The following is a 144179-nucleotide window of genomic DNA, read 5'->3' as shown; positions in this document are numbered from 1 at the left end:
ACCACATTTTCTCTCCTTGACAGCACTATTCAAACAGTGGTCACCTTTGCATGTAACCTCATGTTTATAATATCATAGTGTAGCCCTGACAGCTCCTTCATTTCATCCTTCTTTTCTTTTCAAATTTTGTTTTCCCCATTTTATTAACTGATTTTCTGTCAGGCAAGACAGATCATTTCCTTCTTTTTCAACTAATAATTTTTGCATTTTCCTTGTAATACTATATAATCTAAAAGCAGACATAGAGGAAAATATGACACCACACTATATATTATAGTTTCCTGAGACATAGCAATTACTAACTGTGTTCTACACTGTAATTATTGTGAACTTACCAAGACCAACAATCTCTGAGATTGCCAAGACCTCTTCTCTGGCACTTCTACCAGCTCACCTGAAGAGGAGGATTTTGGAGTACAGGTGGAAAATTGAATTATACCTTCTTCAACCTTCATCCATACAGATAGGTCATCTAAAGTTCTCAATGACAAGAACCAAAGTACTTACAAATTTGTCCACAAACACACAAGTCCACATCCTAAATGTTCATGTATAAACACTGAACTGTTCACAAATCTACACTGTCCATATGAAGATGACACCATTTTGTATACAGTTGCTCTTACTATAGTGCAAAGAATAGTTTACAGTAAACCTTCTGCAATAATGAGTGAATTTTAAGCTTTAATGTATCTTCCTTAATGGCAGCTAAATTATGAGGAGATTTCCATGTTTGTAAGTGTGTCAAAAGGTCACATCTCCTCATGCCTCATAGTATGAAACAGCCAATTAAAATAAACTGACCAGTTCTAATTTACACTGTTCAAAAATGTGATGTCAGATAAACAAACTGAATGTTGATATTAACACAGGCTGATAGTTCCCATCGATTCATTCTTAGTCTACCAAACTAACCCAGGACTACTTATTAAATTAATCAATTGTTCAGTTGTTATAGTTCAGCCAAACTAAAAATGATACAGTTCATATCATTGGAACTTTCCCTTCCTATACATGTAATAAATTGGATTAATAATATTATTTTTAAATTAATCTATTTCTTTTTTTTAAATACGCTTATTTTTAGATATAGCAAAGGTAGCAATTAATTGTCATTGAGGACTTCATACGACCTACCTGTATAAACATCTTGTGTATCTAAAATACTTTTAAATGTGTCCACAAAAAACTTACCCACTTCCTAGATGTTTAGGAAGATCTTTGATTGGTTGTCATTGAGATGTTCAAATGACCTGCCTGTATGTCCCAACTGTATTCGAATCTCCGCCTCTTCATCCAGGTGAGATGTTGGAGTATAAAGGCTGACACACCTGATTTTGAGACACAGAGTCTCTAATGTCTCTCTGAAGAAAATAAGGGGAGAAGTACAAGGGGGGAAATAGTCAGTTTTTGGAAAAGAATGGGGTTAGGAGTAAGTGGATTGTACAGTTGTACAGTGGATTGTTGTTGTAATTGTACAGCTCTTCTAATCACTTTTGGATCTGTCTTGATTTTATTTTTTAAAGTAATGACTTTTGACTTTATAATTGAAGTGTTCGTTTTTTTGTATGTTTACCGTTTCTTTAAACATTTATACAGGCAGGGAATGATAGGTACAGGTTGGCGTCAACATCTGACGATGAGGGAAAAAGAAAGAAAGGAGGAAAGAGAGATAAAAAAGACCTGGAAGAACTGAAGAAAGAAGTGGACTTGGTGAGGAATTGCTCCAAAATTTCCAATAATGTCCAGCATGAGTGAAAACTGTACTTATCAACTTAACAATTGTTAAGATACTTAAATATGTGCACTTGTCTGAAAAGTACATTTAAAATGTTTTTGAAATAACTGTTCTACCATGCAGGATGATCATAAGTTGACCTTGGAGGAACTTCAGCGTAAATATGGCACTGATCTCAGTCGAGTGAGTAGTAAAATTATGTGATATATGTTTGTTAATCTATTTTATTTTACACAGAACACTGAGGGAACTTACAAGAATTTTGACATTTTAAACTTAGGAACAATAAAATAGATTTATGACAGCATTTGCTTACATTAACACTCAAATACTTCTTTCTTCATTACGTTAAGGGTTTGTCCAATTACCGTGCAAAGGAGATCCTTGAACGTGATGGACCCAATGCTCTGACACCTCCTCCTACAACCCCAGAATGGGTCAAGTTCTGCAAACAGCTATTTGGTGGCTTTTGTACACTGCTGTGGATTGGAGCTTTCCTTTGCTTTTTGGCTTATACGATACAGGTTTCCACAGAGAGTGAGCCTGTAAATGATAATGTAAGAAGCAGAAGATTGTAAAATCTTGACTTACTTTATTCATTGTAAAACTTGGAACAAATGATTAACAGGATATGGCTCAATAATAAAGCACTACTATATGTGTGTGTGTATATATATATATATATATATATATATATATATATATATATATATATACATATATATATATATATATATATATATATATATATATATATATATATATACATTATACATTACATACATGTATTACATACATACATTATATATATATAATTTCCCCCTTTTAGCTGTACCTGGGTATTGTACTTGCAGCAGTGGTGATGGTCACAGGTTGTTTCTCATATTATCAAGAGGCTAAGAGCTCAAAGATTATGGAATCCTTCAAGAAACTTGTTCCACAGGTATATGAACATATAACTTAATTTTATTGCGAATACAAATTTCACTTGCTGCACATACACAAAAGTTATTGGAACTGAAAACACTGTGTTATAGCAAGCTCTGATTATTCGTGATGGTGAGAAGAGGAGCATTAATGCGGAGGATGTGGTTGTTGGTGACCTTGTGGAAATAAAGGGTGGTGATCGAATTCCTGCTGATCTCCGAATTATTTCTGCACAGGGATGCAAGGTAAGAGAGGAAGTAATCACCGATTGTCCTATAAGAAAGCCATTTTTAAGTTTGACTAAATTAAAATTTCTCCTTACCCTTTCAGGTGGACAATTCCTCCCTTACTGGTGAATCTGAGCCTCAAAGCCGTACCCCTCAGTTTTCTAATGAAAATCCTTTAGAGACAAAGAATATTGCATTCCTGTCTACAAATTGTGTTGAAGGTACAAGAAAGCATGAAAATTGTCATTTATTTTGGATAAATAGGTAAATAAAATTTAAATGTGTGATGCATTATGCAATTCTTCCTCAGGCTCTGCCACAGGCATTGTGATCAACACAGGTGATCGCACTGTGATGGGTAGAATTGCTATCCTGGCTTCAAGCCTTGAAGTTGGACAGACACCAATCGCCATAGAGATTGAACACTTCATCCACATCATCACTGGTGTAGCATTTTTCCTGGGTGGCACATTCTGCATCTTGTCCCTGATTCTTGGATATGGCTGGTTGGAAGCTGTCATCTTCCTCATAGGGCTCATTGTTGCTAACGTGCCTGAAGGTTTACTTGCCACAGTAACGGTACGTAAAATCATTTAATATTATTTGAAATATGTTAGGCAATGCTAATTGTGTGCTTCTAATACATGTCCAACTAGATTTGTGCCTTAGTGGCTAGCGTGCTTGCTTTATACCTCTAGGGTTGGGGGTTCAATTCCTGCATCTGCTGTGTGTGTGTGTGTGTGTGTGGAGTTTGCATGTCCCCCCTGTGCTGGGGGGGTTCCTCCCTGAGTCCAAAGACATGTGCTGTAGGCTGATTGGCATCTCTACAATGTCTCTGTGTGTATGCAGTTGTGCCCTGTGATGGGCTGGTCCCCTGTCCAGGGTGTCTCCTGCCCTGAGCTCCCTGGGATAGGCTCTAGGCTCCCCTGTGTAGGATAAGTGGTACAGAAAACAGATAGATTCTATAATTAAAATTGGCCAACTGATATATGGTTATTTCTACATTTTAAGACACAATAAGCAGATATAGAGTACTTGACAACATGGCACCATACAAATATCTTTCACTATGCTAAACATGATGTGCATGTTATGGTGATATTAATGTTGTTTATTCTCGAAACATTAGATATCTTGTCTGAGTCTATATGTTGCCAATCTATCACCTGCATGAAATTCATAAAAAGCAATTAACTTCTGCATTTCTCAGGTTTTTCTCAGTGTACACAACAAGAACAATACTCAGTTTTCACTTGATGATTGTAGGTGTGTCTGACTTTAACTGCCAAACGCATGGCGAAGAAGAACTGCCTGGTCAAAAATCTTGAAGCTGTAGAAACCCTTGGCTCCACCTCTACTATTTGCTCAGACAAGACAGGAACTCTGACTCAGAACCGTATGACTGTGGCACATATGTGGTTTGACAACCAGATTCATGAAGCAGATACCACAGAGAACCAAAGTGGAACCTCCTTTGACAGAAGCTCTCCCACTTGGTCTGCCCTGGCTCGTGTAGCTGGCCTCTGCAACCGTGCAGTCTTCCTTGCAGATCAAGCCAATGTTCCTATCCTTAAGGTATGTCTGTGTAAAAGTCATCACTGAAGCTTAGTATAATGTTAATGTAATATTTGTATAAATATAGGTGTCATCCAAACAACATTGGAATTAAAGCCACAAACCCAGGAATCTTAAATCCAGGGATTTATTTTGAAATTAGGTTAATGCTGGTTCTGGGGCACTCAACATAATTTTACAAAGTATTAATAATTGCAGACTTTCCAATGTCTACATTTATTTCACCTGAATTTCTAATTTTAATTTTTACCCTCAACAATCACAAGGCTAATTTTTTTATGCACCACCCACATAGTATTTATCAGACAAGTCTGAGCAAACTAATGAGCAAAAGCAAACCAGTAGGGACCAGGTGTGTATAAGCCTAGAGGTTTATTTATCTTTTAATCATTAAAAAATATCTGCACAGTCATCAGATCTCTTTGATTAGCAAACTGAGCAGAGTTATATCATATAGTTTTAAGTTATGTTTTAAGACTCCCAGTCTTATTTCTGGGAGTTGAGGGGTGAGAGTATTTGTAAGCAAATATTTTGTGTCATTTCAAACTTTGCACCTTTTGCAGAGAGACACCACTGGAGATGCATCAGAGTCTGCTCTATTAAAGTGTATTGAACTCTGCTGTGGCTCAGTGAAGGACATGAGAGACAAGTATGCAAAACTTGCTGAGATCCCTTTCAATTCCACAAACAAATACCAGGTACTATGCTTTCATTCAATTTTTTGAATATTGACTATTGAAAGGTACTGGAGCGCTAACATTAACTGATCTGGTGTACAATAGCTATCAATCCACAAGAACCCCAATTCTTCAGAGACCAAGCATTTGCTAGTGATGAAGGGAGCTCCTGAGAGGATCCTGGACCGATGTTCAACCATTATGATTCAAGGAAAAGAACAGCCCCTGGATGATGAAATGAAGGATGCTTTCCATAGCGTATATTTGAAACTGGGTGGTCTTGGAGAAAGAGTGCTGGGTAAGGCACATTAATGTAGAATTTTGACAATTCCTTCTCCAGGTGCAATGTAGGCTATACAAAGACAAATGGACAAATAATTTTTCTTGCAGGATTCTCCCATTACAGCCTTCCTGATGATCAGTTTCCTGAAGGATTTGCATTTGACTCTGAGACAGTGAATTTTCCTACTGAGAATCTGTGCTTTGTTGGCCTCATGTCTATGATTGATCCTCCTCGTGCTGCTGTGCCTGACGCTGTAGCTAAGTGCAGGAGTGCAGGAATCAAGGTGTTGCCTTATTTATTAATCTCATTTGCATGTGCCATATGTTGGATGCAGGAGTCATAATATCATAACCGTGCTACGGTAATCCAAGAATTGTCTGTATTTTTAGGTTATTATGGTTACTGGTGATCATCCAATCACAGCTAAAGCCATTGCTAAGGGTGTAGGTATCATCTCTGAAAGCAGCGAGACTGTAGAAGACATCGCTGCTCGTCTGAACATCCCTGTGGAAGAAGTCAACCCCAGGTAAGCACAAAGCTGTAAATTTTCTGTGTATTTGTTCACTTTTATGAAATACTAAAGAAAATTTGCTTTGCAGAGATGCAAAGGCCTGTGTGGTCCATGGTGGAGATCTAAAGAATATGAGCCCAGAGGAGCTGGATGATGTCTTAATACACCACAGTGAGATTGTGTTTGCCAGAACTTCTCCTCAGCAAAAACTCATTATTGTGGAAGGTTGCCAGCGGCAGGTACAATAACAAACAATTTTTTGGCAATAATTTTACAGTTTAACTGTTATAAAATTTAAAATATAAAAACTGATTAATTCTTTACTTTTATGTATCTTTTATCTTTCCTTCCAATAGGGTGCCATTGTGGCTGTGACTGGTGATGGTGTTAATGATTCTCCTGCTCTGAAGAAGGCTGACATTGGAGTAGCAATGGGTATTGCTGGATCTGACGTCTCCAAACAGGCTGCTGATATGATTCTCCTGGATGATAACTTTGCTTCTATTGTTACTGGAGTTGAAGAAGGTAGAGAATCTGAAACTGTAATTGCATTTTATAAGTAAAACAGAATCCTCACATTGAAATTACATTGAGCATACTTATCTTACCAGGCCGACTGATCTTTGACAACTTGAAGAAATCCATTGCATACACACTGACAAGTAAAATCCCTGAGATGTCACCCTTCCTCTTCTTTGTTATTGCGGGCATTCCTCTCGCTCTGGGCACGGTCACTATTTTATGTATTGATCTAGGAACTGATATGGTAAGAATGAGGACATTTCATGAATAAACATATTTATATATATGTATATATGTATAAATTGTGTGTGTGTTTGTGGCTTTATATTAATCATACAGGTGCCAGCTATTTCTTTGGCCTATGAAGGTCCTGAGAGTGATATCATGAAGCGGCAGCCCAGAGATGCCAAGACAGACAAATTAGTCAATGAAAGGCTCATCAGTATGGCTTATGGACAAATTGGTAAACTATTTTTGCGTAACACATTTTTTTCATAAGTCTAAGCATGGTTTATTGCTCACAGATGATTTCTTAGTCAGAATTACTATTGCATAATGAGGGAAATATGTACTTACAAGAGTGGCAACTGTCCACGAGAAGAATTATGAGAAGATTAAAGATATATATTCACCTGACTTGGTACATATTCATCTGTACCTAAGTAAAATGCATTTACTAAAGTTATCATCAAATTACCGAGATTTGTTTAGCAAAGGAATCATTTCCACCATTTAACCACAATTATTATGTTTGTGGGCCACATGGTGGTGTGGTGAGTAGCATTGCCAGCTCACAGCTCCAGGGTCACGATTTGATCTAGAGTTTGGATTACTGTCTGTGTGGAGTTTTGTATGCTCTTCCCATGTCCAAATTTGGTTTCTTCCAGTTTCCTCCAACCACCCAAAAACATGTGAGTATGCAAATTGGCTATTCTAAAATTGCGCCAACATGTGAATTTTTGTGTCCATGGGGCCCTGTAATGTAATGTGGTGACCCACCCAAGTTGTACTCCCCTCTCACATCCAGTGTTCCCGGGAAAGACTCTGGATTTCAACCTTGACCAGGATAAAGAACTTAGAGATGAACGAATCAATATAAAGTTCATTTTGAGTTTGATTTGCTCTTCTATTATAGGGATGATGCAAGCAGTTGGAGGGTTCTTCACTTACTTTGTAATCCTTGCTGAGAATGGATTCCTGCCCTTGTTTCTGATTGGACTGCGTGTAAATTGGGATGATCCATATAACAATGAGCTGGAGGACAGCTATGGCCAGCAGTGGGTATGTAATATATATCAGTGCAATCAAGAATTAAAGATTAGGAAGGTCTCATTTGGTAAAATTCTCTAAGTGTTCGTTTTTTCGTTTTTCTTTTTTTCAGACTTATGAGCGCAGAAAAATTGTGGAGTACACATGTCACACTGCTTTTTTTGTCAGTATTGTGATTGTACAATGGACTGACCTAATCATCTGTAAGACCAGGACAAACTCACTGATACACCAGGGAATGAAGTATGTATAACATATAAATGATATCAAGCTATCAGAGAAAATGAAGCATTTTATTGTAATTCCTATTTCATCAATGCAGTATAGACTGTGAGGGATTTCATTCATCTTTGATTCTAAACTTTCTTTAGAAATAAAGTCCTTAACTTTGGCCTTATGGAGGAAACAGCTTTGGCTGCATTTCTGTCATACTGTCCAGGCATGGATGTTGCTGTTAGAATGTATCCACTGAAGTAAGTACAGTTTTATTTGCAAATAATTATAAAGTTATTTTTCTCCAGAGAAATGATTAGAAGATATAGAAGAAATTTGATTGTTTCCTTTATTTTGGTTTTGCTGTAATACGATGTTTGTATGATGTAATGATGTAGTCACACATTTCTATTGCATTATGTCCTAAGTTCATTGTGCAGACAAACAGCAATCTAAATCCAAAATCTAACTCGAACCCACCCACCATACTTGATCATTACAGCTGTATTGTTCCCTGTCCATCTCTTTTAGACCATGGTGGTGGTTATGTCCTGTACCTTATTCACTCCTCATCTTCATCTACGACGAGGTCAGAAAATACTACCTTCGGCGGAACCCAGGAGGTAAGAACAGGCATCATGTACCTTATCTGCTTTATCGATATATACCAATAAATGCAGATTCAATAGTAAATAAATATAGAAAAAGAAATCACACACATACTATTTTTGTGAAATTGATTTTATGAAAATCTGTGATTCCATGAACAAGGGGCATTCCCTAATTTCTGTTTCCCCCTTTTTAGGTTGGCTAGAAAAAGAGACATACTATTAAACCACAGTGACCCCTCTGCTATGAACACACACACAGTCAATCATTGTGCAATGCTGAAAATAAAGCATTTTTATTTATACAATAAATATCAGACTTCAACTCAGAAAAAACACAATGTGTATGATGTGTTTATTATATTTCATTCGTACATGATAAAACATTATTATCCACAAATAAAATCATGCCTGTGCCTATATATGTAGGCCTCACAGCTAGACTGCTAGACTGACTGTCTATCTTTAGCCACATGAAGTAATACAAAAAAAAGAAGAGACCTATTTCATGCAAGCACAACAGCAGAAACAAACACTGCATACTTGTTTCCAAAAGACAAGCATAATAATACAGCAATGTGTCATAACAAACTCATAACTGTGCAATATAAGCATCTCTTATTTGGATGAAACGTATTGTATCAGAACAAGTCATGTGCTCCAAAGAGAATGAATCACTATGACTGTGCTAAAACTGATTGAGAGAGTAGTGAATAGAAGATTAAATTGCTGACACAGCAATAACATATGTTAGCTTAGGAATACAAAAGGCATGCCAAGAAAGTCCTGATTGAATATATCTTTGACATACAAACTTATCTACCTAGTGTATTGATTAGTGTCATATAATACAATTTCAGCTACACTTCTGCAAACCAATTAGATAAGAAGAAACAGCCTGTAACTGATAACATCTGATTATAGCGGCTATTAGAGAAGGCTTCTGTTCTGGGTATCCAAGAGTGTTACTTTCTGCCACTGCAGTAGATAAATCATCTCATATATCTTTTTTTTTATTTATTTTTTTTTTAAGATCTAGATATATGCATTTGTGGAGCTATGATCATTATCATATGATAATCATGCAAAATATCCTGGAACTGAAGCAGGCCTTTAAGGTCTCTTTATTACTGCAGCAGTTTAACATTCCCCCATAGGGGACATTGTTCTGCTCTAATGGGGGTGGAACATGATTGTTTCCACGGCAACACATTTATAGGTTAAAGCCTGCAGTGTGTAAATATTTGATATTTTTAGTTTTCACTTTCTATAAGCCTATATGGAAGTTACACTTGACTGGTCAGTTAATAAACTCAACTCAACAAGGAAAAATATATTTTGTTACTCTATCTTGGTAAACATTACTGAATTTCTTTATATTTTTATGTGAAATTCAAAAGAACGTTTTTTGGAAAACGGAATATCTTGAAAGCCTAACTAAGAAGTATAACATTTCAGCCACCTAAATATTTTTCCACAATCTACTGCTTAATTTGGCTGAAAGCGCCGGAAAAGAATTCACTTTATAAAGTGCACTACAGCAGCAGCAGACCCTCTCACTGTCGCAGACTCCACCTACTCCATGTTACCATGGCAAAGGAACCAGACGTCACGAGAAAAAGGAGTCGCGGTATATAAGTGTGGAGCCGCGCGCCGCCGCCGGAGGTCGGTGCGTGTCCGGGTGGAGTGACACGTGTGGCCGGGACGCATTCAGGGGCGCCTGTGTCAAGCCAACGGGAAGTTTTATTTAGTGACTTTATTTATTTTTTAACTATCTGGATTGAACAGACAATATTTCTCTACTCTATTTAAACCCCAAAGGCGTAAAATGGGACGCGGAGTAAGTGTGTGATTAGTATTTTTTATTCAATACATATATATATATTTTAATGACAAGAAAATGCTTTTGGTTAAGCATAATAAGCTATTGTAGGCTACTGATTTGTTGTTGGTAAACAGATCATCGATAGTATAGATGCCTTCTTCAGACAGGACTTCCGCAGTTCTTTCAGTCGCTGGATTTAGGCTTAGACTAATGTAGAGCTTGCCAGATGTTAAATATAACTCAGTATTGGATGTAAAGAGCAACAGGTTCTCGTGTAAGAAAGTGAACTTGAATGTACTGCGGTGAGGTAAAATGTCCAGGCTCAGTAAAGATGATTAGTTTAGAGGTGAAAGTTGTTCAGAGATGGCGGCGAGGTTGCTTTGGCCTATTTGAATGCGCGTTGAAGGAAAATGAGTCTTGTGACCACAGTAATGACCCGCTCACCTCATCGAAATCTTACAGTCGGCAAAGTGTGACACATCATTATACTGGGGTTTGGAAATGTGGATCAGGTTTCCCGTAATATAGCTTGCCACGTTGATTCTGACTTCCCTGCGACACGTTTGAAAGGTAGGGAATGGAAATTTACCAGAAGCGCTTATGGGCTTCATTGAGCCTTCAGTAATGGCACAATTTCATTTTCTCAGCGCAGACCGTGAGCAGCTGCGGCCCCTGAGCAGACTGATGCAACAGTGTGGACTGCCCACTGTCCTGTGCTTCATAATGTAACCTGCAATTTTCAGCTGACGCTGGCAAAGCGCGTTTTTCTGTCTGCCTCAGTGTGTGGACGGTGGTGTAGGAGACATGGAGCCATCATGGAGCCATCATGTCTCCTCCTTTTTACCGCCCCTCACCCACCCATCATGCAAAATCCTGCCACGAGCCAAAACCGAGGAGCTCCCGCAAGAAAACTACACAAAACGCGTTCATTTCATACGATTTCTCATTACTTAATCTATACAATCGTGTACACTATACGATTATTATACAAGCGGAAAATGTGTTACGCTACTCTCGTTTAAAAAAAGAAGAAAACGTTATTCTCTTGTGTTGACTGTGTGTTTTTAATGTAACCGATGCCTGAGTTACGCGCGATTTCGAGCGGTTTTGATCTGTACGGAAGCTGGAGCAAGCAGCATCGCCAGCACGCTTCAGTCCCACGTTCACAGCCAGGGCCATCTTTGAGATGTGGTTTGGTGCATTGAACAACGCCCCCTTCCTCCTTCCTCTCCGCTACAACCCCCACAGCTGATGCCTTCCTCAGGGTGTGTTTTAGGATGAAACAAATACATTTTTCGCTTTTCCATATGCTTAGTAGCAGTGATTATGAATTTTCCTTCCCAGTCATGGCTGAAAGAGCAGGGAAATGGCATAGTAAAGGTTAAACTAATAATTCCATTTAAAGTTAAACAAAAACAATTACATTTTACCACAGACATGTTCATTTCTCTCGGTGTATGTGTACCTTCCACACGGCCTCTCTCTCTCTCTCTCTCTCTCCAGCTTTATAACTGGCAGCAGCTTAGCGTTAGGAACAGGTGTTTGGGCACAGCTGTGTCCTCTCATTGCCCCTCCCCCTTTTTTCCTTGAGTGTTTACGCAGAGTGTAAGGCCATCACGTCTCTCCAAAGAGTTTAACATTCTTTCCATTCAGCACTCGCTACTTGTGAGACCCTTTGTTACTGGCCTTCTCGTCTCTACAAGTGAGCGGAGCGGCCGCCCCGCCTCTCTCTGGAGGCTGGCTTAGCCCTTTCCTTTTTTGGTGCTTGGCCTAAAGGAGCAGATGCAATGTGTCGTAACATGTTTCTCCCTAAATATTCGATTCTGCTCTGCTGCTGTTGGGGAATATTGTGAACCTTGTAAAATGTTCTGCCATTATAGAGTATCCCCTCCCCCCTCCCTTTTTTTTAAATGAAGGGCGTTATGTTTAACACGTGATTTCTCCTTTCGAAATGACTAGAGGTGTGGCTCTAGTGCCCCTGGGGGGATGGTGTAATGGTGTAATGGTGCACATGCACAGCACGTTGTACAGATATCACGTAAAGATGAATTGTTTCATTGAATTGTTGAATTGTTTCAAACCCAGATATAACCAATTAATAATTTATTTAATGTATCTACTAAAAAGAACTTTAATTAAAATGGATTTAAGAAGAGAAAAAGAAGTAGATGGAATTTAGACAGCTTTCGTTCTGTGAAGCATTTTTGTGGGATGTCTTATCATAGTCCTGATGTTCTTGCACTAATATAATGGTTATGCATTTATGTAGTCATTTGTTTTCAATGTTTAAACCCAAGTTAGCTGGCCCTGGTAAGCCTATGTTGAAGAACTGTTGGTTGTGGGACGGTGTTGCGTGAGTAACTGACGACTGCTCACAGTTTTTGTGTTGTGTTCCACACCGGTAGCACTAGTTAGCCCTTGTCAGGGCTGAATCAGTGTCTGCGGCTGGTTAGGGAATGAGTTCTCTGATTGGCTGATCAGCAAAGTGGGCAATGCAAACAAATGACATTTTCAAGTGGGCACAAAGAATGAATCTAGTTCATTATTTCTGTCTGGTTAAAGTAATTGAGCAGCCTGTTTAAACAGATTCAGAGTGGTGTGATCATGCCATTTAGTTTGTTTATTTATGTATTAAGACAAATAGTATGATAAATTACTTTTTGTTATTGTAGGGCTTGATATTGTTGAATGTTTTGGTGTATTTGATTACAAACACAGATTATTAGCGGCTAGTATAGCAAATTATTTCCCTTCATGCTGGCAGACAGATAAGACCATGCACAGTAAGACCAAAAACAACCTAGAATTATTTAGAGTTGTTGATGCACAGTGTTGTGACTGCAAATCTATTGGTCTTTAGATTAGAGCTGAGCAATGTGAATATGATATATATTACAGTATTTTGTCGCAATATGTTTTTCTGAAAGTACTGAAGATATTACCATTTCTTCCAACATGGATACTCTTTCCCAGTAATTGTGACATTTTATATATATATATTTATATATTGTGTGTGTATGTGTGTGTGTGTGTGTGTGTATATATATATATATATATATATATATATATATATAAAGGCAAATTTTGTACTTTTTTTTGTGGTGAAAAAAAACTTTTTTAAACAAATGTTTTTTTGTTTTTTAAATTATCATTTTAATAGACCTTTCATTCTGTTTACCCGATTAACTAACTGACGATATGGCTTGTCATTAAAAAAAAAAGTTGATGACAAAAACAGAAGATATTCTCCCCACATGAAATCCTCCTGTGTTCAGAGTCCACGCTAGTCAAAAGTGGTAACCTAAAGTGACCCCACCAAACAAAACATAGCCTAATCAGTACAAATTCTTATTTATAGACATAAATTAATCATTAATTATTAAGCATTGAGAGGTAACTGTGGTCACCATTCAGATATGTTAGTTGCTTTTCAGGACCTTTGTAAGCAAGGAATTTATTTTGGTATTTTATGTAACTGGACCTTTATAAATTTTAGTTGAATACCCCAGATCTATACCATATCTACTTCAGGTCTGCTTGATCTGTGTTACCACGTCTAATTACAAAGTGTGCTCCCATTCATACTGATGCCTTATTTATAAATGAGGAGTTAAAATGAGGAGCAAAATCATGTTATGGGCACTTGCTTCTCAGAATCTTCACTTGTGTCAAGGTAGCCAATTTGTTTTTAAAGGTGTCTTCTAACTCTAAAAGGGCTACATTTGGATCTAGTAGGATTTTAAGGCAATTTTAAGTGAGAAATGGAAATCTTTTTCTTTTTTGCTGGACCACCTGGCAGGCCAGCCTAGAGGCATTTTCGCTCACTGACTGACTGAGACCCATTGCTGAACGCTCACATGCAAGGAGCTACAGTACGAAAAAGGGAATATGTGATCGGTCAGGTTTAAGAGAACATTACGTATAGTTTACATAAAGTTTCTCATCTAAATGTGATTTCATTGCTCATATTAAATTTAATTTAAACACGTTTCTAATTACTAGTTTGAATTATATATGAGTGAGTGTGATCAATTCATGTAGTATTAACATGATCCAGTTACATTGCAAGGATGTTAGTGCTGACTACAAGAAATAACTATAGCATTAAACCAATGTGATTAAAGCATGTGTGGTAAAATAGTGTAGTGATAGATGTTGCTGCCTGACTATCCCAGCAATCCATGTTTGGTCCTGTGCTGAGGTGAGCGAGTTATTTAGGTTTTGAAAATACACAATCAAATATTGTTGGATGTGCAAAAACAAATTGTGTTACCGTAACACAGTTCATTCTCATGGAACCAATGTACGCAATTGAATAATGTAAATTCAATGAGTTTTTTTGCCAGACCACCTGCAGGCCAGCCTAGAAGAGCCATTTTCTCTCACTGACTGACTGACAGTCCCCCACTTTTGAGTCTAGCCAGATGAATTTCAATCTTGCTCCCCTTATCTATCAAGCAGTGAGTGATACCAGGGACATCTTGTGATATACATACATCTATTGACACTTGTGTGACAAATGCTATCCAGCTGATGGTGGTCTGGCAAAACTTTTGCTCAGTGACAACTAATAACGAAGTGAGTTTTATATATATATTGTTTTTTGATGTACTCTAAAAATTGGGAGACCTTAAGGTGTCCGAAAGCTATTGCATTTAGAATTGTCTACATATTAGCAGGGCCGTGGGCTAATAAGAAAAGTTTTTTCATCAGTATATATATTAGGGCTTTTATCGTTATGTCATGGTTAAATATATGATGTAGATTCAAGATGAAATTATAGAGGCCAGTTTTAATTTCAGGTTGTTTTTAAGTCTTCAGAGAAATCCAAAATGACACAAACTCAAAATACTATCATGTGCTAAAGTATTTGCTTATTCAGCATCTGATTTAAGTTCCTAATTTCTCAGATTCTTTACAGTACTTCCTAAATATATATCTGTAGACACAATGGGTACTTTATGTTGAACTGTAAGATATTTCTTTGTAAAGAGTAACTCAAGCGTTTGGAGAATTATTTTAGTTTGCTCCATGCTAAGAGCATATCCAGCTTAACAAATGACTCCAGTAAGAGTCAGAGGCTATGATTCAGGAAAGAATTGCAGTAAACTTTGAATATAAGATTCCACTTTATTGTCATTGTGCAGAGCAAATAAAATGCAGTTTTTCACATATTCCAGCTTGCTAGGACCCTGGGGTCAGACCACAGAGTCAGCTGCAATGATGCATCATGATAGTGTCCCTGGAGCAGATGTGGTTAAGGGCCTTGCTCAAGTGCCCAACAGCAGCCACTTCACAGTGCTAGGGCTTGAACCCCTGACCTTCCAATCAGTAATCCAGAGCCTTATCCATTCAGCCACCACTGCCCACTGGTTAGATGGAAATTATTTTTTTTCCTCTGGACTATTTTCCCTAATAAAATCATGATTACCAGTTTCCTTGTTCAGAAATGGATCCAAACTGTTCAACCTACAGCTGTTTCTTTGCACAACTGTTTTTTGTTTAAATAAATAAGTCTGAATTCACCCTAGTTACAACTTGCAAAAACAGTCCTGAACACACGTTACCATGTGGTGATGGTGTCACATTCATTTGTTTTACTATAGTGGATGGTTTTTGTTCTCATCTTGGTGGTAGCAGGTGACAGATATGATGGTCATGAACAAAGGCCACTGTGTCTTGTGTAAATTGGGCTTAACTCATTCAATCATTTATTCATTCATTCTATTCTGGTCAGGATCAGTGTGGTATAAATGACTTATTTTTAATATTTTGGGCTATTGAAACAACTAAGTTCATTAGAAAATATTTTGGGTGGGTACAAGCGAAAATAAAGATGGGAATGGTCTAAATTAGGATTTAAAAACAGTCCCACGCACATATCTAGTTTTAAGATCTACGATGAGTGATGTTAGGCTGAAATTACCTTGATCGTCACTAGTTGAGCTTTTGGTTGCATAATATCTCTGTGTAACATCTGTGTGTGTATTGCGTATACTTTTTATTGTGAAGCAATAAAAATGGCCTTTTGTGTGTGTTTTTTTTTTTTTAAATAATTTTATTTATGTTGTATTATAAAGTTTTTGTAGTGGACAAAATTTTAAGCATGCCTGTTTGGTCTATCACAGGAAGGTCGGGAACAATATGAGCTGGCAGCCACCTCAGAGCAGGGGGGCAAGAAATCCAAGCCCAAGGGCAAGAAGGACAAGGATAAGGATATGGATGAACTTAAAAAGGAAGTGGACTTGGTGAGTCAGCTTTTTGCACATGATGTGTGAAATCTTTCGGTCAAAACTTTAAGTGTAACAATCTAAAAGATTTTTTTGCAAACGTAAATATTTTATAGGATGATCATAAGCTGAGTCTGGAAGAGCTTAACAGGAAGTATAGCACCGATCTTACCAGGGTAAGCCTGCTTTTGTTTAGACACTTTTGTCTGTGATTGTGTCATAGATATGTAGAACATCATCTTAAGGTTCTGTATTAACTTATTCTTTATTCTGTGTTTTGGTACCTTTTGGGTTTAACTATATATTTTCCTGACTAGGGATTGACTGCCGCTCGTGCAAAAGAGATTCTTGCACGTGATGGACCCAATGCTCTGACCCCCCCTCCCACAACCCCAGAATGGGTCAAATTCTGCAAACAGCTTTTTGGTGGATTCTCCACTCTTCTGTGGATTGGAGCTATTCTTTGTTTCCTGGCATATGGAATTCAGGCAGCTTCAGAAGATGAACCAGCAAATGATAATGTAATGATATTTATTATAAAAGTATTGGAGGCATGTTATATGCAAAGGTGATTGATCCCTGTTTTGTTCAACCTCTGTCTCAATGCCTTACAGTTGTACCTGGGTATTGTGTTATCTGCAGTGGTTATGATCACTGGTTGCTTCTCATACTATCAAGAGGCTAAGAGCTCAAAGATCATGGACTCCTTCAAGAATCTTGTTCCTCAGGTACTGAAAATGGTATTTTCTTTCCCATTTCAAACTTGTAAAACCCATCTGTTCCTTATTATGTTAATGATTTGTTGTTTAGCAAGCCTTGGTCATCCGTGATGGTGAGAAAATGAGCATCAATGCAGAGGATGTGGTTGTTGGAGACCTTGTGGAGGTTAAGGGTGGAGATAGAATTCCTGCTGATCTGCGTATTATTTCTGCCCATGGATGCAAGGTGAACATAACTTAACTGCAGTCAGAAGAAAATGACAGCCTCATTTTCTAACTGTTTATCGTGACTCATTTGAGGACTTCCTCATTTTTAGGTGGACAATTCCTCACTCACTGGTGAATCTGAGCCCCAGACTCGTACTCCAGACTTCTCTAATGAAAATCCTTTGGAAACAAGGAACATTGCTTTTTTTTCGACCAATTGTGTAGAAGGTACAGTTCTGTTCCATAGTCATAATATTGATTATATATTTGTGTATAAAGTGAGTCAACATAACCTCACCGTATTCACCAAAATTAGCATGAACATGTTCATGTAATTCTTCATTATTATAATATATTTTGTATTATATTAAATATATTTCTTTTCCCTTTAGGTACAGCTAGAGGTATTGTCATCAACACTGGTGATCGCACTGTGATGGGCCGTATTGCTACTCTTGCCTCTGGTTTGGAAGTTGGCCGAACCCCCATTTCTATCGAGATTGAGCACTTCATCCACATTATCACTGGTGTGGCTGTCTTCCTTGGAGTGTCCTTCTTTATTCTGTCACTGATTCTTGGATACAGCTGGCTAGAGGCCGTCATTTTCCTCATTGGTATCATTGTTGCAAATGTGCCAGAGGGTCTCTTGGCTACCGTTACTGTGAGTACCAGTTTAAACAATAGTATTGAAATACTGTAGTATGTACCATGACTTTGATTTACTACTACGATCACAAATGAAGAGGACTAATTTGAATCTGGATTCTGATATTGCGTGCATGCAATCTGAATCTCAGATGCTCTGGAAGAGTAAACTGACAAAGAGTAAACTTTGTCACAAATATGTTTATAATACTATAATGTATATAATACTGATTGAAAGCTAAAAGGCATAAAGAAAACCTGTCAAAATACAATATAAAAACAAAATAGTGATGAAACAAGTGCATTCTGTTAAGGTATTTGAAAAGTAAACCTTTTCTTTAGCTCTCTTTAATGTTCTTGTTATCAGGTGAGCATGCACTATCTGGGTCGTTGTCCCATATTGATGCATTTTAACTCAACAAAATGTAGAAACAAATATTGTAGATGCAGGTATTAAAAAATATTTCAAAGAATAAAAAAATCAATTCTGGCATCTCTATTGTCTTATTAGTTAACAAATGTTATGATAACAAATTATATGAGATTTTTTTGAAAGCGTGCAACAGTACCCCCTGCAGTCATAAGAAAAACACAGAATGGTATGAAGTGTCACTGTGAGTCAGGTGTAACAAACCCAGCACTGTAGATTCATGCAGCCTGTCAGTGACGGTCATTGTCAGGTGATTACACAGAGTGTCACACCTCCTACACTTGAGCTCGATTTGGGATAAATATCTCTTAGGCTGTTTCGGTGGCGCTTCCATAATACATCATCGGCGGTCATGTTGCAGACTCACTAGTGGGTGAACATTCATTATGGAAAACACTGACATTGAACATGCTATTTTTCATCATGTGAAAAATTTGCATGTGAAAGATGCAATCTTCCATAAACCAGGTTATTAACCAAGTTCTAATCAGTCCCTTTTTGTCCCTGTGCACAGGTGTGTTTGACTTTAACTGCCAAACGTATGGCGAAGAAGAACTGTCTGGTAAAGAATCTTGAAGCTGTAGAAACTCTTGGCTCCACCTCCACTATTTGCTCAGACAAGACAGGAACTCTGACTCAGAATCGTATGACCGTGGCACATATGTGGTTTGACAATCAAATTCATGAAGCAGATACCACAGAGAACCAAAGTGGAACCTCTTTTGACAGAAGCTCTGCCACTTGGGCTGGCCTGGCTCGAATTGCTGGCCTCTGCAACCGTGCAGTCTTCCTTGCAGATCAAGATAATGTTCCAATCCTTAAGGTATTCATATTGTTTATAAGCACACATTTTTGTAAAACACATTTTGGTGAGTTGTACCATAAAAGGTTAATGTCAGATATTCATTATTTTACCCATTTCTCCAAGATGTTTACTTATCAGCCTTGTTTTTCTACTCGTGCTCAAGTGTTAAACACTTTCTGCTTTCTATTGCTTGTTCCTTGTGAATCATTTTCCAAAGGCTGACTGTAGCAAACATGTTTTCTTATAAAAGGTAGTTTGCAATTCACCTTTTGTCATTAGGGTAATTTAGTGTTTATTGTGCAGTTAAACTGAATTAGTAATATTACATATAGCCTTTCTTTGCAGATGTCCTTTATAACACTGAAATTAAATGCATAACTCTGTTCCACAGAGAGATACAGCTGGTGATGCATCAGAGTCTGCCCTGTTGAAGTGTATTGAGCTTTGCTGTGGTTCAGTGAAAGAGATGAGGGATAAATACACAAAGATCGCAGAGATCCCTTTCAACTCCACCAATAAATACCAGGTAATATGATCTATGTACTTAGGCAATTTGCTTGCATTCTATAAGTATGAATTTGCTAATGTCTTTTACAATGGGCTTTTTTTATGCATTAGCTGTCAATCCACAAGAACCCCAGTGATGGAGAGACCAAACACCTGCTAGTAATGAAGGGAGCTCCCGAGAGGATTTTGGACCGATGTTCAACTATTATGCTTCAAGGAAAAGAGCAACCACTGGATGATGAGTTGAAGGATGCTTTCCAGAATGCCTACTTAGAATTGGGGGGCCTGGGAGAGCGAGTGCTGGGTAACACTTTGTTGTTACTATAAATGCAGCTCTGTCAAGAATTTGTGTGGTTGAGTTATTACAAAAAAAGGGTTAAGTATGATGTTTGTTGTTAACAAATCATGATCCGTTTAGGTTTCTGCCATTACAATCTTCCTGATGATCAGTTCCCTGAGGACTTCCAGTTTGATACAGATGAGGTGAACTTCCCCACTGAGAACCTGTGCTTTGTTGGACTCATGTCCATGATTGATCCTCCTCGTGCTGCAGTACCTGACGCTGTTGGCAAGTGCAGGAGTGCTGGAATCAAGGTATAATGATTTGCCTACTGGAAGTGGAATTGTTTGTAGAATGGTTTGAATTTTACAACTTGTACCTTGTCCTAGGTTATCATGGTTACAGGAGACCATCCAATCACAGCTAAAGCTATTGCTAAGGGTGTGGGTATCATCTCTGAAGGCAATGAAACTGTGGAAGACATCGCTGCTCGTCTGAACATCCCAATAAACGAGGTCAACCCAAGGTAGTGGGCAGTTCTTGTATTTGGATATTCTTATAGGGTCTGTGATGATATGATGTGCATGTCAACTGTTCTTCACTGACTTTGCTTTCAGAGATGCCAAGGCATGTGTGGTTCATGGTGGTGATCTTAAGGACCTGACCCCTGAGCAATTAGATGATGTCTTGAAACACCACACTGAGATTGTGTTTGCCAGAACTTCTCCTCAGCAAAAACTGATTATTGTGGAAGGTTGCCAGCGACAGGTAATCACTGATGACCTCAAAGTTGAATTTTGCGGAGAGAATAATGAATGAAATAATGGAAATGAAATGGTCTACAAGTTTATATTTTATTGTAACAGGGTGCCATTGTGGCTGTGACTGGTGATGGTGTTAATGATTCTCCTGCCCTGAAGAAGGCTGACATTGGAGTAGCAATGGGTATTGCTGGATCTGACGTCTCCAAACAGGCTGCTGATATGATTCTCCTGGATGACAACTTTGCTTCTATTGTTACTGGAGTAGAAGAAGGTATAGGACACTAAGCAAATCATAGCAATAATTGATATTTCAGCTGCAAAATATTATAACCCAGCATTGACTTTTCTTTTACCAGGCCGCCTGATTTTTGACAACTTGAAGAAGTCAATTGCTTACACCCTGACGAGTAATATTCCTGAGATCACACCTTTTCTTCTGTTTATAATTGCAAACATCCCTCTTCCTCTGGGCACAGTCACCATTCTTTGCATAGACCTTGGTACAGACATGGTAAGCATAATTGTAGCAAGAGCTTGTTTTTAACAGAATTGTTTTACATTTAAATTGGGCCTTATCAACACTGTCCCTTCTCCCAGGTCCCTGCAATTTCCTTGGCCTATGAGGCTGCTGAGAGTGACATCATGAAGAGGCAACCCAGAAACCCCAAGACGGACAAGCTGGTTAATGAAAGGCTTATTAGCATGGCCTATGGACAGATTGGTAAGAACCTCTGCCACTTCACTGATTTTAACAAAATTGTTTTCCATTATTTACATGCATTTCACATGCATGTAATACAATTGAGCACAAACTCCATTTAAACAAATTCTCCAAAAATAGTCATAAGTGATTTCCCCCCATCCAAAGCAACACTGGTATATGCTGATCACTTATGTCCCCGGTTTTCACTCACAGGTATGATTCAGGCGCTTGCTGGCTTCTTTACTTACTTTGTAATTCTGGCTGAAAATGGATTCTTGCCTTCTACATTGTTGGGTATACGTGTGTTCTGGGATGACAAATATATCAATGATCTGGAAGACAGTTATGGACAGCAATGGGTGAGTGAAATTCTTTTTCAGTTTTTCATTTCAAAGTTTCATGTTTTAATGTGTTCAAATTCCTTTCCAGACATATGAGCAGAGGAAGATCGTGGAGTTCACATGCCACACTGCATTCTTTATCAGTATTGTAATTGTGCAATGGGCAGATTTGATCATCTGTAAGACCAGGAGGAACTCTGTCTTCCAGCAAGGAATGAAGTAAGTAGAGACCATAATACATCCTAGAATAGTGTTCAAAATTTTCAACTATTGATTTATCTGGATCTGTGTTCACAATTTCTTGTTAATGCAGGAACAAAATTCTCATCTTTGGGCTGTTTGAGGAGACTGCTTTGGCAGCTTTCCTCTCCTACTGCCCGGGAATGGATGTTGCCCTTAGAATGTATCCCCTAAAGTAAGATCCTTATGGTCACCTTTCTTATATATGCTTACATGTACTGATTGGTAATATGAGGAACTACAAATTTCATCTTTTCAGCTTTTATCTCTTTTATTGAGACCAACATGTAAAGAGTTGTAAATAGATGTGTTTTACTAGCATTAAATCTTTTTTGATCTTGCCTCTCCAGACCAAACTGGTGGTTCTGTGCCTTCCCCTACTCACTTCTTATCTTTATTTATGATGAAATCCGAAAGCTTATCATCCGACGCAGTCCAGGAGGTGAGTGTGAAAAAACAAACTTACATTTGTGTCATTCAATTTAATTTATATATTCAATTTAATTTTAACAATGGACATTGTCACAAAGCAGCTTTACAGAAATCCGGATATAGTTTTAATTTTATCCCTAATGTAATGTATCCCAAATGCTCATGTAAAGAACAAGTGATTTAACAATTTATATATTTATATATAAATCAGGAGCAACATTAAATAGTACAAAATAGTAATGGTAATGAATTTTCAGCAGTTATATTTTACTTTGAATCATGCACTCTATACTAGATTTGTGATGACTAAAGGAGTGTTTATTTTGTTGTAGGTTGGGTGGAGAGAGAGACCTATTACTAAAGCATCCTGTCCACATTGCACAAGTTTATTTGCATGGCTGTCTTGCTGCTTGGAATTTAACCTCAGTAATTCAGTTTTTTTTATATACACAAAAATCTGTACATCTCTAGGGAATGCTTGACACGAACATGGAGATCATGAACCAAGACATTGCGTGCCTTGTTTCTGAAGCCGGACCAATTTTCTACGTTTTTAAAATTGAAATTGTGATATAAATAAACTCCCAGTCGTTTCCCACATTTGGATGCTTTACATTTATTCATTTGGCAGACACTTTGTCCAAATAGACCTAAAAATTTATACAGGATACAAGCATAGAGCTGAGCAGTTTGAAGGGGTCTTGCTCAAGGGCCTTAAAGTGCCCACTGACTAGATCTTTTTTTTGTTTGTTTGTTTGTTTGTTTTTGTTACTCTTCTCTCCTCTTGTGAATTGACTAATCTAAAATTTAAAAAAAAAAAGTAGTTTTACTCAGTACACCCCTATTAGCTCTGCCATCCATTTCTGAAAGTGGGATAAACTAAGTTTATAGGCGTGATTTATAGCTTTAAGGCTTTCATGGTGCAAAATGATCTGTGAGCTTTACAGACCAAGTTGGAGCCATTGAGGTCTGTCTTTCTGTGCTTCCAACTCAGGGGTGGGTTTTAAAGTCTGCTCTTTATATACTTTGGAGGGAAGCATGTTTAAGCCTAAATGACCGTGGCGCCCCAGCATATAAGCAAAAGCTGTTCATGTTTGAAGCTAATTCTGTTAAATTCACATTATGTGATCATGACGTGAATATTTGGAATTCACATACACAAAGGAAATCTTAAGCAGATGGGCTCTGGTACTGTCTAATTTCATTTAATGACACATTTGGCTACAGAGGTCATTTTTGCTTAAGATTTGTTTCCTTTGTGTATGTGAATTAAATTAGCAAATTAGCTATTTATTTCCGCGATCTGTTCCACTTAACCAAATATTTCCTCAGTTACTATAAAACTGAGACCAACACTGGTAAGACCATTAACAACTGTATAATTGTCTAGGTTACAGTGTGAGCTACACTCTTTCAGCTGTGCTGTGCTTAATTGATTTACAAATATTTGATAAACCAAATGAAACAGTGGCACGTCAAACTTTTTCTTTTTTCCCCCAAAAGCATTTTAAAAGATCATTAAGATGAAAAATGTATTGCAGCACATTTTATTGTTTGGCACAGTAAGAATACGCATGAACCCAGTTTACTTTTTATGTAGGAGTATGCTTTTGCCTGATATGACATTAAGCCAGAAAAAAAATGTAATTTGTATTTTAAACCATGTATTTAGTGTGCATGATTTTGCATGAATTTTAGAGAATTAAGAATTATACAAACAAAACAGCAACTGGGTCCAGTGTGAAGTCAGATTATCATGAGGCAGAGGAAGTGCTCTGGGACCAGGTAACGTGTGTACAGTCATCTTTTCTGCCTAATTTAGGCTTTACCACTTTTTGAAACCTTAATAAAATGCAGGAAATATGAGCTTGCCAATCATCTTCTGTTTATGACCTCCTTGATATGTAAGTCATTACTATAAATGCATTCCCTATGTGAATGAAGACTGTTAAATGAATCCAATAAAAAGACAAAAGGTTACAGTGTCTCCTGAGCAATTTTTATGTAATTTTCCCAGTTTATGTAGGCAATGTACAGTTCAACTCAATTTTTTGTACAGTGCTTTTAGAAATAGACAGTCACAAAGCAGCTTTAGAGAAATCCAGAGGTAGAATTGGATTCCTAATGAGAGCCAGATGCGACAGTGGCAAGACAGTACTCCCTGAGACGACGTGAAGAAACCTTGAGAGGAACCAGACTCAAAAGAAAACCCATCCTGGGATTGTGGGATTATAAATCGTTACTCTTTCACAATTGCGTACTATAAAGATGTTACTGAACATCCTTTTAAACCAGTATGATCATCCGAGTCTACCATCACAAGCAGCAGTTCTTGGGTACATTACAGCACCCTGGTGAGATTATTTGCTGAAGAAATAGTGAGACTTGGGTATAAATTCTTTTGGGAAATGTTTTCTTCAGGGCAGAATTGTCAAACATATCGCCCACAGGCCAGAATCTGCCTGATAAAGGCCCATCCAGCCCACCACATTACTTTAGAATCAACAAATTAATATTGTTTTGTGGACTGTAATTGAATTGTAAGATTGGGCTGGAAAAAAAAAACGTAGTCTATGTGTTTCGTCTAGAGGGCAAAATTCAAGATTCAATATTCATTGACAGGTGAAATGAATAACACTGATTATCTCATTACAATGCCACCTGTCAAGGGGTGGGATATATTAGGCAGCAAGTAAACAGTCAGTTCTTGAAGTTGATCTATAGCAAGAAGTAAAAATGGGCAAGTGTAAGGATCTGTGCAATTCTGATAAGGGCCATATTGTGATGGCTAGATGTCTAAGTCAGAGCATCTCCAAAACGGCAGGTCTTGTGGGGTGTTCTCGGTATGCAGTGGTTAGTACCTATCGAAGGTGGTCAAAGGAAGGACAACCGGTGAACCGGCAACAGGGTCATGGGCGCCTCAGGCTCATTGATACATGTGGGGCATGAAGGCTAGCCTGTCTGGTCTGATCCCACAGAAGAGCTACTGTAGCACAAATTGCAGAAAAAGTTAATTCTGGCTATGATAGAAAGGTGTCAGAACACAGTGCATCGCAGCTTGCTGCGTATGGGGCTGCATAGCCACAGACCAGTCAGAGTGCCCATGCTGACCTCTGTCCACCGCTGAAAGTGCCTACAATGAGCATGTGAGCATCATGCACTCTGGGAAGAAGGCAAGTCAGCAGATGCAGTGTCATGCTCTGGGCAATGTTCTGCTGGGAAACCTTGGGTCCTGGCATTCATGTAGATGCTACTTCTAGACCAAGTACACCCTTTCGTGGCAACAGTATTCCCTAATTGCAGTGACCTCATTCAGCAGGATAACACGCCCTGCCACAGTGCAAAAATTGTTCAGGAATAGTTTGAGGAACATGACAAATTCCTATCCATAGAGGCCCCACCTCACAACTTACAGGACTTAAAGGATCTGCTGCTAACATCTTGGTGCCAGATACCACAGCACACCTTCAGAGGTCTTGTGGAGTCCATTCCTCAATGGGTCAGAGCTGTTTTGGCAGCACAAGGGGGACCTACACAATATTAGGCAAGTGGTTTTAATGTTATGGCTGATCAGTGTAAGTCATATGCACAGTAAAACTGTGAAATTCGTACACTGCATTCATTCTAGTCACCATAAAGACTATACAGAATGTGTCATAAATTAGTTAAAAATTATACTTTATGGAGTGTGATATAAGTGCTATGTTATATACAGTCATGGGAAAAAGAAAGTACACCATCCTTAATTTATCAGGGCCTAAATATCAATCGTGTGGGCCTCACCAACTTCTATAAACAAATAAATAACCTCAGATTATAACAGAAAACACAACAGATTTCAATATGTATTCATTTTTTCCCAAAAAGTAAACCAACATTCAGAAATGCACAAGATTTGTTAATCATCAATAAGTGTGACTACCCCTATAAAAGCAAAACAGTTCAGTGTGTCAACAGCATGCCAAGAAGAAAGGACAGCAGCCATGACCTCACAGAAGCAATTTTTGCTGCTCATCAGTCTGGGAAGGGTTATAAGGTCACCTCCAAACAATTTGAAATTCAGCTTTCTACAGTCAGAGGGATTGTTTACAAATGGAGAGCTTTCAAGACAGTTGCCAATCTTCTCAAGTCAAGTCACGTCAAGTCAAGTGGAGTTTATTGTCATTTCAGCCATATACAAGTACACAGTGAAACGAAACAACGTTTCTCCAGGACCAAGGTGCCACATAAGACAACACAGAACAACACAGAACTACGGGGACTGCATAAATTACATAAATTAAACGTAAAGTGCACAAGTGCAAACATGTGCAGACAGCACAAGACAGAACAGACAGTACATAACTACGACGCCGACCAGTACACAAGTGGGTGTCCCAGCAAATTCAGTCCAAGGTCAGTCTGTTTAATGCTCAGAGGTATAAAGAAAAACCCAAGATCTACATCATGTGACCTACAGGCCTCTGCAAAATAATCACATTAAATATTTATGTTCATGACAGCACAATCAGAAAAAGACTAAACAAGTATGGCTTTAATAGAAGGGTAGGGAAGGACTTATCTACCCTTCAGCTGCACTTTGAAGGTAATGCTATTCTGCCTGCTTTGCACCCTAGCTCACCTGATTCTCCTTCAATGCCTGTGTTGCTGCTCTCCACTACTCCTGGGTCTCCTGCTGTAGGCTGCATTGGTTTCATGTGCCAAGTGAAAATTTCATCCTCTGCTGTGCCAACCTAACAAGGCAATTACTTTCCGCACTGTTAGGAGCTACTGTTTTCTCTACTATTGACTTAAAGTAATTATTGTCAGGTTCCACCACACCCAGACAGCTGTGACATTACCCCTGATGGGTTATTTCGTTTCTGCAGGATTCTGTATGGATTTGTATTTGCCACATCAGCTTTCCAAAAAATGATTTTGATAATCTTGAAAGATATTCCAAATGTGCAGAATTATTTGGATGACATGATATGTTTTAGGCAAAGCATAAAGAATGTGGAAAAAGTGCAACTGTCGGCCATTCAGTCTGTGCTTCCATGGACATCTGGTGAATGAAAAAGGTATTGAGCCTTTTTGACTGATGCTGTCACTCTTTCTTGGGTATGTTGACATGGTGTTTTAAGTTCATGCTCAACTACGGCACCCTAGTTGAACCACTGCATGTGGCCTTACATCAGGATTCCAGTCTCACATGGACTGAGGAGGCTCAGAAATTTTTCACAGAGATGAAGAAACAACTGGTGGAAAGCCCAGCACTTGCTTTGTTTAACCCTGTACTGCCAGTAATTCTGTCCACTGATTAATGATACAGCATTGGGGCAGTGCTATTGCAGATACATCCTGACCAAACAGAGCGCAATGTGGCCTTCGCATCAAGGACTCCAGCTGAAAGAAAGTATTCAAGAGTTGAGAAAGAAGCCCTTGCCTGCGCATGGGCTGTTGAAGAATGGCAGACATACATGTGGGGCAGAAAATCTGAGTTATGCACAGACCATGAAGCACTTACCACTTTGCTGTCAATTAAATGCTGTCAGCTTTCCTCCTGTGCATCACGTATGACTTTATATATTGTCATCAGGGAATTGTGCAAACCAAACAAGGCTTACGAGAACCGTGCTGGTTCTCTGGCATGGACAGCATGGTCAAGTTGTGCATGTGAGTTGTGCCAGATAAAATTGCAAAGATATCTGCTGCTCCTCTGCAACCTGTGCCTTTTCCAGAGGCACCCTGGAGCAAACTTGGAATGGATATTGTAGGCCCATTTGACATTGCAAAATGGGATTGCAAGAACACAATTACTCTCATAGGCTACCCTTTTAAATGGCCTGAAATTGCATTCACATCATCTGTGACAGCTGAGACTGTGATAAACTTCCTCAATAGCATCTTCAGCTGTCAGGATAACCCATGGAACTAGTCACAGACAATAGCCCTCAAGTTACATCTGAAGCCTTCATGTCTTTTCTGAAAGACAGAGATATTGCTCACATCCGTCCTCAACAGGGTTGCCAAGTCTAGCGCTCCACTCCACACACAACCACAGATGTTTCACCCTTTGAGTTGCTCCATGATCAAAAAATGAGGACTAAGCTCAGCATCATACCTCCTCCTCCTTCTCCCAGGTATGCTCGAGATGCACACAAGCGAGTTGTTCACAAGCAATCACACATGAAGCACTATAGTGATGCCAAAAGAGGTGGACACACTCCTCACTTCAAACCGGGGGACAGAGTGTGAGTGTCTGTGCCAAAGGGTGCCTCAAGTTCTTTGATCCAATGGAGATCAAGTCAGCCCAAGCACCATATTAGAGGATGGTAAGAGTTAGCATTCTTTATACCTGACACAAGCAAAGAGTTTTCCTGATGCTGAAACCAGTTGCAATTTCAGTTTCTGCTGACTCAGAGAATGGACAGCAAAACCCAAGACGATCAGCAAGAACACACAAATCCACACAGTGGCTCAAGGACTATGAAACCTGGGGGTAAAATTAAATACATACCCTCTTGCTCACACAAGATATAGAGCATTTTTTGTTCTGTGTAATTTTATTTAATTTGGCTTATAGTAATTTCAGGTATATGTTCTGGTGTACTGGATATTACTGCATCAGCAGAGAATGTCATCACTGACACAGACTTACTTAACTAGGTTTATTGCAATGCTGTGTGTATAGCCAACAGGACATTGTTTCATGGGAAGTAGTGGATTTTATTTATGTTTTGAGGGATGTTGTGTCTACACAGTATACTGTTAATGCCACTGATCCTCACTACTAGGTGGTGCTAGTGAGTAGAGTTAGAGAGAATGAGTAGGAGAGAAGCACGATGCAGATAGTGACAGAGGTTTCATTAAAGACCATCTAAAAACATCTGCCATCTAATCCTTTTCAACTTTTCATTACAGCACATATCACCACAAACACCTCATACCAACTATCAAGCATGGTGGTGGAGGGGTGATGATTTGGGCTTGTTTCCCAGCCACAGGACAACAATGAACTCCACTTTACTGGAATATTCTTGAGACAAATATGATGCCATCTGTTCAGCAGCTTAAGCTGGGACAAAATTGGGTCATGCAACAGGACAATGCTCCCAAGCACACCAGCAAATCGACATCTGAATGGCTAAATAAAAAAAAAAATCAAGGTGTTGGAATGGCCAATTCAACGTCCAGACCTCAACCCCACTGAGTTCTTAAGAAAGCTGTGCATAAATGAATTCCCTCAAACATCAGTGAACTGAAGCAATGTTGTAAAGAAGAGTGGGCTAAAATTCTCCAAAATGATGTGAGAGACTCATAATCTCCTACTAATGTGTTTGCTAATGTGGTTCTAAATGGTACTGAATTATAGAGTGTACTTATTTTTTCCCACCTGGTTTCTGAATGTTGATTTACTTTTTGGGGAAAAAAAAGACTTTATATTTAAAATCTTTTGTGTTTTTTTGTTGTTGTTGTTGTCACCTGAAGTTATTTGTTTGTTTATATAAGTTGGTGAGGACCACACAATTGTTTTTTAGGCCCTGATAAACAGAACTGAAGGAGGGTGTACTTTCTTTTTCCAATGACCCATGTATATCATATGTGAAGTATGTAGGGTCTAGTGCAATAAAACCATGGTGGTAAACATGTACAGTAAAAAGACATCAGGCATTGGATTATATACATTAGACATATTTTTCATGAGCAAAGTGGTGCACACTATGCGGCGGCATAGTTCATGCTGGTTTCCTCCAGGATTCCTCCAGGCTTCTCAGCAGCTGAGAGTGGCACATCTAGGGCAAAAGTGTGTCCATTACCATGGACTTTAATAGGAACACCTATACACCTGCACGCTTATCTAATCAGCCAATCATGTGATAGCAGCACAATGCATAAAATCATGCAGATACAGGTCAAGAGTGAGTTAATGCTCACATCAAACATCAGAATGGGGGAAAAAGTGTGATGATGATGTGATGGTGTGAAAAACAAAAAACATCCTTTAAATAAAAAGAGTCTATTTTAAATGAAAAGAGTCAACTTTAAAAAGAGGCAGCTTTAAACAAAAAGAATCAACTTTTTTAAAAAAAAGAATCGAATTTAAATAAATAGAATTTTATAAATTTAAAAAATCTACTTTAAATAAAAGATTTAACTTTAAATAAATCAACCTTAAATAAAGAGTCAAATTTGGGAGAAAATTTGGGAGTTGACATTAAAAAGAAGGCAGCTTTAAATAAAATAGTTCATTGTGATCATGTTATTGGTATCTGTACCTAAAGACACATGTAGCAATATAAAATATAGCACTAGCACTGAACAGATCTTAGTTAGGGGACAGTGACATTGAAGTGTTTCTCTTGATGGACATGATGTGTCCATTAATGGATTGAGAAGAAGGAGGCAGTTTGTGCATAGCTACAGTACATAGCTAAGTGGTAGCTGTCAGTAAATGTATACCACATTACTGAGATCTTGAGGAATTACATCTTCATTTAAAAAGTATTTGCAATTGAACACTTAACTACATAGTAACATTATAATGATGTCTGTATAAAACTATCTGTGCTTCATATTGTATATTCATGAAAAAAAGTCTTTATATCAGACAATCATAGTAACATTACCTATCTTTCTTTCTCCTCTGTCGCAGATTGTCATGGAGAGGACAGACCCTTGACCCTTTGCATTCCTTACACCAATAAACTATGTTAATATACTTATGTATGTACAGTATATGTATTTATTAATTGGTGAATATTTTTTTAATGCAGTTGTGTATTTATTTCCAATTGATTTATGCTTAAAAAAACTATCACAAAGCATGTGAAAATAGCTGAAAACTATTGCATAAGGGTATAGGTTTATATAGTATAGGCTTATACATTATTGTATATTGACTAAGTATATCTAGGCTTACAAGATTATTAATGTCTTTTTTCCCTTACTGAAGGTTGTTGCCTTGGTGATATTAGCGACAGCACTGTGTCAGTGTGTGCAACATATTGCAAAACATTTATTAACAATAGGTTAATACCAGTTGTCCAATAGTTGATGCAGATGTTAGCAGATGTTCTCAAACTTTTTGCAGCAAGGGACTCTGTAACTGTAAAATATCTCTCTCAGCAAATAAAATGAACCCCCTCAGCACATATTATTTAATGAACATAGTCCAGCTATTCAAATATTATGAGTTATTAAACAGGACATCCTGGTTACGATTCGCAAGTCCCACTTTGAGAATCACTGAGGTAAAGCATCACGTGACATTTATGGTTTTAGACCTAATAATAAATAATAAATCAATTTGATAAACATATGATTTTAACATGGGAGGATGAGAGACATGCAGTACAATGATCAGATCACTGCTGTAAGATATTACAGTGGTAGCCCTAATAGGTGAGTCATTGTCTTAATGCTTGTACTCAATGGTGTACTTATCATAAGAAAGGGCCCTACCCAGGGTGGCACCCATAGATGTGGTGAGATAAATAGTCAGCAAGTGCTGGAAAGTCTGAGGGTGAGAGTTCGGAACCATTACAGTCAAAACGGGAACAAACAACTCATTTACTTTAAAGAGACAGCATCCTGACTTGACCTGATTAACATGTCTGGGCATCACCCCGAGAACAGCAGGAGTGGGGCCACCCGGCTTCATTTGCACAGAAAGCAACAATTTTAGTGTTATATATTGTTTTTGGCATTTGGGGATGTTCGGGGTTCAGTCTGACTCTGCTGAACCCACAGTGTTTTTTCATGCTGTGTTATTGCTTTTTAATGTAATAAAGGCATTTTTCATCATGTTGGAAGACATCATCCTATTCTTACACTGCCTATACAAAAGCAGTCCTCCTTTAAATAATAAATGACCTTGTTCTCAGCTGTTCTATGACTGAAGTTTGTGAAAAAATACTTACTCCGAATGTGATAAACATGATGAAATGGTCTAACATGCTTAAATTGCAATTTCTTGTTCTAGAGTGTTTTCAACTGCTGTTTTTACTTACTGTTAAAAAGAAGGAAACACAGGAGCCATGTTCACAACATACTACTATAACTATGTGTTCTGTAAGGGGTACATCTGACCCCATGGCTACAGAGATGGCATATTTCATGAAAGAATAATGACAGTAATTGGCTGATGAGGGCACAGTAAACTCACAAAATCCCAATGTCAATAAAAGAATTAAATGAAAATGAAAGTGTTGCTGATTTCCACTATTCTTACATGTCCAATACATTTTCAGCATACTTAGCATACATCATATACATGCATAAAGATTTGTATTTTAATGTATATTTGATTAATGAGTGATTGATTTACACGCTCCTTATAGGCTACTACAAAAGGTTTTCAATTAAAATGTCTGGGGAAAAAATAATTATTAAATTTCAATTATGATAAATAACGAACACAATTTGGCCAAAAGTTTGTGGACACCTGACCATCACATCTGCATGTGCTTGCTGAACATCATTTTATAGATTTACTTCCTTTATATTATAATATAAAGTTATAATAACATTTACTCTTCTGGGAAGGCTTTCCACTAGATTTTGGAGTGTGGCTATGGGGATTTGTGTTCATTCAGCCGCAAGAGCATTTAATGAGTCTAATATTTGAATAACTGGACTATGTTCATTAAAGAAATATGCACTGAGGGGGTCATGGAGTTATTTTACAGTTAAAGAGTCCCTTGGTGCAAAAAGTTTGAGAACCTCTGCTTAAACTACTGGACAACTAGTATTAACCTATTGTTAATAAAGCTTTTGCAATATGTTGTTCAGAATGACACAGTGCTGTCGCTAATATCACCAAGGCAGCAACCTTCAGTAAGGGAAAAAGACATTAATGATTTTGTAAGCTTGGATACACTTACTCAATGTTGAATAATGTATAAGCATATACTGTATAAACCAGCATTTTTCACATGTGAATATATTTTTTTAAATGTAGTCAGTTGGAACTAAATACACAATTGCATATTGCATTACACAATTTATTCATATATCAATCTATTCATATAATAAAATACATGTTAAAATCTGTAGTTTATTGGTGGAAGGAATGCAAAGGGTCAAGGGTCCATCCTCTCCATGACAATTTACAACAGGGAGAAAGATAATGTTACTATGAGTGTCTGTTATAAAGACTTTTTCGTGAATACACTGCATGAAGCACAAATAGTTTTATACAGACATCATTATTATTTTACAATGCAGTTAGGTACACACACTTGATGTATGTTCAATTGCAAACACTTTTTTTTTAATGAAATATAATTCTGCACCACCCTGCACCACAGAAATGGGGGCCAATTCCCCTGAACCCAGATCCCTGGTCCCAGGGTTTCCCTACCCCCCACCAGTAAGGCCTAGGCCAGTGTGCTGGCAATGTCTGGAGGGTGGGGTGGGCCCAGCTCCCCTGCCCTTTGGGGGCAATTCCCCTCAGGGATTTCCCTTTGGAGCAGACATGAGACAAATTTCTCAAGCACACTTTCGACCAAATGAAAGTAATTGATGGTCAGTGGGTTCAGCCCAACGTTGCGCTCTCCTGCCACTATTTTGTGATTATTAAATATAGGTTATACTGAGTGATGCAGGACACTCAAATCAAAGAGGAAACAACCCAACTGTTGGCCCCGAAAAGCCATCAGGAAATGTTATTCCAGACAGCTCACCATAATCCGATTGCAGAGCACTTAGGGCAGGATAAAACACTGAACAACCATGCCATGGTTAAAGTCACAGAGATCACACATTTTCCCCATTCTGATCTTTGATGTGAAATTAACTGAAGCTTCTTTTGCATTGCACTGCTGCCACATGATTGACTGATTGACTGATTACCCCTATCTTATACACCCTGCATTGGCTTCCAACCAAATTTCAAATTGATTATAAAATATTACTATTGACCTATAAAGCACCGAACGATCTCGCGCCACAGTACATGAGCAAACTTTTGGTCTCTTATAATTCACCATGCCCACTTCAATCAAAAGGTGCAAGCTACTTGTTGGTACCTTGAATAGTGAATGCTACAGCAGGGGGCAAAACTTTCTCTTACAAAGCCCCACAGTTATGGAACAGCCTTCCAATCAGTGTTTGGAACACAGACACAGTCTCAGTGTTTAAGTCTAGGCTGAAAACATATTTGTATAGTCAAGCCTTTTGTGAATAGTTTTTTTCTTAGGTATAGGAGCAGATCAGGAGGGTTCACAGGCATAGAGTGTTGTGGTGAACTGGGATGTTTGGATGCTGTCACCCACCCCCCACTCTCACGTGTTCACTCATGCTTGTTGATGAGTGGCTTTATGTCCCAGGGCGCCCTCATGTCTGTGTTACCTTCTGGCTCTCCCTTTTAGTTCTGCTGACATAGCTAGTCTTGCCAGAGTCCCTGCTTGCACTCTGCACACAATGTACATATTCATTAACCATTACGTGACAATTAGCATACCTAACAATCTCTCTCCCTCCCTCCCTCTCTCCCTCGCTCCCTCTCTCCCTCCCTCCCTCCCTCCCTCTCTCTCTGTCAAGCTACACATGCTACTCCTGAAATGTCAGTGATCCTGACCCCTTCTGCTCTCCCGATCTGCCTGATCCATCCTGATGCCATACTTCTGGTTGGATTTCTCATCACTTGGAAACCACTTGCTGTTGCTGAGGCTGGCCCCACACTGCCTAAATTTACATGAAATTACTTTTGATATGAACAGTTTTGCTACGATGGCTTAGGACTACAATTGCTACGATAGCTCTAGGACTGCAATTCCCATACAGACTTCTTGTGTAAACTATAATGAACTTTTGTGGTTACAAAATTACACTTTTTGACCATACAGTATACAGTTATAGAAGGGAATTATTTATAATCGCACTATCCGGTGTCACTGAGATGAGGATGGGTTCCCTTTTGAGTCTGGTTCCTCTCAAGGTTTCTTCCTAATATCATCTTGGGGAGTTTTTCCTTGCCACCGTTGCCTCTGGCTTACTAATTAGGGATAAATTCATAAATTTAAAATTTATATCCTGAGTTTATATATTTTAAAAGCTTTTTTGTGATAATGTCCATTGTTAAAAGCTCTATACGAATAAAATTGAATTGAATTGAATGTACAGGTGTTCCTTAAAGTGGACTAATATGATGTGGCTCTGCCTCACCTGCCCCTATGGACTAGCCACCACTGGTTCTGATATTCCAAATACTTCAATTTCCCTCTTTACTTTCCTTAGCTGCTGTCCTGTGCTGCTGTTGAGGCAAGCACTTCTACTTAGCAGTAACAGAAGTTGGCCTGGACAGCTTGTACACAACCCAGTGCTGTCATGTCCGTCCTCATGCGGTCTGAGGCTGCCAGGTCAAATCTAACCTCTCGTCTTGGTCCCAAACCTCTGGGGACAGATTGGGCATGGGGCCATCACATCATCCCATAAACCAGAGAAGCTATGGGAAACAAGAGGAGAAATTGCAATTAGTGGAAGGAATTAACAGGCTACTCAGCTGGACATATGGACATTTCCAACAAATGGTGGACCTCCTGACACCAGAAACCAAAGTCAAAGTAAAATACTATAATGTGATCACTTTGTACCAAGAGGGTCAACTAGCACAATGAAAGAAATGAAAAACAAAAGTCTGAGCCTGTTGGGGATCACAGAAGCAAGATTGGTTGGTGCAGTGAAAAGAAAGCTAGCAAGTGGAGACACCATACTGCGGTCAGGAAGGCAAGACAACCAACACGGTGAAGGAGTTGCACTCATTATAGCCAAGGAGGAGTCTAACACACTACTTGAGTGAAAACCAGAAAACCAATGTCTCATGTATGCATGCCTAAACTCCAAATTTGCCTAGCTCTCTGTTGTGATTAGCACAGAAGATGCTGAAGGAGAGGAGAAAAACACTTTCTGCAGTAAGCTACAACCACTGGTTGAACAAGTACCTGGTCAGCAAGATGTGCTATTTGGATGGGAGACTTCATTGCCAGAATAGGTAGTGATAACACCATATAATAGGAAAGGATAATGGGAAGGCATGGACATGGGCACACTAAATGACAACATCTGTGTGGCTTCTGTGAGGAGAACAACCTGAAGGTATACTATTCAAGCACAATACCAATTTCCCTGGAAATCACCAGATGGGAAAACAGAGAGTCATATTGACTACATTATAATCAATGGGAAATGGAGGCGATCCCTTCAAGATGTGAGAATTAGGAGGCAGGCAGACTTCAACAATGATTGCCACCTTGTAGTTGCAATAATAGCTCTGAAGGTGAGGAAAGCCCAGTATGGGAAAACAAGAAAACAATGCTTTGATGTGTCCAAACTAGGAAACTAGGAAAGTTTCTGTATCACACTAAAGAACAGGTTCACAAAACACAGATGACCATAGACAGCTTCAACACTACAATGAGAGAGGCTATAGTGCTTTGATATATTAACTCAATGAAAGAGGAATGGATTTCCTGAGAAACACGGAGTAAGATAGAGAAAAGAAATGTCATCTGAAGTGCCTAGGAGATGCCAAAAAAAGATGAAAAAAAAATGCAAAAGGATAAGGAGGTGAAGAAAAGGATTAGAAAAGGGTTAGAAAAGGCAAGAGAAACTACACTGAACGGCTTGGAGGCAGAAGCAGCAGCCAGAAAGACAAACATGAAAGCAGTATACTAGGCAACCAGGAAGCTTAAAGGGGAACAGAAACCCAACCAAGACATCCCACCGAACAGGGCTGACCTGTGGCATAAGTGACATAGGCTGTTGCCTAGGTCGCAAAATAGTGGTGTTTTATTTGTAAAGAAATCAGTATTTTTGAACAAATTTTTTAAGTGAACAAATCAATCCTGTTCACTTCAGTGTACTGACTCATATTTTTCGTTCACTTAAGTCCCACCCGTGTAAAACACGTGAATGCTTTGGCAGCTTTTTCCTGCTATTTAAAGACTGCATTCGAGTGTGGGCTGTGAAAGAGCGTATCGTTGGTTGGACGTATTGAACGAATATGCCCCTCACTTTTAGCCTGAGTGAAAAAAAAAATTAAAATAAAATTATTGTTGCATTGAAAACTACTTCATAAACGTTTATAAATTTTTTTTTTTTTTTTTAAATTACATTTAGATCCTCATTCGTGACCACTCTGTCAAAAATAGCCTGCACTGATTATGTTATGTCTTTCTTGAAAATGAATTCACCAGACCTTCTCTTTGTGAATTGGACATGCCAATTTTAATAAACCATAATAATAAAACTTGTCTCTTGATTGAGTGAATGAAACAATGACTTACTCATAATATCTAAAAAGATATTTTTAGATCTAAAATCTCACCTAGAGCACCAACAGAGCCTGGGCCAGCCCTGTCACTGAAAGACCAGGAGCAGAAGCAGATCACGGATGAAAGCGAAAAGGTGGCAAGGTGGAAGGACCATTTCCAATACATCCTCAACAGACCATAGCCAAGTACACTAGCTGATATTCCTAAGTCCAAAGACATAGACATCAACTTTGATTCCATAACAGAAAATGAAGTGAAAAGTGCGATAGCAGCTCAAAAGAGGAATCTCCTAGGAGTCCTGCATAGACCAAATCTTTGTCCTGAGGCAAGTCTTATAGCAGAGCGCAGAGTGGAACAGCACAGTGTATTGTATTACATGAACACAATTGGACCTGCTGATGAGGACAGGGTCTGTTCATAAATGCTTTAAGTGGAAGGTAAAACCCCAAAATCCCTAGTGAAAATCTTCCAGAAAATATAGGACACAGAAGAAGCACCAGAAGTATGGAAGATCGGTCTGATTGTAAATTACCAGAGAAGGGGTATCTAGGAGATTGTAACAACTGGAGAGGCATCACATTACTACCATTGACTAGCAAACTGTTCAGCAGGATAATCCTTAAAAGGATCACTGAAGTAGTGGATGATGAAAATGTATGGATAAATGTATAAATTGAACATTTATATTCAGAATTTATATACAGTATTTCTGTAAAGCTGCTTTGTGACAATGTCCAATATTAAAAGCGCTATACAAATAAAATTAAATTGAATGATCTGGCAGAAGCAAACTGCTTTTAGGAAAGGAAAGTCCTGCATAGACCAAATCTTTGTCCTGAGGCAAGTCTTAGAGCAGAGTGCAGAGTGGAAGAGCAGTTTACATCAATTACATTGTCTTCAAAAAAGCTTTTGATAGTACAGTATATACCAAGAATCAGTCTGAAAGATTCTGTTATTACGAACTTCCAGTCAAGATGGTCAACATCATCAAAATACTCTACAGTGATGTACAGTGTAAGGTAATATGCAACAATCATCTTACAACAATCAGTGAAGAAGGAGATGAGAGAGTGCAACTTGAACTGGGGAACCCTGACAAAAAAAGCTGCAGACCTAGGTAATGAAGGTCTTTTGTGGATGCCTTAAATGCTTCTAAGCGTGTAGAGGATTGTAAGTTTCTTTAGCTGATGTTAAATATTTTATAATCAGAAATGTCAGTGACTCTCATTGCTGGCATCAGGGTATGTTGAACAGTGAGAGAGTGGTAAAGCACTATAATTCTGGGATATCGTTAAAACTGTTAATTGATTTTTTTTTTATCTGCTGATTGCTGTTATCAACATTACTTTTAAAGACGTGATAATTAGGAATGTCATCTTGTATTCACCCTCTAGTTGACTGGACAGTGATTGCATTTCAGTGAGGCATGAATGTAACACTGATGAAAATGAAATGCAAGGATTTGCTTTTCAGTATGAAACATTTTCTGTATGTCACTAATGAAAAGCAATAGTTTGTGTATTGTATTACATGAACACAATTGGACAGTGAAATGCAATGCAGCAACATAGATTGCGTTTGACTGCAGATAATATTCACTTCTGACACATGCAACATTTAATTTTTAAAACACAATCAATCCCCTGCTGATTATTTTTCAATAATCAATAATCAATTTCAATAATCAGCAAGATCTAGTGACACAATGCAATGAAGGGTTATGTTTGGCAATGGTGCATTGTCCTCAAATCACAAATGAAAAGGAATGATTAAAATGTACTGAAGGTACAGGTTGAGCATTAGTAATAAAACTACAGTAAATATAAATTGTCACAATATGCATAACATGACTATTTTAGGCCTGATGAAAGAACCATTTAGATAAAGTATATGTTTTAATACTGCTTTGTTAAATACTTTTGTCAATGTAAAGGAGTGTATAGAAAGTGAGAAGAACAGATTCAAAATTTTAATACTGAGCTGCTTTTGATCATTTATAAGTTGTTTTGGATAAATGCAAAGGCCACTCAAGGAGGATGAAAATGAGGAAGTCATAAAAACTGCATTCACTATAGCAATTATGGGGCATGTTAAGGAGTGTAATTCTGGTCAGAACTATGAATACTGCAAAGCCTCATTCTTTTTATCCAGTGCCTTCCCTGGTTCATATTTTAACAGCAGCAAAACTTATACCCTCTGTATGTGCTTTGTCAACCAAATCCATTATAAAACCGAATTTTACAGTTGAGATTAGTCACTGACCTTAAATAATTGCTCTTTTCTTCTATTAACGTACACTTTGTATCTATGGTCATCAAATGATATTAATGACAGAGTTATTAAGTTTTGCCCTGGATAATCCTTTCTTAGGTCAAGGATGAGTCATCAAGGTTAGAGTTATAAGACGTTTATTGCAGAAGCTCAGTACAGCCAATGTGCATCCAAAAACTTCCATTTTCATGTTGTTTTTTGTAAATGAAGATGTCATGGTCATGAGGCAATGAGCTAGACAACTGAAGTGAGTCAGATGTACTAAGCAGATATGCAGAAGTGTTCAGCAAAGGGAATGATAAAAAAAATAGTGCAACAGGTACTGTAGAGGCTCTATTTAACAAACTTCTGAAGCAATAAAGAAACTTTGAAATGTTCAGTCACCACCCCAACAGCTTTTGTTATGTATGATAGGGTTGAACAGACAAGTTGTCTCTGACCTTTTATATCAAAGGAATTATAAAGTGAAAAATAGGCTTTTCCTGTATTTGTTTTTAAGGACTATAAGGATAAATATATTAATTACATTAATGTATCTCACTACATTGAATAATGAAAAAGGATTTTTCTTTTAAAGTTAGAAAGAGCAACAGGTGTTAAAATGGTGAAATTCCTGAAATGTCTGCATGTACTGCAAAAATACTTCTCACTTGGTTGGGTATGCTATTAACTAGACAATTTGTCAGAGTAAACTAGCATTACATATCTAACCCTAGAGTCCTACAGTTAAGCAAATGTGCTAACAAGATTATATTAGCAAGCAGGTTGCCTCCATGCTAACATCATAAATGATAAAGCATGTATTGGTTGAACTGATGAACTTCAATGTGCAGAAAAGTTTGGATTTATAAGCGAGAGCTATATAAAGTGCGTGCATGTTCGGTCTGCAGTCTGGTTCCTGTCCATATTATGCTGCACACCACAAACTGTCTACAACTGTAGTGAAAAATATTCACTGTTTATCAGCTGACTTATTTGTAGTCATTTGTAGTTCTGTACATCAGTACAGTATATAACTTTGTGTTTACACTTATTATTAGGAAAAGATCAAACAACTTGTCTGCCAAAATAGGGACATAAAATTAATAATAAAAAAACATCCATCTTTTTGCATCCAAATAATCCATTTTAACTTCTCGCACTCAGATCCACCCAGACGTTTTTGGTAGCTAACTGATCATGTGATCTCACGTTGCCACATAATAGTATTTTCGTTCTAGTTGGTTTGAGCAGATTATAGCAGATTTTTATAGCAGAATGTAGTTAATGTATGTGTGTGGCTCTACTTAAGCACCACCATTTCTTTACTAACCAAAGAGACCACTACTGCCTTCTTGTTTTCTATTGGCTCACAAAAGCAAGGTTTAGGAATTCACAGGTCAAACTGCTCCTGTTTAAAGCTGGCTCAAAGCAAAAGTAACTGCTAGCAGAAACAAATGCATCTTTGACATCCAGCATTGTTTCCCCTTCAGTGAATTGGCTTTTTACACCACAAGAATTTTATTAGTGTTTAGTCTGACCACTGCTTTAGCTGAAAAAGCAGAACAGCATAGTGTTCAGGTGAGTCAACTGAAATGTCCTGCCATCATGAATATTTTGCCCTCCTTCCTAACGTTCCACTTTCTTTAGGCCTTCACAACTTTATTAGTACTAACAATTAGTTTTAACAAACATTAATGAGCTTTGAGGGTTGTGTATCAACATTTAAGAATAGTGGAAATGCATAGTCTCTAAATGTTACTGACAAAATTGCAATGAATTTGTATTTGACAAAATAGGGAACAAAGGGATTGTTCAAATTGATTATAAAAAGCTCTTTCTCTATTTCTTGATTAATGTCATCACATGCTTAAAAGATCAGTATACCTTTTGCATCTTTAAAAAAATAATCACAAAGACTCATACCTTATGTTTTTATTTTATATTATGGAGTGAGTGGACAGAAGATATGCTGTTAGCCATTACATCACATCTGCATGGGTGCAAAAACAACTGGCCTTCCCCTCTACCGGTAAAGTCACTACAGTCAGTGGGGCTCCATGTTTAAACTAAAGCTGCAAAAATGCAGATGAGGCAGTCTCCTTAGTGTAAGACATTATAATGGGATGACACGATTGTGATAACTCAAAATGTAAGTGGAACAGTTCCTACACTGGAAATATTTTAACATCTAATGCAACCTCCACACTTTCACTGAGATGCACACAAGGACTTTTCTATAAAGAAGGAAGCCTTTTCTGTGGGAGAATTGAATACTACACCCATTAGGGAGGGGGAGGGCACATTGGATCTTAGCCCTACAATCAAGTAATACTACAGTTTATTACTCAGTGGGTGTGTGGGAGATTCGGGGTTGGAAAAAGAGACCTCTCTCTCAGGTGGACCATAAAGCCTTAATTTATGCTGTGTTGAGGAGATCCTGAATGGCCTTCTGGTGAGTTTCATTAAGCGTTGATACACACTGTGTCCAAAGTCCTCCAGAGACCTGAAGATTGGACATGAGAACAACTTTCAGACACTAATACTGATGCCTCAGTCAGCAGTTATGTTCAGTCAACTTCATTATGTTGGCTACACGATTGGAGAAAAGATTAACTAATCACTCACTTGTACTTGACGAATGACATTTGCCAGTCTCTTGCTGCAATGATCTTCAGCTTTAATAGATTCATTAGCAAACCCTTCAGCAATTATGAGGAATATCTTGGGAAGGTTTGCATTGTCAGGTCCAAGAACAGTAGGATTGTTGCTTTAATAAAAGGACAAAATCAATGGAGAATTGATTAGGATTTGTCAAAAATGGAATACCACCCAATATACATGACCACAATTTTGGCCTCACCTTTCAATAAGATCACACAGATAATTAAATGTGTGTACAGCCTCTTCTTTGTCTTCATTGAGCGGCAGCCATGAAATCCAATGAGGAAGGATCTCGTCGACATTGATGCATTCTGGTCGATACCTCATGACCTTGCCAACAGCAGAGATGCAGTTTTCTGTTGCATTAACATTTTCCTTTGCTCTGGAATCTGTAGCCTGGATCACTCCAATCAGGAGAGGAATAGCTTCTGGGGGTGTTTGGGGGAGAAAGTAAATTGTCATTAAATATGAAAAAAAGAATTAGTGATGACCATGAGCAGTTCTCTAATTAAGTATTTATGCAAGTACCTAATAGTTTATTAAGTTACTATTCAAAGAAAATATCTTTTGCCTACATCTTATAAGCATAACAATAACTTAATGCAGACAGTGGCTTCAGAAACTATTCAGACTTTAAATATTGAGGGCTCCTTCAGTTTTTGCACATTTTATTGCATTATAGATTTCATTTTAAAAAATGGATTACATTTTTTTTTTGGCCAAACCTATACCCATTAAGTTATAATGACAAAGCAAACACATGTTTAGACATTTTTTACAAATTCCTGCTTTTTCAAAATACAAGAAAACCAAACTGTATGTACCAAATTGTGCATTTTAAATTATGATGCTTGAAGCATGTTTGCTTGGGTATTTAATTCATTCAATTGGCTGCCTAATATGTCACCTAGCCTAAAAATATTATGTTTGTTAGTAAGTTGGTGCTGTTAAATTTATAGTACTTGCTTTTTAGTGGTTTTATTTTGCTCTTGTACTATATTACAAATTTACTTGAAATGCCCATCACTTCAAAGAATTTGTTTTTGCTATATATCTGAAACAAATGTAATATTTTGCCATTAAAATCTGGCACTTGGTTTAATCAGTGCCTTATTATAACACTACATTCATGATTGACAAAACTGGACATCAAACTTCCAAACATAGGACCTTTTAAAAGATGAGCAGAGCTAATGTCTGTTTGATGTCTTTGAGGTCAAGGTCACAGATATCTGTGTTTTCTAAATGGTATTTAAATGTCCTCTGACATGAAGTCACCTGTGCAGAAGGGCCTGTAGTTCTCTCCTCCAAATTGGGCCATGACTCCAATTCCATAAGCAGCTGCCTGCCGTACCTCTGGGCTGGTGTCACAGAGGGCTTGTATCATGGGTCGCAAGAAGTACTCTGCATACTTGAACGAAGAAGGACTGCAGTGCTCAATCACATCATCGAAAATGCACAGACCCCACTGTCTGTCAGCCCAGGGCCTATGTGGGCACTACAAGAGAGCAATGGATTATGGTTATTTGTGCAATGGCCATTTACTGTGTTGACTGTAAGATTACCACCTTAGCAAACTTTTGTATACAGTTGAGGCCAAAAGTTTACATACAACTAGGCTAAACACAGTCACAGGCTAAACTAGGCTAAACACAGTCACAGGCTAAACTAGGCTAAACACAGGCTTTTTCACAACTCCAGACATTTCATGTTGCCATATATTTCCTGTTTTTACAAAGACAAATTAAACCTATTTTAATTTCATAAGAGTTAATTTCAAAATATTAGCTAAAGAGACAGCTTTATTTCATTTTTTATTTACTATATCAGATTTTCAGTGGGTCACAAGCTTACATGCTCTTTGTCAATATTTGGTGGCATTGTCTTTTAATTGCTTGAACTTTAATCATATGCTTGGGGTTGCCTTCCACAAGCTTCTCACAGTACTTTATTGGAGTTTCTGCTCATTCAGTTCAGTCCACAGATTTTCTAAGGGATTCAGGTCAGAGCTTTGTGATAGCCACTCCGATACTTTCACTTAGTTGCCTTTAAGCCATTTTGTTACAACTTTGGGAGGTATGCTTATGTCCTGCTGGAAGACCCAGTTGTAACCAAGTTTTAACTTTCCAACTGAGATCTTGTGGTGCCATCTATTTTCCTCATGATGCCATCTATTTTCTGAAGTGCACTTTTCCAGCAAGGAACTGGTGCCACCCCCATGCTTCACAGTTGGAATGAAGTTTGGAATAAAAAGCCTTTTTCCACCATATATTATGCTGGTTATTATGGCCAAACAGTTCAATTTTTGTTCCATCTGACCAGAGAACATTCCTCCAAAAGGCTGGTGACCACCTGCAAAATTCAGTTCCCAGAAGCACAAACCTTCCCTGCACAACCATCTTTCAAGTGATGTAGGACTCTCTTTAATTGTGGATTTACATACTTTGGTACCTGACACCTCCTCCTTCACCAGTTCTTTTGTTGTCTTGGGGTTCAGGTGAACCTTTAACACGAAAGTTCATTCTTCTCAGGGAGTTAATCTGTGCCTCATTCCTGAACAATGCAGTGTCTCTGTGGTCCTAAGATTTTTATATTTGCATAAAATTGTTTGTTCAAATGTTCATGGTACCTTCAGCTGTTTGGAAACACTTGTTGAGGTCCATACATTTTTTTCTGATGTCTGGGATGAGGTGCTTGGATTTCCCATGGTATCAACAGCAAAAAGGCACTCTGTTTAAAGGTAGGCCTTTTAACAGGTGGACTCCTAGTTGTGATAACCGGCCAATCAGAAGCTTCTAAAAGTCATTACGTCAATATCTAAAATGCATGTTTAAAGAGAAAGTCATCTTAGTGTATGTAAACTTATGACCCACTGGAATATAGTGAATTCAAGTTGAAATAAATCAGTTTCTAATAAATTTTTAAGTTTTAAAAATCACCTCTGAAGCAAACAAAGTAGAATGCTTGGCAAAAGAAATATATAGAAACATGAAATATGTGGAGTTGTGAAAAACTGACACTGAATATCTTTAGCCTAGGTGTATATACAGTCCCCTCTGAAAGTATTGGAACAGGAAGGCCAGTTTTTAGTTTTTGCTATACACTGAAGACATCTGGGTTTGAGATCAAAAAATGAACATAAGGTGATGGATCAGAATTTCAGCTTTCATGTAGTATGGGAACAGACAGTCTTAAAGTAAATAACACCTAATATTTGGTTGCATATTGCAATTACTGCATCAAGCCAGCAATCCAATGACATCAAACTGTTGCATTCTTCTTTTGAGATGTTTTTACAGGATTTCACGCCAACTTCTTTCAGTTGTATTCTTTGGGAATTTCTCCCTTCAGTCTCCCCTTCATGTGATGAAATGCATACTCAATTGGATTAAGGTCTGCTGATTTGCTTAGCCAGTCTAAAAACTTCCACTTTTTTCCCCTTTGTCAGGTTGGCGGTGTGTTTTGGGTCATTGTCTTGCTGCATGATGAAGTTCCTCGCAATTAGATTGAATGCTTTTCTCTGTAAATAGGCAGACAGAATGTTTCTGTAGACTTCTGAATTCATTCTGCTGCTACTGTCATGAGTTACATCATCAATAAAGATTAGTGAGCCTGTTCCAGAAGCAGACATACAAGCCCAAGCCATGACGTTACTTCCACTGTGCTCGACCAATGAACATGTATGTTTTGGATCTTGAACAGATCCTTTCTTTCTCCACACTTTGGCCTTTGGTAACGGTTAATCTTGATTTCAGAACTATTGTGGCTCATTGCTGTATTTCTTTGCCAATTCCAATCTGGCTTTCTGATCCTTACTGCTGATGAGTGGATTGCATCTTGTGGAATGGCAATATACAACCAAATATTAAGTGTTATTTATTTTAATTTACTTTAAGAATAACTGTTCCTATACTTTTGCTTACCCAAACCTTGGGTGGTCTGCCACCAAAGGTGCCTTGTTCTAAGTTGTTTAACACATCTAGAAGTAAACACCTGGAAATAAAAGTACAAATTCTGATCCATCATCTAATATCCATCTTTTGCTTTCAAATCCAAATGTTTTCAGTGTATAGTAAAAACAAATGAATTGCCTTTGCCTTTCCACTACTTCCAGCGGGAAATGTAAACCACTGGCCTCAACTGGATGCACCAGCAGTCGGAATCTCCCTCTTTCAGACAGTACACATCACAATACCTAGAGTAGTCTAATATGATACAAAACGTAACGATTTGATGCACTTCAATTCAGTTCAGCACATATGATTCAGGTCCAATCTAGGAAGATTCAGCTCAGTTAAATTGCACCGATATGTTCTAGGTTGGACACTGTAAGGAAAAACTATTTCAATCAATTCTTCATGGTCTTTATTTGCCTTGCAAATCAATTTTCAGTGACAGTAAGAGGTTTTTAATGGTTTTCCTTTTTCAATTTGAACCAAACCCAGGTTTGTAAACTGGTGCAGCTGTATCAGACACTGTTGGACTGATTTGTTTCCAATCATTTTTTCTATACCCCTGTAAGTTAATTTAGTTAATGATACAATGCCAAACAGTATCAATGTTCAAAATGGGCCCAAAAACCCATGCTGCCATTTCACTTGATTGTTGGATTTCTTTGCCAGTGCTGCTATAAAATCCACCGCTACTCGAATAAGCTAACCTTTTGTGTCCTGTTCATTTATATCCTTGTATAGGCTGTATGTACACACGCAAATTTATTGACAACCAGGAAGGGCCACCAGCTGGTAAAACACCTTCCAAAGGAATATGCAACTGAAATTTCAACACTGTCCAGTTGTGTTAGAGCCCCTAACCACCACAGAAATATTTCATTTTTTTAGGTGCTAGCTATTAGAATGTATCAGAAAGCATTCTTTAAAATGCTGGATACAGCTGTATTTCAAATGTACACATAGAATCTTTCCCATTAAATACAGAGGAGTAGAGGAACACAAGATCACATGAATTATAACTGGCCAAGTAAGACATTTACAATTTGGTCAAAATTAAAAATAAAATGAAAAACAATCAGACTATACTTACTATAAGATTGACTATAAGCTGTAAAAGCTGTTCAAACCAAGGAAGCACCTTCTCTTTGTAACTGCAGAACACAGCATGCAAAATGTCCGACACCTTGGTAAGTATGTACACATCATTCTCATCCTAGGGAGGAGGAAAATATACTATTATATCAAGGTGAAATTTAACTGGCACCTTTGATTGACTCATATTTTAAATATGTATACTCTTTGGTATAAAAGCACACTTACTTCATCTTGTAATGTTTCTTCAACTTGCTCATCATAATCCTCATCTTGTCGTTTGGCTGTTCAGAAAGAAAAAGAGAATTAATTCTTTGCACTTGATGGAAAACTTCACTCTTCTGAATCTTTTAATCAGAGATCACCTTGTCTGAGCTCTTGGTTTTTAAAGTGCTCCTCCAGTTTGCTTTTCAGAATGCCTCCCATCTCCTCAAAGTGCTCACTGTTTAGACAGCCATCTCCCATTAACTCAATGCACTGAGTGCGAGAGAGAAAGAAAGAACATTTGGATCGCACAACAAATGTGTACAACACATCTGACTTCTTGCTTACACTAATGAACTTCAAAAAATAAATAAATAAATAAATAAAAAAATAAATCAAAAACAAAAACAAGAGAAAAGGTTAAAAAAAAAAAAAAAAAAAAAAAACATTCATTTCAAATCATGTATTACAGCTATAAGGAAACCAAGTATTCATTACAGGGAAGTACAAGATTTTTTTTTTTTTTTAAAGACCAAAGTGAACCTTAGTACCTTAGCAAAAGAGTGCATGATCTCTGACAGCACATCTGAATCTGGCTCAGTGCCAATGGCTTTAATGAGAGCATCACACATGAAATGCCACATCTGAGTGAGGTATTCTGGACCCCTCACACGTGCACATTCCAACAACAGAGGCATGGACTCAGCAGCAGCTACTCGCACACATGGAGACTAGGTTAAGGATTGAAATAGCTGAAATGTCTAGCAAAAAACACACACAACCAAAACACTATAGGTGTACCTTACAAGTACACAATAATAATCTAGGCAAACAAAGGATATCATCATGGAAGTAGAATTTAAGCAAAGGAACCATCAGCTTGACAACTTGCTCTGTATACTCCACAAAACCTTCCTTTAGCTCCTTTGCATAGCAGACCTGTAAACAGGAAGGATAAGAAGTGGGTAATGAAAGTTAAAAAGGACCCTTGTCAAAAGAGTGGTGGAGGGAGAGTTAGCCTATTAAAGCCTGTGAATTCATTAGGACAGAATCCATGTTACAGAATGTATTGCAAGAAAGAATGCTGAATATATGCAGAAAATGCTATAAATTGTTGCTTTGGAATTCACTTCTAATTTCCAACCCTTGGCTTTTTTAAAATTTGGTAATACAGCTTGAAGTGTCAGCACATTAACTTTGATATACTGTAAGGTTTAAATGAAAACAGACAAATGTGCATATGGGGTTCATGCACACTGGACCATGTTCAACTCACGTTGCTGTTACAGGAACAAATATTCAAATATTCATTCATATTTATACATTTGGGTTCATAATTATTTAGACAGTGACATAATTTTGCCTCTTTACAACACCACTACGGATTTGAAATGAAGCAATCACGATGTGATAATGCAATTCCTAAACAGTTAATGCAATATTTTTGTTAAACCCCTTGAAGTAAAGCTGAAAGTCTACAATTCAGTCGTATCTTGATGGGGTAGTGTACAAAGGCAAAATTATGAAAATTGTGTCACTGACCAAACACTAATGGACCCAATTAGCTATCCATCATACTATATTCGAGTTGATAAAAATAATGAATGAATATGAACTCAAAGTACAGACTTTCAGCTTTAATTCAGTGGTATTTATATCCCAATCAGGTGAACAGTGTAGGAATTACAGCACTTTTTATATGGCGTTCCCCCTCTTTTTAAGGGTCCAAAAGTATGATTGTTAGTTTGTCCAAAAATTGGACAAATTAACACAATCATAAATTAAAGTGTCATTTTAATACTTGGTGGCAAAGCCTTTGAAGTAAATGACTGCCTGAAGTCTGGAACCAATAGGCATCAGACAGTGCGTTTTGTCCCTGATGATGCTCAGCCAGGCCTTTACTGCAGCTGTCTTTGGTTTCTGCTTGTTCTTGGGGCATTTTGCCTTCACCACGAAAAATGCATGCTCAGGTAATGGACTTGGCCATTGCAGAGGATTCCACTTCTTTGGCTTAAAGTCTTGGGTTACCTTTGAAGTATGCTTCGGGTCATTGTCCATCTACAGCGCGAAGCACCATCTGATGAGTTTTGAAGCATTTGAAACTGAACATATTTTTGGTAAACTCTAATCTTTTAATCCTTTTTTTTTTGAAAGATAGATCCCAACATCATACAGCCACTTCTGGAAAGGGGTCAAATATGCAGAAGATGCTGGAAAAGCAAAGAATGCGCAGAACCTGGAGGATTTTTTTTTTTTTTTTTTTTTTTTTTAAAGAACAGTGGGCAGTTTAACTGCTCAGGACAAACAAGGGACTCATGAACAACTATCACAAAACATAAAAACAGTCACTGATCAGCCAAGTAACAACACACAGTATTAAGAATCAAGCATATCCAAACTTCTGATCTGGTTCATTTGTGTCAATTCAGTTATTTTGTGTTGTGGACATGTAAACATCTTATGTGAAATAGCTTATTTATGGCAGTGCTAAATAAAAAACAAAATGTAATTTTTATGATCCTTCATTTTTATTATTATTAACATATTGCAGATTCTGCAAGGCATATGCAAACTTGACCCCAACTGTGTGTGTGTGTGTGTATGTGCACATACAGTTAGGTCCGGAAGTATCTGGACAATGACGGAGTTTTTGTGATTTTGCCTTTATACACCACCACAATGGATTTGAAATAAAACAATCAAGATGTGATCAAAGTGTAGACTTTCAGCTTTATTTTAAGAGGTTAAAAATATGGCATTTACCATTTAGGAATTACAGCCATGTTCAACAAAGTACCTCCATTTTCAGGGGCTCAAAGGTATTTGGACAAAGTGATATACTTGGATGAAAATCCTTTGCAGTCAATGACTGCCTGAAGCCTGGAGACATCACCAAATTCTGAGTTTCCTCCCTGGAGATGCTTTGCCAGGCGTTCAATGCAGCCACCTTCAGTTGCTGCTTATTTGTGGGTCTTTCTGCTTTCAGTCTTGTCTTCAGTAAGTGAAAAGCATGCTCTATTGGGTTGAGATCAGGCGACTGACTTGGCCATTGAAGAATATTCCATTTCTTTGCCTACAAAAAGTCTTGAGTTGCTTTCGCAGTATGTTTAGGGTCATTATCCACCTGCACTGTGAAGTGGCGTCCTATCAGTTTTGTAGCATTTGGCTGAATGTGAGCAGAGAGTATAGCCCTATACACCTCAGAATTCATCTTGCTACTTCTGCAGCAGTCACATCATCAATAAACACCAGTGAGCCTGTTCCATTGGCAGTCATACATGCCCATGCCATAACACTGCCTCCACCATGTTTGACACATGATGTGGTATACTTTGGATCATGAGCTGTTCCTTTCTTTCGCCATACTTTTCTCTTCCCATCATTCTAGTACAAGTTAATCTTGGTTTCATCAGTCCAAAGAATCTTATTCCAGAACATGGGAGGCTTTTTCAGATGTTTTCTGGCAAAGTCTATTCTGGCTTTCCTGTTCTTGAATGTTACCAGTGGTTTGCACCTTGTTGTAAACCCTCTGTATTTACATTCATGAAAGCGTCTCTTGATTGTAGATTTTGACAATGATACGCCTACATTCTCCAGACTATTCTTGACTTCTGTTGATGTTGTGAAGGGGTTTTCCTTCACCAAGGAAAGGATTCTGCGATCCACCACTTTAGTTGTCTTCTGTGATCTTCCAGGCCTTTAGATGTTGTTTGAGCTCACCAGTGCTTTCTTTCTTTTTAAGAATGTACCCAACTGTTGATTTGGCCACACCTAAGGTTTTTGTTATCTCTCTTATAGATTTATGTTGTTTTTTCAGCCTAATGATGGCTTCCTTCACTTGCATTGAGATCTCCTTGGACTTCATATCGGTAGCTCCAGTCAAACAGCTGCCAAATGCCAAGTCAATACCTGATATCAACTCCAGACCTTTTATCTGCTTCATTTGTCTTGAAGTAACGAGGGAATGGATCGCACCTGGTCAATTAACTTCTTGTCAGTCAATTGTCCAAATACCTTTGAGCCCCTGAAAATGGAAGTACTTTGCTTAAAATGGCTGTAATTCCTAAATGGTAAAAGCCATATTTTTGTGGAACCTCTTAAAATAAAGCTGAAAGTCTACACTTCGATCACATCTTGATTGTTTTATTTCAAATCCATTGTGGTGGTGTATAAAGGCAAAATCACAAAAACTCTGTCATTGTCCAAATACTTCTGGACCTAACTGTATATTCACCAAGTACTTCAACATAAAATTGGTTAGGTGCGCACGCCAAGTGTGTACAGCACATTCGAATGTGCCACTTTTTTGTTTCCTGAAATTAAAAATGAGACTGAAGGGGGAAAGATTCGCCACCGTGGAAAAAATCCCGGAAAAAAAATGCAGGAGGGTTTTGCATCACAAGAAGAGTGTTTTGAAGGGGATTAAAGGAGAAATGCTGCAAGTTTTATGGCACTAGTTTCTTTTTTTTTTTTTTTTTTAAACAATTCAGAGAATTTTTGGGTCCAGTACATATTATTCATTAAAAACGCTCACCACAGGAGATACGATTATGGCAATCTAGAACAAAAACTTAAGCAAAAGGAAAAACATCCCTTCAATTAGTACCTGTTAAAAATGGCTAATGCTTTAAGGTTTAAAAAGTGTTCTTGTTTAAACTGAATTTATAGTATTAGTATAATATAGTTTAATATTAGAATTTTTAGTAGTATGTAAGGATATTCCTTCAATCCCCTTATTGCACATGAAACAAGTACGTTAATTTGTTAGAAGTTCAGGAAATGCATGTTTTAACACTTGATGAACATGGGAAGTTTGCATAATAAAAGTTTAAAAAAAAAAAAAAAAATTTCAAGGTGTGTGCATGTGTGCTAGGGTTCTCATAACAAATCATAATTCAAACATACCAGCATCTGACAAGCTGTAGCTTTTTCTTCTAACCCAGCAGTCTTGATGCCAAAGCTCTGTTGGTCTCCAAGATTCACAAACTCCCAACCATCATCTTCAGACATGTTCTCCATGTCCTGGGCTGAGAGGGTGAAACATGCAGTTAGAGGAGTGAAATGACGATGTGAAAACAGTACTCAGTATTAAGCTTGCATGATAATGCTTTTTCCCTGCTTGCATTTTCCATTCAAAAAAAAAAAAAAAGGCTATTTGGTGACCTGCGAGAAAGTCACAGGGGAAAAAGAATGCAATTCATTCCATGCTGAGAGCACTGTGTTAACTCTAACCATGGTGGATTTAAAAGTGATTCTACAGTAATGCACATTAAACAAAAACCATAAATTTTCAAGATAAGAAATTGGTTGTCTAATGGCCATAATCGGCCTGTCATCTTTTTAGGTAAAAATTTTTTGGCTTTTTTTCTCTTTTTACCATTTCCAGCTGACATCCATAATAAATGTAGTTTTTCTGACATCCCTAATCCCTAATAAATGTAGTTAACTGATGTTAACTTTATTCTTGCCTAATGTCAGCCAAGTCAAATTTTCAATAATAGATTTTTTAGTTTTTTTTTTTAAAATAAGTTTATTTAATGAGCCCAAAATATTCTGCATTTACCTTCACAGGATGCGTCAGGACTTGCATGAGTTTAGCCAAGAACATATGAGATAGGCAGAAGAAGGTATCGGATAATATTGAAGAGGTCTAAATGCCTGCACAAATCATTCAAGATTAATGTCAATTGGTCCCTCGCCTGTTTTACTGGGGAGAATGACTGCTCTTTTAACATATTTTTGAGTGATAACTCGCACTAGAATACTCTGACATTAAACTAAGGCACTCCTACACAAAACGCATAAAGGCTGGCAAGGTCTGTTAATACAATATATTTGGAGGAAACATCTCTGGATATTGTCGCAGTGTAAGATCATGCGATGATAAAACTTATATCGTGCAAGTCTAGGTACCATCACAAAAACATTTTTCCAGCTATTAGGTTGACAAGACAGAGGGGAAAATTTATTAGACAAAATAAATTTCAGTTTTGTCCAATTAGACAAAGTCCTTTTCCACTGTTCACTGGAGGGGTCTAGCCCAGTCTTTTACCAGCATGACAGTGCCGCTCTGCACAAAGCAAGCTCTGTAAAGATGGCTTGCCAAGGTCAATACAAAAAAACATGACTGCCCTGCACAGAACCCTGACCTCAATCCCAATGAACACCTTTGGAATCCACTGGAATGCTGACTGGGGGCCAGGTTGTGACTGTCAGGTATCCACAAACTTTTGGCCATACAATGTATATATGCACATACAGTCGCCCCCAAAAGTACTGAAACAGCAAGTACAATTATTTGTTTTTGCTATACACTGAAGACATCTGGGTTTGAGATCAAAAGATGAATGAGACAATAGGTCAGAATTTCAGCTTTCATTTCATTATGTGTACATCTAGATGTGTTAATCACCATAGAACATGCCACCTTTGATGGCAGACGACCGTATCTTTGGTGAGCAAAATAGGCCTTGCTGTTCCAATACTTTCACAAGGGACATATACTGATTAGACAAAACATTAAAATCCCTCCACTTTCACAGGCTCAAAAATAATTGGACAACTGACTAAAGCAGTTTCATGGCCCAGTGTGGCCTAATATTGTGTAGGTCCACCTTGTGCTGCCAAAACAGCTCTGAGCGGTTGAGGAACAGACTCCACAAGGCCTCTGAAGGGGTGCTTTGGTATCTGGCACCAAGACGTTAGGAGCAGAGCCTTTAAGTCCTGCAAGTTGCGAGGTTGGCCTCCATGGATTGGACATGTTTGTCCAGCACATCCCACAGATGATTGATGGGCTTGAGATCTGGGGAAACTGGAGGCCAAGTCAACACCTTGAACCCCGTCATGATCCTCAAACCATTTCTGAACAATTTTTTTGCAGTGTGACAGGGTGCATTATCCTGCTGAAAGAGGCCACTGCCTTTAGGGAATACTATTGTTCCTTGGTCTGCAACAAAGTGTAGGTAGGTGGTACGTGTAAAAGTAACATCCACATGAATGCCAGGCTACAAGGTTTCCCAGCAGAACATTGCCCAGAGCATCACACTGCCTCTGGAGGCTTGCCTTCTTCCTATAGTGCATCCAGGTACCATCTCTTACCCAGGTAAGCGATGCACACGCACCCAACCAACCACATGATGCAAAAGATAGTGTGATTCATCAGACCAGGCCAACTTCTTCCATTGCTCCATGGTCCAGTTCTGATGCTCATGTGCCCATTGTAGGTGCTTTCGGTGGTGGACAAGGGTCAGCATGGGCACTCGGCCACACAGCCCCATATGCAGCAAGCTGCGACGCACTGTGTGTTCTGACATCTTTCTATCCCACTCAGCAATAACTTTTTCAGCAATCTGTACTACAGTAGGTCTGCTGTGGATTGGATAAGACGGGCTTCTGTGAGATCAGAATGGGCCTTGGGCGCCCATGACCCTATCACCAGTTCACCAGTTGTCCTTCCTTGGACCACTTTTGGTCGATACTAACCATTGCAGACCACTGTCATCAGGGAACACCAGTGCCATGAAGGGGTGTACCTGGTCCAGAACAAAGCATCACATGACCTTCACCAGCTTGTCTTCTTCCCACAGTGCAGCCTAGTGCCATCACTTCCCCAGGTAAATAGCGCACACATACCCGGCTGTCCACATGGGGCCTCATTTATAAAGAGTGTGTGCGCTCAAAAATGGGTCTAGAATGTGTACACACAATCTCCCAAACAGAACCCAGGATTTATAAAGAAATACTCTGCAGGAAATTGACCCATGCGTAGACCCAGTCGTAGCACCATAACTGCAAACAGGCTACTTAGGCATGAAAAGCATTAAAACATAACATGATTTTATTTAATTGTGTAGACTAGTTAATTAGTCTGTATTTATGTATTGATATTTATTGCACCAACTAATTATACAGTCTACAGTTTGTTTAATCCCCTCTCCAAATGAACTAGTAAATCATTATGTAGTGGTATTAAATGTGGGTAATTACAGGCTGCAAAAAGCTGCAAAATTTCACACATTGACAGATCTATTCTTAAGCTACATAGTGGTACAAATAGGCTAGAGAATGATGCATTGACTATGGCACAATGATGTTTTTAATATTGTTAGAAGACCACACCAACCTAACAATAAGGTGAGAAGGTGTTTTAAACAGCACAAAGATTTCCTATTCATGATGATTGGCTAATGTGCCAGTTTAAATTTCCAAGAGCCATTCTCTTGGAACTACGTGCTGCAGTGGTCCCAGGTTTAGAGAGACCAACGTGCAATATCTCAGCCATCCTTATTCTCCATCATGTCAGTTGTATTGGTTGGCATAATTAAACTGACTATTCAGTACACCAGAGCTCTTTGGTGCATGAACACGACAACATCAAAGCGCAATGTGCAGCAATATCTGGTTTCCCCACATGTAATCTGAGCAAATTACTGCACTTATGAGATAAGGGCACCTAGCCAGAATTTTGTTAATAGAAAGTAATTCAATTCTATAAATGAACAAGTCATTCCCAAACCCACATAGCGCAGAGGAGATACGCTACTATGACACGCGCGGGTATGCACACTTTCACTCTAAAATCCATGCAAAGTTTTATACATGAGGTGTCCTTCCATTGCTCTATGGTCCAGTTCCGACACTCAGGTGCCCACTGTTGGCACTTTTGACAGTGGACAAGGGTTAGCATGGGGACTCTGACCAGTCTGCAGCTACGCAGACCGGTCAGATTCTCAGAGTAATGTGCTTCATATGGGGCTACTACGATAATCATCAAAATTTTCTGACTTGCGCAACAGTAGCCCTTCTGTCAGTTCAGACCAGATGGGATATCCTTCGTTGCCCTCATGCATCAATGAGGCTTGGATTTCTAACACCCTGTTGCTGGTTCGTGGTTTGTCCTTCCCCAGACCACTGTCCGTAGGTACTCACCACTGCTGACTGGGAGCACCCCAAAAGCCTTGCCATTGTGGAGATGCTCTGACCCAGTTTTCTGGCCATAATGATTTGGCCCTTGCCAAAGTCGCTCAGATCTTCATGCCACCCCATTTCTCAAACATCCATAGTTCACCGACTGTTCACTTACGGCCTAATATAACCCAGACCTTGACACGTGCTGTTACGAGATAATCAACATCATATGCTTCACCTGTGAGTGGTCATAATGTTTTTGCTCATCTCACACATACTTATTAGGCATGAGAAAAAATATCGCCTCGAATATCGCAAAACAAAATACTGGCGAGACGATTTTGCTGCTCATATTCTGAATCGCAATATTTTTCATTTAATGCTCATTATGAGTACTGTCTCTTTTTACACACTAGCTGCCAGCAGCAGAGGTACTGGCACACAGAGCACAAAGTTTAAAACCTAATTGCTTCAGAGAATACTCATTTCCCCGTTTCATTTGGCCTGAACAAATACTGAAACGGCCCGTAATGCACCATTACTAAACATTTTTCACACTGTACAGGATTTACAGCAAATCCATAGCACAAGTATTTCATTGTTCAGTGCACGTGAACACATTGTTTAAAAAGTTTCAGTGTTAAGTGTTTCAATTCATTTTGGTAGGTTGAGGAAATATACAAAACAAAATCATGACTGTGTTCCTGATCTGTACAGTTAGCACTCGTGCATTTCAGGTGGATTTCAGACAGCAGTAGTATCAGTGATAAAGTTGTTATTTAGCCTAATCATCTACTGCAATTTAATATTTACACAACTTTCCACATTCACCTTTAGCAGCAATTACAGCTTAGAGTCTTGGGTAAGTCTGGATTTGGGCAGTTTCTCTCATTCGTCCTGTCAGATCCTCTTAAGCTCAATCCGACTGGATGGGGAGTGTCTGTAAACCGCAATCTTCAGGTCTCTCTACAGATGGCCTATGTGGTTCAAGCCTGGGCTTTTGCTGGGTCACACAAGGACATACAGAGACTTGTCCTGAAGCCACTCCTGCATTGCCTATGTGCTTTGGATCATTGATGTCTGAGATCATGTGCACTCTGGAGCAGGTCTTCAATATTTATCTCATTAGACCAGAGAATTTTTCCTCATACTCTCACAGCCCATTAAGTGTCTGCCATATGCCTTTTCTCCACCATGGAGGCCTAAGTGACCAAGTATTTCTGAGATGGTTGTCCTTCCACCAGGTTCTCCCATCTCTCAGGAGGACTGCTGAAGCTCTGTTTTTCTTCTCTCTGACCAAGGCCAGTCTAGCACAGTTACTGAGCTCAGCTGGACGACTAGCTCTAGAAAGAGCCCAGGTGGTTTCAAACTTCTTCCATTTCACAATATAGGAGCCCACTGTGCTCCTGGGAACATTCAAAGCTTTAGAAATTGTTTTATACTTTTGCCCAGATCTATGTCCCAACACATATTGATCATGGAGGTGTACAGAGAGCTCCTTGGACTTCACAGCATGGTTTTTCTCTCTAAATCATGTCCAATCAACTGAATTTGCCACAGGTGCCACAAATTAGAGATGTCTAAAGATCAAAGCAAACAAGATGCACCTGACCTCAATTTGACTTGCCTTAGACAAGGGATTGAATACTCTAAATAAGCGTTTTTTTTGTTTGTTTGTTTTGTTTTTAATTTGCAAAGTTTATAAAAACATGTTTTTTTTTTTGCTGTCATTATTAGGTATGAGATTATTAGATGAAGCCATGATACAAGATTTAATCTGATACAGGCTTCTCAAGACAATACTGACATGAGACAGTACTGACAAATAAAATTAAGACTTTTTTTTTTTTTATAATGACAACAAATCGCACCACTGAAATATCATAATTTTCCCCTATTAACAGGTTATTTTAGCCTTTGTCAGTGCTGTCCGACAGCCACATTCACTTGAAATGTACGAGCATTTCACACTTACAAATTTAACTGAATAGATCAGGAGAACAATCATGATATAGTTTTGTACATTTCCTCATCCCTCCAAATTTAATTTCGGGTTAATCACTGCCAGTACAACACATGACATGCTACTGTTTCATATTTAGACACGAGTGTGACTTGCATCAGATCCAGCACACAGGCATTGATTTTAACCTGCGTTTCAGACCGGGGTCAAGTCAGTCATGATAGAAACCAGACTGCACGTATATACAGAGGATGAATCTACTGTGACTTGTGGACAATGTGAAAAACCTGCGCAATAGTGTATTACGGGCCGTTTCGGTATATTACATTTACATTACATTTATATTACATACAGAGTAGATTACATTTAACCAATTTAAAATAACAAAAGTGTGCGAAAAAGTGAAGAGCAAAAAAAGTCAAGAGCAATTATTTTGACTTACTATCTAAGAGAGCTACTTCTGGCTTGATGGAAGCAGTTTTCATTAGTGGTCCCATAACCACAGGAAGGTACTGCTGGAATTCTTTGCCCAGAATCTTACACATCCTGGCCCATGCTGAGATCATGTAGGAGATCTGCAAATGAACAAATATGCTTTTTGATAAGCAGCAGCAATCAGTTTGAATCAATGTGCAGTACATTTCTGGCACTGTTGCAAAATCATATTTCTATTTTATAAGGGAAAAAATAAAAAGGTAAAGAGAAGAAATTAAAGGAAATTTAAATAACAAGAATAGGGTCATTGAAGCTGGTTCCACATAGATCACATATAGCCTTGCAGTCCTCTTTCATGTCTTGCTCATGCTCATGTCTGTGAAGTCGTAGGGAATTCCATTTCATATTTTGGGCTTCAAAAGCATGCTCACATGTACCCACTATGCACCTTTAACGCACCATGTCAACACATGGTGTTGTTATCATATGTCTTTATGATCTCTGCTTCATCTATCCATTGCAGTATATCTTTACAAACACAGATGATGTTTTTGTCTAATTGCTGCTTTTTGTCCAAGTTGAGCAAGGCCCTTAACCCAATCTGCGCCAGGAGCACTGCAATGGATAGCTGGACCCGCACTCTGACCCCAACTTCCTAAGCTTTCTAAGCTGGGTTTTGCAAAGAAAATAATTTCACTGTACTGTAACACGTGTGACAAATAATATAGTGTGTGTATATATAAAATGAGTACTTGCTGAAAAGCATCTTCACGTGGTCCATACAGGCGTCATAATATTCAAAAAAAGCTCACTAGAATTTTCCTAACACTACTCACCTGTGGGTCATCATCTTCCAGGTCATTAAAGTCAGTCTGTGTCTTGAGGAGCAACTGCATCACTGCTGAGGCATCATGCATAAACTAAAGTGAGAAGATAAAATCATTTATACACACTTGCTTTAAACTAATATGTGCTTCCACACAACAGAGACAACTTCCTCAAAACATTCCTCGGTTGCTCAGATTTATGCTAATCTTTTGGTAAGATTTTGAGTCACTGGCAGCGGAAGACAGTACAAGAGTACAAGAGAGGTGCATCTCACACTAACCTTCTCTTTGCCCACAGCAAGACCAATTAAACTGATGCACTCGATGGTTTTGCCTCTTAGCAGACGAAGCTCCTTCTGAACAGCATTCTCTACGATGTGTTTAAGGGAGGGCATGAACAGATCATAGTAAGGAACAAACCTCTCCTCTGCTGTGTCAGCCACAGATGCAATGGAGGTCACCACCTGTTCCAGCACCAGCTTGGTACCTTTCTGAATAAGCTGAAGAAATCAGGGAAAAAAAAAAAAATCTTTATTGAATCTCATACCTTGGACATCACTGATTTAACTAAGGATGGGCTGAGCAGATATTGAGTATCAGTACAAGTTTGGACTGAAAAGTCAGCGAAGCTGGCTGTTTTAAAAGCAACAAAACCGCATCCTGGCCCTAGGAGTCCAAGACAGCAAAATTGGCCATGCTTTCTGGGTGGGAGCGGTGGCATACACTCTCTCCCCTATCAACCACAGCAACACTAGACAATTGTGGGCATCTGTGAGCTCATGCATGAGGAAGGGGGCAAATAGCCCTTTCCTTGGAGTGTGTTACACCATGCTGTGATTCCACATGAGTTGCAGTTTGAATTAGGGTAATGTTAGCAGCAAACTTGCCACTGGTCTTATTTAATGAGGGAATGTTTGGTAATTAGGTAGCTGGCTAAGATAGTTAATGAAGGTGATGGAGTGATGCTTTAAATACCAGAACAAAAGCATATTGTTATTCAATTGTTACAAAAGATGCCAACTTCTTCACAGACCTCTTGGAGCTTGGCCACCATGATGACATGGAGGTGCTGAACTAGATTATCCAGGTAGGGAATGAGGAGAGCTTTGGGGCAGTCCTCAGTGAAGTTAATTAGAGCTGCCGCAGCATGAGCCTGAACACGAGGGTTTGACTGGTCCTCCATGGTCTGGAGAAGGGCAGAGATGACCTATAACAACAAAGTGAGCATGCTCAGAACAGTGAGTGCAGAACATTTGTTCTGGTAGTACAGTTCATATTAAGGAATCAAAAAATCACCAATGTTTAACAAATTGTACAATAAATATGTAAAAACAATCATGCTGTTTGGTAAAGCCTCAATACTAAAAGGTATTTTGAAGCAATTTCCAATCCAGTGACACCCCAAAAACTAAAAGCTTATTGTCCTTAAAGTTTCACAATGAAGGTCAAAATTTTTATATTAGCAACTGACAGAAAACCTTTTAAAATTCTAACGGTTTAGATATTCTTAGGTTAACAAACAGGCTTAAAACAAAGGTTGTTGTTTAAACAGATTTTCTCTTAAAGTAATTGGGTCTCTTCTTGTATAATGTGATGTATTACCAAATATCTAAACTGTAACTCAGTGTTGATACTATAAAGGGATCAAAAGTTACAGCACTTGGGACATAGCAGTCTCAGCCTCCGATACATATCGGGCAAGTTCAATTACTATTAAAATCTTCAATTAATATTTAATGTGTTCAGGATGAAACCCTGTGTTCTTTGAAAACAATACCTTGTCATGGAATTTCTTTTGGAAAGTAGGAGCAAAATCTGTGGCCATCTGACCAATGGCATTACAAGCTGCATATCGAACTCTGGGATGCTGAAAATAAAAAAAGAGGGAAACAAGAACCACGGCCATTAAGGTAGAAATGATAGCGTAGTAATGCGACATTAAGCACATCCTTAGATGAGTAATGAAACTAATGTTTGTGGATCGCAATTAAAGATAACTCAGGTGTTCAGTGTAATATAAGTTGGTCAATACTCACAGGATCTTGGCAGAATAGCAGAACAAAACTGACAATTTCATTCAAAATTGACTCCATCTGCTGATGACAGCCTTCACCGATAGCAGAGAGTGCCATAAGACCAGCATGTCTGTACCTCCAATCCGCTGTGCCATAAACAAAACAAGAATTAAGGTTTAGTACAAAGATACTTAAATTCTTAACACTCAGCAAGGCATCACCTAAGAGATCAAAGGGTGTGAAGAATTAAAAACACGTTAAAATCCTGCTGAAAGCTGACTATAATGGATTTATTTTTTAATCAGATTACCGAAACTGGTAGACTACCCCCAAGTCATGTACTGTATACATAAATATAAATTTAGTGTAAACAGGCAGAAATGTTGCAGCAATATGACCTCACATCTGGTTTGCCATATTTCAGGTCAACTTTGCTAACTTTTGTGACCCAAAAGGCTAAACTCATCTCTCTTGCCTGAGCCACAAGAGAGAGTACTACCTCTTGACTAGGTTTTGAAAAAGAATCCAAATAAAAATAAGGGTCCAGCACATGCTCTAGCAAGAGCTTGAACTCCTAAAAAGAAGTCAAACAACAATTAACATAACCAGCAGGGTTCCAGCACTTAATTCTTAGACCCCTAAAAAATTCTGATGCAAGTCTGTATGCACTTACGGTTCTGTAGCATCTGCATAATGTGTTGTTTAATCATGGGCAGCACAATTTTGCCTCCAAGGCCACAGGCAATTCTGTCTAGAGCACTCTCACCTGCCACAGCATTACTGAGAAGAAGAAAATATTCAGTGAAGCCCGATAAAGGGTACAAAAAGACAATTACAACATATTGCATACCGAAAGCGGTATGAACACTCCTTGAAAAACATGCTGTACAAAACAGTTTAAACTTTTGCCCTAGGTCCATAAAACTACATTAGGAAAATGTCCTTATGTTCCGTAACATCCAGAAAAATCTGATCCACGAGGAGTGGCATTGCTATTTGAATAAAGCAGGTTGTCCTTCAAGGTTAAAGAAGGCAGCATTCAGAATGCCAAACATTTATTCCAGTAATATGCGTCTTGCCACACAGCAATAGTAAATGTGTCATTTGCAGGAACAAATAAAGACAACAGTGATTACAAACTGTGCACTAGAATGGGTACTTGAAGTGTTTGTGCTTTTGGGTTGCTATATAATGTGTTGATAATGTGTTCAAATTACTCACTGCAGACACTGCAGTTTAAGGAGCTACAAACAACTGCAGGGCTACTTTAATCTACTAGACATCACAGATGCAAGGAATAGAAAGCTAATCAGTGGCTATAGGCTAGTTCAGAGCTCTACACAAGTAATTAGGTGTTACGGTTTTAAATAGTTACAGTATGACATTGTTAGAATATGTTATCACTGTATCAATTAGAGGAAATATTTATTACAAAGTCTTTGTACAACAGTGTTTTTGCACAACCTGGTAATGTATAACAAAGAAGAAAGGAAACAAAGATCAAATCCCCTATTTGCTGTTCTTTCTATGGGATAAGATTTCTGGACGTGTGTCTGATCAGTAATATCAGTGCTAGTGTAGTAATCATCGTCAGTTCGCACATGATAAGCAATCTCTGCATAAATCACAGAGATGGGAGCTGATTTAAGCCATATTTAGCGCAAAATCTCCTTTGGGGGTTTGGGGGACCATTCCAGTTGCTCCAATTAAATATTATAATAATTTGTTTTTTTTTTTAATCATAAAAAGGGGAAACCACATAAAAATGCTGTAACTGTGCAGAGTAATTCCTAAACCATTCAGACGATTTGGATGTAAATACCCTCAAATTAAAACTAAAAGTCTGCACTTTGAGCTCATATTAATTATTTAATTTCAAAACCTATATACTGTGGTAGACATCGTCACCACAAATAACAGCAACTCTGAAACCTCTAGAATTTTTAGCACCATTCATTAAAGTGTTTCGTTTTTTTTTTTTAAAAAAAGATACAAAGAACAGGCAATTAGTAATATTTACTTTTACTGAATCATTTTTCACACCAAACATTATGTTCATTATTATGAAGGGAGGCAATAATTCTGGAGGGTACTGTATATATTTTAAACCAACATGTTCGGTATTTCTTGTGCAGTTACTGGCTTCTAACAAGCAATTATTTATTTATGCAAATAATGCTGTCCTGTGTTGCTGATTCCAACACAGACACTTCAAATTAGGCTACAATCTAGGCAGTGTATGATGTACATAATTAAAATGAAAATGTATCATTTATCAATAGTACACCTTACAAAAAGTTTAAATATTATTGGAAAATTAAAAAACTATTATCCTAATTCAGTACTGGTACTGCCGCTAAAAGAACTAGGAGTGATTCCCTTGTCCTATAAGCCCAGTGTAACAAAGTGGAAGCAGTCTGCACAGGTTTGTGCACTTTATGTATAAATTATGTAGTCCCTTGTAGTTCTGTGTTGTTCTGTGTTTGTCTTATGTAGCACTCTGGTCCTGAAGAAACGTGGTTTCGTTTCACTATGTAGTTGTATATGGTTGAAATGACAATAACTGACTTGAACTTGAACAGTGTTTTCCTAGTTTTTAAATCTTGTAAACATGCTGATTGAATTATTACTGATTTTTCACTCTACCCAGTTCTGCTGCCACTTCAGCTGCCCAAATACCCACAGATCTCTGCCAGTTTCTAAGCTAGTTTGCAAACACTATTGCAGACTATGAGCTTAATAAGTGTGGCTTTACACATTTTTCCTTTGTAAGCAGAAAAGGGGGAGAAAATTTGGAAAAAAGGTGGAGCAGTTACGAAGCACTGTTTGTAAACAATATCTTATCCATAGATACATGGAGTATGGCCCACCCTTTGCAGGTATAACAGCTTCAACTCTTCTGTGAAGGCTTCCCACAAGGTTTAGGAGGTCAGTCACTGATGTTGGACGAGAAGGCCTGGCTTGCAGTCTCCTCTCTAATTCATCCCAAAGGTGTTCTATCGGGTTGAGGTCAGGACTCTGTGCAGGCCAGTCAAGTTCCTCCACACCAAACTCACTCATCCATGTCTTTATGGACCTTGCTTTGTGCATCCCCAAACTGTTCCCACAAAGTTGGGAGCATGAAATTGTCCAAAATGTCTTGGTATGCTGAAGCATTAAGAGTTCTTTTCACTGGAACTAAGGGGCCAAGCCCAACCCCTGAAAAACAACCCCACACCATAATCCCCCCTCCACCAAACTTTACACCTGGCACAATGCAGTCAGGCAAGTACCGTTCTCCTGGCAACCGACAAACCCAGACTCGTCCATCAGCTTGCCAGACAGAGAAACACGATTCATCATTCCAGAGAACATGTCTCTACTGCTCTAGAGTCCAGTGGCGACATGCTTTATACCACTGCATCCGACAATTTGCAATTTCACGAATGGACTTATTGCACAGGTGACAACCTATCACGGTACCACACTTGAATTCACTGAGCTCCTGAGAGCGACCCATTCTTTCACAAATGTTTGTAGAAGCAGTCTGCATGCCGAGGTGCTTGATTTTATACACCTGTGGCCATGGAAGTGATTGGAACACCTGAATTCAATGATTTGGAGGGGTGTCCCAAAACATTTGGCAATATAGTGTAAGAGCTGGATTTGCCAACTGCACAACCTAAGCACTGGAGCTGCCTGAAAAAGACTGCCACACTTACTTTAGACTGTAAGGACATTCTGAGTTTCTTTTCACACTTCTTTATTTTGAGTGGAATTATGCATATTTTTTTTATTTAATTACACAGTGTATTAATTAATATACTCAAAGACTGGGACATAAACAGACATGAACTAACACACTTCTGAATTCTTTAGTACTTATATGGCCACATTTCTACCAGTGTAGCCAAGTGGCAAAAGTATTTACACATGTATTCATTTATGGCGACATTTACAGCAAAATTGGGACTAAACCTAACATAATAAACCTCATGCCTAAAAATTTCAAATGTTTCTAACCTAAAAACGACAGCCACTGCAAATTCTTGTTACCTGTCAAAATCATCATCTTCTAATTCATCTGCCATTGCCCACTCCTCATCCTCCTCCAAGTCCACCATCATAGACAACATCTGCGGCACTGGGGAAAAAAGTTTTTGTAAACCTTTACCAATTAGAAATGCATTACTTACATAATCTAGTTCACATTTATTTTTGCTGTATTGACCTGTGATACTACGAATATGGCACTCATTTCTCACACATTCACTAGCTTCGAAATTAGATTCTGTGTATATACACATGGGTATATATGCATGCATAACCAATACATCAACACAAAAAAACTAAATCTGAACATAAATAAACTTTGTCCACATGAAACTACTAGATCTGCACCATTTTTTATTTGTGTATTGTGAAAGCCAAACCAGTTCCTGCAGAGATTAATAAATTGGCATTGATGTCACAGTCATAAGTTGTTTTTTTACTTCATATTAATATTAGAGTATTTTGTCCATTACCACTCTGAGCCACAATGGCGGTGTGTTTCCTCAACATGGCAGCAGCAGTTTCAGAGAGTGTTACAATAACTTCAAGCGCCAGCTGCCTCTGCATGTTTGTTAAACTTGTATCCGCGCACAGCTAAAGGCACAAAAAAACAAATAAAAAAAAACATTTTTAAAATAATATATTTTTAATATACATTTATGCTTATATTTTTATAAATATAGATGTACAATGTACATTTTCTTCATATGCTGTGTGGGAAAAATTTGAAGGGAAACTTCAGAGAAAAGAAGAGAGAGAAAAGAAGAGAGCTCTACGACCCCTCCCTCTTGATGTTAGGAGGACAAACAGAAAGGAAGAAAGTGCTTCCACATTTAAAAGCTCTGTAAAAATCCTATAAGAAATATGTAGCCCATGTTATGCAATACTCTTATTTCCCTGCTTATATTTTGGCTTTGTTTGCATCTCTCAATGTCCCTCCCTCTCTCTACTACCTGGTTAGAATAACCCACTGGAGAATGTGATTAAACATGGGGACTGACAGATTGTGAATATCACATTTGAATAACAATATAAGAAGGAGACTGCCAGCAACAATGGCTACAAGTTTGAGCCCATTGTACAATCCCAGACCTGCCAACACTGAAGAGGAAAAATGTGCATTCCCAGCAAAGGGGTCTAAAACCTTGGGGGTGGTGGGGCTCGTAGTTAATGATAAACCCTGTATATACACACACAGTGCTATCTGAATGCAGTTGCACTGACTGGAACAGGAAATGAAACATGTTTTTAAATCACTTTATAATGATTAACAAAATGTCATCATAATCAATGTCTGATTTTTCCTCTTTCAGCCAAGAAAGGGGCTCATTTCTGTGGCATCCCTAATGAATATAGCTAAATAATGCTAACATACTGATTATTAATGTTAGATAGAGGAAAAGGGTGGAAGGGCATCAGTTATGCTGCAATCACCTTGAAAGCTACCTTGAAAGCGGGAAGTCAAAGAATTAAGTCACTTTCGACCTCTTTGTGTTAAAGCAAAAAAAAATGGTGAGGTGAGACAAGGTCGCTTCTACGGTTGCCTTTTGTTAGCAACAAGCCAGCTAACTGATGATGTATATTTACCTCCTCATAACAGCATACTGTACAATGTTATAGATTTAACAAGTGAATATGTTGATTTAAAGCAAATACTTGGATATACAGGATAGTTCATTTAAAGATAAGAAGTGCTACTTTGTTTACTGCAAATGCTGTTCACGGCCATGTTGATTTGACGTCACTTGCTGAACTCCGAGTTGAGACCAAGTAGGAGTTCCGAGATGAGGATTTTTCCTTTTTTTCCTAGTTGGAGATTACGCGTTATGACCTTTAGTTGTGGGAATTACAGCATTTTTTTATATGTAGTCCTCTCGTCTTTAAAGGACCAAAAGTAACTAGTTACAAACTTTAATTGTAACTAGTTACTATAGCTAGTTATGACCTTTAGTCTTAACTAGATTCACATATCAATTGGCTCATTTTCATTTGGCATTTCTCACTAGGGAAAGGAACACTACTCATTTGCATATTTTTGAGTGAGAACTGATGGCAGCATACTCTCATACACAAACTGCTTAAAAGTCATGAAGTTGGTCTTTCCCCCAGACTGGAATCTGTAGCTAAGGCTGTAGTTATGTTTGATATTAGGAAGCTGGCTTCCAGCTAATGGTTCTCTAGTTTTAACTGCAAGTTAAAGTTCTCATTTGCTTAACAACCTTTTCTATACAACTTTTTTTAGTAGCATGTCCATAATAATCAGATGATCAGTATTTAATAGGAAACTATTTTATAGTTATTAACCGAGTGCAAGGAATAAATATACACTGCTGACACAAATGACTGGGAAAAATGTCTAAACATACACTACAGACATGGCAGATTTATTAGAGACCAGTGAATACATTTGAATGGGCATGGTACCATCTACTTCCATTGTGTGGTTTAGAAGCCTAAATTTGGTCAAACCTCAAGGAGTTTAACAAAAATATTGCATTAACCATTTAGGAATTATAACTATTTTTTTCATAGTCTCTCCATTTTCACATAATTCAAAAGTAACTGGACAAACTACCACTCAAATATTAGGATTATTTTTATGCAAATTCTTTGCAGTCAATGATTGCCTAAAGTCTCGAACCCATGGATATCACCAAACGCTGCGTTTCCTCCGCTGAGATGCTTTGCCAGGCCTTCAGCTGCTGCCTGTTTTGGGGTTTTTCAGTTTTGTCTTCAATAATTGAAAAGCATGCTCAATTGGGTTGAAGGCAGGTGACTGACTCAGCCATTTAAGAACAACATTCTGTTTCTTTGTCTTAAGAAGCTCTTGGGTTGCTTTCATGGTACGTTTTGGGTCACTATCCACTGTCCTGTGAAGCAACATCCTATAAGTTTTGTAGCATTTGACTAAATCTGAGCTGAATGTATAGCTCTATACACTTCAGAATTCATCCTGCTACTTCTACCAGCAGTCACATCAATAAACACCAGTGACCCAGTTCCCATTGTTAGCCATACATGCCCATGCCATAACACTACCTCCACATTTTTGACAGATGTGGTATGCTTTGTATTATGAGCCCTTCCTTTCCTTCTCCATATTCTTCTCTTCCATTCATTCTGGTACAAGTTAATCTTGCATCAGTACTGGTCAGGCTTATTTTATTTTATTTTTTTAAGCAAAGTCTAATCTGGCCTTTCTGTATTTTTCTTCAACAAGGAAAGAATTCTGCGATCATTCACTTTAGTTGTCTTCCGTGGTCTTCCAGGCCTTTTGGTGTTGCTGAGCTCGCCAGTGCATTCCTTCTTTTGAAGAATGTACCAAATTGTTCATTTGGCCACTCCTAAAGTTTCTGCTGTCTCTCTGATAGGTCTGTTTTTGTTTTCAGCCTAATGATGGCCTCCTTCAATTACACAGATACTTCTTTGGATCACATATTGAGAGGTCCCATGTACAGCTTCCAAGTGCAAATTCAACACTTGGAATCAACTCCAGACCTTTCATCCCCTTAATTTGTCATTAAATAATGAGGAAACAGGTCACACCTGGCCATGAAACTGCTTATCAGTCAACTGTTCAATTACTTTTGAGAAAATGCAGAAAAAAAAAAGAAAAAAAAAAGGCCGTAACTCCTAAATGGTTAAGGCAATATTTTTGTTAAACCCCTAGGATTAAAGCTGAAAGTCTACACTTCATTCACATATTGATTGCTTCATTACAAATCTACTGTGGTGGTGTACAGAGGCAAAAGTACAAAAATTGTATAAAAAGTATAAAAGTCCAAATACCTATGGACCTGACTGTATATACTAATGAAAATAAAAACCATAAATGTATGTTTGACCTGGCTAGCATTAGACAACAGTATTATGCTATGTAAGCAAAACATATTTTTACAACATACATTTTTGAGGGGCATTTCATGGTTTCATCCTCCTTCCAGCACCACAGCTATTTAAATATAGGATTTTAAAAGTTAAAAAAAGAAAGGATCTGATCACAAAGGCCTAACAGAGGATGAATGTGAAAGTTGAGATGAAAACAGAACCAAATTATGCAAATCATTCATAATCAGCCTGCCTATGGTAATACAAACCTTTGCAAATGATAAGGTTTTTTTTTTTTTTTTTTTTTTTTTTTTTAGCAATTTCCCTTTGATGCTTATGTTAAATTTCTGTAAGCAGGACAGAATCAAACTTTACTAAACTAGCTGTAATCATTGTGCCATTTCTAACTATAAATATGTGAGTTTCTATTAGTGCAGATCTGAGCCCATAAACCATGTTTTGTATTGGCTTAACAGTTAGACAGCCTACCAAGAATTCTAATGCCCCTACAGCAACAAAATATGTAATGGTAAACAAAAAATGGTCTTTCACATCATTCTGATAGGATATACATGGATGCTTTCTAAACATAAGTATAATGCAAAACAAAAAATGGCCAGAAGTATTGTTCAGTACTGAGCATTGAATATTTCTCCAACCGGGCTTTGGAAGTCACAGATGTAGGCAACTCCCAAGCATTAAATTGAAGAACTTACTATTTGCCTGTGAAATACAACCTTGATGATCAGCACAGATGAGCAGCCTCAAGGAACCACCAGGCACAAAAAAAATTCCAGCTACAGGATTTCTTCATATGGCTACAGACAACCAAAACCAATAACAGATAAAATCAAAGATTCAAAGACTTGTATACCTTGAGACAGAGTTGTAAAGTGGCCTCCAAGTTTGGCCTCAGGTATTTAGGGGCGGTGTCAGCAATTTCTACTAGTGACTTCAGCACGGCATCATCACCTTGGTAACAGGATTCATTGACTGCCTGGATTACAGCAGGGAATAATTAAAGGCATTTTGCTATCTGCTCAAGTTTAAATAAAATGTAAAATGTATTGTACAAAAATAAAAAACTGAAGAGTGTTTAGTCATGGTCAAAATTATACATCTTTCAAGGAATGCTCAAAGAACAATGGTATTAAACCTGTAAAACCAGAAACTGGTTCTATGACAGAACAGAAAAATTTTACCCAGAAAAAATGGCCATGAAGGACACCAACAGTAACATGATTCAACTAATTTGAGGCATGTAGTGATTGCTCACCTGTAGCACGCCAGGCAGGAGATCAGAGAAATGTTTAAGTATTGCCATGTTGCTCTCGTTGGAGAGAATAAAGGAGGCAGTTGCACGTGCTGCAAGCATACGTATCTAAAAGATGGATTAAAAGATATTAAATAAAAGCACAGTTGTATCATACACACAATAAAGCTATAAATAAACTATGAAGATATTTTACTCATTTTTGCTTCACAGCGCTAGGACACAGACAAAGTAGCCAAGGCAGCAAACCTCTTCAGTATTAACAGCAGTGCTACCAGGCCGAAATACAGTGGAAAACAAGCCACACAGTAAAGACGAATGGACACTGATCAACTCAGGCCTGACATGTTAGCCCTTTCCATAACAAACCAGCTGCTATAGATAGTAGTTGAGAAGTACCAATAACTAAAAGATTTTCCTTTTGTCTGTTTAAAAAGAACAAACATATTTTATACAGACAATGAACTATTAAATAATGCTGTACTGAAAAATATTTTCAAAAAATTTTTTTTCAAAAACTGTTTCAGGTGCATGAGTGACTAGTGTAAGAAAAAACTTTGTCCCAGGAGAAAGCTTCAGACTTCCAATACACTACACAGTATTATACAACAAATACTGACCAGAACAGTAATATCACATGCAAGAATTTATTTTAATTTAACAACTCCTCATGGTGAAATTGTGTTACTCACCTGCGGGTTTTCCTGATCTTGCATGCACTGCACCAACATGCGTTTTATAACTTCCATATAATGCTGCTGCTGGTTGCCAAATATACCCGGGAAATTCCTGCGTATAATTTGAGATAAATCAATACACTTTAAAAAAAAAAACAAAAAAAAAAAACAAACAATTGAATAGGTCAAACTGAAAATGCTCCATGATAAAAGCTTTAGTTCTACCCACATGGTGAAAACAGACATCTCACCAGAAAATGTGTAGTGCAGCCTCTCGCAGACGAACATTCTGAGAGTTCACAGAGTCAAACAGAAACTTGAGAATTTCTGGCCACTGGTTGTTTCCATCATCATCTTAAAGAAAGAGACACAGTCTTAAGTCGGCATGTGACAAGATAAGGGTGCTCTGTCCATTGACTAGGTCAATAAAACTAAAAGCATCAGTAATTTCAGAGACAATTTTGAATGTGGCTCAACTAACCAAGGAGATTGCGGGCCAGCTCAGCAGCTACATCACAAATCTTCTTACGGATACTAGAGGATCCATCCAACTGGATGCTGGCAAGCAGCTCTGTTTTAACAGCAGTCTGAATGTCTATTGTCAGGCTTGGGTAGACTTCTTCAAAGGATGAGGACAACAATCGCCGTAGCAGGACAGCTGCCATTTGCCTAACCTTTACGGGAAGCATAAGGAAAGAACGACATTTAACCTTAAACTGCCTACTAGGTTCTTACAAATCACTAGTTAGTTGGGATTATGCCTGCTAAAAAGCCATTTTCTATAAACAAGTGATTCTGAAGCCTATACAATGGAGAGATGAAAACAGAACCAAATTATGCAAATCATTCATAATCAGCCTGCCTATGGTAATACAAACCTTTGCAAATGATAAGGTTTTTTTTTTTTTTTTTAAAACAATTAATTAGGTTCCAGGACACAAGGGTAACTGTGCCTTGATGCAATGTAAATATCAAAGAAAACAAAAAACAAAACAAAAAGCAGAAATGGTACAATATTTTTTGCTTACCTAAAAAAAAAAAAAAAAAAAAAATGGAAAAGAATTTGGTGGTCCTTTATGTAATAAATGGTGTGGCTCTTTAGCCTGAACAAATTACTCTTGCCAAATAGCTGCCTATAATAAGCGGAACAGATTAAGCCACATTAACAAGGTTTTTTTTGCTACAGCATGCTTCATTGTTTTGTTGATCAGGTTTTTTCTCAAACATCTCTCCTCAATAAGTTAACGTCTCTACTTCTCACAGTCCCCGATAGCAAAATGTTACATTCTAACAACTTAAGTGCCCATTTCGAAACAAAGCACAGATATACAGGTCTGAAAATGCCCTCAAACACATTCGGAGGTGGTCTGGGATGCATATGGCCACATCAAATTTGTAGTGTAATTGTACAAGCACAATTCTTTCCCACCAATCTGTGCTTCTAGTGCACATGCACTGCATTCTGTCGGTTCTTTTGGGTAAAACAGCAGAAACAAAAATGAAAGACCATATTGTCATATGCACAGTAAAATATTCATTTACACTGTACAATAAAATTAAACTAGCACTTTGTTATTAAAAAAAGTAATTATCGTGGGGTTTTTTTGTACTATGCTACAGCCTCAACAGGGTTTTTAGACTGATAGTACTCCTAGTCCCTGATCTACTAAACCAGTATGAGGATGTATTTATTGATAGAGACTTCAAAGCACTTAATACTTAATACTATAACTGACTATGGATATGGGCGTCTGCCAAATGCCATAAACACAAATTCTGTTTTTTCGGATGGCACCGTTTTGCTACGTTAAAACCGTCAAGCACACATGTTCAAAAAGTATGCAAATCTCCTTACAAGAGCATGAAACTGCTGTATACTGGATGTGATTTAGAAACATAAAATGTATAGGCTAACTACAATACAGGTACACTTCTATTTGACAGTATATTAGAGTATCAAAGTCCTGTCCCCATGCTTTGTGGTCCAGTTCATTTTGTTTTTCACCTCCCTCTCTTTACAATTATATGATTGTTGAAAGCAACTGAAACACGAGTAGTGGTGCAAAAGCTTCACACAATGCCACGTAGCTAGATGACACTGTGGGTACAGTTTTAAACCACTGATCTGAGCTTCAAATATTTAATTACAAAATGATATCATGGGGCTAAGTATAAAAACTCGAGTGAAATGTTAATTTGGTATTTGGCTAGTTGCTTTTGGAAGATTTGGCAACTCTGCTATTGAAAAATGTGATCACTGTGGTCACTTAAATTCCATTCAAGACACTAGGTGAATGTGTAAACAGTTATCTGTCTTGGCTGTCCATTTGGGAATGGATCACCAGAGATGTGAGTACCAAGTCTAAATAGGGCCTGATGTAATAAAATGTTTCAGTACTTTTAAGTGCTGTAAATTACTCAGTTTACAGAAACCAAAACACTTGGTCTGAGCATAGCGAAATTTTACATACCTCCTCAGCAGCCGATGCATCACGAATGGCCTGCAGCAAGAAACTTATCTTCGTTGATCCAGGGATGGTATCATACGTTTCCTACATTAAAAAAAGGACAAAGCTTGCAGCAGAAGAATGACATTCTAAAGTGGAAAATTGCAAGAAATGCCATGATATGAAACTACAAATACATTAGAATGCAGCAAACACACATTGTAATAAGGCCTAGAACAAATTTACAGCAATAAACATGAAAAATGGGCAATGTTCCACAACAACAGGTCCTTGGACAATGCACTCCGTATGGAACCCTGTGATCCAAACAGAACAGTTTTTCCCTGGTGTAGTAAAGTTATACCTTCATCCACCACCACAGCTAGCTGTGGCCGGGAGTCAAGACAGCGAAAATGTCTTCGTAAACGTTAAAAGACGCAGACACAGTGGAGACGCACAGCACCACAGGTAACTTAGCTAATGTTAGCATTTAGCATGAAATAGCAATAAATAAATGCATAAGCCTCAATAATTATGTGTCGGTTAATTTGACGTGAAATGACAACTGCAGTCGACAATGAAACGAAATGCAGAGACCAAACTAAGATTCAAGATTCCAGTCGGTCAGTGATGCTGTAAGTAGTGAGAGTCCTGAGAGAGAGGCAGCAGCAGGTCCCAGTTTCGTAGAAGCAGCAGCAGGTACCAGTGTGGTACAGGCAGGTGCAGGAGACCAAGCTGCATAGTTCCAAGCACCCAATTCACAGAGAGAAACATCTGACGGAGCAAGGAGAACTCCACCATTTAAATGCTGTAAGACTAATGCATAATTTTCAGATTCCAACCATTGCAACTCAGGATGGAACCCTAACTGGCTCAAAATCCCACAGTTCAAGAACTGGCTCTACCTCACCCAGCATGGTATGAATGACACTTGCAAGGCCAGATTTGTAATAAAACATTTGCGTAAGAATTAACACTTTTATTTTAAGGAATGTTCTGCCAAATGTGCAGGCAACACAAGCCTCCAGGATACGTGATTATCTTTCTTTCAGCACTAAATGTATTCTGCATCTAATTCCTGTATAATTAACTCAAGTGCCCGGTCAAAACCTGAGAAACAGACTGAAAGGGAAGCAGGTGGCTGCATGTCTGCAAATATCGATAAATGGACCCGCACCAGAGGAGTGCCTATATGCACAGGCGTTGGAGCTCTTCTTTGAAAAATCTAGAAAGTTTAAGTTCTCTGGCAAACAGTGCCATCTTTGTACACGCTAAAGAGTGGTTGTTTTTTTTTTTTAATTTTGTCTTACTCTTCCCATGACAGAAGAGATGGAGAGGAGGATGAAATATATTATGTGAAATTAATAGAAATATTCAATAAATCAAAATATTGCATTAAAGGTCACACGTTATTTGCTGTTTGTCACATATAGTAGGCCATTTTTGTACCAGCAAGTAATGCCAGCCTTTTCCACCGGCTATCACCACAAGTATATTTCAGACCTGTGGGAAACACTGTAATGTATAGTAATTTTAGGCTGGATATCAGAGCTTTCAGTTGAAACTCCTTATCTGTGCTTGTGCTGTTTTCCAGTAATGAAGTCATCAATAGTGCACTGAAGCCTCACTTAGAGACTACTTTGAGAAAAGACTACTTTCAGTTTTGGAAGGATGTTTCAAGTAGTCTATACAAAGTCAGAATACTCTTTGTACATACATACAATTTGTGGGTTGTTGTCAGTGATAGTATAGTGTTAGATGTATAGCGTTAATTCGATCGAGATGGTTCAAGCCAGATAACAACGTTATTTCACAGACATGGAAATATTTTGAAAAGATGTCCCAATAAAGTATATGGATGTAAACTTGCATTTTTAAATGTTATTGTTGTCAATTAGTTGTTATACACATGGCCCATCAATATTTGAACATTGCCAAATATTGCTATTGTTTTAGCCATTTAACACATTATAGTGGAGTTAAAATTAAAGTGTGTATATTTAATTGCAGGTATTTACATTCAAACTGGGTAACTGGTGTAGGAATACCACTTTTTAATATATGGTCTGCCCCTTTCTAAGGGACCAAAAGTATTTGGACAAAGCAACAATCAAATTAAACTGTCCATTTTAATACTTGGTTGCAAAAGTCTAGAACCCACAGACATCACCAGAGGAGTTTCTTTTGTCCCCCCATTTATTATGTTACTGTAGAAGATGGTGGTAGGTAAATTATCCTAATGGATGTTGGTGAAAGACAGAATTTTATTCACATTTGGTCTGACTGCTATCTGAGACTAGTCTCCCGTATCACTGTAACAGGGGGGTCAGAATTGTAGATGCCAAGTCTAATCTGTAGATGTTGGCACCTCTGTAACTGCCATATTTTATTTAGTATAAAAACATAAATGATATTAATTCACTGGTTGAATAATTTGGTGAATGTTTGTTTTTTACTGCAGACAGTGACTTATAAGCCACTTAGGTGCGAAAATTGCGCCATTATCATATCATGCCCCCTAACTATCGCTGATAGTATTGCATGTGGCTCTGAGGAAGGAAAAGAAGTGGCTAGATGTATGAAATGCACATCGTTTACAAGTTAAAGCGAAGAAAAATACCGGATGCTGGTTACGAGGTGGCTGTAGCTGGCATTTGCTAGCACTAGCTTATAGTCAGGTTTTAAAAAAATAATAATTACCAATTAGAAAGGTCAGGAATGCTTGCAAAGCTGGGACTGTACATAAACTTAAGAGTTATTACCTGTAACTAAGCTAATTATTAAAATTTTAATAAAATTTAGTCAAACTAAAATTATACATACACTACACATGCATGTGCTCTGTAGTCAACAGCATCAGAGATAATTATTTAATGCTTGTATAGCAAAGTATCCCTTATAAACAAGACATTGATTTATTTTCTTAATTTAAATCTAAGTTCATGTTTTGTGAGCAAAGTAATTCACTGCTTTATCTGTTTCGGAAACACAGACAAGAAAAGCAAAGATGCGTCAGAGAAAGATGTTTTGTTGCTCTGCTCCGACAACACAGATTATTAAGGTTCATATAGGACTACAAAATAGGCCAAAAGGAGAAACACAGTGAAATACAACACAATTTATTTTTGGGGATCTTAAAGCTGTAGACACCATTTTCCAACAAACATTTAAACCATCCAACTTGACAGCCACCGAGAGAGTGAGAGCAGTGATTCCCTATAGTCAGTCGTGCCAAGCCTAATTGGGTCCAGAGAAAACTTGTTCTTGGGACAAATCTGACTCATAATTTCATTATCCAGGTTGTATTAAATTCAGTATCCTGACTCATTCATGTTTTATGCCCATTTCATTAAAAAAATAAATAAATAAATAAATAAAACAACCCTAAGCATTGTAGCTTTATCTAGGCACAGCTATATAGAAGCAGTTTGCATCCCTCCATCACATCGATCAAGGGAAAGGGACTTCCAGTGACCAGGTGGTTAACCATTCTCACACTGTGTTTCTGCTGCTCTGTGCACTGGGGTTCTGATCAGTGTGTCATTCATATCAATCGCACCCAAATTAATGACCACCAGAATTACAGAAAGCATTCAAACCCCTTCACTTTCTCCTCATTTTTTATGATAAAACCTTCCTCTAAAATAGATGAATCTCTTGTTATTCTGCAAAAATTATATACTCTAGAACATTTTTTTTTTTTGTAAATTACAAATTTAATTGTCACTTTAGAACAACCCACACTGCCATGTTTCTGTTGAAAATCAAATTGAGGACAACATTCATTCTTCTTCAGTAACCGCTTTATCTGGACCAGGCTCGCGGACCCGGGGCTCGAGGCAGGAATACACCTGGACCAGTCCATCACAGAGCTGCATGCGATTTTATATGCGATTTAGCTGAGATCCCACAGTAGAGGAAACCCTTTCAAGAAACATGTCACATCGCCTAGAAAAGTTAGAATTTGTTAATATCACGGACAGTATTTGTACCTTAATGCCTGAACCATCAACAAGAAAAGACGAGTAAATAATGTAACAGATTAATTAATAAATAAAACAGTCCACTCGTCAGGTGTATGTATTCCTTCACTAAAGAGACGTTCCGCTACATGGCCAATTACAAAGCCAAAGTTTAGCGCACGTGAGAAAAGTTACTTTCCAACCACAACAGATAAGCACTGAACTATAGGACAATAGGTAAATGCTGGTATATAAAAAGAAACACTATTTAGTCGGTTTATTAGATATTTAGCCAGGCTGAACTGTAAATGTAATGTACGCTGGATGTCTGTATCATGGCCTGAATCAGCGTGACAGTGTTTTGGCGAAGCGGCTAGCCAGGAGCTCTGTTCTCTATTTCACAGCAGGATGCACAGGACCAAGGCCTGCTCACAGACGATTAACGCAGAATAACAGTTACTGATGGACTCCGATGAGTTTGGAAATTTGAAGCAACTCGCTTTACGTGTTCCTGTTGGCTGTTTCAAAGTCAGAATTTTGTACACCTATACCAGCATAGACTTTTTAAGTGTGCTAACGAGCTAATACGCTAGCCAACAAGCAAGTCGTCTAACACAATAGATAACATTTGCCTATTGGCTAAATGGTTACAAGCGAATACTGCTGTTAGGTAACTACTTGCCCAACCACCTATCGTTACTAACAGTTAGTAGTAGCAGCATATTAAATTGAATTTGCAGCGGCTTCTTGTTTAACAATTCTGTATGGTATGAATGCCTCACAGTGTAGAAACTGTACGATATTGCGATATAACTTTAGTGAAAACAATCATTAAGCTAGTGTTATAATACAGGAAACTCAAATTTTACGTCAAACTGTCACGCAAACAAGAAGTCGATCATAGTTAGGGGGTTTAAATATATAGCTAGCTAAAGTACCAGTGATTTATCCGGTTTAGCTTAGCGGACTGCCCGAAAACTTGCCCCGTCACACGTGGACTGACCCGCACTGACGAATAAAGCTCGTAGCAAATCGGCTAGAGTAACAAAACGTTTACATTATCATTCAGAACACACACTGGTTTAGAAAGCGCTGCTCATACCTCGGATTGCTTCCTGACATTATTATCAGGGCTCATCAGGTTCCCCAGTAAGAGGTAAAATTGCTGCTGCTCCGCCATTGCAGTAGGATCCAGAAAGAAACCAGCTGACGAGGGAGGAGCCAAAATAAACCCGGCTTCTGTCATGTTTTGCCGCCTTATCGGATTTTCCTTCCGGGTAGCAGGAAGTTATATTGTAGCATATACTTTTTTGTTTTTTTTATTTATCAGAAAATTCCACAAGCAAATCAAACCTTATCTCTAAAGCGGTGTCTCAGATAGCACAGTAAGGTACTATTCTAGACGCTTATTGAGTATACATGACTGAGTAGTGACCACACTGATCTGCACAGGCAGGAAAACATATCTACATTATTTTATTTAATCTAAGTAAATACCTGAAACACTAAACAGGCGGACATATCTAACGCTACCAAGTTAGCATACTTATATACTTATGTACGCTACCAAGTAATGAAAATGTGAAATCTAATGACAGTTTAGATGACACGGTTGTCTCGGACAGGGCTACGCTTTCCGCATTCACGGTTTCTGCGTGTCCGAGTCTTTCACCACACTCGTAACTGCGGTAGTTTACAGTCAGTGCTCCCGAAGATGAATGTCATTGACGTTAATGAATGAATGTATGTAAAAAATACTTGCAAAGCTCCTTTTAGCAAGCTGGAGAAAGGCTCCAAAGAGCATATTTGACGCACACAATTTAGAAGGTAAGATAATACCTATTACAGAAATGAATACCCAGGCTAACGTTAGTCCAGTTCACTGCACAGCAGCCTGTGCTGCTGCTAACGGGGTGTCTTCATCTGAACCTGGATAGCACCTATGATACACTCACCTTGCACTTTATTAGGAACACCTGTACACCTGCACATTTTATGCAGTTATCTAACCAGCAACTCATTTGGCAGCAGCGCAATACATAAAATCATGCAGATACAGGTCAAGAGCTTCAGTTAATGGTCACATCAAACATCAGAATGGGGAAAAGTGTGATTTTTAGTGAAGTGATTTCTGTGACTTTAACTGTGGCATGCTTGTTGATACCAAATGGGCTAGTTTGAGTATTTCAGAAACTGCTGATCTGGACTTTTCACAAACAACCTGAATTTTCATTCAGGTATATTGAGACGTCAGGTCATTTGGGACAGTTTAACTTAGCAGCAGTTTTTCTGGCCTGAAACGTGGAAATAAAAAATAATGTTAAGCACTCCTTGCAGTGGAATTGCTTGATAGATGTAACATGTAACCAAAATCCTGCAGTAGTAAATTCTACTTAGTCTACAATGTTAAATATGCTTTAGATTTGGAGAAGTCGTCCTGACATTGAAATTAGATTTATTGATGCCATGAATAAGTCTGCTACAAATAAATAAATAAATGTGAAAGGGGTAAAAAAAAAAAAAAAAAAAAAAAAAAAAAAAAGGAGTGGTCCATGTACCAAAAGTGCTGGAGCTATATTGTTTTTACTTGATTTTTTCTTATTTTTCTCCCATAGAAATTGTATAGACCAAACCACAAGTCTTGGAGAGAAATTTAGTCATACTACTCAGGCAAGCGAGATTGGCAGAATCAGCCTGTTGGTGGTGCTACAGTGCAACATTGTAAGTTTTAGGCCCTATCTCAAGAACCTTGGTACTTCGAGACAATTTTTTTCATCTGATTCTGTGGCTATAAACCAGTTTGACATTTGGACCAATTAGCTCTGCTATTTAGATTCTGAGCTAATTTGCATAATATGTGAACCATACTTTTGTGAACTAGTACTAGGATTTTTGCTGTATCTTCAGGAAGTTTGTGTCAAACCACTCAGCAGAGTGTAAACCTCAATAATTATCAAAAACATCTTGAGATTTCTAGACAATATGGTCACAACATGCCAAAGAAAACTATCAAGACGGAGCCTAAGTACCTCAAACAGCTGTAACAAAAGGATTTGCTCAAAACTTCAATCAGGACAAGATTTGCAAGACGTTTGCAAAATTTGGGGTATGGTCATAAATGGAGCTAAATTCAGATAACTGCTGTACCTTTGCACTTTGGTGATGACCTAGTTACTTAAAAAACATGGCCACCATCAGCAAATCAGATTTCAGCAGACATTTGACAAGCAACATTGGAAGAGACAGCATATTTATCAGAGACATTGTTTCAAATTCTTATGCCTAAAATTATGTACCACATATGAACAAACCTTATTTAAAATGTTGGTCAGGTTATCCTTCAAACTGGGGGCATGCTTTCTTCATGTTCTTAACAAAAACACATTTCACAGTTTGACATGGAAACCTACTATATAACTAGTAATATAAGTAGATGTGGCTTTTTAATCCTCCAGATGTACATAAGATAGGCAGGCAAGTATGTGAACAATGCCGCTCACACTGCAGCTGCTTCCGCATGTGAATGCAAAGTTATGTGTCAAGTATAAACCAGGCAACTCTGCTTCATGTGAGGCTTATGTATCGTTTGAAGCTGGACATGACAGTGGAAAGAGATGCACCTTTTCAAACACAGCTCTTGACTTTTTGACTGGTAAGCCAGTGCAAGGAATATTTCGTTTTTAGTCACGAACACTTATGTTACTGAAATAATAAAATATTCAAATGTTACAATAGTCTTAAATTGTAAACCAGAAATGTAAAATATTTAGGATGTTCAAGGCTTGGGGTCACAGAAAATTCATAATAGCCATTTGGGGTCCTATGACAAAAAAAAATGGAGAACATCAGCACGACCACACAATTACAGCTAAATCAGGCAGTGGCCTTGGCTTTCATTAAACATCTAATGCAGAGCTCTCCCTCTAAAGGTAACGGAACGGAGGAGGCTGCTAGTGTAAATTAGGGTGTGCAGCCCAAGTTCACCTAAAAGTTGGCTTGTAAATCAGCGCCATTTGCCACGGCAACTCTTAACGCTGTACAACACTTTAGATCCAGCCAAGACACTTAAAACCATTTTAAAATAGCAGTTTCCCTGTGTGCTATCCAAGTGCTTGTTGTGCATGATCACCTGTGACAGTGTAGGTCTATTTTTCTCCATGCCACACATTTTCTTGTCAAAATAACTTCCATTTCTGCCTTTCTGCCTTTTCTTTCACTGTTTAGTAGTCATTTCATGTTTCCAGTCCTCTGTGTGCTCGACCTTTTATGGAGGTTTGTGGGTGTCACTGAATGCAAATGAGCTGTGTCAGGAACACGCTTTGCACTTTATGGGTGAAAAACATATGCACAGGAGTATGAAGAAAATCAGAAAATACAAAGAAAATCATTTATTATAAGCCTTGATCATTGATCATTGAGCCTATAAGGAGCCTTCATTTATATGGACATTAATGCCTCCTGGAACGTGACTTGTCTCCCCGTCTCCTACAGTCACACCCCTGAGTATGGCTTATGGCTATGTTTGGATGAACGATAACATTCACCGAAGTCAGCGTCTAATACTTTTTAATTACCCTGCTGATTGTTTTTCATTAAAGAGATAAGGTCATATAATAATGCAATGAAGGTTTTCAGTGTGAAAAGGAATGTCTGTATGTCAATAATGAAAAGCAGTATACAAATGGTATTGTGCAGTGAAATGCAGTGCAGTGGATTGGTTTTGATAGTGGATAATATTCACTTCTGACTTGCATTCATAGTTTAATTTTTAAAAAGCAGTCCCCTGCTGATTGTTTTCCAAATAATATGAAAGCAAAGCAATAAAGGTTTTGCTTTTTGGCATGACACATAGACCTCAAGTCACAAATGAAAAGAAATACCACCAGTGAATTAAGACTAAAACCCTTCACTGTAACTGTCCTAAAGTTAAATATGCACCCATGAATATTGCATTAACAGCAACTCCATCTCTATTATAAACATAGGCAGCATGGTGGGGCAGTAGGTAGCACTGCTGCCTGACAGCTTCAGGGGCCCTGGTTCAATCCTAAGCTCGGTTTACTATCCGTGTGGAGTTTTCTGATTTCCTGTCCAAAACCATACAGGTAATAATAATATAATTTTAAACTTTATTTATAAAGCACGTTTCATACATGTGGTAGCTCAAAGTGCTGTACAATCAAGTACAATGATGCACAATGATTAAATAATGTAATAGAATGCAAAGGATAAAATAAAAGAAGAAGTGAAAAATCGAAAAACAAAATAAGTATAAGGAGATGGATTAAAAAAGATTAAAAGTAATGCAATAGAATTCACAGGATAAAAGAAATATGCATAAAGAGATAAAAGAAATACATCTGAAAAAATAAATATCTAAAAATTGGGGGCATGGTGGCTTAGCAGTTAGCACCGTTGCCTCACACCTCCGGCGTTGGAGGCTCGAATCCTGCCTCTGCCCTGTGTGCGCAGAGCCTGCATATTCTCCCCGTGCTTCAGGGTTTCCTCCCCCATCCAAAGACATGTATTGTAGGTAGATTGGCATTTCCAAATTGTCCATAGTGTACAATGGATGGCAATTAAATTAAAAGGGGTTGTTTTCAATTTCTTTTTAAACAGAATGTACAGAGACTGACTACTTAATGAAAAGTGATATTGGGTTCCAGAGTTCTGAAGTATAGTAACAAAAGGAGGGGATTTCAAGAATTATTAGCAGATCTCAGGTCATGTGTTCGTGCATAAACAGAAGGAACATTCAGTGAGGTACACAAGTGCTAAGCAATTTAGAGCTTTAAAAACAAGGAAATGAATTTTAAATGTATCCTAGAAGACACACTGTTAACCAGTTTAGCTCATTAAGGGCATGTGGGAAATGTGCTCTCTTTTTGTTCTTGTAAGAATCCTTGCTGCTGCATTTTGTACAAGCTGTAGGGGATGTATTGTCCTCTTAGCGAACACACTAAGCAGAACATTACAATAAATGATTCTGCTTGTCACAACTGCATGGATCAATTTTTCTACATCATGTTGACATATAAAGAGTCTAACTTTAGCAATGTTTAATAAAAGATAGAAAGCAATCTTGCTAATATTTTTACCTGAGGAATGAAACAAATTCAGAAATATCCAAATCTTAAATCACACCCATGTTTCATACTTCAGGTTTTTATAAAAGAAGCAATAGGGCCTAATTTCTCATGAATTAATTTTTTCTGAGATTTTGAACCAAGTATCAGTATCTCTGTCTTATTAAGCTGCAAGATGTTTTGAGACATCCATGCAGAAATATCTGACACACAGATGATTAGCCTCAGAGTTTTGACATTCAGTAATAAAAAACTTTATTTTATAAAAACCTTTAAAAAGGCCTCTCAAGGCGCTTTACATAAGAGTATATAAACGTATACAACAATAACAATAATAGTAAGAACAATAATTTAATAACAAAACAAAACAAAGTAATCAAATAAAAGCAATCCTAAAGAAATAAGTTTTAAGACTGGGCTTCTCTAAGATCAGATGGAAGGGAGTTCCACAGTTTTGGAGCGGAAGAAAAGAAGGACCCATCACCAATAGTATGCAAACGAGTCTGAGGGACAGTTAAAAGACCAGAGATGGAGGAGCGGAGATCACGTTTTGGGGTGTAATAGGTTAAAAGCTCAGTCAAATACTGGGGAGCCAAACCATGCAATGCCTTGTAAGTAAGCATAAGAATTTTAAAATCTACACGAAACCTGACAGGGAGCCAGTGCAAGGATTCCAAAATAGGAGTGATGTGATCACTTGTCGTGGACCTAGTCAGGATTCTAGCTGCAGAATTTTGTACATACTGCAGTTTATTTATTGTAGACTTAGAGACCCCAGCCAGGAGTGCATTGCAGTAATCAGTGCAAGAGAAGACAAAAGTGTTGATCAACTTTTGATCATAGGCCGCAATCTTGCAATATTTATGAGATGAAAGAACTATGTTTTAACAGTATTCTGCATGTGTGGGTCAAAAGACAAACTCGCATCAAATATAACTCCTAGGTTTTTTAATTTTGTTTAAAACTCTAAAGCAGAGCCATCCATGGTTAAATTTAAAAAGCCAGCTTTACGAAGCTGGTGAGGAGAGCCAGTGAGCATCACTTCAGTCTTATTACTGTTAAGACAGAGAAAGTTTTCAGCCATCCAAATTTTTATCTCAGAAATACAATGTGAAAGAATAGTGGCTGCCACGTTATCACCAGGTTGAGAATGGATCTAAATCTGTGTGTCATCTGAATAAAAATGATAATTAAGACCAAAAAATCTTAAGAGCTGACAAAGAAGATAGATGCTAGAAAGTGAGGGGTCCAGGATTGACCCCTGAGGGACACCACACCCAATGAACCCATGAATGAACCCATTTCCCACCTGCATCCACCCAGAGACACAAACTGCCTACGACCTGAGAGATAAGATCTAAACCAATTTAAAGCAGTCCCTGAGACACCAAAGATAGTTCCAAGATGGGTAAGTAAAAGAGTGTGATCAACAGTGTCAAAAGCGGCACTGAGATCAAGAAGGAGCTATTAACAAGTCATTAGTGACCTTAACTAAAGCTGTTTCTGGACTGTGGAGTTTATGGAAGCCGGATTGAAGGGGCTCAAAAAGATTGTTAGCAATGAGGTGATTGTGTAATTGAGAAGCAACAGTGCGTTCTAGGATTTTCGAAAGGAAAGGAAGGTTAGATATAGGACGAAAGTTGTTAGTTAAAGTCAGAGCTAGTCTTTTTGGGTACTGGAGTTACAGCAGCAATTTTAAATGCTGCTGGCACAACACCAGTGCACAGGGAGTCATTTATTGTACTCAAGACTATAGGGCACTTGATTTAAATAAACTAGTTGATATAGGCTCGATAATGCACATGGTAGCCTTCATACGTGATACCTCATTACCTAGAGTAACATGGTCAACTGGAGAGAAATTTGAAAGAGGAGTGCCAGAAAAGTAGGAGAGACTGAGAGAACAGAGATGGCAGGAGAAGACGAGTGGATAAAATTGCGATGTATGTAGCGCTTTGGTCGCAATATTCCAGTATTACGGCAAAGCTCATAAGTGTCATTCGCCAAAGAGAAGTTCCTGTTTAGGTTCAGTAGCTGGCGTGCGTTGTACCTTAAAGCCACGTCCACAGTGACCACGCAGTAGAGTAAATCCTGAGCAGGGCAACAGCAAGGTAGACTCCACCAGAGAAAGCTCACAGATAAGAACAACAGTCCGAAGTTTAAAAAATGATCCCGCATTGCAACAAGGCAATTAGATAAGACAGCGATCAGGCTGTAAGAGCTTAAAACGTCAAAGCTCCAAAACCCCACACTACCATTCAAAGTAACTAAATACTCATTAAAAAAACAAGGAAATGGTGGGAGGAGCGGCAGCCAAACCCACCGGCGTTGTGTCGTCAAAATGCATCGAAAAATAAAAAAGCCTGGATTCATTTTTATAGCTGACTTTCTGAAAGGCCTTTGATAAAATAAGGTGGGATTTCGTTTTTAAATCTGGATTATTTTGGATTTGGTGGCACTTTCCAACGTTTGGTCCAAGTCATGTATACTGATATTATGAGTAAAGTAATTAACTATGGTTATAGCTCTGCCTCTTGTCAGTCAAGTTTGCCCTTTATCTCCCTATTTGTTTATTCTTTGTGTCAAATTGCTAGCTGTTTATATTAGATCAAATATCAACATTGAGGGTTTATGTACAGAATGAAAAGAAACTAAAATTTCACAGTATGCTGACGATTCCAATTTTCCTAGTATTCCCAAGCTGAAATCCCTATATTCATTGACGTCTGACTTAAAGCGATGCGTACTTATTTCTGGTTTGGAACCTGTGGCATCGGGGTGTGGTCACGCATCAGCTGTGGATGGTCACGCATCAGCTGTGGATGGTCACGCATCAGCTGTGGATGGAGAGGAGACGGGTTGAACCGGTAGGTATCGCGCAATGACTCTCACCTGTGTGTACTCTTGGCGAGGTTACTTACAGTATATGTTGTTTGTTTGTCTTTTAGAGAGAAAGGCATGAACCAGTGAGAGAGAGGGAGACAGAGCTGACAGAGGTTGCACATAACACACACGCACACCCATACATGTGGTGGATGGAGAGGCTGGGTCACTTTGGTCACTAGGAGCTAACTGAGATAAGGTGGATGGAGAGGTTGGAGCCCCATGTAAATACTTCACCAGAGAATCTGGCAGAGTATGGAAGATATCAGATATGAGCTACAGTCGAACCCAAATAAAGAAATGCAAGCACACACACACACAAACACAAAGAAGCGTGCCTAAGGCTGCACAAGTAGTTAATACAACAAAGGGTAAAAAAAAGAAAGCAATATGAAATACGTACCCAAAATAGACTTACAAAATATAGGCTACATAATTGAATGTATCTGTATATGTTAGCCAACTTGCTAGCTAGTTAGTCTAATTAGCTTGTTATCCACATTTTTGAGCACAGACTGGAAAATGAAATACCTACACTTAAATGATTACAATTAATGAATGCTTTAGACTACAGGCCTAATCATGGTTTCATTTAAAAGAAGACACTTAGGAGGTTTTTTGGTGAAGTGAAAGCAAGCAGCAATATAACTGAAATTAAAACAACATCAGGGCCGGCCCATGGCATAGGCAACACAGGGGCTTGTTTGTGTGTGTGTGTGTGCACATGCAGTGATCAGCATCAATCATGATGTGTCTCAAAATTTGTCTTCTGATGCAATCATTGATGACTTTGGTGCACAGAAGTCCAGGTGTGTGCAGTTCTGAAACAATTCTCAAATTCAGAACAGATTCTCAAATTTTTGCACAAAAATGTGAATAATTTCACAGTGTTGCATTGTAGTGTGTTGGAATGTATCTGTTTATAGCTTATTGCACTTTTGTGCCCATTTGTATTTTGTGATTTTTTTTTTCTCAATCAGAAGACAATCAGAAGGTAATCTGAAACAGGTTTGTTACTCAGATTTGGTATTTGTTTATCACCAGTTATTTACTTCATATTTATGTTAATGTTTATCATTATTTATATTATATAATAGTAAATTCAAGTTCATTTGAAAAAAATAAGTGTTTTCAGTGTTTTCCTGATGGTGGTGTTGTGTGGGAGTGGGGGGCTTGGGCGGCAATCTAAAATCTCACCTCAGGTGCCAACAGAACCTGGACCTGCCCTGACTATAAGAGCTTTTCAGTATAAATTAATATTTAAATTTCTAACTTAAAGCAAAACTTTTGGGGTGGTTGGGGTCCACTGTAGTTTAATGTTGGTGTCTCTTATAATGTGAGTATTTGGAACTTATAAATGTTTACAGGTTATGCTTTATTTATGCAAAATCTTTCTGTCATGCAGCAACATTTTGTATTTATGTTTGAAATTTTTAAATGTTACATGTTAATTATTGCTACTGTACATAAAAGGCTAGTAGTAAGAACATAGTTTTGTTAACTGTTTTTTGTTAATAGTTTTTTTTTTTTTTACTAACTAGCATGTAATTCTTAAAGTTCTATTTTTTTTTTAATTCAGTTGAATTAATTCAGGCACTTCAAAAATATATTTATATACAGGGTAAATATAAATTACGAGTACAAATTTTGCAAACATCATTTACAAAAACAGTTTTAATTACCTTTAACCTTCTTTTTCTTAAATTGCATGTTAGGATTAGTATTTTGAATTTGTATGCTATGAGAATATAATTTATTTATTTGACCACTTTCAGAAGATCTACAGTTTGGTTAAGTGAATGAACAAATCACTAGAAAAGAGGAAGCACATCATACATCATATATTAAGTGTTACTTCAACTCACTTTCAAGTCTCCACTTAAATAGTTAGGCATCTGTGATTCCTAGACTTCAGGTGGCTTTGAACAGGCTGTCACTTAATTAAATTAGAAGTGCAGACTGGAACATAATTTAAAAACAAACAAATCAGCAGTCGTTATTGCTACACACAAACTGGCATGAGCCTGTTCAAGGATAACCAGTGCATTTTGTGCACATTTCCTAAAAAGCACAAAATTTTGTGTAACCAGTTACCAGTAAATTTTGACGGGGGGAGAAAATGTGCTTGTGCTTCAAAGTGTGTACAGTCAACTCCACAATTAAACTCTTGAAATAGGGAAACCCTTTTGAATGGGGGAAACCATGGAATAAAATACAGACACACAATTCAAATTTTAACTCAAGCAATTGGAGAAACAACTGACCTTTCCTCTAACTAATTACTGACTACTCTGTTGTTGTTCTTTCGGCTGGGGTCGCCACAGTGGATCATTGGTCTGCATATTGGTCCGCACAGTTTTTGCGCAGGATGCCCTTCCTGATGCAGCTCTCCCCAATTTTATCTGGGCTTGGGGCTGGCACTGGGAGAGCACTGTCATGTGCAACCCCAGTGGCTGGGGTAGGTTCCCTGGCTAGGATTCGAATCCAGGCCTTGGCGGTGAGAGTGCCTTGGCCTAACCAGTAGTCCTCCAGGGACCCTAATTACTGACTACTCTAAATGTGTTTAATTATTTAAAATAAGAAATGCATGACAAAATGACTGGCACCTTGAACAGTATTAAAAAGAAAATGTTACTTGTCATCATTTATCACTATTCAGATGGGAGAAGATTTTGGGACATGTTTGTTGCCAGAGGACATCTGTAGTAACTCTGATCAATAAGCAATCTCTGTATAAATTACAGAGATGGGAGCGTCTTCATGATATACACAGGGTCACCACACCAAAAGTTCCATGCATACTACAAAAATCTCTTATACCACAGCACTGTTGAATTCTTGCTTCTGAGTGGTAAGAAGGTGTTGATAATTTTATATAACAGCAGCTCTGAAACTAGTGCCAGTTGAAAGGCTGTATTGATGTGCTACTAAAATAAATTGTTTCACACTTACACGCAACATGTATGGCAGCTATGATGCACATAACAGGAACTAACTTGTTTTGTTGACGTTCCACAACGCTAAAAGTAACTGTAAAATTGTAAAACTGTAAAAAAGTAAAATTTTACAATGACATTATTCTTTAATTAATAAAAAAATATTTGTTGGCAAATTGCTTAGGAATAAGAGAAATAAAATGCTCTGAGTTTTATTTTTTGTGCTGTTATATAGGAAAAATAATCAATGTTGTGGTGGTAATAACAGCATGCCCTATCATGGTTTATGCTTTATAAACTTATATACAGTAGCAACTCTATTAACTCTAAATTAATTTATAATTTAGGTCTAACAATAAATGAAAAACCTATAGCCAGTGGAGTTTCTGTAAGCAGTCGTTTATTTAACATTTATTTACTAATGAAAACTTTGGTCAGTGTCAGCACTTTGAAGTAAAACACCATCCTGCTGTTCATTATTTTCTTTTACACTTTAAAAAAAATTGTCTCTTCCACTGACTGATCTCTGTAAGCACTTGCGTTTGTGGGGAAATAATAGCTGTTCTGGTCAAAACCTGATATTTTTGTCTTTTTTTTTTTTTCTTTTTCCAAAATTCAGAATTCACTGTTTTCCCCGACTGCCTCACATTTAATATCACTACATTATACTACTAGAGAATCTGTGTAAACAGAAAAAATTCACTCAACTCAACATTCAGAGTAAAAAACTAATTTCCAGAAGATACACAATATAATCTTATTTAAAAAAAAAAAAAAAAAAAAGACTAATAAATCTTATAACTATTTTGATCTAAAAACAAAAATAATACCAACATTTAAAACCACACATCATAAACGTACGTGTGTCAAACAAGTTCATTGGTGAAAATAGTTTGGACAGGTTAGTTCTTCTTAGTACTCAGATAAGTCCACTGGCACTAAATTCTTTCAATATAGAAAGGTTTTCAGTATATTAAAATTTATACTGGCTGTCAGGATTGGTATTTCAGTAGTCATTCCTAAAATACCTTCTATGTAAATGTCTGATATGATTTAAAAGAATTAATCTAAAAATCCAATGTTACTATTATTTTTGCAGAAAAATCACCATCAAAATCAAACAAATGCCATAGGTGCATTTTCTGCTTGGGTATCTTCACTGGTACCATTGTCTCTTGTAAATATGGGCCACTTGTGAATAAGAGAGAATGTTATCTCTGAAACTTTATTTAGTCATGTTACTGCTTTGGTGAAGAGGCAGGCAAGCGTCTGCTTCATGCAGATTGTGCATGTCAATCAATCTGTGGGTTGATGAGCTTGATGCGAGTGTGTGGAGTGTGTGTGGTGTTTCTGCAGCAGCAGAGAGAACACAGAAGGCCCAGAATGAGAGAAAAGAGACCCACGGTAAGGGATGTACATGCCCCATAAAGCAAAGGTAATTTCATTGAATCCCACACTGAAAGAAATAAGAATCAGAATAAGAATTTATGTTATTGTAAAATTAACATAATTATAATTAACACATAATTAACATATTAATTAAAAGACTATCAAAAATATTTATGTGGTAGTTTACACATAATACCTAGAAGAAACCACACAAACTATGGCATTAAAATAAAACTCACATGCAAACTTGACATTAAGAAAGACCCTCTTGGATATGACCTCTGGTTCTTTCCTCCAATCTGCTGTTGTGGTTGATCGAATCCATGGTGTGGCAGTGCAGTAATACTCGCCAGCATCACTATCTTGGGTGCCATGAACGGTAAGGACAAATGTTTGGGTTCTGAGACGCTCCAGACTGCAGTCACTGGTGTCATTACGAGTGCTTTTCCTCACCACACCCCAACGATCTATACTGGCCAGAAGAACGAAGCTATCTGATCCCCGTAAATGACTCTGGTACCATCTTATTTCATATGCAACATTGTCTAGATGAAAGAAATGCATAAAATTATTTTTAAAGAACTGCAGAGTTCAATATTTATAAGAAGACAAAGTAGTTGTGATTGTCCCGTATGGGCACATACTCCTGTCATACTATTGCCATCAGGGGCAATAGTACATTCAAACTAAGAGGGCATGTGGTACCCCAAAAATCCTGAGCTCATAAATTGCATATAGGCCAAACATTGCAATTACTGCCATAGCGCCCCTACTGACCTATGTCCACCAGTCTCCTGTCTCTGATTTATGTCTAGCAGACTTAAAAAAATATTAAAAACTGATCAAGTCTGTTGGTTGTGATTATACAAAGATTTTGCTGATGAACTCAAAATTTATATAATTTGAAATGCCTGGTTTACAGTAAATTAACAGTCAATATTTACTGTCCAGAAACAAATCTATTGGCAAAGGTACTCAGTTTAAGGATTTTTGACACCCATAATTTTCAACAAATTTAGCATTGCAACTGCACAAGATAAACCAAATTTTGTTTTATTTTATTTTCCATTTCTAAACAAAATTAACAATAAGTCTATTACCACAATATATTCAGGCCCCTGGGACTTTGCATACAATTATTTAAATGTTATAGCCCAACTGCCTTAAAGTGCCATACTCAAGCCATGCAGCGGTCAGTTCTTTTACGACCACTTTTTTTTTTAAACTCTATATTCCATCTCAACTCTTGCTCATTTTGGAACAGGAGTGCAATGTTTCCAAAGTGAGAGAGTTGGAAACACTGCACTCCTGTCCCCAAATGAATTATAAAGCAGCTGTTAACCGCTTTGGTTTTGGCCTTATCCAGCAAAAATGATTAAATCATTAAATCATTTCAATGTTATAGTAACCTATATTGATTATCAGAGTCTTGTCCCAAACCCATCAATTTAAGTTAGGGTTTTCTCATGATAGATGTGATGTTTGGCTGTGCAACATGCATCATAGTGTTAACGTAAGGCCAGATAAGGGTTAGGCCACACATGCTCGCAGTCCCACCCTGTGAAAATCTTTTTTTTTTTTTTTTTTTTTTTGCTTCCAAACAAAATTAACAATATGTCTCTTACCACAATATTTACAATATACATGATGATTTTATAAGATAGAAATAAAAATTGCACACATGTAATGTGTGGTTCCTAGAAAACACCAGGCCCTTTCTGAAGGCATTAAAGGCCCCAAAGCTAGATTTGTGATTTACATAAAGACAGAATAAGTACCCCCTCTCTTAACCACATGTGTTACTCACGTCAGGCATTAAGTTACGACATCTTAAAACAAGTTATATTTCTCTCAGGTCATCAGGAAAAATCAGACACAACTTAATAATAACAAATTTAATAATGATTGAAAGTGCACACTGATCATTGCAGAAAGAAGGAATTGATAATAGTTTCTCAGACTGTGCCTTTAGAATAAGTGGGGCTCAGGCTGGTCCTATCAAATGTGAAACCAGAAATTTGATTTGGCTCTTGTCTTTCAAAACCAGTCTCACTGCGATAGGCAAGAAATGAATGCCATCAGTCAACTGTTTAAAAAAAAAAGTAGTAAGGTGTTAGGCGACCACAAGCTGCCAGAACACCATCAGTGTGCTTTCTATATATCTCTGGAAATGGACTGGAAGAGTGAAATACCATTCTTCCAAGAGATATTCCTTCAGTTGGAGTTTTGATGATGTGATGGAGAGCACTCCATCTCCTACAGTCTCCCATAGGTGTTAAATTGGGTTTAGAGTCTGGTGACTATGAAGGCCATAACTAGCATTTAGATAACATAAGATAAAATAAGAGGGGGGTTTGATCAGTCCTTTAGCATTTGGAGGGGACTGATGGAGGCCACAGTTCTGGGAAGAACTGAAAGAAAATCCAGCCATGCTTTAGCATATCACAGCCGTAAAAACCCATGTGCACGTATATACATGACATAACCGCTAGAGCTTCACTGCTGCTGCTTGTCTGATTCAAAGCTAGAGCGCTGTCTTACACATATAGACTGTGAACTGGGACACATAAATGCCCTATTCTGGCCTACCGAATTTGTAAAATCTATTTTACAAATCAAAATTGTCTTGTGAACCTTAACTGAATCTAAGTATTTTTTTAAAAAAAGTGCTGGCCTCACAGGTTTCTACCACAGCCGTCTTGATCGTGGTTTTATGCTAAACCATGGCCGGATTCACTGACGAAACATACATCCACTAGAAATCAAGCAGTTGCTTATATCTTATAATGACAGGCAATTAAACAAATAACACTGGCATTTAATTTGATTTCATATCAAGAAACGGTAGCACAATAGTAGGTTGCTTCTCCATCTGGTACCATGCAGTGCCACAAAACATGACTAAGTGAGAAGATGGAGAAGTGTAAAGGACGTTAGACACCGGATGCATATTAACTTCTTTGTGCTTAATTCTGACAAGACAGATGTACTTGTGCAAGAACCACATGCAGACAGAAGCAAGCTTTCTGATTACATAATAACTCTGGATGGCCTTTCACTTACATCATGTCCAGCAGTAAAAGACCTTGGTGTGATTATTGACTCCAGTCTTTGATTTGAAGCTCATGTAGATAATATTAATAGGATAGCCTTCTTTCATCTCAGAAATATTGCTAATATAAGAGATACATAATATAATAATATTATATTATTATTATATAATAATAATATAATGTTTCTACACAATGCAGAACAACTACCTCTAGTTACCTCTAGGTTGGATTACTGTAATGCCTTGCTGTCTGGATGTTCCAGTAGATGCATAAACAAGCTCCAGTTAGTCCAGAATGAAGCAGCAAGAGTCCTTACTAGAACCAGAAGATATGACTACATCATCCCTATCTTATCCACACTGCATTGGCTCCCAATCAAATTTCGCATTGATTGTAAAATACTGCTATTGATCTATAAACCACTGAATGATCTTGTGCCACAGCACGTGAGGAAAGATCTGGTCTTTTATGATCCGAAACGCCTACTTCAATCAAAAAGTTGAGGCTTTTTGTTGGTACCTCAAATAGTGAAGGCTACAGCAAGGTGCAGAGCTTCCTCTTACAAATCCCCAGTTATGAAACAGCCTTCCAGTTAGTGTTCAGGACTCAGACACCCTCTCAGTGTTTAGTCTAAGTCTAGGCTGAAAACATATTGTTTAGTCAAGCCTTTTGTTAATTGTTTTTTCTTAGGTACAGGGGCAGGTCTGGAGGGCTCACGGTTACAGAGTGTTGTGGTGAACTGGGATGTTTGGATTCTGTCCTCACCCCACTCTCACACGTTCACTCAGGTTTGTTGACGATGGAGTGGCTGGATACTTTATGTCCCAGGGCGCCCTCATGTCTGTTACCTTCTGGCTCTCCCTTTTAGTTATGCTGCCATAGCTATTACTGCTGGAGTCCCTGCTTGCACTCTGCACACACTTTAGATTGTGTTTAACCATTACGTGACAATGAGCATACCTACTAATCTGTGTTTTTCTTTCTCTCTCTCTGTCGAGTTACACACGCTACTCCTGAGATACCAGTGATCCTGACCCCTTCTGCTCTCCAGACCTGCCTGATCCATCCTAGTTCTGGTTAGAGTTTTCATCATCTGAATCCACTAGGTTTTCTCATAAGTTCCTGGTTACATAGTTGCACTTTTTGGCTATACAGTATACAGTTATAGAAAGAAAGGATTTACAGTCACATTATCCAGTGTCACCCAGCTGAGGATGCGTTCTCTTTTGAGTCTAGTTCCTCTCAAGGCTTCTTCTTCATATCGTCTCAGGGAGTTTTACCTTGCACCTATCACCTCTGGCTTGCTCATTAGGGATAAATTTATAAATTCAAAATTTACATCTGGAATTTATATATTTCTGTAAAGCTGCTTTGTGACAATGTCCATTGTTAAAGGCACTATACAAATAAAATTGAAGTGTCTCCTGAGCTGGGAGACCAACTTTCAATGTTTTCCACTGTGTGATTATATAATTTTAAAAAAAATTGCTTAAACATTTCAGAGAATGATTTGGTAATGTAGACCCTAGATATTTGAAACACCTTGAGACTGTAAAGGAGAGGGAAGTGATTGCTTGCTGCTGAGCTAGTGGGTTAACTGGGTACCTATGCTCTTCGAGCTTAGGTATTCACTTTGGAGGGATGTAGATATATAACAGTAGGTCATCAGCCAGGGCTGGCCAATAGCATAGGCGACATAGGCAGATGCCTAGGGCGCAAAATGACAGAGGGGCAAAATTGTCGGAAGTGCAACCTTTCATGACAACTGTGTGCCCCCTACCCATATACTGAGCAAAATTAATTGTGCCAATTAACATCCTTTCACTACTGATTAAATTTAAATGGTTACAATAACATCAAGTTGACACTGACAAAAAAAACTTATGAGTTGACAACATGTCATGTTGGACTAATTTAAATACTGCCTGCATCATGATGTGATTATGATGCATTAGTTATGTCACTAGTTATGTCACATCATATGTTGAAAAAATGAGTGAAAAAAGAACAAAATTTATCAGGTGCAAAAGACAGGTGCACAAGGTACGTGACCCAGCCTCTCCATCCACCGCATATCAACTTCACTCTGCCAATAAAAAGACCTCAAGTTCTTTGTCTACCTTGTCCTCAACTTTGACTGCTGCTGAAGAGCCCCCCCAGTTACTCATCTACCTCCACCATCACCTGGTGTTGAGAAGTCCCCAAGTTCTTCCCCTTCCCCCATGAATCTCTCTGTTGCTTTTAATTCTTGTGTGATTTTTTTTAAAACAATCAGAAGGTAATTGTTACAAGAATCTTGTGTTACTCAGATTTATTTGTTATTTATCACCACCAGTTATTTACTTCATATTTATGTTAATGTTTAGCATTATTTATGTTATAAAATTTGAGTTCATTTGAAAAATAAGTGTTTTAAGTGTTTTCAGTGTTTTGTTGGTGGCGGTATTGCCTAGGGTGCCAACAGAGCCTGGGCCAGCCCTGTAATCAGCATATAACACCACGCCCCCTGCTCCAAGCTCCCTGCAATCACGGGTTAATGGTTGGAATATCTAGATTTTCTCTATATATCTAGAACCTCTCTATAAGTAAGATCTCCTACAGAATCAGAATCAAATTTATTGTCTCATGGTGGATTCTGATGTATATATGTTTGTGTAGTACTGCTTAAAAGTATTATTTTTTATAGTATTTGTTATTTATATTATTTATACTTAGATCCAGTGTGATTTGTCCAGAGTTGGTACACATCGCTTTTATTACTCTCATTCCTTAATTTGGTGTCCTAGAAGTCCTAGAGGGAGGGGCCAGGCTTTGAGGATGCATGTATGGCGCTGAGTTGTCTAATCAGTGGGGGAGAGTAATAAAAGAGCAGCTGGAAACGCCAGGTGGGGAGAGAGAGAGAGAGAGAGAGGCAAACGTGTTTTATTTTGGTTTTGTTTATTATTAAAAAGCAATGACTCGTAATCACACTATCCAGTGTCCTGGTTCCTCTCAAGGTTTCCTCCTTTTCCTATAACTGTGTTGTGCTATGGTATTAAGCTAGTTGTATAAAGTTGTTGACAAGGCTGTTATTATGGCTAAGATAGCTGGCAGAGTTCATTGTGCCACAATGAAGTATGTGGCAGATTAGAAAGCAGTTAGGAAAAGCTTAGATATAAAATGAAAGCTGTATAACAATGTTAATGCTCTCTTATTATGAAAGTGCTGACAAGAAATCCTTTAGCCAACAGAAAACAGATGTTTGACAAGGCTAATGCCAGCAATGTATCACGATCAACAAGGTTCAGGATACTTCTCCATCTTGGAAAATGTGTAAAGCCAGATATTTGACTTCCATTGAAGGGCAGACACAAAGTTAATTGTGTTGAATGGGCCCAGATATACAGGAAGGTACATTTCTAAACTGTACTGTACACTGACAAGTACACAACAATGTTTTGTGATCCTGGTGGGTGGAGCAAGGGTTGGGTCAGAAATTAAGCACCTCATTCTCTCAGACTGTCATAACAGCAAGGAGGTGGTGTAATGTTTTGGGCTGGAACAGTTGGTGGTGAGTTGGACCCTGCCAAGTTTTTGAAGGTGTAAAGTTGACCACAGTTGCTTATACTGAATTTCTGGAAAACTTATGACCCATGGCATAAAGACAAAAAGATGATACTCATTCATGCATGGTAACACTCCATCACATACTGTCTAGAAGACAGAAGAGTACTTGTGTATGTGTCGTTTGCTGGAGTGGCCAACATCTTCACCGAAATTTTATCCCACTGAGAACCTATGGAGCACCATTAAGCAATAAATTTGATGGGTATTGAAGGAAATGTGAACATGGGAGGAAGGCTTTGGAGAGCGCGACTTGGATTTTTTTTCTTATACTGGCTTGAGTTTTTCTTTTTAACCAGAGCACTCTTTTTTAACAGCATGCTCTTTCTCCTCGAGTCCTCCTCCCATTCACAAACTGCCCTTGACCATTGCCCCACCTCTACAATTAGCAAGAAGTATTCTAAATGTAGAATCTATCAAAGTCAGTGCATCAAAGACTCATCTCAGCCATATCTAACCATGGCAATTATATATATATATATTGTTATCTTGCAAGAATCATTACAGCAATTATCATTTCAAAATTGACTAAAACTGATAATTCTGATAACATCTGATAAGCAGCTGGAATTTTAAAGAATGTTTAATTATGTCATGTTAACACTGGTATTAGTGCAGAACTACACTACTCAGCCCACATCACATGACCTGGTTTATAATTTTTGATTTGACCTTGTTTGTTTATTTTGTGCCTCCTTTAATAAAACCGCCTGCACTTGCATCAGACTCCAAACTCTTATAAGTGATTATAAAATTATAAGTGATAACTTATCAGTTATCAGTTCTAATTAAATATTCTTTAAAACTCCAAACTTTGGTTAACAACCACTTTCATGAAACTAGTTTTCACCGTCGTTTCATATGTTCGTGTAATGGGGTAACACAGAGGACAAAAGTGCATATTTTTGTAAATTCAGGATATCTACCCGAATATTAAATAACTGATGCCATACTGTATTTTGACCATTTATATACATTTGTATATAAACCGTTTATATACATTTGTATATAAATAATGCAAACATGGTGCGATTTTCACTAGTATTCATATATAAAGCGCTGTAATTCCTACACCGTTCACCCAATTTGGATGCAAATACCCTCTGGACGGTGACCTTATTTTCATTATTTAATTTCAGCTCCTAAGTACTGTGGTAGACAGTTAAAATAACAATAACTTTGTCAATGTCCAAATATTTATGGACCTGACTCCAATATTTTTATTTTTGCATACTAATATGCAATACAAAACAAATATGGGTGTCCTGTTTTAAAAAAAAAAATTCCTTATTCAAAATGCAGATTACACACTGCCATGTGGTTTGTAACTCTAGATTTCAATTCTAATATGACACTGAGATATCAGAAGTAATTTTTCAATAAATGTAGCTATTTTTTTCCACTGAAACAAATATGCATACCTGTGTTGGAAGCTCCCGAAACACTGATAATGCAATCTATCTTAACCGTTTCCCAGGGGTAAACACTGGTGGTGTCTGAAGTTATGGAAAGATCAAATGATGGCCCTGAGGAAAATAAGGATATAAAATAGAGATTAATGGCAAGCATCTTTAATACTTACCTATATCGAGCAACAAGCAACAGGTATAGACAATTCCCCCTCCCCCTTTTCACAAATATTCTCATTGTAGAAGTCCTAAATCCCTGAGTTACACCTGAGAGTGGAGAACAGAAGAAATAAGTTCTATAGCGATTTGTGAATTAGCTTTTCAAAACCTTTTCAATGATCTTGAGTGGTGGTTCCTAACTTTATAGCCTTTCCAGGACAACTTGAAGCCATCCATCCATTTATTCCCAGTATCCCCCAAAATTATAGTCTATTATAGTCTATTTGATGGATAACAGGCAACACTATCAAAATTCATACATTCAGAAAAACTAAGCATCCCCATCTAAAGACATCTATTCAAATTTTAAATATTAATGGGATAATGATTTATTTATTAAGCCCTTACTTGTGTGCTCGAAGTTAATCTGAATTTTATTTGACTCTCCTTTCGTTATCTCCACCCAGTTATGCCCATCTGGCTTAGTCCATGCTGCAACTTCACAAGAATAGAATCCTCTATCCATCATCTGCACATTCTGGATTCTGAATAAGAACTCCGTGTTGCCAGTCTTCACTAGACTCAGGCTATCCTGCCGGCTAGACTCATGCCAGTCCTCTAACTTGAGAACCAGGTCAGGGCTGAGCGAAGCAAGTTTGTGACTGGGTGCACCTACACCATACTGGACCAATATGAGGACAGAGAGGGCCACACCTTCCCAGAGGTTCTTAAGTTTAGCCATGCAGGTCATTTCAAAAGTGGAGCCACTGAAAGTTGCTTGTCGTTTGTGGCGGGCGATCACACTGATGCCAGGGCCTGGAAGAAGGAGTCGGGGAGGCTGTGAGGAGGAAGGTGACTTACAGAGGTGAGCAATTGTATCCTAAATTATCTTTTTTAGGCATACTAAGCAGTTTAATTTCACATTTTCCTTGGCTGCTGAAGATGTATTTGCATGACTGTATAACAATTATTATAAAGTGCAAATTATTTCCAAGGTACAGCCTTAAAAGTGTGTGTGTGTGTGTGTGTGTGTGTGTGAGTGAGTGAGTGAGTGAGTGACAAATTACATCAAAAAACATCATGAATAAAATTCCTCATGGAATGACTGTTCAGCAAACACAACAGCACCAGGTATTAGTACTGAGAACAGCACAACTATTAAAGATACAGTCAGCAGAAGCTTGTGACCATAGATTTTGGTTGGGCAGGACAACATCAAACAAAATTAAGCTGAGAGACTATAACACTTGACATATGTTATTTGGCTAAATAACATGAAAGGGTCTTTAACAACTATTTAACAATTTAACAACTTAAAAGACTCCAATTCTATCCCTGGTTCTTCATACTTTTTCTATCTCAGACTTGCTGCACTATGGGTCTACGGTGTTCCATGGAACATGCCCACAGAAATTCAACCTTCGGTCAATCTTTTTAAGTCTGTCCATATTTCCTGGGGTTTGGTAACCAAATTTACAGTATCTCTAACACTCCTTGACCCCTTGGGATAGTGGAAGTATGGTTTTGGGATTTGTATGAAGCTGATGGGGAATAGAATTGGGATATTATTTGGAAGAATGTATTTGCATCATCTACGAATTTTGCTCACCAGTTGATTCATTACAAATTCATACACAGATTTTATATAACTCCTCAGCGCACATTCCAAATGAAAGTAACTACTGATAATTTGTGTTCTAAATGTTCTTCAAATGGTTAGGGCCTGTTTTAGTAAACCACAAGAAACTACTACTGGCTTGCTCAATTGCTGTTAAAATTTTGTACTGAACCTATCCCTTCTCTGAAATCAGTCCTTTTAAGTTTCTTTGTAGATATACTTTTGCTGGAAAGGGCGACTGCCAGGCTACATCATGCAAGAGCTACCACCGTGGAATTTTTGGACAAAGGAAACCATAATGGAGGAGGCTTAAAAAGCAGGACAATTAAAAGAATAAATTCATCAGTGCTTGTCTCCTATCACTGTTAATATTAATATTAAGTTACATTAATATTTTTAAAAATTTCTTTAATATGGAAAATATTGTTAGTTATTACTGTTAGTTATCATTATTAGTGGTTAATCAACTTATTTTTTAACCGTTTAACAAGGCTTGATACTCTGTTGACTAATGTTTAATATTAATGCATTAATATTTAAAAATGCTTAGTAATACAGGACATGTTACTTATCAATACTACCATTAGTTAATGATTAACAGTTAAAAATCTATTAATTAGTAATTTAGTAATGGTTAAGACTATATTAAGTACATTGTGGCATATTTTTTGGCTAGTGATCCAGGCTTGTGATCCTAACATCTGCTAAGTACAAGCATATTTTAGCCTGAATCCTGCTTGCCTATGCCAGGAAGCTGGATGGCAGGAATGCCAGAAATTGGCTGTATATGAAACTTTTAACAAGATAAGGACCTCAAACTTAGCTCAAACTAACATAAAAATGTGTTTGAGGACACAAAATCAATGTTTTGCAATGACTATCTCAGCCTCTGCATTTGAACCTTACTGAAAACATGTGATCTAAACTGAAAAATTAATATCTTCAAACCTAATAATATAAAGGAGCTTGAAATGTTCTGCATGATAGAGACATCCAAAATCCCTCTATTTTTCCCAGCCTTGATAAAGGAGGACTTATTGCTGTTATTCTCTCCAGGAAGGGCTTCATCCCATATAATTTTTAACCTGCTGATGAGTAACATTTAAGTGGAATTATGAAAATTCCCTCACCCTTGGAGGCCAAGCTGACTTTTAGTACATTAGCTTGATGTTCTGATGTATTTTTCCAGATGCCATGGCGAGTGAGTGTCCATGTTGTGACACTGCAAACATATTCCCCTACATCTGCATTTGTGGTGTGGAGCAGGCGGAGCTTGAAGGTAGCTGGTTCAATTCGGGTTACCAGGATGACACCTGAGTCAATGCGGTCCCTATATTTATCACTGGGAATGACAGCCCCATTTTCATTCAGTGAGGCAATAACATCAGTGCCAACCTGACCGCCACCGAAGGAGGCAGCCGAATAGAACCAACAGACACTCAATCGTTTACCCCAGAAGTGGGAAATGTTGGACACTTGACACAAAAGCTCTGTGGGATCACCTAAGTACTGGGCTATGACTGGAGATTTAAGAGTCACAGTAAATGCTGGATCTGAAAGAAATAAGAGAGAAATATATTAGTGCAAAATAACAAGTGCTTCTGAAAAAATGAAGTGGTACATCAAGAAGCTTACTTTTTTGTTTTGACATAAAAACCACATATGCATGATAGTAGAAATAGAATGATGTAGTAGGATGTAGTAGTAGATTTTATTTACTGAAAAAATACAAGTCATTATGACAGGTTGGTAAAATTAATCAGGTAAAAGCCAGAAAATCATACTATATGAAACAAGGAAACAATTAACAAAGACTAACTGACTAATAACTGAGACTAGGAACTAAGGAAGGTTTCCCTAAATTCTATATTTTTTCTATTTATTGGGTGAAATAAAGCGTATAATTACAAAAGACAAGGACAAACACCCTCACGTGTTATGCGTTTTTTTTTTTTGTGTTTTTTTTTTTTAACATAACAGTTAAAATTTAAGCCCCTAAGGAGAGCTTCGAATGTCAAAGTGTTTGAATTTGGAGAAGAAGGAAAGAACATCAGTTTGTGAAGTGGAAATCAAGGCACACTTAGGAATGACAGGGACTTATATACGTATTGATACCAAATACAATACCAACCAAATACAAACAATACCAAAATATATCAGATATAGTGGATGGGGCCTGACGGAGACAAGACATAAACCCAAACACATATGGACATATAAACAAGCACAAAAAAAGAAGTAGCGCAGTTAGCACTCACAGCTGCGACGCGCAGTGAGAGCTGCAGTGTGCACTGAGAAGTGCAATATGTGCTGGGAAGGGGAATATGTGACACCCCCCACTAGTTCTACCTCTAGACGTTCTACTCATGTTTGATGCTGAAAAATTAATTATCTTTTACACATTGCATACATTTGACTTTGGTCATTTCCTGGATTAAACTTTACATTTAATCCAGGTGGTATTTATTAAAGTAACATCCACATGAATGCCAAGACCCAAGGTTTCCCAGCAGAACATTGCCAAGAGCATCACACTGCCTCTGCTGGTATGCCGTCTTCCCGTAGTGCATCCTGGTGCCATCTCTTCCCCAAGAAAGCGATGCACAAGCATCCAGCCGTCCACATGATGTAAACGAAAGCGTGATTCATCAGACCAGGCCACCTTCTTCCATTGCTCCTTGGTCCGGTTCTGATGCTCACGTGCCCATTGTAGGCACTTTCGGCGGTAGACAGGGGTCAGCATGGGCACTCTAACCGGTCAGCACCTACACGGCCACATACGTAGCAAGCTGCGATGCACTGTATGTTCTGACACCTTTATCATATCCAGCATTAACTTTTTCAGCAATTTGTGCTACAGTAGTTCTTCTGTGGGATCGGACCAGATGGGTTAGCCTTCGCTCCATACATGCATCAATGGGATTGTCACGGGTCACGGGTGACCCTGTCGCCAGTTCACTGGTTGTCCTTCCTTGCACCACTTTGACAGGTATTAACCACTGCATACTGGGAACACCTACAAGACCTGCCGTTTTAGATCACAATTTGACCCTTGTCAAAGTTGCTCAGATTCTTATGCTTGCCCATTTTTCCTGCTTTCAACACATTAATGTTATCAATGATCGGTGTGTGTATACACACACACAAGGTAGCCTAGTGGTTAGCACTGCTGCCTTGCACCTCCAGGGCTGGGAGTTCGACTCCTGCCTCTGCCCAGTGTGCATGGAGTTTGCATGTTCTCCCCGTGCTCTGGGTACTCTGGTTTCCACCCCCAGTCCAAAGACATGCACTGTAGGCTGACTGACATCTCTAAACTCTCCGTAGTGCATGTGTGTGTGTGTGTGTGTGTGTGTGAGAGATTGTGCCTTGCGATGGGTTGGTACCCTGTCCAGGGTGTCCCCTGCCTTGTGCTCCGAATCCCCTGGGATTCAGGGACCCTGTGTAGGATAAAGCACTACAGAAAACAGATGGGTGGATGGACTTTAAAGTCAGACAATTTGATAACTATATACACAACAAGGTAACCACATCCATACAGCAATTCAAATCTTACTTCCAACAGATCAAACAAATTTTTCCTCTTCAAAATCACAAATTTATGTACTAGATCCCTTAGATACTCATTTCCTTGAACAGACACTACTAGAAACAAACCTCTCTAAAAAAATAATCAATTCCTCCCTTAACACTGGCCATGTACCTAAATCCAGCAGTTATCAAACCCCAACCTCTCGACCCTTGTCAGCTGTCAAACTACAATATCAAACCACCCCTTTATCTCTAAGATCCTAGAAAAGGTTGCAGCTCATCAGTTAGACTCATATCAACATAGGAATAACATTCATGAAATCAGTCAGGATTTAGGTCTCATCACAGCACTGAGACAGCGCTGGTTAAATTGGTAAATGCCTCTGTACACCACCACGATGGATTTTTAAATCAAGCAGTCAAGAGGTGATTGAGTTGTAGACTTTCAGCTTTAATTCAAGAGGTTTAACAAAAATATTGCATTAACCGTTTAGGATATACAGCCATTTTTTGCAGAGTCCCTCCATTTTCACAGGCTCAAAAGTAAGTGGACAAACTAACAATCATAAATATTAAGATTATTTTTAATACTTGGATGCAAATCCTTTGCAGTCAATGACAGAAATCTGGAATCCATGGACATCACCAAATGCTGAGTTTCTTCCCTTGAGTACTTTGCCATACTTTGTCTGTGGAAAGCATGTAAGTGAAAACCATGCTCAATTGGGTTGAGGTCATCAGACGTTTAAGAACATTTATCTTCTTTGCTTTATGAAGCCCTTGGGTTGCTTTCGCTGTATGTTTTGGGTCATTATCCATCTGTACTATGAAGCGCAATCCTCTTGGTTTTGCAGCATTTGACTGAATCTGAGCAGAAAGTATAGCGCTACACACATCAGAATTCATTCGTCTACTTCTATCAGCATTCACAACAATAATCACCAGTGACCCATTTCCACTGACAGCCATACATAGTCCTTCTTTTTAAGAATGAACCAAATTGTTGATTTGGCCAATTCTAAAGTTTCTGCTATCTCTCTGATAGGTCTGTTTTTTTTTTAGCCTAATGATGGCCTCCTTCACTTGCACTGACACCTCTTTGGACCACATATTGAGCGTTCCCATGAAACTCTGGAATCAACTTCAGACCTTTTATCTCCATAATTTGTCAAAAAAAAGAGGAAACAGGCCACACCTGGCCATGAAACTGCTTATCAGTCAATTGTCCAATTACTTTTGAGCCTGTGAAAATTGAGGAACTTCCTCAAATATGGCTGTAATTCCTAAATGGTTAATGAAATATTTTTTGCTGAACCCCTTAAATTAAAGCTGAAAGTCACTTTCACTTCACTCACATCTTGATTGCATCATTTCAAATCCACTGTGGTGGTGTACAGAGGCAAAATTCCAAAATTGTGTCACTGTCCAAATACTTATGGACCTGACTGTATTTCTACATTGCTGTGGCTCACAAGTGATTCCTCCACTTCCATATAAGCAGAGTGACATACCAGTGAATCCTTCCCTTTAGGTTAGCTTTAGCCCCCAGCTTGTTCACAAAATGTGAGCACTGACCTAGAGCCCCTGCAACACCGGAGTATATAAGTACTTCCCTATCAGGATGACTAGTTGCATTGTGGACAGTCCCAACAGCAACTACTAAGCCAGAGCCATCTGAAAAACCTGAAATTGAAAGAAAGATGGAAAACAAGGCTTGATAGCATATTATCAATGCCCTCAAAATGAAAGCCGAGCAAAAGTCAATCTGTTTGCGAATAGACAGAAAACTTACTCCCCAATGTGGCTCACAAACAGGGTAGAGAGAGAGCCTTTGTCTACGCAAAAACAAAGTTTTAGGGTTTTTGCAGTCAATTAGAAGTGTCTCTTTCTTGATCTACCCTAAAAGTAGATATAGTAGGTACATGCAGCATATCTCCTACCCTCACTCAAAACAGAGATCCCAAAGTGGGTTCTGGCATCTAAGCAGTTTATGCAACATAACAATGGCCAGATGAGTTGGTGCACTGCATGTGCTATCAGTCAGCATGCAGTGCACTGGGGTCATGTCATGCTGTGGCCAAACCCAGCATTCCTTACAATGGTATTTAAACAGCTGTATATTTGTTTGGTGAGGGCTCACTGGCCAGTTGTTTGTGTCCTTTGGGGAACACCATAAGAGGGCCTTCTGTCTAAGGACTGATTACTCCAATGAGTAAAGGAAAGCAGGTCAAGAGGGGCCTTTTTTCCATTAATCCTTAGGCGTCTGAGGCATTTTTTGGATCCTGGAGACGTTATGATATGCCCTGATGTTTGTTCTTATTTCAGTTACTTACAGCATATTAATGGCAAAACTCTCAATACACTATATTCGGCACAATTTCTGCTACAATAATATGTGAGCAACCTATATGTACATGTATTTTTGAGAAAATCAAGTTTAAACATGGTTAGTAAAAAAAATTAAGGACACTGAGATAGGGCCATAAAACACATACTACGTATATTTTCACAAGACCTTTGAGTACTGGATTATGTATCCCAGAGTCTTTGTTACAACATGTTGTGAAAAACATCCTGTTCATTCATTTAATTAACTTTTTAACTTTTGTGTGACACTTTTTATTTTTCAAAGGCTGTATGCAAGGGAGAGTCAATGGCCATGAATTTCGATGTCTTTCACCCCTGGGGAGATAATGACCCACCCTCTAAAGAATCTGTCAAGGTGGACTGTCACTGTGGAAACTAAAAGAAAGAACTTGAGGAGACTAAAATAAAGAATGTTTTTGTTTGTAGTTATATATATATATATATATATATATATATATATATATATATATATATATATATATATATATATATATATATATATATATATAGTTAACCAGGAACCAGGAACTGGCACAAAAGTGTTTGCCTGTGTGCTCAAAAATGTGCCTTTCACTCTCATTTTTTATATTTTGATTATATTGTGCACTATGTTGTAAATAAACTACAATCTCAAATTCTTCTTTTAGCTACTCTCCTCAAATTCTTTCTTTTAGTTTCCACAGGGGCATTCCACCTTGATAGACTCTTTGGATGGTGGGTCATTATTTATATATAGTGCCATACATGCACATATACTTTACAACATATTTCACTTGAACTATGGTAATATAGTTGGGAAATATGTACGTATCTAAAAATAACACGTTAACTAATGTAAGTAAGAATAAATTTCTTTATTCTTTCTCATCAGAAATTATGATCTGCTGGATCAAGACGCTCTTCAAAATGCAACTGGTCATCATCGGAGTTGTGCTCTTCTTCTGAGGAAAAGGTGAACTCTTCCTCACTGTCCAGGAGAGCTTCTCAAGCAATGAAAAGTCAGTGAATCTGATGAAGCTTGATGCCTCGTTTATCGCATTGATGTTTTTCATGTTTGTATGGCTCACCCAGGTCATTATCGTATGAATAGTGCACGCTGCGGGAGGATGTGTCCAGATCAGCGCTAATGAGCTGAGACAGAAAAACTGTTCCTATCATTAGTTTCATGCACATTACATAATCAGAGAATATTTGTTTTGGATTTGAATCAGTTGGTTTAAAAGTAGACATTTCAAGGTTTCTATAGACGTATATCTCATGTCTGTGCGACAATTACACGCTGAGTTTCAGTTCATTTTTGTGAAGCGCACCAGATAGAAGTTCATGGAGACAGACGTAGTGGAAAGTGCATCCTGTTTGTTTTCTATATTTTACAAAAGTACAACATTTTGTTTTTATTGTGAGTGGACACAAATAAAAGTAGACACTTTACAGTTTCTAATGATGTCTTCCTCTTTTCTGTATGACCATAAATGGCAGAGTATTTTAACTCATTGCTGCTGCTATAAGAAAAAAAATCCAAGTGATCCCGCCTGTGCCCCCGTCGACTCGTAAGGATTAAATGCCATTCAACATGCACGATGGATACATACTAGGCTGCACTTGCAAATATTTGTGATTTAGTGACATGGAGGTCACGATCAACCTTCACAAGACTGAATGCTGCTTCACTGCAATCCATCAATATGCAGTGATTTCCTGACTCAAATTATTGTATTTGCATTATTTATTACTGCTGTTTGTTATCATCTGGGGAGGTGTGCCATGAGGACATGTTATAAACCATCATGACAACCATTTTTTTATTTTTATTTTGAACAATACAGATAATCAATCCCTCCATCCAGCTCAGGTGAACTTTACCATACCAGATAAAATTTGTTATGGCTTTGTCTAAGTCAGGGGTATTCAATTTATCCACAAAGGGCCAGTATGGGTGCAGGTTTTCATTCCAACCAGGCAGGAGCCACAGCTGGTTCCACCTGTTTAATCAGTTGGCCTTGGTTTTCAATAGACACAGGTGTGGCTTCTGCTTGGTTGGAATGACAACCTGCACCCACACCAGCCCTTTCCAGATAAGACTGGACACCCCTGGTCTAAGAACTTGAAGAAAGATTTGGGCAGAAACAGAGGAAGACACTGAAATAAAAACAAAAACCTAGGGAGGATGTTCATTTTGATGTATTGGACCCTACCCGATAATGATAGGGGGAGACTAAAGGAAAGTCTGCTTTCATAGCCGAAATGTAGTTGGCTAGTTGAATAGCAAGATCTCTAAAGCCGTCCGGGCTCAATCAATAGGGAATGCTAGCTTGGTTTATCTATATCAATACACGGTTTCATTTTTATGAAAATTTAGTTTGTATCCAGAGAACGCACCAAATTCTTTTTAGAATAGACTGGACTGTGGGGACAGATGCTTTAGGTTGTTAAGATATATTAAAAGATAATCTGTGTACAGAGACACACTATTTTCTACTCTGTATCATACAATACTCTGAATTCCTAGAGATGTTTTATGGGTAATTGACAGGGGTTCCAATGCTAATGCAAACAGGCATGGGTTCAATGGGCAACCCTGTCACTTGCCACATTGTAAGGAATTGGCACAAATGCGGGCAGAGGGTGAGCTGGATGGATGGATTGATTATCTGTATTGTTCAAAATAAAAATAAAAAAATGGTTGTCATGATGGTTTATAACATGTCCTCATGGCACACCTCCCCAGATGATAACAAACAGCAGTAATAAATAATGCAAATACAATAATTTGACCATTCTATATGGTCAAAGGTCTTTTCCGCATCCAACGATTTTTACCACTGCTCATCGAGGCAATGGCAGCATTAATTTCTTGTAGAGTAGCGGGGCTGTCAAGACCCAGGCTGTGTCCAGCTCTATGATTAGGAAGTCTAGTTATCCAAAAATAGATGCATGGAGTTAAAATGAGAAGGCCGTTCAGAAGTATAAAGTGAGGAGTAGAAGTTGACAAAGACCTTATTAATTTCATTGGGATGAGATATTATGTGACCTATGGTGTCTCTGATCTGAAGTTTTAATCTAGAGGCAATTTGTTGTCTAAGCTGATGGGCTAGGAGCCATCTACTTTTATCGCTATATTCATATGCTAGGCCTTGGTATCTTAATATCTGCTTTCTTGGTGCAGAGTAGGTTAAATTCTGCTTGAATGTCTAAGTGAGTTTTCAACAGCTGAGGAGTAGGTTTCTCAGATAATTTTCGACAGTATTGAATTAGATATGCCCTCCATCTGTCTAATCCTAATTTTCTCCTCACAGGAGGAGCACAAGATAATTTTTCCATGGAGAACTGCCTTTAGTGCCTCCCAGTGTGTTGTATTAGAGACTGAGACTTATTAATATCAAGGAAGAAATCGAGTGAATTTGACATCCTAGTGCAATAGGTTTCTAAAGAAGTAGGGGATTTAGATGCCACTGAGGGCAGTCTCTCTGGTACAGAGTAAATATAATATCATTCTGATCAGATCCAGGCATGATCAGATATAACTATGGCTTGGTATCCAATGTGAGTGACAGAGTCTACGAGCTCTCTATTAATAATAATAATAATAAAAATAATCAATGTGGGAATAGGATCTATGCATTTGAGAAAAGAAGGAGAAGGTTGCAGGTTTTTGTGATGTAAATAATTTCACATCTTTTTACACCTTTAATGTGATAGAGCAACCAACAAACTGAAGTGAAAAAGAAACAAACATTTTAGGGGAAAAAAAGGGGGGGAAAGTACAATATCCTGGTCTCATAAGTGCGCACACACTTATAATGGGGCACATGACTGTGCTCAGAATTAACCAGTTACAAACACATGTATAAAGTAATTATCATACACCTGTCATCAATTAAGTTATTCTGCGTTTTCTGTAGGATTTGATACAAAGCAAATTTGCTACATCTGCAAATAGCTTACAAAGCATGTATAGGATCTCACTGTCAAAAGATATTGATCAGGAGAGGAGTACAAAATAATTTCCAAAATATTAGCTTTACCATGGAACACCGTGAAGGGCATCATCAACAAGTGGAGCAAATAGTGCACCACAGTGACATCACCAAAAACAGTATGTCCCGCCAAAACTGTTAGGGTATCTACCAAGAGACCTACAACAACATTAAATGAGCTCACCTAAATTTTGCCAAAACATGTCAAAAAGTGTTATGATCTGATTAGACCAAGGCAGAATTTTTTGGTTAATTTGACAGGTCTGAAGCATTTCTCCAAAAGTGGAATAAAATAGCCAAATCAAGATGTACTAGACTAAGTTATAAATTTCTTAAAATATTTTAGCCCAATTATCTCACAAAATCCACACAAACGACCTGAAACTAGGCCAAAAGAATTGGGCATTAGAAAAGGTAGATATTTTATTCTTTTCCTCAGCCTTTCTCATGAAAGAGTGGAGGCTGTTATAACAGCAAAGGAGGGATCAACTGTGTACTCATACCCATGATTTTGGAATGGGCACATATGGGGGTGATGGCCACATACTTTTGGCCATAGAGTGTATGTGTAGTGAGCAAACCAACAAACACAAAGTCAAACAAACAAAAAGTATCAAGTTCACGCTGATTCAGACTCAGGAACCGGACTTTCAGGTGTGAAAGCACCCTGAGAGCTGGACCTTGAAAAGAGTTCTTTCACACACAACAATTGAGTAAACTACACAAAGTAACTACTTCTATTTCTACTATTAAGCAATGTTTTGCACACATACACATTTCTATGTGTAATGTAGTCATGCTGATGACCAGGCAATGAACTGCTCTTATCGGACATCCGTTGTTTTCGAGCATCAGTTAGTAATTTTAGACAGTAGGCCATTGTGTGAAAGATTGAACAAATATCTTATGGTCTTAGAGAGCTCTCTACTGGAAGGAAGGAGGGACGATGACATTTTAACTGAAAACTATTAGCCAATGTAGGTCTTATGTAATATTGCATGTCCAAGCATATAGTAGTTGAGGAGTAGCTACTGCAGACATATATAAAAGATTTCTACTGAATTACTTTATTATAAGGCTTTGATTTTTATGTTTGACATAATGGTGAATATTTTATTTATCCACACATAGGGAGAATTGTCTGCCATTTCAGTTACTTATTATGGAAATGCAGAAATTCAGAATGTTCCAGTCAAGTCATGTGGGTTTTTATTGTCATTCCTATATATAGCTTGTATACACTGGAACGAAATGTCATTCCTCCAGGACCATGATGCAACATATAACAGTAGGCAAGACTACATAAAATGCAAATACACAACAGTTTGACATGAGTGAAGAACAGTATATACACAGAACAATAAATAAACAGAACGTGGTCTGTAAATGTAAACTGTTGTGGAGTGTAGCAGCAATAAGTATAAGTATAACTGGTATAGACTACACATAACATGCACCATATTTCTGGACCCGAAGTGGCCGCTGTGTGCTACCATGCCGGAATCTTGGATCTTGGAATGTTTTCTTTTAACCTAAATGTTTATTTAGAAAACCCACACTGGCAAAAATCAGCAACTTACATTCCAATAAATATATCCAACAGTATGTGAAGGCAAATGACTGAAACAAGTAGAACACAACACCAATGGCATAGACAGGGATGATTCCATCACCAACAAGTCTCGTCCTGACTAATATACTAATTTGTGTGCCTCAAATACCTTTAAAATATACTTCAAACAAGAATGACGTTATTGAAAAAAAAAAAACAAATTCAGAATTTTGACCTTGCTGTGAACTTGACCCTGTTTGGATCAATTTCAAAATCTAATCAGTGCATCTGCTGGTTACAGTGATATTTCCATGCAAGTCCTACAAACATTCAACCACCCGTTTTAGAGATATCGTACTAACAAGAATCTCGGACAGCTGGACAGACAGACGGATAGTCAGAAGCACAGACACCCCAAAAAGATAATGCCTCCACCAAATAGTGGAAAGACATAAAAAGAGATGGAATAGAAAAAGAAATTGTGAGCCAGACAGATAGAACAGACAAGATGGATGTTCTTCAGTTGACTTTAGCCAGTTGCTGGGGATGGGAATGTAGTACCCTGGGAACTAAACAAGGAGGGTGTCAATCAACCTTGATTACTCTCTCCAGACCGGACACTCATTACAAACCGCCAGGCCTACTATTGCAACATTGCCTATTCTTTCTCTTCTTTCTCTTTTCTGTCTCTTCTGGTTTTTCTCTTTTTAGTGTTTGTTTTGTCCTGGCTTTGCAGCAGACATATTTCAATATAAAATTAATCATTTGGCAATAGGACAACATTCACAATGTAAGCACTGTATGTGGGCAAGATTAAGGTGTGAGAAAATGTGAATAAAAAAACATTAGAGAAAAAGACTAACCAAAGACAAAGAGGCACATTTTATACAATTTTCTCTTCTCATTATACATTATATAGGCAGTGTATTTGGAAAGAGAAGCTTAGCTCTGCTTTAATCATATTTTAATACCTTGCTGCTTACAACCATCTGTGTCATTAGTATCTTTTACAAGCACGATTGCAAGATTCTTTAAAAATTATTAATACTGAAACACATGTGATTTGAGAAAGAACTGGGTTTCCATGTTCAATGTCCTTTCCATTTCTTCCACCACTCTCAACACCTACCGACTACAAAGGCATCATGGTAGGTTGATGCAAAGAATTTTGAAAATGTTGAAGAGTCTTGATTGTATGATAATTGTATGATAATTGCATTGGCATCTGACCTGACTCATGCCCTATGAAGTGTTAATTTTAAAATTTCAGATTTATTTTTAGATATTTACATTTTGTCATTTGTCATCTTGTTTAAATGAGGTTTGCTTCTCTCTTTGTAATCGTTTCCTGGGCCACTCTTCAAAAATTAAGAGGGACCAAGCAAATGGTGAGTCATGTGTGATATTCTCTTAGACTCTTAGGCTGCAAACTGCTTTGTGCTGGCAATGCCCTCGTATACCTATGGAGAAAGCAATTTGCTGATTTTCTCATCAGTTTTGACACCTGGCGCTCAAAATTCAATCAAATTGAACTTTGATCCCATTTGCTGCTGTTACCAACCTCTGGTGCCAATACTCTGCCTCTTAGCACCACACTATATAAGCTATTAGAACCCTGAGCCATTGAGGAATTTGGTAGGCATTTTTGGACCACCAATGATTTATTATCATATTATTGATGCAATTCAGTGATGATTAAAAATCCAGTTACAGATTGTCAGGTCGATGCAGCACATCAAATTTGAGCTCAAATTCACTTTTGGTTCCTGAGAAATACCTATTTGAACTTAAGTATCAACCCCTATGAAAATGAATAGCACCCGCCAGTGGCAAATTTGAGTGAGACTGCATCAGCTACTAGTAGGTCCCTCCCTGAAACTACCATTCAGGGTTCATGACAATAACATAATGGGAACCTTTTCAACTGCCTTCTAAACCCTGATTGGCCATGTAGCCATGTTTTTTCATCTACTTACAGATTAGCACATAGATGCACCCTCCAGCTTGATCGTCCATATGGTTTGAATATGGTTAGAATTTAATGACGTGTGGTGCCCATATTCTTTATAAAAGTCAAAATGTTTTTGAATAATTACTGAGGTTCACACTCTCCTGAGTAGATTGGCATCAATATTTTGAAGATTGACCAAAAGTCCTAGGTCTATTTCACATATTATGCAAATTATCATAAATTTGAGTGGGTGTGGCTAAAGGGTCCAAAAGGCAATTTTCAGCAAGAGTCAAGCTAAAGAAGAAATTTCTTTCTACACCTTATTTTCCAAGAGATATTTGTGTGCAAAACAATGTGTAGCACCCCCCAGTGACCAATTTGAGTGAGACTGCAGATTACTAGTAGATCACTACCTGAACATATTTTTCAAGTTTCATGATGCTCAATGTTAACCCTGTCAAATGCCTGCTGAAAGCTGATTGGCCAATGGCAGCCATATTTCCTAATTAATTAGGTCATCATCAAAACTCCACTTACAGATTAGCACAAAGATGCACCATACCAAATTTCAGCTCAATCGGATTTACAGTTCCTGAGAAAGTTATCTGACCTGAGCTCTTAGCCCCATGCCCCAAACTTTGCATATGACCTCAGAATCTCCTCCTTTATATGCTGTTCAGGTAGCAGTCATAATTTACAACTGTTTGAGTAAATAAGGCTCTGCCTTGTTAGTATTGATTGACAAGTGGCAGCCATATTGTTTACAAATGTCGACATATTTTTGATAATGATTGAGGTACACACTCAGCTGAGTAGTTTGACACCAAATTTCTCAAGAATCCTAGGACTACAATTCATAAAAGTCAGTTTTGAAGAGTTTGCAAATTTGCAAAAAATCCATCATAGTGGAAATTAGTGGAAGTAGAAGCCAAGGAACAGTAGAAGCCAAAAATAAAGAGGAAAAAAGAATTATGAGTGTACGACTTACGGCTCTCGAGATATAGGTCAAAACAAACACTTGTGCTATAACACCACCATCAGTCTGATGCTGGTCCCTTTACTTACATGAGTAGCGGTGGGAATTCTGCACCAAGTTTGGTGTTTCTATGACTTACGGATTGGGCTGCCAATCACATTTTAAGGAAGACTCGAATAATAAACACAAGCGGCGATCTGTGGGGTCCAAGCAGTCTTAGCAAACATTGCCCCGAGTGGCCAGTCCTTGCTAATGTACATAGAATAATAAAAAGCCATACATGAACATACTTAAGAAGTTTTGTGACAATAGCTCAATGTTAGTTGTGTGAAATGCCTGCTGAAAGCTGACTGGCCGAAGGTAGCCATGTTTTTGGCGTAATTCAGTGGTGATTAAAAATCAATTTACAGATAAGCACATTGATGCGGCACACCAAATTTCAGCACAATTGGACTTTCTGTTTCTACTTAACACCACCCCTTTTCAATGGTTATGTTCCAAACTTTGCACATCACCTCAATCTTTTGCCATACATGCATTTCAAGTATTGTCTAATTCCACACAGGCAATTCATGAAGTACAGCTGTTTAAATAAACCAGTTCCACCCCACTTGGTGGTTGACTGGCATGTGGCAGCCATACTGTACAAATTTCAACATTTTTTTTTTGATCTGCCATTGAACAAAGGACATTGAACATGGAAACCCAATTCTTTCTCAAAACACTTCGTGCATGTGTTATGGAACGGGAACCTGTATATCCTATATTTCCTCTTGTACCAAATCATCAGAAGGTATTAAAACATGATTAAAGCAGAGCTAAGCTTCTCTTTCCAAATATACTGCCTATATAATATATAATGAGAAGAGAAAATTGTATAAATTGTGACTCTGTCTTGGGTTAGTCTTTTTCTCTATGTTTCTCTCAAACAGCAAATTTATATGGGTTGAGCCAAGGAATCAACAAGAATTTTCACTGTGGCTCTTATTTTCCAAGAGATATGCTTACTGCGGTAAGCAAAAACACGAACAGTGCCCCCAGTGGCCAATTTGAGTGAGACTGCATCAGATAGTAGTAGGTCCATACTCAAACCTACCACTCAAGTTTCGTGACAATAACTCAATATTAACCCTGTCAAATGCCTGCTAAAATCTGATTGGCCAATGGCAACCATGTTTTTTAAGTAATTACATCATCATCAAAATTTCAATTACAGAGTAGCATACTTATGCACCACACCAACTTTCAGCTAGACTTACAGTTAGTGAGAAACAGTTATCTGGCCTTAGCTCCCTTATGAATAACCACACCCAAACTTTACACAACCTCAGAATCTTGTCCTGTATATGCCTTTCAAGTTTTGTCTGGAGGCACACAAGCATTCATGAGTTACAGCTCTTTGAGTCAAAGATGCTTTGTCTTGTGATGTGGCAGCCATATTGTTTACAAATGTCAAAATGTTTATGATAATTATTCAGCTTCACATGAATGGTTTGACACGAGGTTCGCAAAAGTAGGTTTCCCATGGTGAGGAAAGGGTCAGTGTGTGGCAGCCTTTTGGTGAGCAAGGCAAAACACTTATCATTTGAAAATAGCCTTAAAGTAGGAGCACAACAGGCACTATTACATCAATTACTACACCAATTGCTTCAATTGACTTTCACATGTACTAAATTTTCTTACAAACCACACCATCTCCTCACACTCAAGAACAGCATGTCAAGCAAAAATTAAGATTTTACCAGACAACACGGCTAACAGTCAAAAACCTGCTATTAACCAGTGTAAGCTTCATAACATTTTTGTGTGACTTTACACACATTCTGTGTTTACTATACAATGTCAAACACTGTGCTGAAAGACTTCACTGCAGATTGAGGATGACTTTCACTTATTGTAATGTCAGCTATATAATTACAATATAACCATATAATATTGCTATGATTTATAATATAGCAATAGTGAAAGCAATAGTGAAGTTTAAATACTGGTCGAGCCTTACCATTATTTATGCTCTTTGTTGTGGTTATATTTCAACATGTCTGTATGAGGAGCACTGATTAAACTTAAATTCAGCCTAACTGTCTTTCTGAAAGCTCAGTTGGGAGATAAAATGCTTGAGAAATTAATTAGAGTAGATTAAACTGAATGAAAAATCTATCCAATAATACATTGACGGTAATCTTTTTATTTAATTTGTTAAAATAAAAGAATAATTGTCAATTGCTTTTGTAGATTACTTTTGCAACTGTAATCTTTGCATTCTCTACTGAGTCACAGGTACTGACCACTGTCACACAGTGCAGACGAGAACAAAGAGGCAGTTTCGGTCTTTATTAAAAGTAATCGGTAATGCAGACAAACCAGAAGAAGCAGAATGTAAAATAAACCATAAACGGGCAGAGAGTCAGGCAATGGGCAAACAGGCACACACTAGGCAAGAATTAACAGGGAACTGACTGAACACACAGTTGTAACAGGTGGCAAACAGATGTTCATGACAAGAAGTCGGGTGATTGGTAATAGGGGTATATGCACAGAGTAACTGGTTGTTAGCTGGCATGGACTTTGGCAGATGACCTTGGGTATTGTAGGTCTTTTTGATCGTTTGTAGTTTCGAGAGCAGGTGAGGTTGCTGTGACAGAAGTCCCCCAATAAATTCATTGTTTGAGTGATTGTTTTAAGCATCTGTCACCCTCCTCTAAGGCATTGCCGTGGAGACAACTGACTTGCCTTGGCAGAAACTATTCTGTATGAACTACTAGAGGATAACATTTATTACACTATCGAAAGTTTTTTTTAATATGTTTTAATCTGTTTTCCAAACATCAGAAATATATAATATTAAAAAAGAGATTTAAGAAGAACTCACACTGGATTATCTTCATAGTTTTCCCAACATATGTATAGGTCTCTACAGTGGGTGATGCATTTCAGGATTTAGACGCAGTCAATCAACTGCCAGAGGCCTTGCTGGGGAAGGAGGAGATTGCACTATAATGATGTTCCCAATCAATAACATTCCTCCATATTTAGAAAAGAAGGGCAGATTTTAGCAGTCATCGTCATGTTATTTTAATCATTTTAACTGAAACTGTAAAGGTATTTTATATATTTTTTTAATATTAAGATTAGTTGAAGGCAGAGTGCAGGTTTTGGATTAAATATGATATTTATGCCATCACCACGCCTACTGATCCACCCAAAAAATGCAAGAGCTCGTCGCACTTCTCAATTTAATTGTACAGTTACAGAAAAATGATCTTTTTTTGTGTGTATTTCCTAAGGGGGGTAGGAAATACAAAAAATTATGATTGTGAAATTAATTTGTGGCTACACCACTGCCAACACCCAATGCCTTTCTGAATTGTTTTTAGACACAGGTCTTACTTGTATCAAACACATTAGGTGCTGATATTAAGCAGAGTTTCAGCACTGTGAGATGCAAGCTGTCGTACACTCTACAGTGCTGCATGCAGAACGCAGGTGGCTGCTACACTACAGGTCTGGTGAGAATTCTAGATAATGAGAAAACAATGAATAGTAAATAATACAGGCCTTTTCAGTAGAATGAAACAAGGCAGCTGACCTTACTGCAGTATGTAAAGCCTTACATTTCAGTTTCATCTTAGAACATTTAAACTCCTATATGTATGAGAAGTGATGAAAACAAATTGCTTCAGGTTGGTTTGGGTTTTTTTGATACTATAGGTGAGCCAGTCTGAGTAGGCCTAATTCAGTCCCAGTTATACTGAGTATAGATGAGTGTGGATACTAAGGTATCCATCATACATATAACACGTAACGTTTAATAATGTATGCAAGTTACACTATATGGCCAAAAATTTGTGGACACCTGACCATCACAGCCATATGTGGGATTTCCCCAAAGTTTTGCCACAAAGTTGGAAGCACACATTTTTACACGATATGTTTGTGCTATGCTGCAGCATTACAATTTTCCTTTACTATGTAGAACTAAGGGGCCTAACCCAAACATGTTTCAGCATGAAAATGCCCCCGTGCACAAAGTGAGGTCTATGAAGACATGGTTTGCCAAGGTTGGAGTGGAAGAATTCAAGTGGCCTACACAGAGCTCTGAACAACTTTGGGATGAACTAGAACGCAGACTGCACTCCAGGCCGTCTCACCTGACATCAATGCCTGACCTCACTAATGCTCTTGTGGCAGAATGGACAAATGGAAATTGCTTGGATATGGCATCCCAAGTTGTTTTGTTTCATAAACCAGACATTACTTTACTCGCTAGTCCAGCTTGCATTCTCTCTGACAGACACACAAACAAACCAATAACAGACAAGCCTAGGGTTCCTTCTATTATGTTTCCTTCTCAATTTATTTGGCAACATGTCAGCATAGCTGTCAACACAAAGGAGCAGGTGCCAAAAATTCAACATCAGTTACATGGAGCTGCTGTATTTTACAAAACAGACAAGGCACAAACAAGAGTTGTTTGCAAAATTTGCAAAGCCAAGATTGGCACATCGAGGAAACACAACAAACCTGTTTAACCACTAAGGAATCAACCAGAACAGTATGTCGAAATCCATATAATAAGGAAGCACACATGCATGCGATAAAAATCAAAACAACAAAACATGAATATCTTATTTTAAAATGTTAAATGACCAATACTGCTAATGTATTCGGTATTTAAATATTTTTAAATACTCAATTACTTGTCAATCACCTTTCCATTTCTTGCAAATTTTTAATACAGAAGGCATTTAATACAGAAGGTGATTACATTTGTGGTACATTTTTATATAACATTTTTAAACATGCTATTCATGCTTGATTGTTTTCATTTCAGAAAGAATTGTTTATAAAACAAACAAAAAAAATTTTTTTTTGTTGGGAAGATTCTCTCAACTATACTGTAAATACTGACAATAGCCAAAGTACAGTGTACCTAAATGAAAGAAGTTAAAAGAACATCTAACAAATCAAGTAAATAACTGGATGTGTTTTGGAAGGCTTTTTATTTGGAAGAAAGTTTAGAACTCTGGGAAACGTTACAATTATTTTCTGTCAACAGTCCAATATTTTACTACAAGAGAAAGATTTCTGAAATTCCCAAATGGTTATACTATATTCAAAGGAAAATGTAGATACGGAACATTCTTGTGCTAAAACAAATTGCCTTACCTCTCTTGTAATCTAGTAATTTGGGGCACTTATGTATTAGATATGGAACTAGTAAATCTACTAGATATGGAACTAGTAAAATTATGTATACACTCACCGAAAACTTTATTAAGAACACTACACTAATACTGGGTAGAGCCTCCCTTTACTCTCAAAACAGCCTCAATTCTTTATGGCATGGATTCCACAAGATGTTGGAAACATTCCTTTGAGATTCTGGTCCAGGTTGAAATGATTGCATCATGCAATTCCTGCAGAATTTTCAGGTGCACTTTCATGCTGCAAATCTCCTGTTCTACCACATCCCAAAGGTGTTCTATTGGATTCAGATCCGGTGACTGGGAAGGCCAATGAAGAACACTGAACTCATTGTCATGTTCATGAAACCCGTTTGAGATTACTTTTGCTTTGTGACATGCTGCATTATCATGCTGGAAGTAGCCATTAGAAGATTGTGGTAAATTGTGGCCATGAGGGGATGCACATGGTCAGCAACAACATTCTCAAGTAGGTTGTGCCATTCAAGCGTTCATTGGTATTAATGGGCCCAAAATGTGCCAGGGAAACATTCCTCACACCATTACATCACCTTCATCAGCCTGGACTGTTGACACAAGACAGGCTGCTTCCAAGGGTTTATGCTGTTGGTGCCAAATTCTGACCCTACCTACCAAATTCTGTGTGCCTCAGCAGAAATTGTGATTCATCAGATCAGGCTACGTTTTGGGATAGATCAGTAGTTATAGAAATACTCAAACCAGTCTGTCTCGCACCAACAAAATCATGCCATGGTCAAAATCACTGAGATCACATTTTTTCCCCATTCTGATGGTTGATGTGAACATTACCCAAAGCTGCTGGCCCATATCTGCATGATTTTATGCAATGCACTGCTGCCACACGATTGGCTGATTAGATAATTATATGAATGAGAAGGTGTACAGGTGTTCCTAATAAAGTGCTCAGTGAGTGTATGTTGTATAAGTATTGTATATATTTTATCTGTGTCTTTTAGTTAGGCTAAATTATTATTATTATTATTATTATTATTATTATTATTATTATTATGAATAATAATAATAATAATAATAATAGCCAAAATGCTGTACGTCATCATGGAATGACCTACAGAAATACCTAAAACCTCTGGTCTCATTATCAGTGTCAGGCAGCAGAGATGGGTGCAAGTGCAGGGTGAGGTTATTACTACAGGTAAACAAATGCAAAACGTTAGGCAGAATAAAATTGTGTAAAAAAAAAAAAAAGTCACTGGTTAGGCAATTTACAAACAGACTTTCAGAGGACAAAACGGGATTTAGATATCAAAAAACAAACACGGTTAAGACATGCATGCACAAAATATTATGGTTTGTTGGAAGGAAAACTTGCAGTGAGTATATGTGAGTCCAGGTTATGTATAGGCCTGATGTGACTGAATCCAGGTGTGTGAAATCAGTAATCAGGTGACCATGAACATGTAAGTAACTGTGTGTGATAGGAAATGGAGTCTGAATTGGGCATGCTGTAATGCTGTAGTGGATTTTGGGAGCCTGAGCTCATGGGCCAATTTGACACTGACATGACTATACGATTTTAAGCTATTTATAAGGGAACTGCTTTAGTACAAATGCTCCTGTTTTAATTCTCAGTGTTGCTATACATTTTATTTGTGTCTCAGTGTTGCTTATGGTAATCTTGTGCTGCCTTCTTGTCCAGGGCTCATGTGAAAGAGAGATTTTTGTCACTACTCTGATTAAATGTGACTACTCTGGCTACCCTGACTACCTTAAATAAAGATTAAACTTTAAAAAATGTAAAAACAAATCTAATCTAGATAGCTATCTAAGCTCTTCTAGTTAGCTGATACAAACTACTAGTCTAAGGTAACAGTGTTGTTATGGTTGCAGTGTGTCACTTTTTTCATATCAGCACAAAAAGCTTCAGGCAGCTTGCCCAGTCTGTGGAAGAGTGGGCAGGAACTCAAGACACCGGTGGCATCCTTACCTGACAGGATTGGTGCTGTTATTGAAGTGAGGGGAGGTGTAACCAAGTATTGGAATATAACTATTTCAACAAATATAACTATTGCAGCAAGTAACCCTGAACTCAAAAACATGATTTTTAAATGGTTAACTCTTCTTGAAAGCCTTAATCTAATTATACAGATTGGTGTTTGGGTCAAATTTGTTTTAAGCAAACTCAAAATGTTTCTTACATTTTTCACAAACTCCCAGCACTGGGTTTGTGATGGCACAGCTTATATCTATTGTGTCCAATTTGAAAAAAAAAAATGGTAGGAATTATCTAAACGATACCAAAACATAGCTTCCTGATTGCAAATGCATAGGATGATCAATAATGATAATGATCAAGTTCCAGGACAGATCCAGGATATTTAAGAGAATAATCTGTTTGTTTTGTTAAAGGGTATCTCAGGCTTATTAGTGGGGATGTTTTAACTGTCTGGGCTTGAAGGTAACTTTTGAAAATACACAGACATATTTTTCTAATTGAGTTAACTCACCTTTTGAGATGATCATGACTTGTACAGGGGCTGATGTCTTCTCTGCAGCCTGGTACCATTTTCCCCAGCTCTGTTGTATCCATGCCCTCACCCTGCATGAGTAAAGTCCCTTATCAGATAGCTCAACGCTGTGAAGCTCCAGTCTGAAATCACCCTCTCCAACCTGGTTAATGCTAAATATATCTGAAGTTTTTGCCACCACTCCATCTCGACTAAGGTGGGTAAGAATCTGTGTGTCATTTTTCAGCCATGTCACCTCAAGACCTAAGGCAGCAAGGTCATCTGCAGAAACCAAGCAAGTGAGATTCAGATTGTCTCCCGTGTTAAGAATGGTACTATCCAGGACCTGTACAGTGAGGGATTTAGCTGTAATCAAATAATAAAGAAGAAACTGTGTTAATATTACAGTAATTACTGTGTGACAAAAAAAGAAAAAATCCATTCACAATAATCACACTCATATAATTTTGCTGCTCTCATAATTTTGCAGCATTATGCTTTCACTTACACACCCTCACAAACATCAGTTATTTGCTTAAGCTTTTAATTCCTGCTGTAAAATTAGTCAATAAACTAGTGTAATATGAGCAATAATTATGGGGTATATTTGTTGCATAACTTAGAAATAAATAACATGAGTTCCACAAAAATAAAACAAGATCCACAAATAAACTGCAAGTAATTCACAAATATGAAATATGACCCACAAATAAATAAAATGAAATGTGAAAATATTTCTGTAATTCACAAATGAGTATTTGATTCACAACATTTTTGAAATGCACAAGCTCATTCTGACTGTTGTTTATCGTTGTAATGGGATGCATTTTTTTTTTCTCTCTTGGCTAGTGGGAGTAATGAGTGTGTAGTGAGAATTTAACATGGAGGACTTTAGGGAATTGAGTACAGTAAAACCCCCGTATCTGCTCTTCCAGTTACTGGGGTTCAATTAACTGCGGTTGACTGTGGTTCGAAAAATTTTAATAGAAAATTCCAGAAATACAGTACACTTTACATAAACATAAAATTAAATATAATTACACTTAATAAAACATAATTTAAATTGCATACCATTCTGAGTAACGTGATGAAATCTCGTGCAGTCCCACCCGGGACATTAATCATCCCTTTGTCCAGCGTATCCATGCTGTATACGCTACCCAGCCGTTTATATGTATTGTTTATATGTATGTTTATATGTATTTATATGTCATTCATACATGCATACATTATATACACCGATCAGCCATAACATTTTGACCACCTGCCTAATATTGTGTTGGTCCCCCTTTTGCTGCCAAAACAGCCCTGACCCGTTGAGGCATGGACTCCACTAGATCCCTGAAGGTGTGCTGTGATATCTGGCACGAAGACGTTAACAGCAGATCCTTTAAGTCCTGTAAGTTGCGAGGTGGGGCCTCCATGGATCGGACTTGATGGACAGCACACCCCACAGATGTTCGACTGGATTGAGATGTGGGGAATTTAGAGGCCAAGTCAACTCCTTGAACTCTTTGTCATGTTCCTCGAACCATTCCTGAACAATTTTTACAGTGTGGCAGGGCGCATTATCCTGCCAAAAGAGGTCACTTCCATTAGGGAATACAATGTTTAGGTAGGTGGTATGTGTCAAAATAGCATCCACATGAATGCCAGGACCAAAAGTTTCCCAGCAGAACATTGCCCAGAGCATCACACTGCCTCCGCCAGCTTGCGTTCTTCCCATAGTGCATGCTGGTGCCATCTCTTCCCCAGGTAAATGATGCACACGCATCATTCCACATTCCACATGAATGAAAGAAAATGTGATTTATCGGACCAGGCCACCTTCTTCCATTGCTCCGTGGTCCAGTTCTGATGCTCACCTGTCCATTGTAGGCACTTTTGGCGGTGGACAGGGGTCAGCATGGGCACTCTGACAGGTCTGTGGCAACACAGCCCCATACGCAGCAAGCTGCGATGCACTGTGTGTTCTGACACCATTCTATCATAGCCAGCTTTAACTTTTCAGCAATTTGTGCTACAATAACTCTTCTGTGGGATCAGACCAGACGGACTAGCCTTCACTCCACACGCGCATCAGTGAGCCTTGGGCGCCCATGACCCTGTTGCCGGTTCACTGGTTGTCCTTCCTTGGACCACTTTTGGTAGGTACTAACCACTGCATACCGGGAACACCCCACAAGATCTGCCGTTTTAAAGATGCTCTGACCCAGTCATCTAGCCATCACAATTTGGCCGTTGTCAAAGTCTCTCTAATCCTTATGCTTGCCCATTTTTCCTGTTTCCAACACATCACCTTCGAGAACTGACTGGTCACTTGCTGCCTCATATATCTCAACCCTTGACAGGTGCTATTGTAACGAGATAATCAATATTATTCACTTCACCTGTCAGTGGTCATAATGTTATGGCTGATCGGTGTGTATATATATATATATATATATATATATATATATATATATATATATATATATATATATATATATTAGTTTGCTACTATCCAGGGGTTCAGGCATCCGCTGGGGGAACCTACTGTAATTTCATTCATTCATTTTCAGTAAGCACTTAATCCTGGTCAGGGTTGTGGCAGATCCAGAAACAATCACATATGTACTGGCCTCACTGAATCCTCATTCAACTATCCAGCAAGTTAAACACTTTTACACAAGAACCATAAGGTGCTTGCATAGAATTGACAAGCAGAATCATGCTGTTCTAAGTAACATCAAACATCAATTTCTACTACAGAAAAAGCACTTAACACAATCATGAATAATGACAAAACTAGATAACTTACAGGGAATGCCTTATGCAGAGCCAAGACAACGTATATTTGCTGTGATTGGTTGGAGCAAAGTGGGCATTAGTGAAAAGTTGTCTCACTGTCTGACTGGTTAGAGCAGACCCAGTGAAAAAAAAAACATATCTGTAGACTGAACTGCACTAGACAATGTGAGATATGTTTCAGAAATCCATGAATAAATGCCAGCCATTCCACAAATGCCACATGCTACACAAACACACATGGAGCGATCTATAAACAAATGCAGCCGATTCCACAAATAAACAAGGCAAGTGAGGTTGTACATTTCAGAAATATTTATGAACCAAGTACTTATTTGTAAATTACAAAAATATTTATTTATTTATTTATTTTACATCTTATTTTATATTTGAGGTGTAAATGTATGGTTTATTTGTGGATCTTGTTTTATTTTTGTGGAACTCACATTATTTATTTGTAAGTTATACAACAAAGATACTCCCATATTCATTACACAGTACATTTTTGTAAATTTTTGTGAAAGCTCAGAAATTAGATCTATTTAACTTTTCTTTCTAGCTTCCTTTTCAGTTTTTATTTCATCTTCCCACTGTGGGATAAAGCTTGATCTAGTTTTTTTTCGCTATTCACTGCATTCTTCACTATTTAATAAATAATTGAATTAAAATGTTAAAATATAACCAAACTTCTCCAAATGTCTAGTAATATGTGACCATAAAAGAATAAAGGTACTGCTGATATCAAGTACTGAGTACAATCTCATTATATTGCTTTACTCAAGGTTCCATGGGTGGTCTTTTACAGCTGTGCACTCTCTATGCAGTACATCCCTAGCTGTAATTAAAAGTTGTGTGGTAAGCCTACATAGCAACCCAGGAAGAGTATCCTTGGTAACAAAAGCTAAACAGTTGGGATTGTGAGAAAAGACACACACTTGATAGTGCAAAAAGTGTAAAGGAGAAAGAAAGACAGATCTTAAATATTTTAGATATTAGGACTCATATTGTACAGTGTAAATATTCATCATTCCCCAGCGTATTTGAATTTTTCCACATCGTGTTGCGTTGTAACCTGGAATTGAGAATGTAATTAATTGGGATTTTTACCATTTGTTTTACATAATATGTCTAACATCTGGTGCAAAATAATACTATTGTGGCACAAAGGTTAATTTAAAAAATCAAGCAGAGATGTGTTGGGTGCATAAGTATTCACCCCCAGGTCAATACTTCTTAGAACCATCTGTTGCTGCAATTACAGCTATAAAGCTTCTGGATTATGACTCTACTGCACAACTGGAGTGTGATCTTCAGAAGGAACACCACTGGGGAACAGAAATTTTCAAATCATGCCAAAGAGACTTAACTGGATTGCGGTCTGGACTTTAACTGGGCCATTTTAGAACATTCAGGTTCGTGATTTTGAACCACTCCAGTGTAGCTATGGCAGTATGTTTAGGATCATTGTCCTTTTAGAAGGGCCATCAGTCTCCATGCTCTTGCAGACTGGAACAAGTTTTCTTCAAGGATCCATCTCGCCCTCAACCCTATCCAGTTTCCAAGTCCCTGCTGATTCAAAGCATCCACACAAGATGATGATACCACCAACATGCTTTACTGCGGGGAGGGTGCTCACAGGGTGATAAGCAGTGTTGAGTTTCCACCAAATGTAGCGCTTTGCACCAAGGCAATCCACAGGCTTACACAAAGATGCCATCTGGGTGAACTCATACGGCTTTTATTCTATTCTTGCCACTCTTCCCACCCAGCTGTGTGGCATGTCCAGGCAACAGTCATTCTGTGGGCAGCTTCTCCATCTGCACTGAGGATCTCTTCAGCTGCAGAGTCTGTCCTGGACTGATTTTAATAACTCCTTGGGCTTCATGGTGCTGTTTGTTTGGGTACAGCAACTTGCATAAGTATTGAACTTTTCCAGCGTTTGCAGTGCTACAACCTGGAACTGAAATAGAATGCTGTTCTTATTTTCTACTTCGAGTCTATGTTCACTCGCACATGAGTGAACCGTTAAACTCCCAAGAATTACAATCTCAAAATAACCCTTTCAATATGCTGTACAGTTTATTTGAAATTATAATCTATGAAAATGTCATGACTCTGCAACTTGTAGCTGCCTGGCAAAGTGTTTGTGCACTATGGTACTAATTTTACACCAACATGTGGAAGCAAAAATAAAAACAATATGGCAGTTATTCACTGTTCAATTTCATAATTTTAGGTGAACAGTTTTGTAATTTCAGCTGGCAGATGGCTACAGACAAAATAAGCTTACACATATACACTATATTGCCAAAAGTACATGGACACGTGACCATCTCAGCCACTTGTGCTTGGTGAACATCCCATTCCAGATTAGGTCCCCTGTAATAACCTCAAAACTTCTGCGAAGGATTTCCACTAGATTTTGGAACATGGCTGTGGGGATTTGCGAGGAGGCCTGGCATGTAGCTGGCTTTCCAATTCATCCAAATGGTGTTTAGTCAGAGCTCTGTGCAGGCCCACTGAGTTCATCCACTCCAGCTTTGGCAAACCATGTCTTTATGGTCCTCACTTTGTGCACAGGGGCAGTGTCATGCTGGAACAGGATTGGGGTAGGCCCCATAGTTCATTGTTCTTTGTAATGCTACAACATACAAAGACATTCTAACATTCTTGAAAATTCTGTGCTTCCAATTTTGTGGCAACAGTTTGAGGAATGTTCACATATGGCTGTGATGTTCAGGTGTTTTTTCTATGCAGTGTGCACAATATACAGTCCCCGCTAAAAGAAGTGGAATGGCAAGGCCTTTTATTTTTGCTATACACTGAAGACATTTAGATTTGAGATCAAGAGAGAAATATAAGATGATAAATCAGAATTTCAGCATTAATTTCCTGATATTTACATCTAGATGTGTTAAGCAACTTAAAATATGGCATCTGTTGTTTGAACCCACCCATTTTTCAAGTGATCTAAAATATTGAAACATGTTACTGACAGGTGTTTTTGCCCAGATGTGCCCTGTTAGATTGATTGTTTAAACAATTAATAGCTCCGAATGTCTACTCTTGGTATGAACCCTGGGTTTCATCTGTGAAGACTGCAGTTGTTATTAAAAAGGGTAAATCAACATGAAGGCCAGAGAGCTATCTATGGGAGAAAAGCAAGCCATTCTGAAGCTGAGAAAAGAGGGAAAATCTATCAGAGCCATTGCACAAGCATTGGGCATAGCCAATACAACCATTTGGAATGTCCTGAAAAAGAAAGAAACAATATTACCAACCTTTAAATAAGTCAAACTCATTAAAATTGTTTAAGCTTATAAAAAAATGAACCACAAACCATGTGAGATATGTGGCCACACTTCCTGGAACGTGAAGCAAGGAAATCAATAATAATAATATGGCGGGGACTTTAAAAGACTTGCACATGGTGGATGGCCAGAGATAGAAACTATAAAAATAAGTTCCAAAGTGCAATAACATTAATGGAAATAATGCTACAGAGCTTGGATTTTATTTTTTCTTGACATAAATGGAGGTCACTGACTGACTGACCGTGTTATTAAGCACAGAGTGCTTGCATGCAAAGGTAAGAAAGATCAAAGAGAGAAGGAAGGAGATTCAGGGTGGTGCATGTGATTCCCTTTGTCTAAAAGAATGTTGATTTTAACAAACAGTTTGCAGCTTCAAATTACTCAACACAGTAAAACTTAAAAAGAAATGAACACTATCTATTCCTGCCCAGATGTACAGTCTTACATCATCGCGAGCACAAGAGGAATGCGACTCCAGCCTTAGAAGTATCTGCATGCGCTCTCTGAATGAGCGCCGACGCAGCCTGTGCAAGAGCTGTGCTTGTGTCATTGCAGTTTGCTCGGTGCTGACGAATGGTGATGCAGCATATTTGAGTTTGTCTTCCTATGCAATCTGCAGGTCAGTCCTTGGATTTGCTTCCTGACGAAGTTCAGTTGGCTTCACAAATCACAGAGGTCTGGCTGTCCAACAAATCTGAAAGCAGCTGTTTCATTTATCGTTAAAAGTGAAAGAAAATTTGCATGGGCAAAAAACACAAAAACATGTGCAATGCTACTGGGTAGCATTGGTTGATTTTATACCATTGGGAGAGGTGAGCATTGCTCTCATTATGATCTCAGATGAGAAAAAAGTAGGGCCTCTTCTTTGCCTGGCGAACAGCCAAAGAAAGAGAGCTTCTCTCTTTTATGGTTCATCCCATTTGCCCATTAGGCCCAGATAGACCAGACAAAGGCTGGTGAAGTCATATGGATGGTTCGCTGGGTGATATATACTCGTCCTACACATTTCCGGTTGCTGTGAAAGTACTTTAATAAAAGTGCGTCCCTGATGATTCTAATCTGTGTGTCCTTACAGAAAATGCTGTGACCCAGTGAGTAAGGGCTAAGTTGAGTTGAACTGTGTTTGTGGTTGTGTGTCTGCAAGCTCAAAAGTGCTGAAAAGCACTCACAGGAAGAAAGGACAATAAAAAGAAGCACGAAACTCCATAAAAATTTGTCTGTCTCCTGAGTCCTCCTTCCCACATACACTGAGTTCTACAGTGGTGGAAAAACCTAGGAGGAGGTACCAGACACTGCCATGGAAACCTCCCCACTCACCAAGATAGTTAAGTCACCAGCCTCCACTTACACTCTCCTAGACCCGCGAGCAACAGCAGCAATTTGAGGTTATCGCTCAGGATAGAGCCCCTAAGTCGGCCAAAATGCCTGATTTCCACAGTCTCTGGCGTTGATTGAAAGCTACCGAAGAGCTCTTTTAAACCTTTGTAACACAGTCATGTAACCATATGACGTATAATGTGTGGTGGTCATTGCAATTCGGAGCTGTCGAACTATTGGACTTCGTAAGTGCAGATCTCACAGGCTCTCCATGTAATAATGCTATCATGTTCATGTATCATGCTATCTATGTTTTCACTCTATGGGTTGCACAGATTGGAGCCTCTGGTTTTCAAACAGCAACTACATTACACACAGTACATTACAAATTAGCATGCTAATTTGCACAATGTGAATCGCACATGCCCATGATGTACATCATAAACATGTCAGGTCCATAAATAGTGGACTCATAGTGCAGACGTTCAGCTTTAATTTGAGGCTATTTACATCCAAATCGGGTGAATGGAATTACAGCACTTTTTATACAGTATGCGCCCCCCCCCCCCCCCCCCAGTGCAGTGATAAAATCTCTGTATGTGTGTGAGAACCTTTAGGCTGAAAAATCAAAACAATCCCATCGGAGAGGTGTGGGTTAGGGTGGGTTGGGACAACATATAAAAAGTGCTGTAATTCCTACACCATTCACCTGATTTGGATGTACATAGCCTCAATTTAAAGCCGAAAGTTCGATCATATTTGTTATTTAATTTCAATTCCAATATACTGTGGTAAACAGCTGAAATAGCAATGTCAATGTCAAATATTTATCGACCTGTCTATAAAGTAGGAGTGTAACTTAATGGCATTATCTGTATATCTGTATAGTGCTTAAAAGCTCAAAACATCTTTTTTTTGTATATGGATTTAAAGTAGATGTGGGCATGGTCTATACCAGAAGGTGATCAAGCTATGTTTCAAAGCAGTGAGATCTTTCTCAAATCAAGAAACTGCTTTGCTAAACACAGAAAATACTGTAAAACTGGGATGCACTCACAGTGTTTCTGTAAGTCAAAATGGGGTTCTTTAAGCAGCGTTTCATTATAATGACCACATGATTCTTCTTATAGAGAATGATAGAGAACTCTCATTAAAGTATGACGTACTTGCAACGTAAATACAAGTTTTACACAATTTTGGAAATTAATTAAATAATTTTTGGAGAGCCCTGCAGAGATATGCCGCCCTTTGCACAGTGTGCGGCAAGTGACACCTACTTACACACATTCAAATGCCATCCTAAAGCGTTTTCTTTAACCAGAGCTCACCTGTTGGGATAACAGCCACTTCACCCATGACCTCTGCCTTTTCCTGTATCCTGTTCCAGGTGCCCTGCTCTCTGGTCCACTGTCTGGCAGTACACAGATACATCCCCTGATCTGCAGGCACTGCTCCAGAGAGCACCAGGCTGTAGGAACCAGTATTGCCCAGGTGCAGACGCATTTCACCATCTGCATAGCGTTGGATAAAATTATTTCCAACAGTGACACCTGAATCAGGTCCAAAAGTAAGGAGATCCTGCTCTGGTGACTGATCTTTTTTAACAGACCATGTAACTGATAGGTAAATTCCTTCAATGAAGTCTTGAGTGATGTTGCAGTGAAGATTGATTAATCTGCCCTCGTGGACAGAAGGGGCTGGAACTTCAGGAACCACAACCAGTGTATTACGAATTACTGTAAGCAAACAATAAAGAGGAGACATTTCAAGAAATTTTAGAACAGGTGTGGACCAGTAGTGACATGCTTACAGGAATGAACAAAAATACTCACTCACACACACATGCACACACATGCACTTTTGTGCTGAGATTTGGACAGCATGCAGCAAAATTACTGTGTTTGTCCTGAGTTGAATAACCTGTTTTTTTTCCTATATTGAATAATGAATTGCTTGACATGGTGTTTCCACAAAAAAATCTTTTACAAGACACCAAAAAAGGCACAGAAACACACCTAACATTTTTCCCCTCATTAAGAAATCCAGTGTGAATTGCATAAATGACATGACATGTAGTCATAGACCCACTACATGCACGTTGCCCAAGACAGCACAAAGAGTGATACAAAATATTGGAATCTATTTTGACATTTTGCTGATTGCAAAGATAAAGCATATGTTCCCTTTATATGAGGCATCTGAAGCCATACATGCCATAGATTGAATTCTAAATGGCTTTCTAGCATGGGTACTGGGAGGGAGATGGAGGGGTAATGATTAGCATGGCATACCTGAGCCTTGTTGTCCCACATACATTTCTGTACGATCTCTCTACCTCTTTCTGTCTTCATAAGCAATGAGCTGAGCCTTTGTGTGTCTGGGGCCAAAAGCTATGAGATTCTGCAGCCTTTTATACTGGGCTTCTTTGGCAGCAGGTGGACTGTGGACTGTGCTAACCACACCTGGCATTGTGCGTAAACCGGATTGCTGGAAAGCCACCCCTTATGCTGGTCCAGGCTTCACACTAGTAGGAATGAGGCCTCAACCAGAGGAATCACATTTGCAGATTGAAGTGACTGCTCCAATAAAAGCAGTAAAAGTATCAATACATTGCTGATATGTTCCAGGTGTGAGGCAGTATCATAATATCTTACTAGTGCTTCATTTGGTGAGACCACAACCACGTGATACAGGTATCAACAGCAGGCATATAGGCCAGGCCAATCAGCTTATGTTCCATCATGTTAGCTAATGCTCACACCAGCAAGCCTAGGCATAGTATAGCTACCAGTCCAAAACATCCTTCCCTTGGCACAGTGATTGGCACTGCAGAAAAAGCAGCCAATTTGAGGGTGGCTATGATAGTTTTGAGCCTGTTGCCTTATGAGAGCTAGCAGAGGCTGATCCAGACTAGTTTCTGGGCAAAACTAAAGGCATGTTGGTTTACTATCAGCTTGAACAAATCTCCCAAATGCAGCCATAAACATCCCTGCAGGCCTTGGTTGAGGAACGGGAAGGAAGTTTGGTCCTTGGGCTATAAGGAAAGCATAGTTGAATTGCACAGGCTGACAGGTTATGTTAAAAGAGTGACTCAGATAGTTTTCTCAGCTCATTACTCTGTTCATTAGCCCTTGCTGGACATGGGTGTTTGGAACTAGCAAGCGGCGGCGCTTGGCTCAGAAGAGACTCTGAATCAGGGTCTAAATCTGGCCTGCTAGTTGACTAGATTGTGGGGTGTGTATAAAAACAAGTGGGTAATGTAGTGGGCTAGCTATGAACAGTACTTTGACTAGCGGCACTAGCCACAGGCCCACTAGTCAGCTGTCATTTTGTAACAAATGTCACTTACCAATTGTTGGCATTATGTGTTAGCCCTCACACTTCATGACAATAGTTAACGGCAGCTAGCTAACAGAGCGATATTCAACTGAAATGAGTAAAGATGCATCTATTTTGAATTTGAAACAGAGAATAAATGCATACTTCTCTGTCCGTTCATCTTTCAACAGTCTCTTTATCACTGACATTTTTAAACAAACCATGTCATCAGCTCACTAATCAGACCACAATTCAAATGAAATATCGGTCTAAATACGGTCTGTGAAAATTTCCCCTTTCTAACCAAAAGTCTCTAGCCTGGTAGTATCTGATCCGATGACCCACCTTCAGTTAAATAATTTACGTAAATGCATGTGATTGGATGAGTCACAACAGAGAATCAGCTTCAGAAGCTGCGATGGATCTTGTTCAGATGGTTGATGTTTATGGGCATTTTTGTTTTCATATTTTGCTTTGACAGTATTTTTCAAAGTACTTGGTTCGATCCACTGAAATACTGATGGGTCTGCATTCTGCCAATGAATTCTGCCAAAACATGCTGAAGGATGTAATACTAAATTACAGAGCACTACAGTTACCCGGACTTGTAACCCGAGGGTGAACCTGAAGGTTGTGGGTTCGACTCTCAGGTCCGGCAGGGATTGTAGGTGGGGGGATTGAATGACCAGCGCTCTCTTCCACCCTCAATACCACGACTGAGGTGAGACCCTTGAGCAAGGCACCGAACCCCCAACTGCTCCCCGGGCACCGCAGCAAAAAAGGCTGCCCACTGCTCCGGGTGTGTGTTCACGGTGTGTGTGTGTGTTCACTACTGTGTGTGTGCACTTGGATGGGTTAAATGCAGAGCACAAATTCCGAGTATGGGTCACCATACTTGGCCACAAGTCACTTCACTATTCACTATAACAGGACAACATATTATAAGCTGGTTTTACAACTAACATTTTATCAGGTTGTAAAAACTTAACTTACCTCTCAGCAGCACATCTGCCTCATAGTTTCCACTGATAACAGAATCAGTGCTAGGGGTACTGCAAGTGAAAATGCCACTGTCAGTCACCCTGGCTTCTTTAATCCTCAGCTCCACGGTGCTTTCATTGATTCTTTCCACAATGATGTCCTCAGTAAACACCCGGGCCTTTAAAGACTGGTCTGGAAATGAAGAGTCGAAAGTGGAGACAACCTGAATGGTTTCTGACCCTTTTGTTGCTTTCCATTCAAACTCCTGCTCCTTGGGGCCCTGATAATCCGATACTTCACAACGTAAAGACAGGGTCTCACCCTCCACTCGGATCAGAGGGCCTGCTGGTAGTGACACCTTTCGACCCACAGTCAAACCTAAACAGCAAACAACTGTAAATATTATAATGTAATTTAATCAAATGAAATTTTGCTAAATTGATGATCATGTACTTTTGCAATTATTTAATGGAGCACATATATGTGCGTGCACACACACACACGCAAAATGTGGGGAAGAAGAATAAAAGGGTAAGTAGAATTCAGCTCGAGTATTGCAAATTTCTCTCAGACTATAGTTTTCTCACAACTGTTTTTCACAGTAGAGGAAGATGATTATGTAGTAGCTGAAAATGGTTAATATTGTGAACAAACACAAAGATTTAAAATAAAAAAAAAAAACACTAAAACATGTTGAAGTAAAGTAAGTAAAATTTATTTATATAGCACCTTTCAAGACCAGAGGTCACAAAGTGCTTCACAGTAAATTATTTAGTAAAATAAAAGTACAATGTAAAAAGTACAATATTTAAACAAAAGCAAGTTAATCAAATGGATCTTTAGCTACTTGTTAAAGGTGTCCACGGTGTCCGCAGATCTCCAGAGAGAATTCCAGAGTTCAGGAGCTACAACCTCAAAAGCACAATCGAGTGAGGAACAACCAGCAATCCCTGATCAGAGGACCTCAGATTCCTAATATTATTGAATGGCTGCAATAGCTGCAATAGCTCTGTAATATAGACAGGTGCCTGACCATGCCTGACCATGAAGGAAGGAGATGAAGGCATGTATAATCATCTCCATCTCAGCTCTGGACACAACTTGCCTAAGTTTAGCAATATTCCTCAGCTGGTAAAAACTAAAGCGATCCAAACAACTTCCATGCTGAATGAGACTCAAAGAATAGCCCATAATTTAAAAGGATAGACAATTTAGAGGTTTAAAAGAAATGTACAATTGAATGTTGTCCGCATAACTGTGACATGAAATACCTTCAAAATTGCTTATCAATTGCCCTCAAGACTTGTACTTCAGAATCAACAACAGAATTTAACATAATAACAGGACCATTATAAAAAGCAGGAGAAAACTTTTTTGCAGAACGATGGTTTAGGATACGAGAATGAATTTCATGGCAACAAGGTAAAATATCCAAATTAAAAGACAAATCAAACATAACACAATTATGATCTGAAATAAAAAGATCTTCAGAAAATACAGAATCAATACTTAAGCCAAATGTAAAGACAATGTCCAAAGTATGCCCTCTGATATGTGTAGGGCCAGTTACATGTTGAGTAAGATTAAAAGAGTAAGATATTGACAAAGCTAGAAGCAAATTTATCAGAAACATCATCAATATGGATGTTAAAGTCACTGAACATTACAAATGAACAAAGGTACATTTTACAAGAAGCTAGACTGTATGCTGGATGAATGTATGTTGTCGACTCTTAACTGCCTATTACAGGGTTACTTTAAAAATTCACCAGATAGTAGCCTATAGCATAAGTCAAACGTGACAGACTCTTTACTTAATTGAAGCTATGTGATTATTACTCTCGTCCTGCCTCACCAAAATTGTGAATCTATGGTCACAAGACAAACATGACAATCAAATACAGTTGTACCATAATGTGAACAGGAGGAAAGGATCCTGTTCATAAATGAACACTTTTATTGTTCTTTACAGATGTCTTCAAAGTACCACTGTCACAGTACCATTCTTTTTATGTAAAGTGTTAAGTGAGATATGATGTAACGCCGGTAAAATTGGTTTATATTGGACATTCGCCGCACAATCGAGATTTGCTCTTCAATTTCTCAAGAAATAAACACACAAAAAGGACAAAATGTGTACAAATGAATATATTTTTACATTTTCTCCCGTTAAAGCCAGCTGACGGTGATCTTTCAGAAACGCAGGTCATCAGCGCTTTATAGTGATAGAGTCAGTAAGAGACCGTCTAAAAAGTGCCTGACATGACCAACTGCGTAAGATCATACCAACATTATAGTTGTCTACTTTGCAGGATATCTAACGAATTGCAGTGTTTGGATACAATTTATTTTATAGCATATATTTTTTTAATGATTATTAATGATACTATACTATACTCCATTTCTTACAAAAGACACAACTCAATTTTGAAAATAATGAAGGTTTTCTTGTTTAAAAAAATATTATATAATTAAAATTCAATAGCTTTTTGATTGTAGGAGATACACATGTAAAATCGAATGCACTATGATTATTCCTATCAGTTAAAACAAACAGATTTTAAAAATTCATTTTTAAAAAAATTTTATTGTAATGTTTTTTATTTAGCAAAAAAGAAAAAGAATTAAAATTCAATAACTTTTTGTTGGTAGGAGTTACACAAGTTAAACCAAATGTACTATGATACAGTCTATTATTGCTACCAGCTACAGAAAATAGAATGTAAAACCTATTTTTTTTAATGTTTTTTTTTTTATTATTTTGGAAAAAAGAAAATGAACTAAAATTCAATAATTTTTGTTGTAGGAGTTACACATGTAAAACCAAATGCATTATGACACAGTCTATTATTGCTACCAATTACAGCAAATAGATTTTAAAACTCAGTCTTCTTCTTCTTTTTTACATTTTTGTTGATCTTTTTTAAAAGAAAAATAATCAAAATTCAATAACTTTTTGACTGTAGAAGTTACACATGTAAAACCAAATGCATTACGATGTAGTCTATTATTGCTACCAACTACAGGATATAGAAACCTCTATTTAAAACCTCAGTTTGTTTTTACTATAATGTTATTTTATTATTATTTTGGGAAAAAAGAAAAATAATTAAAATTTAATAACTTTTTGCTTGTAGATGTTACACATGTAAAACCAAATGCAATATGACAAAGTCTATTATTCCTACCAACTACAGAAAATAGATTTTAAAAACTCTTTTTTTTTTATTTTAATTTATTTTATTTTTGGGGGTTTTTTTTAAGAGAAATAATCGAAATTTAATAACTTTCTGACTGTAGGAGTTACACATGTAAAACCAAATGCACTATGATACAATCTATTATTCCTACAAAGTACAACAACTGAAAGTTGTTTTTAATTTTACTGATTTTTTTTTGCAAAATATAAAAAAATAAACAATAACTTTTTGATTGCAGGCATTACTCAAATGTACTATATTACACTCTATTAATCCTATCAACTACAACATCTAAATTTTTAAAAAATTGTTTTTCAAAATGTATTTATTTTATTGATTCATTTTACTTTGTCCAAAAATATAAAAACAACTGAAAATCAGTAACATTTTAATTTATTTAAAGTCATGTTTTTTCCCTGTCTGGTAAAAGTACAGACTACAGTTGATACAGTTACTACAAAAGTTAGGATAAGCTATTGTAAACATGTAAAACCAAATGCATGACTGCATTTCTTACTGGTATTTGTTATTTGTTATTGATCTTATTAGCTTATTCCTTTATTCCCCCATTAGCTTATAGCTTATTCCAATAGCTACAAAAAATAAATAGCTAAAAATAAATTGTGTTTTTATTATTATTAAAGTTTGATCAAATGTAACCATACAGCCTACAGATGCAAAACAATCTGCAGTAAAGCTCTTCCACATTGGAAGTTACTATATGATTTAGAATTATAAAAACATTGTGTTGTGTTTTTTACAGTATGATAAGTCATTAATTTTTAAACTTCCTGTCATAAATTTTTTTTTAAAAAAACAACAAAAAATAAAATAAAAAACTTTAAAAATCTTAGTTTTTACAATCTATTTACTGTAACTAACAGCAATAATGAACAGTATCATAGTGCATTTGGTTTTATATGTGTAACTCCTACAGTCAAAAAGTTATTGAATTTTGATTATTTTTCTTTTAATATGTTAACTTGTTTATTTATTTGTTTATTTATTGTTAAATTTATTAAATTTAGTTGTGTCTGTGTATAGTATAGTATAGTATAGTGTGAATCCAAAAATTTGTTGAATTTCATTTCTATTTGTTTGCAGAAAAAATTTAGCAATAAAAAAAAAAAAGAAACTTGCTTTCAAAATCATTTTGCTGTAGTTGCTAAGACCAACCCTGGGTTTTATGTGGCACAATGTGTAATCACTCATTTAAAAGGATAACATTCATAAGCATTAGTAAATTATAAAAAACAAATAAATAATATTTACTACTGTACTCAGTAATTACTTCAGTAATGTAATATAATGTAAAATTGCCCTTCTAGTGAGTCTTCTGCCCCATTACTACAACCTTCAGAATGTGGAAATCTCAATTTCCACATATATATATATATACACACATATATATGTTTACTGTATTTCTTCTGTAAGACTCTGGTGTAATATTGCACTTGTGAGTCTTATATCCTTCTGTACTGAGTCCATTCTGTGTCCTTACACTGCTGTACGTTAGATATCCTCCCAAGTAGATGACTAATCTTGGTAGAACCTTACACAGTTGTCCATGTCACGCACTTCTTAGACGGTCCCTTATTTACTTCATTACTATAAAGCGCTGATGACCTGCGTTTTTGAAAGAACAGCGAGCTTTAACGGGAGAAAATCTAAAAATATATTCAGTTGTACTTGGTTCTGTGGTTCTTTGTTTTTGTTGTGTTAAAAAAATTCCCATTTTGTCCTTTTTTGTGTTTATTTCTTGAGAAATAGAAGAGAGAATCTCGAATGTGCAGAGAACGTCCAGTATAAACCAACTTTACCGAGGTTGATGTAACTGTGATTTTGAAACCAAGGTTTACTCTCTTCGTCTATCTCTCGTTTACACTTACTTACACACACACACAGGTTCTTATACATTTACACACTGATTCTCTAGCGCACACACACACTCGCTCTCTCTCGTTATCACAGGTGTTACTGTAGCTTACTGTACTTACCTATGGTGAAACATAAGGTGATCAAGACGGAAAGGTTTTTCATGGCTTGGCGGTGTGTAATTCCTACTATTCGTCCGCCCTTCTCACACACGGCATCTGACATTCGAAATTTTATGCGCAGTTATCCGTAATCCAGCTTCACAACACAAAAACAGTCCTGTGCTCAACGAGTCTGCCTATATTTGGGTAAAATTCAATCTGAGGTAGGAACTGGACAGACCAGCAGTTCGGGTTAAAACTCCGAGGAGAATGGGATTTTAGACTGGAGGCGGCTGTCGTACTGCACCGACAAAGTGTGACGAAACTTTTTTACGACAGGTGGATCGCGACATTGCAGGGTTTAAACAGCCTCTAAAGGATTAAAACGAAAGTCTTCTGTGTTAATCCAGATTGGAAGGCAGCATGTTACCCTTCCTCATTTTTGCTGTGGTATTAATTCTAATTTAGTTGATAAGAAGAGATACAGGTTATGTGTTTATTCTGTCACCTTTGTAAGAAACAGTTGCTCAGCTCTCGGTTGGCTGAAGGAAGTATTTGTTCAGGTGAGTTAGAATGTGACGCATGGCCGTGCCTGATGCCACGAGATTGTTATTAAATTCTAGCAGAGTTAAACTAATCGAATTAAAGGTGTAATATTCGATTTTATCTAGTATAAATAACTTGAAAAATATGTAGAAAATATCTGTTTACGCTGTTGCCTCAGCACAAGTGTATTATGAGTCTGAGAAAACCTATATGGGAAAACAGCTCTCTGTGCCAGAGCTTGTTTGTGTTTACATGTGCTTTCTGCAGAGCCAATAATCCTCCTGTGAGCAAATAAATAAATAAATAAATCACGCTGTGTTAAAACAAACAAACAAAAAAACCATTAACAATAAGCTAACCTTTATGTATTTTGCGTAGGAATTCCGCATTTTATCACTGGAGTTTTCTGCTATGAGCTTAAAAATATCACTTAAACATACACAAAAAGAACAGTCTTCTTTTTTTCCCCAGTAAAAACGGCAGATCAGCCAGTCGACATGCGCATCTAGAATGACAGAGTTGCACAGGTGTTTTCAACTCTGGAACACCCTGGAAGCCCCACCCCCTTCCCCCGTCATCCACGGTCAAACTGAGCAGTCACGCCTGCTTCGCTAGAAACTGGAGTGTGCATATATCTGGGGTTTTACAGTAACCACCAGGCAAGTGGCAGCACTGTAAAACCCTGTAGATATTTGCATTCCAGTTTATACTTTTGCCTAAGAACTACATCAAAATATGTATTGCGTTTTACAACTAAACTGATGCAAGACATATAGCATCCCTTAAAGGACTCTGAAAGTATGGGGTAAAGAATGCTCTGATCTCAGTAGACAAAAATGTATCTTTTTGGGCTGAACTCCAAGTGTAACATCTCCAAGTGTAACAGCAGAAAAACCAGGTACTGCTCACCAACTGGCAATACCATCCCTACAGCAAACTGTGAGGGACAGGGACAGATAGATTGTTCAGAATTAAGGGAAAGATTTAATCCAGCCAAATACTGAAGGTGCTTGAAGAAAACCTGCTCCTGAGTGACACAACCTCAGACTGGGGTGAAGGTTCACCTTTCAGCACAACAATGACCCAAAGCATACAGCCAAGACAACACTAGAGTGGTTTTGGGACAAGTCTCAATGTCCTGAAGTGGCCTAGCTAAAGCTCAGTCTTGAATCCCATAGAAGATCTATGAGCATGAGAAGATCTGCCAGGAAGAATGGGAGAAACTCCCCAAATCCAGGTGTGCAAAACAGGCTTACCCAAGAAGACTTGAAGCTGTAATTGCTATTACAAAGTACTGAATAAAGGGTCTGAATACTTATCTAAAAAAAATCTAGTTTTTTGGTTTTGATTTTTAATACATTTGCAAAATTTTCAAAACACTTATGTGTTATTATGTTATTAATATTATTGTGTGTAGATCGATGGACAAAAAAAGTCAGTTTAATCCATTTTAAATTAAATCTATAACACAATAAAGTGTACAAAAACTGAAAGAGTCTGAATAATCTCCAAAACCACTGTATATACAGTCATATGGTCATAATTTGCCAAATGCAATAAATCAACATCTGGTGATGGGAGATGCTAGATTTCTGAAAACAAGCACATAACCAGTGTTGGGTAAGTTACTCAAAAAAGTAATCCACTACAAATTACTAATTACTACTTTAAAATTGTAATTTGATTACATTACTGATTACTACATGTCAAAAGTAATCAGATTACTAGTTACTTTACTTTCAAGTTACTTTGAAAACATCAAACGTAAAAAAATATAACGTGAAACTCAGTTCTTTCAGTAATTTAATTTTGACTGAAAAATATTACAGAAGTATGAAAACTGCAACTTGACTTAAAGACATAATCAATCTCTAGAAATAAAACTAAACATTCTTCATATAAACCTGCCTAACAATGAAAATTGTATCTTTAAATGTGTCTGTACAATGTATTATATTCGCAAGTATGTCTCTGAATGACTGCGATTCCACAGTGGACAAGGGCAGCATTTCCTCCACGGCGTACGCTGCTACGCCTCTCTTCACTTGTTCTGAAGTTACTTTCCCTCCCGATCCTGAACAAAAATCCAATTTAACCTGTTGAGGCTTGGTTGGGCCGCTCTCTTCTTGGGTGCGGGCATCCTCCTTGGCGACGAGTTTTGTTGTGGAATGCTTTCTGCTTAAGTGCTTGCTTAAATTGCTCATCGAGTTAAGAGCGCTAGAAAGTTCTTTAGGAACTGCACACAGTTTGCATTTAACAGTAATATTTTTGTTTTTACACTCAATGAAATCAAAATAATTGTCTGTATTTCCACTTGAAGAAACAACCACCACACTCTGCATCCATTTTAGCTCGCGTTCTACAATGATTGATTAAAGCGCATACTCGTTAACTGATGCTGCCACGCAAAATGTGATTTTTAAATGCATTTTAATTAATTTTTAAACACTACATTTGTAACGCTAGTAACGTAATGTTATTGACATTGGTAACTGTAATCAAATTACATAAATTTAAAATGTAATGCGTTACATTACTGTGTTATCAGTCAAAGTAATTAGAATACAGTAACGCATTACACAGTAACGCGTTAGACCCAACTCTGCACATAACATATGTAAGCACAGCCACCCTGATATAAACTAGCATGTAGTTTCCCTATTCACTATTATTAAGAACTTGCGAAATTGTTTCAGCTATGAAAGAGAACCAGAGATGTGAACAATGCTACTAAAAAAAATAAATAAAAAATACAAAAAATAGTTGCCATATGCTCCAGTATTATTCAATTTGTTTAAAAATTTTAAATTTAAAATTTTTCCAGCAAAATGTCCTCACAGCATATTGCTGCCACCCCCATGCTTCACAGTTGGGATGGTGTTGTCTGAATTAAAAGCCTCACCCTACACCCTACATAGTGCTGATCATTATGGCCAAACAATTCAATTTTTGTATAATCTAACCAGAAAGCACTTCTCCAAAAGCCTGTAAATATAATAAAGTATAAATATAATAAAATCAGTCCTAACAAAAGAAAAAACAATCCAATGTCTTTATATGCAATTCTCTCCAGTTCCAAAAGTAAATTTCTTTTCC

At 37.9% G+C, this 144179-nt stretch overlaps 4 protein-coding genes, 1 long non-coding RNA gene and 1 other non-coding gene across 8 annotated transcripts; 2 read left to right on the top strand and 4 right to left on the bottom strand.

Moving 5' to 3' along the window:
* The first annotated feature begins 1307 nt into the window (after positions 1–1307).
* Positions 1308–8891, top strand: LOC113537466 (sodium/potassium-transporting ATPase subunit alpha-1). Its single transcript, XM_026931936.3, has 22 exons — positions 1308–1432; positions 1600–1713; positions 1862–1921; positions 2092–2295; positions 2568–2681; positions 2776–2910; positions 2996–3113; positions 3203–3471; positions 4159–4467; positions 5031–5165; positions 5250–5442; positions 5535–5710; positions 5817–5953; positions 6027–6177; positions 6295–6463; positions 6550–6704; positions 6800–6923; positions 7596–7741; positions 7842–7972; positions 8101–8202; positions 8474–8565; positions 8748–8891. The coding sequence occupies exons 1-22, from the start codon at positions 1421–1423 to the stop codon at positions 8774–8776; spliced, it is 3075 nt and encodes a 1024-aa protein (XP_026787737.1). The 5' UTR covers positions 1308–1420; the 3' UTR covers positions 8777–8891.
* Positions 8892–12235, bottom strand: LOC117596163 (uncharacterized). The gene is made up of 2 exons (XR_004577332.2): positions 11841–12235; positions 8892–11725 (listed from the first exon to the last, which is right to left on the bottom strand). It is a non-coding gene; the product is annotated as an uncharacterized LOC117596163 (long non-coding RNA).
* On the top strand, positions 10203–24658 carry LOC113537465 (sodium/potassium-transporting ATPase subunit alpha-1). The gene is made up of 22 exons (XM_026931934.3): positions 10203–10390; positions 16504–16623; positions 16722–16781; positions 16923–17126; positions 17220–17333; positions 17416–17550; positions 17642–17759; positions 17924–18192; positions 19121–19429; positions 19803–19937; positions 20030–20222; positions 20337–20512; positions 20588–20724; positions 20816–20966; positions 21065–21233; positions 21319–21473; positions 21560–21683; positions 21879–22024; positions 22095–22225; positions 22320–22421; positions 22597–22688; positions 23011–24658. The coding sequence occupies exons 1-22, from the start codon at positions 10379–10381 to the stop codon at positions 23037–23039; spliced, it is 3081 nt and encodes a 1026-aa protein (XP_026787735.1). The 5' UTR covers positions 10203–10378; the 3' UTR covers positions 23040–24658.
* Positions 24659–42105: 17447 nt separating this feature from the next.
* On the bottom strand, positions 42106–79725 carry kpnb3 (karyopherin (importin) beta 3). The gene is made up of 26 exons (XM_053229992.1): positions 79567–79725; positions 74527–74607; positions 72537–72729; positions 72307–72409; positions 72071–72167; positions 71382–71486; positions 70980–71102; positions 66751–66871; positions 66281–66368; positions 62919–63025; positions 62267–62391; positions 62008–62097; positions 61264–61437; positions 60512–60730; positions 60240–60323; positions 59411–59543; positions 53004–53125; positions 48932–49037; positions 48650–48813; positions 48260–48371; positions 48123–48178; positions 47893–48015; positions 44128–44347; positions 43049–43277; positions 42814–42955; positions 42106–42691 (listed from the first exon to the last, which is right to left on the bottom strand). Exons 1-26 carry the CDS (start codon positions 79708–79710, stop codon positions 42605–42607), a joined length of 3348 nt encoding a protein of 1115 aa, XP_053085967.1. The 5' UTR covers positions 79711–79725; the 3' UTR covers positions 42106–42604.
* Positions 70750–70886, bottom strand: LOC113537771 (small nucleolar RNA SNORA84). The gene has a single exon (XR_003403795.1). It is a non-coding gene; the product is annotated as a small nucleolar RNA SNORA84 (small nucleolar RNA).
* Positions 79726–90752: 11027 nt separating the features above from the next.
* ptgfrnb (prostaglandin F2 receptor inhibitor b) lies at positions 90753–141424 on the bottom strand. Of its 3 annotated transcripts, none has more exons than XM_053229991.1 (9): positions 140559–141424; positions 135374–135754; positions 132391–132798; positions 123645–123926; positions 102731–103153; positions 100391–100798; positions 99836–99940; positions 91998–92303; positions 90753–91825 (listed from the first exon to the last, which is right to left on the bottom strand). In XM_053229991.1, exons 1-9 carry the CDS (start codon positions 140659–140661, stop codon positions 91662–91664), a joined length of 2580 nt encoding a protein of 859 aa, XP_053085966.1. In that variant the 5' UTR covers positions 140662–141424; the 3' UTR covers positions 90753–91661. The 3 variants fall into 3 exon arrangements, with proteins under 3 accessions (XP_053085966.1, XP_053085965.1, XP_026788121.3); XM_053229990.1 differs by having other exon boundaries at positions 123645–124010; positions 140559–141421; XM_026932320.3 differs by having other exon boundaries at positions 123645–124010; positions 135374–135739; positions 140559–141419.
* Between the last annotated feature and the right edge of the window lie 2755 nt (positions 141425–144179).

The sequence above is a fragment of the Pangasianodon hypophthalmus genome, chromosome 26, assembly GCF_027358585.1.
Source record: "Pangasianodon hypophthalmus isolate fPanHyp1 chromosome 26, fPanHyp1.pri, whole genome shotgun sequence".
Lineage (NCBI taxonomy): Eukaryota > Metazoa > Chordata > Actinopteri > Siluriformes > Pangasiidae > Pangasianodon > Pangasianodon hypophthalmus.
This window is presented reverse-complemented; position numbering and strand designations above follow the sequence as displayed.

Excerpts from the sequence above, each read along its gene's own strand:
- LOC113537466 (XM_026931936.3), top strand. Across the intron at positions 1,922-2,091 it reads ATGGCACTGATCTCAGTCGA|GGTTTGTCCAATTACCGTGC; the intron begins GTGAGTAGTAAA and ends CATTACGTTAAG. Across the intron at positions 3,472-4,158 it reads GTTTACTTGCCACAGTAACG|GTGTGTCTGACTTTAACTGC; the intron begins GTACGTAAAATC and ends TGATGATTGTAG.
- kpnb3 (XM_053229992.1), bottom strand. The coding sequence starts at position 79,710 with ATGACAGAAGCCGGGTTTATTTTGGCTCCTCCCTCGTCAGCTGGTTTC. Across the intron at positions 49,038-53,003 it reads CTACAGCTTGTCAGATGCTG|GTCTGCTATGCAAAGGAGCT; the intron begins GTATGTTTGAAT and ends TCCTGTTTACAG. Across the intron at positions 48,179-48,259 it reads AAACCAAGAGCTCAGACAAG|CCAAACGACAAGATGAGGAT; the intron begins GTGATCTCTGAT and ends CTTTCTGAACAG.
- ptgfrnb (XM_053229990.1), bottom strand. The coding sequence starts at position 140,661 with ATGTCAGATGCCGTGTGTGAGAAGGGCGGACGAATAGTAGGAATTACA. Across the intron at positions 132,799-135,373 it reads GGCAGATGTGCTGCTGAGAG|TAATTCGTAATACACTGGTT; the intron begins GTAAGTTAAGTT and ends GTTTGCTTACAG. Across the intron at positions 103,154-123,644 it reads AGTCATGATCATCTCAAAAG|ATCCAGCATTTACTGTGACT; the intron begins GTGAGTTAACTC and ends TATTTCTTTCAG.
- LOC113537465 (XM_026931934.3), top strand. Across the intron at positions 19,938-20,029 it reads ACTCCACCAATAAATACCAG|CTGTCAATCCACAAGAACCC; the intron begins GTAATATGATCT and ends TTTATGCATTAG. Across the intron at positions 21,234-21,318 it reads TGTTACTGGAGTAGAAGAAG|GCCGCCTGATTTTTGACAAC; the intron begins GTATAGGACACT and ends TTCTTTTACCAG.